Source organism: Anser brachyrhynchus (genome assembly GCF_964034855.1).
Source record: "Anser brachyrhynchus genome assembly, chromosome: 8".
Classification (NCBI taxonomy): domain Eukaryota; kingdom Metazoa; phylum Chordata; class Aves; order Anseriformes; family Anatidae; genus Anser; species Anser brachyrhynchus.
This window is the reverse complement of record NC_137702.1, coordinates 3,770,121-3,879,675: the sequence shown is the minus strand read 5'-3', so window position 1 is coordinate 3,879,675 and position 109,555 is coordinate 3,770,121. Positions and strand designations below refer to the sequence as shown.

Genomic DNA, 109,555 nt, shown 5'->3' with positions numbered 1-109,555 from the left:
ACCCCACTTTGCAGCTACAAGAGAGGAAGAATTATGCCACATGCCCAGGTTTGCATTGGAAGTGTTTGGCGGAGATTTGTGCCCAAGCTCCCCCTGCCATCAGTGACCACCACTCCTGGCCTTCCCTGGCTCTGCTGCTCCCTGCTCTCCACGTGGGGACTAGAAGCAGTGCTATCCTTTAGCTTTTGATCATAAATCTTCACATATATATATATATTTATTTTAACTCTCTCTCTTTGAAGTAGTTTGAGGGTGCGGGAAACTCCACTTTCATTAAAAAGAAAATTAAGCTATGGACAAAAGGCTGAAGAAGAAAGACGAGAAACCGCACTGCTCATAGAAACATTTCAATATTCTTAAAAACCTGCTGCTCCGAGGGTCAGCCCGTGATTTACATGGAGTGACTCATGATTTTCAAGCACAGTTGCTGGGCAGACCTTAAAGATCGCCGCCTATGTGTGAATGCTAATTTCCAAAAGCATTCAGCTCCCCATCAGATGCCGAGGAGCACGGCGCGTTTTCATTTTCTCCTGCACACAAGCCAAATTAAATCAAAATAAATATCAATGAAAATATTGCGCGGGACATAAAACCATCCATTTGTGGTCCGTCCATATGCTTGCTTTACGAGACGCCGGGTTTCACTTCTGCTCCGGCTCTCCGCTGCCAGCCTCGGAGCGCAGCGGGGCGCAGAGCCCCCGATGTGCTCTGGGCTCTCGTGCCTCCAGCACCGCATCCCAGGGGCCTGCCTGCATTTTGTTCTCCCCGTGCATCTTCCCGAGGGTTATTTCTGCCTGCGGGCAGCTTATTCCTGCCCAGATCCAGCCTTGGCACCGGCTCGGCCGCTGCAGGATCGGCAACTCTGTGAGCCATAGGATGCATTTATGGCAGCAAAAACTACAGATGTTTAAAGGTGCTTCGTTCCTTGGTTATCTCCGGGTGGTTTGGACAAAGAAAAGGTTTACGTGCCCGGGAAGTTGTTTCTCAGGGAGGCCAAACGCTGGCGTGTTCCCGGCAGGGTTGCTCGCTGTACATCTGCATCGGTGCTACCGCCGAGTGTGCAACCTCCCTGCAGAGCCAAGCACGGAGCACCAGATAAATAAATCATCAAACAGACCTGGGGATGAAAAAAAAAAAAAAAAAAAAAGCAACGAATCTGTGTCTGCTCAGAGTGAGAATAGCCAGCTCTGCTTTTAAAACTGGTCCGGTTTAGAGCAATGTGATTAGAGATTCAACATTTTCCCTCTCATTATTATTTAGCTCCCTCATTTGAATGCTCAGGTTTGAGGGAAGGGGGGATTGCTTGGAAATTACACACGCAGCCAAATTTCTTCCTTCCCCTTTGACAGGGCATTGCTGATGGTTATTGTTCTTTTCTATCTGCATTACGCTGTCCTTGATTTTTGTTTCAAGCAGTCTAATGGCATGATGTCAAATCCTGCTAATTGGTTTAGGATTAAAATGCAGGGCCACATCACTCTCTTGATTAACCAGCAGCAAAACTGCTTTTGTCTAATGATCGTTTCAGAGGAGAAAGAAAATAAAGCATATAAAGGAAGCTTCAGGCTTTTGTCAGTAAAATACATAGGAAACTGCTTTTTTTTGGTAAAAAAAAAAATTGCCACAGCTCGGCCAGTTAAGTTTTGACTTGTAGCAGTTAAAAAGCAGCACTGCAGGGAAAGATCGCTTCCTGAGGAGCAGGGATTGTGCTTTTCTCCAGCATCCAGCCATCCAGCACATCATCCCAGCGCACTGCATCTGCGACTAGAGCCTGCAATAGTTAATTAAAATGATAGGAAAAGAAATGGGAATGTCTCAGTCCAGGGTTCTGCCCTCCCTGACACCCAAAGTGCCCAGCCCAAGCTTTCCCCGGCACAAATCACTGCAGCACGGCAAGGGCAGACCTGTAGGATCCTTAGGACGGAGCCAGGGCAGGTGGATTTCTCGTCTTGGGCAATGAGGATGCAGGATTATTAGAAGGGGAAGAGGGCTTCAAATTAAAACAGTAAAGGCAACACTGAGCCACTACTTCATAACCCCCTGCCAAGAATAAAACGACACCAAGAAACCCCTCAAACTACCCCAAAGATTCCCCCCCCGCTGCGCTGTTTAATCTCTTTGGCTCCTGTTGTCCCTGGCTGGCTGAGGGGTTTAATTTCCAGGGAATTAGGTGTCCAATTCATGTTATTGTTGGTGGGAGCCACGCGCAGGATTTGCCACACACAGTCCTGAAAGTCCCCGATGGACTGAGGGCTCCCCGCACGCTCCCGCGCAGCCCAGCTCCGCCGGGAGGTGAAAAGGACTTTATGGGGAAGGTTGTGATGCATTTGGCATGTCTTTGAACCTGACTCCCCAAAAGGCAGGGGATGAACCCAGGCGGAGAAAGGGAAAAAAAAAAAAAAAAGGAAATAAAGGGGCCCTTCCCATCTGCCTGGTCGCATTCAATGGGGAGCTTTTTAGAAGGTGTAAGAGGTTTGTGTGTTCCTGCTGGGATTTGTTCTGGTCAGCTTCTCCGGGACGCTCAGATGGGGTGGCGTGGTGCCAGCCCTCCCTGCCTCAAAAAGAAATCATGTTTGCTTTATTTTTTTTTATTTTGTTCTGCTGCAGAAAGTGCATGCCCTGCACACACGTTGCTCTCGCAGAAAAGTGACTCCAGCCCGAACCGCCGAAAACAAAAGTTAGCTTTTCTCTGGGTTTCCGGAGCAGCGCAGCTAAGCCCTGTGCTCCCGAGCGTGGTGGTGAATCGACCAAAGCCCAAAAAAACCCCGCAGGATCCAGCCCAGGTTTTCCTGGAGAGCATCCCCAGCGTGGTGCTGCGGGGACGGGCAGCGCCGCGGGGCTCAGCCCAGTTCTGCAGCATCCACCCCACCGGGCAGGGAGATAAATCAATAAATCGCCAGCAGCAGTGGCTACGCTCCACAAGTTGCTCTGCTGCTTACCTCGCTCCGTGACTTGTTGGTGCTCTTACTAAAAGGCAGTTCAGATACAAAGCTGGTTATTTTTTTATGCGCTTCCCACCCCGGCACAGGAGGGATGACATTTAACAACACTGAATGCTGAAGAAGGGGCCCCGTGTCAGCACCAAACAGGTACAAAAAAGCCCGAGAAGTTCTTGGCTGTCGTGAAAGGCTTTCTGCTTTGCAAACTATGACAGAAAGAGTGGAAATATGTTTTGTCTGCTTTTTCCTGACTCCAGGACTCCAAAGCAGGAAGATGAGAACATCCTGCACACATGTTAATTTGTCATTCCTGAAAACCAAATGTCACAGCGCTCATATTTAATTCCAAGAACAGACTGATGAATATGTACGTATAGTTATATTTCATTTACATACTCTGGGATTTGTTAAGAGACGCCTAATAAAACCATCCAAAATGAATTAGGTCTTATCCTACCAACGTTTATTTTGAATACACATTTATCAGAGTAACATTCGTGATACTGCAATAGGAGTTTTTTGCAGGAACAAAACACATATATTACATATCGTAAATGCAGATAGTGAGTTAAAGCAGCCACCTTCTAAATGGGATTTATTCTTGACGCAGCAAACACACGAAAAAAGGGGCTTGAGTGGCGGGGGGAGGCAGCGAACCGCTTTATGCAAGTCCCAAGAGGCTGAAGCTCAGCACCCAAAAGGCTGCAAGAAACTTCACGTAAGGGTAAGGGAGATGTTCAAAAAGCGAATTATCTCCTCAAAACCCGGCAGAAAATCCCTTTAAGACTTATGCATCTTCAACTTCTGCATGTAATGCCATTTTTTTAAACATGATTTCCTTCTCTCCAAGCCTCTGCTCCTGGGGCAGGGTGGCATCCAGGTAGCTGCGTTCAAAGAGCCCTTTCAGCCCGAGAGGCCCCTCAGGGATTTTTTTTTTTTTTCCCATTTCAAAACAATTTACTTTATAGGTAAGGGAGAACACCGTGTTTTAGGTTCTCGTTCTTTACCCCTAACTGCCACGCACCCCGCGAGCTCCCTGGGGACATGAAAGTGTAGCTGCTTGTCCTGGCGGGCACATCATCAGTTACACAGGTCCTGCCGCTGGAATTCAGCTAACAGCTATGTTGATGTGTGAGTCTGGAACAAATCTGGCTCACTCGCCCCGCGTTGTCTGGCCTCTGTAGGGCTAAGAGGAGTGGAAAGCAGTAAAATCTCATTTCAGTCTATAAAAATCTGCAGAGATATTTGGAATGTGCAGAGGGAGCAGATCTCCCGAGTAAACCAGAGCAATGATTAAAATAGTCACTTCTCTGACCATAACCGCAATTTAAATACTGCGGCTTTTGTTTGCAGAGGGTTACAGAATAGCTATGGTTTATATTCTAGTGACAGTCACACAACTCCAGGGGTTGTTTTCAGAGTTAGTGGCAAAAACATGTGGTTTGAATTTAAAGTCTTAAAGTTAGAGGATCAACGTTACTCCAGCAAAGATATTGCCAGTGTCTCTGTGAGTCATAATTTTAAATCATCAGGAACCTGAACACTCCTCATTAAATGATTAAAGGGAACAGTAATGAAAAAGCTAAAAGAAAGGATAAATATACAGCCATATAAGCAGTAACATCTATTTTCAAAGCAGAAAAAAATATTGCCATCCTGACAAAGGGCAATAAACATATCAAACTAACTCACTTTTTGGGGAGGGCAGAGAATGTAATCTTAATAAAGCAACAAATTTTAGATGGCAGAGTAAGATTACAGCTCTTCTAGACTAGGGATGGAGCTTTCCCATAAACAGGTTATTGCCATGGATTCCGGTCACAATTAACTCTGTATTTATGTCCCACTTTCTGAGAATAAAATGATCCCTGAGACAGGATGCTTTGATGGTGAAGGTTTTAGCTGGGGTATCAACACCGTTTCCCTACTGTGAGCTCCTCAGTAACAACTGTCTCAGCTGAACCTCCCAACCCCAAGTCCACGAGGAGCATTAAACCCTGGCAAGGATGCCCTGCATCCTACCTTGTGGAAGGTAAGAAAGATCTCTGTAGGGGAATATGTACCATGGCTTTATCAATTGAAAATGGCCTACTGTTTGGTCTGGGCTAAAATCCCAGCCCTGTTAGATGAACCACTCTGCAACCACCCACATTTTTGACCAGTTTCACCAGTCCTGAAATGGGAAGGATCATGGTTCCCAAACACATCGCTGCTCAAACTCAGGGTACATTGTGTTTACAGGAATTGCATTGGGTGGGTTGAAGTTTCAATCTTTTACTGCCTGTTTGGGAGAAGAAATGTGAAAAACAACATAAACAAGATATAAAAAATGGGTAGAAATATAGACTGAGGCATTACGTAGTACATACAAATATAAACACATGAGCCTTGCTGCAGGAGAGAGAGCCTGACTCTATCGATACATTGGCAAGAATGCAAGGGTTATATTTTAAATGTAGAAAATAATCCTGTGAGTCATCTTCCACATGCTCTGGCTTATGATGCTCTTCCCTTTCTGCTCTGACCCAGGAGGGCACTGCACACAGCCTGAAAATAGGCAGCGAGATGACGTGGCCCCCGCAGCCGGCGCGCGTCTGCTCAGCGCTCCGGTCCCATCGGCGGGCGTTGGTGGGGTTCACGGGGATGCTCAGAAAAAGGCAGAAAATCCTGCTCTTCTAAGAACTGCCAGGCTTTGGTCTGACCTATATTCCACCACCTAGCAGATGTAGACAGGTTTTAAGAATGCATCCTGAGAGTAATGATAATGATAAAAATAATAAAAAGAGAAACAGCACATGGAAATGTGACACCCAAAGTCACTGCACTTTTAGTAGGTGGTGGGTAAAGCAGCTGTGTGTTGCTTTGGGTTGTACACCAAAGCAAGAACAAAATCAAGACAAAAAAACGGAGGCACATGCATTAAATACATGCAGATACACAAGACTGCAAGCAAAAATTATCTAAACTTCCATGATACTGAAAACCAAGTCATCTGTATTTCATAGCTAAGACCCCAAGATGTGACCTAACTAGAGGATGTTAAGGAACACAGCACCTGAACTACATAAGGGTAATCTTCTCTTCTTCCCACCAGTCTCCTGTCCTTACTCAATCTTAACTACTTAACATAAGCCAAACGGCTCTTTGTGAACTACCAGCATCCTGTGTTCATATTTAAGACATCAATTACATCCACTTCGTGTGAAGCTTATGCTCCCCTGTGTGTTACCAGTCCCAAAGCACCCATACACAGGGCCTTTGTAACAAAGCAGACTGGCCAGGGCATGTCTGCAGGAGGCAGCTTTCTCCCCTAGTCTACCATTTCTCATCTTGCCAGGAAAATAAATTTTGCTGCATGGGTTTTTCTGTCAAAAGAAACAAGCTTTTTTAAATTTATTTTTTATTTATTTAGTTTATATATATATAAATAAAGTCATGCAAGCGACACCACAACTTCAAGGCTTCAACTCAGCCTCACCTTTACATTGAAGGACATCCCCTTTTCATTCTGCACCCATATGCATGTGAATTATACAATATAGATAGATACCTGTCATCAGTAATTCGGTGATTTGTGGGTGAGGCTGTCCTGGGTGCTCTATAAGGTACCCAGCCCCTGTAAGACATAAATTTGTGGCAGCATAAGCGCCTTTGGTGTGCTCGCACGTGCCTTCCCTTGAACAATTCTGATTACAGAGAAGCTACAGGGAGGCAATACATTTGGACTGGTTGATTAGAGAAATATTGCTCATATACACAAAACATAACATTTTTAATCCCATCCTCATTTCATTTTTAAGAAAAATAAATGATCTCTGTATCTTGGCACGCGCATCCTTTTGAAATGGAGCCATTACTCTGGACAGCTTTTTCACAATGGCTCGCATAATACGGTATGAAAATCATGTACGACTCCTGCATTTGTATCTCAGAAGGAAAATAAAAGGCAGTTAAATTATAATGCAAGAACTACGCTATGAATGGATGTTGTGTTCAAGGAGTCTAATGCTTCAGAGGGGGAAATGACAAGATTTTTTTTTCACCATTCTAGATATTTTACCCTTGCAACAAGCTTAACTGTCAAATGTTTTTAGAGAGGTCAAAACTAGTCTATCTGTCTTTTTTATGTGAGTTTGTGAAAGGAATTTCTCCTCGTGGAGTTTTACAGGAATTGACACGATAAACCTAAATGGCTCCTTTACAACTGTTAGGGTTTTCTGTAAACACATGCTGTCCTGCCAGCCAACCAGCTTCAAACCCGGGTGCTGAGCACAGCAGATGGTCCTCCCTGCCGATACGCACGGTACTAATTCATATTTCAATACACAGCTCCGCTGCGTAAATGAAGCCACCGTGGCTTACAAAGTTTTAAACTCTCAATAACCAGTAATTTATTTATTTTTTATTTTTTTAAAGTTGATGGCACAGGAAGGTGTCAAGGAGAAGGTGACCGGCTGTAATACGAACGGACGTCTCGGAGCCGGTTGTTGCACCATGATGTGTTGTAAACATGAGTCTTGCAACGCGGTGTCTCATGCCAGATGGGAACCATAGCATGACAGTGCTGTATTAATAGCGGGATAAATAAAAACAGAGAAACCAGCCCTGTGCCACACACAAGCCACTGTCCCGCAAGGTGGGCAGTATGGAAAAGGTAAGAGGTGGTGGAAAAACAAAGCTGGTAACAGGACTCGCAGCAATCGTGATAATAACATCTTGCCATCAGCATGGCCACTTCATATCATAAGGGCTTTCATGGTGAAAGTGGGTTTAGGGGTGCATGCAGGATAATCTCAGACAGCTGCCTCGACCCTTCCCTGCACCAGCTCTACTATTGCAGCTATGTGTGGGAATAAATGTTGGCACCAGCACTTCATTATTAAAGCCTTCTCTTTTAGCTTAGCTGGATCACAACCTTCTCATCTCCCTTGGTGGCCAGTTAGTGCCTATTAGGTTCAGGTAAGATAATGCAGTACAAGATTATCACCTTTCTGCTGGGCTGCCAGAACAGGACACGAGGGGGAAATTTTTGTTACACCTTGAAAAAGAAAGGAGCAGGGGAAAATAAACCTTTTTTTTTTTTTTCCTTCTGACTTTATGAAACAGGGAACACCGGGTAGCAATTTTATGATGCTTAATGTACCATCACCGTGTGCAGACCCTCTGGCACATCAGCCCAGGGCTCATGGCTGTGCTTTGTCGAACCCACCTGGAGCTGGCCACGCTGTCACTGCTCCATCTCCCCGTCCCTGTGCCTGTGCCATTGGGTGTCACTGACATGCAGCCCCGAGGGTGAAGCCAGGGTCCCACTGCTGTTCTGCGGGAAGAGGACACAGGAAATTCATCCAAAACAGCCTCAAAGCTGGGATATATCATGCAGTTGGCCTGAAGTCCCCGCAACAGTGCATTAACTTCTGTCCTCCTCCATTGCTGACAGCTGCTTACACCAGAAAGAAAAATAAAGAGCTAAAAAATGGAAGGAGTAGAGATCCTCTGCACGAATAATTCCCTCCTTTCAAGGGGATTGCTTCTTGAATTTCTGTCTTATGTTTTTATCAAATGCTGAGCCTCCTCCACTAAACCATGATAAGCTGGGCAACTTCATCAAATTCAACACTCAGTAGGAGCAGAACCTCTTTCTTAAATTCATTAAATCTTTCTTCCAAAGAAGAAATGTGAATTAATATTCACTTTCTCATTTTATTTCAATTTACTTACTATCTATTCCAGAGACTAAGCAGAGACATTTCCAAATCTAGTTTATTTCTCTGTCCATAATGGAAAGCAAACAGTTCTGAAAATTTTGTTAGAGGGGAAAACAGAACCAAAATGGCCCTAACAAAGGAATGCAGCAATTGTTTTCATCAACTATTTTGGCTTTCCTTAGCTAAAGAGTCTCAGATGTGTAGTTGGGTTTGTTCTTAAAACAAACAAACAAAACAAAATAAAACAAAACAAACAAAAAAAAAGAAAACTGAAAATTTAAATGTCTCCTGTATTATTAAAGGACAGAAAACTAAAATCAGGAATTGCTACAGAATTCGGTTATGCTGTAGCTGAAGAAAACATAAATCAGCAGGGAGAGTTTTAGCAGTCTTACAACTTGATCACAAATTAAAAAATACTGGGATGCAATTATGAAGTGTCCCTTGGCAAACATGCTGTAGTACATGAATTAGCTCTGTGCAGACAGTGTTGCAATAATATAATCTTTTTATATTCTAGACATATATGCGTGGGGTGTGTGCATACATATCTTATATTGGTGCAAGGTAATGCACACAATGCTGTGCTTTGCTATTTCAAATAGGAAATCTACTTACTGTAAATCAGATAACTCCGTTCCACTTAGATTTAAAACTTCTGCCTAGCACACCTGCTGCCAAGCAGGGGGAGAAAGGCATGGGGAAGATTTCCAGAGGGAAAAGAGGAAGCTAATGAGAAACAGCCATGTATCCGTGCCGTTCCCCTGTCCCGGCTGCCGCAGGGTGGGACTCTGCTCAGTCCATTGGATAGGAAACATTGCAGCGGGCACAGTTACTGACGGATCTGGGTGTCTTGGCTTCCAGACTTTCTTTTGGTGACCTAATCCACTTTGAGAGTGTTTTGAGTGAGACTTATCTCACACATCCGATTGCAAACCAAGTTCTGCCACTGGCAGCTCGAAAAGCATTCCCCACATCCAACTGCTTCTGTCTGTGCCTACAACTGAACACATTCACTGGCAAACACAGCATCACACAAATTTTATGTTACTGTGGCCACGGCGCTTAACGTCGTGGATGCCAGGAACCACACTGCTGTAGAAGACCTACAGCAGAGCAGGTGAATGGCCCAAGAAGGAGGGACTGGACTAAATGTGAATAGTACAGCAACTAAAGATCACCACATCCATCCTCACATCTTGAGTCATTTCTCCTGCAGACAGGGTATTTAACACAGGAATACATTTTCTTAAATTCTCCTCCTCTCTTACTTTCTGGAAAATCCTCCCAGAACGTCTTGGCTGCCTGCAAGCCCCGGGGGGGCTGGGGGGTGCTGCTCGGGTGGACAAGTGGCTGCGCTCCCACGTGGAGGCAGAAACCACACCGGCAAAAAAAGATTTCATGGGAAGAGCAGGGGAGGGAGGAGGAACAAAAAAAACTGGAAATGTGTTAGTTAACTTGGTGTGTTTGTTCGAGCCACTTCCTGACACCCAAGCGAGTCATCTGAATTTAACACATTTCTCTTTTGCATTTTGCAGCTCACCTTTAAGAGATCACAAGGCGGAGGAGGTGGGAATATATGGACTTCAGCCCTTCCCATCAGTTTCCCCCTGTTACTTTCAAAGATTTTCTATTTAGAAAGGAAGGCTTTTTTTTTTTATTTTTTTTTCCTGCTGTTCATACTTTACACATACATCCCAGCCAAAATATCTTACTTGTGTATTTTTTTAATTTAGCCTACATTACTCAAAATTGCTCTGAGAATAATTAAAGAGAATCACTTTCCTTTTCCCTTTGATTTACCTGACTTTTTATTTCTAAAGAGCATTCAAATAAATAACCACAAAAAAAAAAAAGATATTAACAATTAAAGAAAAAAATAGCCCCACATCCTTCTCCTTCTTTTTTGAATCTAATGAAAATGTTTAAACTGCATGGATATTTATCCTTATGAAAAACATATGAACAAAACAAAAACCCCCAGTATTCTAGTGAGATTCTGTAAACAGGACAAAATGTTAACTGCGGAAATATATCATTTAAGACCTTTATTTCCTTCTAGCTCTTTCCAGGCACCAAACGAGCTTTGCATGCAGATTTCGTTTCAGCTTGGTGGAATCGTTCTCATAACTATTCTCCAAAGCCCGAGCTCTGAGGTCAGCCCTACTCATTCTGCAATGGGATAAATATTAACAAGTGTGACTAACCCATTCCTTGCGCCCTTCTTAAATTTTCCGAAGTGTGTAAGCAAGCATGAAAGCAAGAGATCAAAAACGTGCGGGTTTTATTGTTGGAACCGGATGTGAAGAAGGATGCAATATAGGCAAAATCCCAGCACCTCGGAGAAGCTGGTCTATAACACCAGCAATAAAAATGAGGGAAATACTGGACTGCGAGAAATTTACCTTGCCCTCCTGCTCAAAAATGACTAAATTTTCACTCGCCCCCTACAATAATGTTTTATGAGACCTGGAAGAGTGCCCCAAGTCCAAAGTTGGACTTTCATTGTTGGTCCCAAAGCAGCCAGGAGAGGACAGAGGTGGTGAGGAAGGTGTATACGACACCTTGGTGCCTTCTGGGCAGAGGTGATGGGGCTGTGGTGGCCTTGAGGGATCATACCTGCTCCTGTCTTTCTCTTCACAACTGCTGCTTATGAAATGTTATAGCTCTGTGCATAACCTTCCTCCTTCGTGTGTAGTGCCTCCTGCTCTGAACCAAGCCGCCCTCCACACTGCTGTTTGTAAGAAGACCAACACAGATCTGGTTATATATCCCAGATATTTCTAGGAGAACTCTCAGGTTAATGAATCTGGTATTAAATAAAGCACTTAGAGATGCTTATTCTTATTGCAATTTGGTATCTGTACAGCAGCAGCGATGTAGAACCCAGTTTGGAGAGGAATTGGGCACTAGAGGGCACACAAGCCAGTTCAAGCAAAGCAGCTTTGTCCCTACTGCACTGAGTGATGAGAAAGCTTTAGATTGCACTTTAGATTGCACTTCTGGTGAGACATCAGGAAGGGAATGGAAGAAATCAAGGAGATTTGTAAATATAGTAAGCATCTATCACATAACTTTCCAAAAACCGGATCGGTTCTGTGGACATGGGGAGACAAGGGGTCTCTGTTCGCCCTGCTTCTACCAAAAGTTTGTCAAAATCAGATTATAGCCTTGAGACTATTGCTATCCAAGGTCAGGTCTAGTCCTGATGAAGCCAGGGAAAATTCAAAGCCAACTGAAAAACAAAAACAAAAACAAAAACAAAACCAGCAACAACAACAAAAAATCCACAGAAATTACCAACAGAAGTATTTAAGCCTGAAAGAGATTTTATTCAGGTGATAACAAAACCCTGGCTCATACGATCCAAAGCTGTTCACTCACAATGCAGTCCTGTTACTTTCCAGAATGTGTTTAATTCTCATATGCATTCTCTCAAATGAAAGGTATGCCCCAGATTTCAGCACCTTCTCTGCGTCTACTCCACTGAGCCGACAAGAAATCATCTCATTCAGTTTGTTTCCACACCTGGCTTTCTTCTCCTGCAGGATGCCAAACTGCAGAGCAGACTATACCCAAGAATATATTCTTTTCTCCCTCCATCTTCTGAAGCACTTTAGCTCTAATCTGGTGAATGGGTGTGCATTTTTGGGGTCTTTGGATTTACAAATTATAAGAGCTGAAAAAGAAGATACATGAATCCTGGTCTTGATCTACACAGCTCCTGTTCCATGGTCTTATTCCACCCTGGATTATTGACAGCCATTGTTTCTTAAAGCTTTAAGGGAACATGCGATGAAAAGACGGGAGGAGGGAGAGGTAGCATTTATCGACCCTTTTGCAGCTTCTAGCCTGTGACATCTCCCATGACTTGCCAGGCTACATGAAATCCCCTTGTCACCTTATACAGACACTGCACGGCAGAGGTGGGCCTGTTCAGAGATGACATTTATGAAAGCCAGCCTTATGCTCAAAACCCAGATCTAAAGCCCTTAAATTTTTTCAACATGTAAAATTGTATCCGGGTTTGGATTTCTTCACTCTTCTTCACTCCGTAGTTCTTGGCTATTTTAACTCCTCATCTCCTAGAAATTCCCATGTGTAATTACCAGATACCCAGCTGAGTCCATGGAGATTAAAGAAGGAGACACCTGCTAAACAGTGTTAAATGCTCTGCAGAGCTTACCATTACGATTGCAGGGCAGTGAGATACTCAGCAGCAAAGCAAAAAGAGCTGTACAGAGGAGACCATAAGGAAAAGTCCCGGGAAACCTCTTGTAACTTGCACAATTTTTAAACTTCGCCCAGTTAAACTGTGGTTCCATTAAACTTTCCTTTGGCTGGCAAACGACTGAATTATTACGACAAACAGCCTTGAGCAATTAAAAGTGAGAACAGCATCTACAAATCTAAGATTTGGTAGACAAAAATCTCTTGCAAAAGACGCAGCCCTATGGAGTTTCAGTTATAGCCTACCCAAATGGGGAGAACCAAATTAAATGAAAAAACATATTGTATATTATCTTAATTTATATATGAGAATTTAGACAGTTCCAGATTTCTGGATTAAATACAATACCATGTGGCTCCATTAAGCCTCACTGGCCTTTTAGAACATTATGGAAAGAAATAATATATAACAGTTTGAAAGGTTTTTGGATGCTTGGTAGCATCATTATGCAATTTATTAATATGTGGGCAGAGTGACTAATGCCTCTGAGGATATATTTTTAGTTTCAAAAAAATAAATATAAAAAAGAAAAGCATGCTGGGGGGAGCAAGGAAGAAAATTGGTTTGTGCTAGCAGCATGTGGTGGCATGCATCATTCTGTCTGTCCCTCCATAAGCCCAGAGCTCACAATAAACTGCTTCTCCCTTCACTTACTGCATTTCCAAAGTAGTCTGGAGACCCTAGAAATTGCACTTGGGTACAATTTGGGTATCTAGCTCCTTTTCTGGCATATTTCCCCCATTTTTAAGGATGGAAGGTACAATTCAGATCATCTAGTTTAATGCTCCATATAAGCCCCCAAGAAAATAATTTCACACATTCGCTCACTAATTGAGCCTACTAATATATGTTTCACCAAAGTCATCTGGGCTGGCCTCCAGTTCTGATTTTGGGATGCATGAGGATGACCAATCCCCTGCCCCCTTCAACAGTTTGTCCCAGCACTCAGCCCCCTCTCTCTTTTCCATCGCTGTATTTTGCCTGCCTTAAATTTCCAGTCATTGCATCTCGTTATGTTTTCCTCCATTAGGCTATAAAGCCCCTTTGTATGTGGTATTTTTTTCCTGCAAAGGCATTTACAGCACAGAGTCAGGTCACTGCGTGATCTGCTTTTTGCTACGCTAACCAAATCGAGCTCCTTAAGTCTCTCTCCACAAGGTTTCCTTCTCCAGCCCCCAAATCATCCTTGTAAAACCCAACCATAGGCTGAGAGTTTACAGCCTCCATCATGACTTCAAGTCCCTGAATCTCAGGTTAATAAAGTCTCTATTTTTTAATAAGGCTTCTGTGAAATGACTAGAAATAGTCCCGCAGGATGTGTTATTTGGCCGTAACTGCTTCCACATGGGCTGGAGGTGCAGCCCGGTGCGAGGAGCACGCTGAGAGCGGTGGGAGGGCTCTCTCCTCCCTCCCCACCCTTCTCTACAGCCTTTTTCAGCGCTTCCCCAGCCTGCATTTCTAAAACCCGTATTTTTCTTGGAGGGTCCGTCCTGGTGGATGTTTCCTAGCCCTCTACGAAGAAGCAGCAAGCCTCCCCTCCGTACACAGCTCCCGAGGAAGCTGCCTCCCCCCGCACCAGGCCTGCACCAGGCCTGCCGCGGCTGGGCCCCATCTCCAGCAGGAGCAGAGGCACTGACAGGGCCTTGGCACATCCCGCTCCGCAAACCGCTCCTTCCAGGGGCCCAAAAAGACAGCTATAAAATCTTTCGAAGCTCACCAGAGCCCCTCCTTCCCTCCAAACTAATAGGATTAAAAACAAACACTGGGGGTGTTCTTCCCTGTCCTTTTCTAACATTTGTGTCCACACTTCGAAGCTGTTTTTTGCTATAATTAATCGGTTTATTTGCTGCTAAAAGACAGTGGAGGCTCACAGGAGGCTTGGCTCTAGATCTTTGAAGAAAACTCCCCAATATTGCCAAAAATTCAACAAAATGTCAAGGCATGGTGAGTTCTAGGCAGTCTCCTCAGGCACTGGAGTTATGTTTCACTGCTCCATAGCTTCTGGATGGGATAATATCCGGCCTTTTCATCAGTCGTATTTGATTTATATGTGAGAATACACAGCAGATTAGGAGTTTAAAAGAAATGACAACTCAGTTTCCATTCAGACTGGTCTTTATGTACCCCAAAGGGAGAAACTTACTCCTGCATCTGCAGCGAAACCTAAGTTTTCAAATGCACTCACAACTGATAAAATATTCTAATCAATTTGGTCATCACCAGACTTGTCACTTTAAAACATTTTTTGTCCTGGTTTGATCTATTTGGTTTTCTGCTGCTCACATTTGCTTCCAACATTCGTGATCCAAACACAGTGAGAGTCCTTTGAGATACATCACCCACTTCCCTTCAGATCACTTTCCATCACCCAAGAATATCTATGCATGGCCTGAATTCCTCCTGTAACTTCAGAGCTTTCCTAAGCTATCTTCACTATTTGGCTTTAAAAGAATTTCTTCACCTCTGATGAGGGACTGTCAGTTTAAAAGCAAGTGTAAGTAGGTGGTATGATCAGAGTAAACCACTAATGAATTGACTCACCTTGGCAGTTGTGAGTTGTCCACAAAAATCACATAAAACATATGGACTGGTAGAACTCACGATTGCTTAGTGATTCAGCATCCCAGTACTGGCATTGCACAGAAAAAGTAAGGTCGGTTTGTTCAAGTAGCCTGCAAAGTCTGTTTGACTAAAAGTAAATTTCGCAGTCAGGTGTAAAATTTAAAATTTCCATGTGACAAGCTCAATTGCTCAAGTATTCTTAAAAATACCAGTGCTAGGTAAAGCCTAAGAGATTGGTTGTTTAGTGGAAGTGGGCAGGAAAGGGTCAAAAATATAAATACATTTGCATGGAAAGCAAATAAAAATAATCTTTGAAGGGAAAGAATAATAGTGGATGTTTCCTAATGGTCACCATTCACCCTGATGATTCTTTGCACTCCACTTGCCAAAAGCATAAGGTTTTAATTTTGTTCATGGTCAATGTAATGTTCAGAGTTTCATCTACCTGAACGATTCTTTGGGGACTGATTGCAATAGCTACATTTTGGGGTTAAATACCTTTTTTTTTTTTTTTTTTGAATCTTACAAATGACTGAAACTGGAAAGGATAAAATTAGATTCCTGAACCTTCATCCCTTTTTAGAACTAGACATGAAAAAAACTGCATCCAGTTTCGTTAAATATTTTTTCCACATCTGGTGTTCAGTCAAAACCATAAGAAAAGTGCTGGAAATCTCACAAGAAGTCTCGTACTCTTGTGATTTCCAGTCCAATTTTTGCAGCCACAGGAGATCTGTATAGTTCAGATAAGAATCCGAAGCAGCAGCCAAACCCAAACTGCGAACCTCCTGAGGCTCACCCCACCCACAACAGCTTATGTCTTTACCCATCATTTGCAGCAGATGTTCTCCTAAATTCTCCAGTGAGATAAATTCCATTAAAAGTTTCAGGAGAAAGATTTTAAGATACATACAATACAAAATAAAATTGTCCTAAGCGGCTCATCGTGGCCCCTTAAGCTATTGTTAAAGACCCTCATACAGCAGTGTCTATTGATTAGAGTGGTTTGCTTCTTCTTACTACTCATTTTTCCATGCGGGGCTTTTGGGCTTTTTGATCTAAAGGCCACTGACGTCAATGAGAGTATTTCCATTGTCTTCAGTGGGCTTCAGATCAAGCCCCTGACAAACTGTTTCTCCCATAGGTCAGTCTGTAGAGTGTGGGTTTCTGCCAGCAGATTGTCCCTAGAACATTTCACTGTAGATTTACAGTCTTTATAAAATTTTTAAATGAAGTTCTATAGTTAGATTCATATGGTATATCATAAATTACAGCAGACTCTGCAAGCTTGAGTTTGAGATTTTTTTTTTTTTTTCATTTGGCTCTCGGGGAACATATAGTTTTTTCCACAGGAACTTTTCTCCAAATGCTAATTTTACCTGCTTTTTGCTATTTTGCAACAGAACTTGTGCTTTTCTCAAGGCCCAGCTCTCTGAGGAAGGTTGAAACTGTGGTAGCGATGGTGATGTGAGCAAGCAGAGTCCCACCATCACTGTCTTGATCTTAGTTGGTAGGGCAGGCTGTTCTTTGGATTCTCCGAGGTGAAACTAGTCACTAGAAATTAGAAACTAGTGAAAAAGAAAAAGACGCCAAAAGTTTCCTTCTGTCTTAAGGGGTAGTTAAAGCTGCTTTAGTAGAGGAGCATCTTCCATACAACTCAGCCACCAAACCATTTAGTGACAAACCACTGGGGAGAGAATGATCTTCTTGCGCACATGAGCACCAGTCTTAACTGGGACCTCTTTATCTCAACACTTTCCAAGGCAGCCAGGCAATGTGACAGCAGAAGACAAGGGGACAGCCCTCTGATATCCGAGTCCTAATTAGATTTTCCATCACCAGAACCTAAATTAAAGAATTCAAGTGACATTACCTTGCCCATCTGCAAAGTGGGAGCAATAATCCCACAATACCTTTTCAGAAATGCTTTGAGGCCATGAACTCTGTCTACACAGAGTAGTACTGTTCAGTAGTAAATGAAATCTGTTTTCACTTCCAAAGCTATGGCATAAATTACTATAGGCAGAAATCCAGCCTAGCAGGCAGTGAACTGGATGGGGCCCACTCAGTTTCTTCCATCTTTAGCTTTGATTTTCATTGTTCTGTTTCATTAACAGAATTTCCATGTCTTTTTTTTTCTCTTTCTCCCCTGTTGTAATTTTCCTAAGTTGTTAATTTGCCAGCAGAGAGAATGGCCTCATAATTGTATACCAGATTCTCCAAGCACCCACAAGAATCTGAACAGATTTTAGCAGACTCAGCATTTCCCTTTTTACTTCTCAGCCCCTGTATATATACAAAAGGAAGATGCAGAAAGTCTGTTGCTGTGTTCCCACTGAAGAGCCATAATCTGGCCACTTGTTCTGTGCTCAGAATGCATTTAATTCTGCATGCTATGTCCTTAAGGCCCTGCTGATAAAAATCAGCACAACTCCCCCCACGTTGATGGGGCTGTGGCAATTGGCAGTGCTGGTTTTGAAGGACATAAATATCACTCTTCTTTTCCCATGCATTTGGCTAACTGGAAGATCAAAGGCCTTCATGAAAAACAGATATGAGATTGGAAACTCCTTATTTACTCTATTCTCTGTTTCGTTCCTTTTTATTTGTAAGAAAGAATATTGACTCTGCCCATGTCACCTCCACAAGCAGGAGACTGGGGGAAATGGCCAGAAAAACCATCAGATATCAAAATGGTTCAGGTGACTTTTCCAACTTTCCCCTTTGCCCTCCCAAGCCATAAACCCTACCAGAGACTGGTTCCACTCTTGGCCTCTTCCCCAGTCACCATGTCAGAGGCTGCCTTTATGCTGCAGATGAACAGATGTTTCACCACTGATAGCTCTGATTCATGAAACAATTTGAAAGAAATTAACAGCAATAAATTTGATTCAAATCCTATTTTTTCCCCAGTAGCAGAGTTTGTGACTGTGTATAAGCGCTCCCACTGGAAAGAGAACTGGAAAGATAAAAATAGATGAGATGAATGAGAGATTACAGGATAAAGTGATGGCCACTTACCAGCCGAGCAAGATTCACTGCTCAAGGCTGACGAAGTCTCTGCTGACTTTGGGGTTTAGCAGCAGAGAAACTGCTCCATAATTTCTGTTCAGCCAAGCTCTCTTGGAAATTACATCTGACCACCAAGTATTTCCTTAGGGCCCTGGAAGAGTGGATGTTTGATGACAGGAACCTCTCCATGTGAGATCTATCAGGTTGCTGCCGTAGGTGGGGTTAGATGACCCAGGTTTTATGGAGCAAGGTGAGAAGGGTGAAGTGGAAACCAGTGCCTAATGCAGCTGTGGTGTCCCCTGCCTTACCAGCCTCATCCCAGACACCCTGAAATCCTTACCCAGGAGTTTCCTGTGGGGAATTAGGAAAAGGCACATAGCAGGACATTATTTGCACGTATCTGAATTTAGGATTTCCTCTGTGGTTTGGTTTTACTTTTCATGAAGGCCCTGTTTAATCTCCACTTTCAAGATATGAACAATCAGGCACAGAAAGGTTAAGAATTCAGCCCAAGTCTGCAAGCCAGAAATAAAGCTCATTAGTCCTTCATCCACAGGGAGCCCTTCGCTTCCGTCTCATCCGAACTGCCACACGACAACCGCCGTCAAAGGCATCTCAAAAGAGGAGATCAATTTTATAGCGGTTTTACTCTTTGAAAGCACAAACAGGCTCTCCATTAAGAACTATAATTTATCTAACTGTGACCACTGACTACAGGTCTATGAAATATATCTAAATGGATTGCACGGAGCCAGAAATCTCAGCCCAAGTATATATGGCACATACATAACAAAGCTCTGCAAATCTGAAAATGCATAGTATCAGCAAGTGCTCTGGTTTTCTGGACTGATTTGGGAGGTAGGTAGGCTTAGCTGAAGGCTGTGGTTTCTAAATTGGACATGGTTACCTAAAACTATTGGAAATTTGAATTGCATGTCAGATGTCTGGAATAAATGGACTCAAGAGACATAAGAAAAAACATGTGGCCCAGTATTTTTCTTTTTCTTTTTTTTTTTTTTTTAATGTCTTTTGGAAGCTGTTTAGATCTCATCTGGGGCTTGTATAGTTTCTTTGTTTAGCAATTCTGAATTGAAATTCTTTATAAAGCTTTGTTAATTAAAAGGTAAAAACTTGATTGTTACACAGAGCCCTTCATCCCCAATGCTGCCTGTACACTTTCCAAAAGCATATTACACTTTCCAAAAAAATAAACTATCCTTTGAAAACTAGGCAGCAGGGCCATGTTATTTACCTCAAATCCACCAAATTTAAATTCCAAACCGGACCGTGATGGCCTGACCCTGTTCTAACTCTGCCAATAGCTGTTGTATCCAAGCACAACGACTGCGGAGCCCCCCCCAAGGCCCTGGTAGCAAGGCTGATCCAGGCTGCACATCTTTAGCAAGAACATCCAGTGCAATTATGAAGATTACAAGCAATAGATTTCCTGCAAATTGCAGCCATCTCTGGGGTGAAATAGATCACCTGCTCCACAGCACACAGCACACCTTCCCACAGCGCAGTAAGACTGAAACAGACACCTGAAGGCACCTTTCTGCAGGCAGAGTGGCTAAATCTGCATTGAGTTGGGAACTGGGATGAAATGTTTCTCAAGGTGGGGAATTTTTCAGATTTGCCACATCTTGGAGGTGATACAAGCTTCTCGTGCTCACCTTGGCATCTCTCACCTCCCGTTCCCACAGCCCAGTAGTATTGTCACAATCTTCATATTTTTGTTTGCGTATTTGAGTTCAACCCAACCAGCCACTCTTGCCCCACACTCTTTTCCTTGCAGATCTTCCCACTCCTGCTGTTCATTAAGTGCCTGACACAATGCAGATTTGTTTGATTCTTTTCTACTTTTTTTTTTTTTTTTCTGGTGCCTTCTGAGTGCTCCGATGCCTGCCAGGGTGCTGCCTCCTAATCTCAAGGGACAGGATACAACACATGGAGGGTCACGAGCAGGGCTGGAAAAATAACAACCCTTCCCCAGACAAACTCCATCTCTTTTGACCTAATATTGTTCTACGCAATGCCAGAGATTGAGACCTGATTATAGCTCTTCTTCCGACAAGGATGCATGCTGAGGCCTAGATTGCTGAAAATTGCATAATAACAGCAAAAATGACTTTTTGCTCTACAAGGCCTATTCCTCATCAAGCTTTTGCATACTATGGAAAAGGCAGAGAGGGTATGTGAGCTGACCAGGCAAACCCCGCAGCTCCTGTCAGCAAAAACATGTGGTAGTTGGTGCAGCTGAAGTTACATTTTCTGAAAGCTTTAAACTGTACCAGCTAAAGCAGAGTTAATGACAGCATATAAATGTCATTGGAAAAAATTACTGCCCTTATATTTGCTTCTTTTGTGGGTTTTAAGGAATCTCCTTCCAGCCTTGGCTTTTGGATATATATATGGGTTTGTGCAGATTTGGCAGGGTTAAACTGCCAGGGGTAAGAAAGGACATAAACTTTTGGAAGGGCTCTGACACCCCCCTCTTTCTCACTCCCAGCACACAGGCATGCCAGAACATTATGGTTTCTTTTAGGCCCGCATAATTAAATGAGTGATGAGGAATTTCTCACCAATATAAAACTGAATTATTTGTTGCTTAAAGTAAAACTGTACCTTTTTATTTTTATTTTTTTTTTAATTTTATTTTGTGGAGACGGGGTGTCCAGGTTGTCAGCGGGTGTCGATCAGCCTGCTCTGGGACTTCAGATCTTGCTCACTGGGGATAATGCCAGGAGCATCAGGAGAGCATGGTCCAACCCCAGCAGGTCTGAGATTAGGAAGGGACCATTGTGGTGACCAGAGGAGAAGCAGTCTCTATAAAACCCTTTTTTTGATGAATTCTTGTGCTCAGGCAGGAATCCTCACCCAGGGCAGCTTGGGGAGGGCGGGGGGGGGGGGTGACTGCAGGGAAGCCCATGCAATTTCTCTCTCCCAGTTTAACAGACAGCCTGGGGTCATACTTGCCAAATTTTGCGAGCAGCAGCTAGATTTATGAGCCCCAGGAGCTCACCGTGCTCCAGCTGATGAGCTGCACGACAGAAGAGCTGGGGTGAGCTGAAAAGCAGAGGGAAAGCGGAGGCACTGATGAGGGTCAGGAGCGACGGCCGGGCCCTGAGAGATACCGAGGAAACCAAGTGCAAACCAGGGACAAACCAAAAAGGAACAGAAGGGGGATTTGGGGCTCTTTCTATAGCCCCGCACCTTTTAGGGGTGAGGAATGCTGCTCCAAACGCACTGCTTGGGGCTGGCTGAGCTTGCAGCAACAACCCCTGTGCAGACTGGGTGCTTGCAATGTTTCTGCAAGCAAAGCGGGGGGGCAAGGGGGAAGGAGGAATAAATAAATAAATAAAAAGGAAAAGAAAAGAAAGCAGCAGGAGAGAAAATCCTGGAGGACACGAGAAAAAGAGTAAGTTGTCCACAGGGTGTCACTCTTGACCCACATTTGGGCCAGCGCCCAGCCTTGTCTGTGGCAGCAGGAAATGGAAGATTTTAGTTCCCCAACAAGCCAGAAGCCTCCAAAAAAGCAGGGTGGCACCTCTGGGCGTGCAGCCTCTGCCCCCGCCTGCCCTTGTCTTGTCCTTTCCCAGGGAAAGGATTTGTACAGGGGTCCTCCTGCAAAAGGGAAAGGGGGTGGAAGAAAAGCCTCTCCTCCCATTGCCAAACTTCGCACCATTCTGCCCCAACCCTTTACCACACCACCTCAACCTTTCAGGACTATTTCATTTTGCTCTGAAATCCCCCTATGCTGTCGGCTGTCCCTTCTCTCCAGCAAACCTCCTGTTTCACAGCACTGCCTCATGGAAGATGTGATAGAACCACTTAACAGCGTGTCCTGAACCAGGTGAAATTAAGTGCTGATAATATCGAGGTTTTGGTTGCTATTGCTTATCAGAGGTGGGTTCTTTAACTTTTTTTTGGATGGGTTCTTTAGATCAGGAGAAGCCCTATGAATTACTGCCTTTTTGTGTATCGAGCTGTCTTCTGCTGCAATCAGGAGGGCGAAGCAGGGGTTGAGCCAGCTCTGGTTGTAGCCCGAAAGCAGAGACCCCCTGAGCTTCTGCTGGGCTGAGCCTGGGCAGGGCAGGACTGGGTGCGTGTGCTGCCCATGAGAGCTGCAGGGGGATGCTGTCAGCCACGAGGCTCCGAGGGGCCGGCAGGTGACATGGATGCTGGGGTCAGCAGCGCAGCTGCCAAGGTACAGGCTGCAACTTTTACGAAGCATCAGCAGAGCGTGAATTATGGTGTGACCTCCTGGCAAGTTTCCTGGAGCAGAGGACACACCGGCAAGAATGCTGTCTCCTCTTCCAGGGCTGGCTGGGACAGGATTTGTGTGTAGTGTGTACAGCACATAATTCATCAGGCTAGCATTTGCATAGCATGAGCTCAGCACTGCAGCACTCTCTGACATTTTGAAATATTCTGCTAAGGGCTCGCCGCTTACTTGGGTCACCGCATGGGATACATCCCAAAAGGGATGCTGTCCCCTTGCACAACTCCACCCTCTGCTTGGAGGAGGAGCTCCAAGAAGGTCTAAATCCATCAATCTTACCTGTCTCCAACTCCCTTGTTTCTGCAGTGACTTCACACTTTTGCCCCAAGGTAGTGCTTTTAGGTGTGCTCAGTATAATTTTCATGTTTGTTTTTTTTCAGGCCATCTTCCTTAATGTGGCTATCCCAAGCTTTTATGGAAACACCTGCAATATGCAAACACAAACGTATAAATCTCAGTAATGTGAAAAAACTACTTCATGAAGTCGTACAAGAATGCAGCCATGTGACCGCAAAACTTCATTTACAAGTGCCTAAATATAGATCATAGCATGCAGCAAACCCAGACTCCAATTTTAAAAGTGAGGGCACAGGGGAGAGTGCAGAGTCAGCACTTCTTAAATAAGAAGTTCTTCTTGTACTAATTCATTTACAGCAGCATCTTCCTTTGACACAGCAAATTTGCATTGCTGAATCCCGATCGCAGAGACATAAAGATTTTTATGGGAGTCGGAAATAGCCTCCATGCAGGCACTGCTGCACCACTGCCGACCTCCGTGCCCAGACAAGGGCATGCTGCAGTTTGCACCGAGTGAGCCGCACAGGCTTTACTCCCCCGTGTGCTTTTATTTCCCTCCAGGGAGAGGTTTGGTTGTGCAAGATGCCCAGTCTGCTCTGAGGGACCTGCTGGAAGAAACCGAGCGCTCTCTGCAGTGGGCAGTGCTGAATATTGAAAGGAACCAGAGAGATTTGGGGTGATTACCAATGAGCAAAAATGATTTTTAGCCTCTGTAATACTTCCCCAGCCAATCTGACCTACACAGGAGGGAAAATAAAACGATCACAAAAACAGCTCAGAGTGAAGACAGGTTGGGAAACCAAATCTGCTCCAACTGAGACCACCTCATCCCATTTCAATTCTCCTGTTCCAGTTTGCCCAAATTGCCTCCCAGCACCAGCGGCTGTGATGGCTGCCCATGGCCACAGGTTGTGCACAGCAGGCTGCTCAGCACCACGCAAGGGGAGCAGAGGGCATGCAGGCTGACCGGTGAATACTGTGTGTAACCTCCATTTCACCTGCATCTGCATGTAGGACGTGTACATATCCCACACACCATTAGAGGTTGTTCTTTTGCCATTTTCTTGGCTGCCGTTAAGTATTTTATTAAACTTTTTCAGATCATTCTTCTAGCCTCACAGTTACCATAGAAATACATTTTAAATTTAGGAAAAGTCAACTGACCCTTGAAAAATCACTGAAAACACATCAGAGAGGCAGTGCGGAGTGTCCTACCCCACCTACCCTGGTGGAGCAGCTCTGCAGGGACCAGCGAAATGGACCCAACAGGGAGACACTTTTCCACTCTGAATCCTCATCTGGGAAAGCACTGCTATTTAGGAATGGGATTTGGGTGTTACAGCATCAATGGAACCTAAGCAGATGCTTGAGTGAATCCCTAAATCTAAACCCACCTTAGAGACTGCTCTGCAAATACCTAAACATTTTCTGCTGGAATGATCAGAAGATCACGGGTTTTCTAGATGTTGCATAGGTTAGCTTGTTGTTTGATTTTCATATAATGGGGGAAAAGATCTATGTTATTATCTACAAAGTCCCAAATTATTAAAGAACATTTTTCACTCTTTCATTCATATTCACTGATTTCCTATTTAATAGATATAATGAACACTAACTGGCACTTGTTTCCAGCCAAATGCTGAAATGTTTTCTTTGCAGAAGAAAAATCAAGTCACAACTGTTGTATGTTTGATGGGACTTAGAGTGGGACACCATGAGGTTTTCAGACCATGGCTTTCACCTGAGACTTGCTGGACATGGGCAAGTGGATTTCAGTACATTGGTGTGACCCTAAAGCAACCCAGAACACAGTGCTGCGTTTTGATTGCCCCCGTCAGATTTTCCAGTAGCCAACTTGAAATTTTCTAAGGGAAAAATTAAGTTTGTACAGTAATTTCCTTTTCCTTCAATAAAAAACACACAATCTGCTCTCCTCAGCATGCACAATGTAGAAGAGTCTGCACGTGACCAAAAAAAGACCCACTGCATCCATTCTGCATTTAGTCTTTAAAAAAATACAGCTGTGCTAGGAGTGGTTTTTGGTGCTCACACCCATCCTCCCCATACTTCCCCAGTGCTGCCTGATGCACTACGAGCACTTTCTGCTGTGGTGTTTGGCTAACACCCCTGAGGGACAACCAGAAACGCTTCAGCCACACAGACATGGGGCAGGCAAGAAGCAAAGAGGCTGGCAGATGGGAGGAGATGAGAGATGCATGCCAAGAACTGGCCAGAGCACCACGGGTGAAAGGCAGGGGACAAAGCAGCGCTGCCTCCCACCAAGGAGGAGCAGAGGCTGTCACACCTCCTAAAACACCAGCGATGGGGGAAGCTGCAGCTATTTCGTGCTCCAGGCTTCCCCCAGCCTCCCAGCACACAGTGCTGACACATTAATTACACATATACATCCAACAATAACCTGGTAACTGTAAAAAAAAGTAACTACGTAATTATACTTTACTACTGCTTTCATTGGACTCGCTCTGTAATTACCAAGTAGTTCCTAAGGAAAACCGAGCCATTGGTTTTGCCATGAGCAATTAATGCAGGTTACCAACACGATCGGTACGCGGGGCCAATGCTAACATTGGCACCTGGCCGTGTTATTCATCTCTCGGTTGTGGCTCCCCAGTAATGAACGCTCTGCCTCCCATTACACGTCCACAAGCATGAGAAACAAATTGCATCAAAACCCAACCGTGCTACTGAAAGGCGAACCCAGGGAGCGGATGCCCATCGTATGTTATGATTTCTTTCTCCTGTTTCTGGCCAAGGGGCAAAGCTGCCTCTCTCTTGCCCCGCAGGGCAGGTTGGGGATTAGCACCCCTGTCACCTCCAGGTCTTCCTCATTGCTGCTCTTCGCCAGCCACAACCTGAACGCAGAGCTGCGATGATCCTGGATGCCACAAGAGCTCCATCCACTGATGCTAGTAGGGTGTTTGCTAATGCCTTTTAGGAGCAGAATTTCATCCTTGGCATGTTTCCCCTTACATCGTAGACCCAAGCCTTAGTAGCTCTCCATGGTGTTTTCTCAGCACCATATCATAAGCCACTGCCCAGCTGGCTGGTTTGGTGCCCCATCTAAATCCCCTTCATCGGACTCACTTTCGTGGTAGACAAACATAGGGACTTTTTTCATAGGGACAAACAAAAGGGGCTTTTCTTACTCACAGGACTGTCTGCTTTGGTGATTTCTTCCATCTGCCTAACAATTCTGACCCATCCGTCTCTGACCTACAGAAAACAAAAACCGTGTTTTTTTACAACATTAGAAATTGGTAGCTCATGGGTCATTTGTCCCTCATTTGGACCACGGAAAACACAGGTAACAGCTCCTTAGTGTTCAATAGCAGGAAAAACGTGCATGTAAAAATGCTGTCAGGCAATAAATAGTATGTAACTGTTATTTTCTCAAGCTAGGAGAAGGGCAAAAAATAGTTGCAATGGCTTTGTGAAATCTGAAACACATTGAAAACAGGGCTAGAAAGTACAGCAGCAGGGTCAGCCCTTTCCACTCTTTCCCAGAGTGTCGGAAATAAGGATTCACACCTCCTCCCACCTGGGCAATGAGAAGCACAGTCACAAGGCCTGGACAAAATGGCAGGTGAGCGTAGGAGCTGCAGGGCCAGTGCTGATCCCCTAGGAACTGGTTCGGCACTGGTGAGAAACAGAAATCAGTCCCTGGCCAGTCAGCCATGACCACAGGAAACGTTTATTTCTGTAGGAGGTTTCTCTTCCACCATTCACAAGGGCATAGGAATATGCATCTCCTACCCTGGGTTATCAAACCGCAGCTAAGGACATCAAAATTGCGGGCTGTTCTTAAAAGTACAGCCTCCGTAGTGCCAGGGTTGGGGTGGCTGGTCAGAGTCCTTGCCTGGGAAAGCAGTCGTGCTCCCCTGCCTCTGGCTTTCTCCTCAATGGGAGATGTTAATGCCTGTTGGGGTAGGGACGCTTACCCAAACCACTCACCAAGACTGGCTCCTAGCAGAAAAAAAATGGGGAAATGCTGGTGGTGGGTCCCCTGCACTGTCTTACGAAGGAAGGAACAGGCAACGGGGTCTCCTCCCAGCGTGGGAGCTGCACTGATGTATTTCTGCCCCCTCATGGCCATGGCCATGACTGCCTTTGGTGGTGAGAAGCACCACAGAGGGAGCTCCTCAGGGACCTGCAACCTCAGGAAAGCCCAAAGAGAAGAGCCTTCCTGTGGCCCATCTTGTGTGCAGCAGCACAGGACGTACACATCTCTCCTCAGAACTGCACTCGGTATTTGTCTTTTTAAAACGACAGCTAGAAGAGCCGTAAGGAAACACAGCACAGAATCCACCTGCACTAAACTGTAGCCCTGCCAGTGAACGTTAGCCAGCTCTGGCTGAAACTTCTTGGCCCTTAAAAACAAAGCAGGAGTCATTAGTCTAAATCAGATGCATCAGCCACATTTAGGCTTCTTATCATCAAGAGGTGTTAATGGTAGCCTGCAGGTGTCCTCCACCCAAGTGCGGTTCAGGCCCTACCTTGATGCTCCACACTCTCGCATGCCTTTGCCACTTGTCCCAACATTTTCATGGGCATGATAAAAAGTTTTGTGCAATTCAGTCCTGGACCATTTTATTTCAAGTTTGGAAAAAAAAAAATCAGAGAACAAGAGATCTTCAGATATTAAAATAACATTTTTTTGTCCTTTTGCTACAGCTGAGGCAGCTTCTGGCCATCGCTGCCTCCTCCCATCCTCTGAGCCACCAAACAGAGGCACCTACCCCAAAGATGCCCCACAGCCGCAAGAGTGCACCAAAGCCCTGTTCTTCTCCTTCACGCTAGAATTACGGATTTAACTGTACCCCATAATTTACCATACTTGATTCTTCAACACCCAATCTTTTCCTTATTTCCAGCAGCCCCACATTTTTCATTTTCTTACCCCATCACATATTCATTGGATGCTGTACAAACAAGTGCAGATTTAAAGTGTCCCTGTAACATTTTACTTATTCTGTGACTTAATAATAAAAAGAGCACTGAATAGAAAGGCTAGAGTTCAATTTCTGGGCTCCATTGCCATTTGCAAGCTGCACTCTCCCACAGCTCCTCGCTTGAAATACAGCCACCCATTCAGCTTTATGCTAGCTTCAGAGCAATAAAACTGTACTTTGCCAGAGGAATTTTAAATCGTTCGACACCGATGCAGAGATCTTTAAAAAACAAATTTAGAAACATAAAAAGTGAGGATTGAAGTGAAACTTCTGGATTTTACTAAGTGGGTCTGCAAATTCTCCATCTTTATACAGGAAATTTTCATTTACTTTCAGCAGTGAAAAGGGACGTAATTTTTGATGAAGGTTTTTATTTAATTTTCCTAAAGGCCCCCGAAGAATAAAACTTGGTGAATGAAATTTAAAAAAAAAAAAAAAAGAATTCACTTGAGGTGGAAATCTCCACCATGCTGATGCATTTGATGCTTCAGACTATCCGGGTTGGGGTAGGATGACCGGGTGGCTCTGCGCTGCCACCAGCAGCACTCACCGCAGCTGACGGGCATCAGGATGTGACCCTTTGCTCCACACCCAGGGGAACAGCACCAGGTCCAGGTGTCTCGCTGCACAGAGGAGGTTGATCATTCATCACGGTGCAACGCACGGGGCAGGGAGTGGGCGTCTCCTGTGTCCCGTTGCATGCAGCTTGTCACTTCTCCGCCAAGAGCCTATTTTTCTCCGTGCTTGCTTTGTCTGCCTTATCACCTTGGATTGAGGCTCCCTGGAGAAGAGCCCACTCCTGCGCTGCACAAAGCACCTCGGAGGCCCAGCTGCACCTGGGTTTCTAGGAGCAAAATTAAGCAATTACAAATCGTTACTCTCATTTTTGGCAATTTCATGCAGAAGTTCTGTTTTTCTTCAAAGCTAAAGGTCAACGATTAATTCAAAACTTACATTTCCCCCAAAATTATGGACGGGGGAAATAATGCAGAGGCAGTGAGCCCAATCCTGCTCTCAGTTATACCTTTGTAAACCTGAAGTAACTCACTTGGTGTGCACAGAGGCTCTGCTTTCTCATTTCTTCTGGCTTTTTCCAGGGCTGCTACAGGGGACATGGCTGTAGGACTGTTTTTTGATGGACCTCAGCAGGCAGCGTAGTTTAGGCAGCCCATGAGTCACTGTAGCCAACCTGTGCAGTAGAAACATAATCTTGGACAAGCAATTATCTCTGCAGTCCACCTGGGTTGCTGATATATACTTGCATGGCTGGTGGATAAAATCTTTGTCTGCTCCCTAGACCCATTTATACATTGCCCTCCTACTTGGACAGGCTGAATCAGACACCGGCACTGGAAGCATTTTACTTGGGATTCAAAGTTACCTGAAGTCCTTTCGATGCAGTGATTTGTGACCTATCAGATGATATATCATATATTTGTGACATATCAGATTTAAATCTCCCTAGATGAAGGCATGGTGGGCACAGCTACCTGCAAGAAACAGCACGTGTTTTAGCAGAGTGCAGATTTTATGATCCATTATGGCCATCACTGTGTTTTTATTATTAATGTGTCTTGAAAAATAAGATGTTTAGCTAAGCTTACTAATTCCTTGAAACTCAAATCATTTAAGCTGTCTAACCTTGTTCAGGATAATTATTTCTATCCATTATCCATCATGCTAAAAAATGACAGCTCTGGGACAAGGAGGCTTTTCAAGCAAATGTTTTAAGACAGTGTTTTAGGTTGCAGGCACTGGCAAATGTTAATTAAATTAGATAAACAATGACTCAGAGTAGCTGTGCTATACTGGAAAGAAAGATGGGAGGTAATGGGGGAAGGAATTTGGCAGCTCAAAGGTCGAAGCAGCTTTTTTGGAACCAAGAATCTGTCCCTTGAGCAAGTATCTTGCCTGAATTTAGCGGGATCAAAAGCACCGTTGCCCTTTTGCTTTTACACCTTCAGACGGCGTTTACGTGGCTTTGCCGAGAGAATTTCTGCCAGGGCACATGGTGTGCACTACCTGTCTGAGGTGTCCTCCGAGACAACCACCAGCCTCTGCCACAAAGTCACACCATCATGGGAGCAGGATCATCCTCTGGTGGCACTTGTTTGCTCGGCTAGGGCCAGTCCTGCGGTCGCTGTTCCAGGCTGAGCGTTGCATTGTCCCAGGGAAGTTGTCCACTGCACTGAATTGAGCATTACAGGAACAAGACTTCAGAAGTGGAAACATGTCTCCCAGTAACTCCTGTGACACAGCTAGGTGTAATCCTGAATACAGTGCATTGGTTCTTATCATCTTGTGAAACTGCTCCAGCAGTATGCAAAAACGTTCTGAAAATCAAAGCACTCAAACGGAGATTTTCTACTGAGATTCATTTCACCAAGGACCTCAAGTCAAATATCCATTTCTGAGTTTTCCATGTACCCAAGGAGGGGAAGCTGAGGACGATCCTCATCTTTGCTGTGAACTTGCTGCTGAGAAAGTGACCCCGGCATCCCAGGCTGAGCCACTCTCCTGGTGGGGGCTCACCCTTAGGAGGAGTTTTGGAGAGGATTTGTTTTGCTGCTGCACCCACAGGGTGAACCTACACTGGGTTGGTACAAAGGGAAGAAAGTGATGCAGCACTCATAAGACACAATTTAAACTACTAAATGAGCATGTGGGCCACCTATAGAAGTTTATAAGCTTTAATCTTTTACATCTTTTGGCTCACAACAGAGGCTCTTACGTTTATTCCAGAGGTCTGACAGGCCCTTACTCCTGGCTTTTGTCCTCAGGTGCAGCAGAAGCTGCTCTGCTGGCAAGACAGCCAGCTTCAGCCCTTCTAAACGAAACCCAGAAGCTGCTCAGCTCTTCCAGTCCCTGCGCATCTCAGGTCACGTTCCTTCAAGCATGCAGCTGACTCGTGCTTCTTTCCAAAAACAGCAGCATTGCAATCCCCCACAGCACCAAGTCCCTGGTGGAGGACCCACGCTGCCCTCACCCTCAGCATCGCTGCGATTCAGCCAAGTGTTGGGTTGTATACTACGGAGATACTGATCTCTCCAAACTTCCTTCACCTGCTCTGATCATTTCAGCTCCTCTGGGATGCACACCTTCATGCCACTGTCCAACTAATTAGTTGCTTCACTGGCTGCATTCTGCAATTCTTCAGTGACGGGTCCCCATCTGACATCTTATGACAACTGATTAGTAAAGTAGGCCATGAGTTTAAGAAATATGTAATTTGGGCACTGCTTACTATTAACCGTTTGCGTGCTTCAACGTAAATACCAAAGGATGAGAAAAAGTTTTCGACCTGGCAATTTTATAAAGCAACGTGCAGTAAATCTTAAGATCCCTTAATAAAAAGCCCTGAAGAGGCAATAAGGAACATATGTACTTACTGCAACGCTATGTATTACAGCAGTCCAGATACCAAGGCAACATCCAAAATTGCTTGTCTATCCTGTAGTCTTGGGCCAGAACCATAAGCAAACTAATTAATTAATTAAAAGTAAGTCAAAACAAGCTGTCTTCACCCCAGGCCCCTCCTGCCAACACAGCAGAAAAGAAACAATAAGTAAAACGTGAAGCTTTAAGCAGTCCCCTCTCCAGGTTAAGAGGATATCAGCACGCCGCAGCACCACAGCAGTTAAATGTCGTTGAAGATTTGACTGCATTCGGTCTGGGATTTGCTCTCGCTTGAGAGCTGGTCAAACCAATCTTTCCAAAACACTGACTTCTGAACTTTTGCCAGAGGTGCCTCTCTCCGGTGACCACGCGGGCTGATGTACCAGGCGACATGTTAAACCTGTCAGCTCAGAATAAGCAGAAAAGTGCGCACCCACTGCGGGGAGGGCGCTTAAAGGCGCAGCATTTCCTTCACAGAGCGAGCTGCCGGCCTTGTGCATACACCAGGAGGCCCAGAGAGCTTGGGAAGAGCTGAGGGACCCCACTGCCAGCAGGCTGGGACACATCCCCTGGGGTGGAGAGCTTAAAAATCTGTCCTTCCTAAGAGACTGAGTTCTGCTCTTGCAGTGCTATGCGCAATCTGGCTTTGGGGCAATCTGAATTAGTGGGAAGATAAAGGGGGAGAAGAGTAAAAACTAAGTTGCTACCAAAAGGAAATGAGAGAAAAACCTTACAGGTTCTGTGTTCATAGACAGGCCAACCCTGGCAAAGGATCTCAGGTCATTTCTCATCCAAGGCAGTAAGGATCACATTTAGCCTTCCTGCTAACGTTGAGGACACTGCAACCGTCAGTAATATTGGCTGTGAGCACTTTACAGCAGTGGTCACTCCAGAGTTTTATAGGGGACAAGCAGCCAACAGGAGCTGCCAGCAGACCTGATTTTACCACCACGGTTTGGAGGAAGAGTCACAAGCAACTGGTGCTCCCCTTGAACCAGGTAGTCAAGATGTAACACAGGGAAGGAGGATTTCTTTGTTCCTCTGAGCAGACAGCCAACTCTGAAGAAGCCTCCTCTATCTACATTAGATACCTGAGGTCTTCTCCTGTCAATGGAGAAGAGGGTCTGTTCTCATCCTTCCTTCTCTGTATTCATACACCACCACTTAGACTGGGCATTGCCAGTTCTACCTGCAAGAGGCAATGTGAGTTCAGAGCAAAGCCTGAGCCTGTATCTTCACCCTGGGGTATCAGCCAAGGCATACCTCCAGCTCTTTCAGTATTTATGTGCAACCGAGGGTAAGTGGTCTCTGTGCTGGCAAGGCGCAGAAAACATACATCTCTATTTTTCAACATACACAATCATGCCAACACCAGGATGAGGTCCCAATGCTAAGTCAAGATAAGCTGAGACACACAACAGGTAGGTGAAGTTCAATCCAAGTGAGACAGATGTCAGTATGAAGAGGAGAGAATTTGGACGACTTTGTGGTTAAAGCGCACTTTCATGATTAAGCCCATACTTAAAAATTAGGTGAAGAATCGACAAGTACATTCAGCTCTCACATAGCAGCAATTATCACTTCCAACCATCTCCAGTTGGCTGGGAGACTGCATCCCAACCTGGCAGATACTGACCTGGCCTTAGTTTTTCACACCTTGGTCACTTGGCTGTATTACAGCAAACCGATATACCTGGGCATGAAGCCTGCAACACTTAGGAAACTCCAAATAGTACAAAATGTTACTGAAAACCTCTTCAGTGACATGCACTGACATGAATACATCATATCTATCTTCAGCTGTCTACAATAGCTTCACATTTTTAATTTGGAGACTTGTTCAAGTTTTTTGACTCTTTTCTTTCTGATGCTCCTTGGTCTAAAGCTACAATATCAAGAATCTGCACAAAACTATTTTATAATTACTATGATCGAGAACTGCATTTCTCTGGTGCAGTAGAAGTCTTTACAATGGGAGAAAAGCTTGTCTAGGTGGGAGAAGGAAGTTCTGCATGGGCATGGCATAAACTTGCTTAATCATAGATGATTGTGTTTGCTGTAAACAGGAGTCATACCCCCTCTCAGTCAAGACGGCTTGTAATTGCTTGATGAGTGTGTAGTATAGAAATAAATAAATCAGAAAAGCTTTGGAAGAAACTACTGAGCACACCACCAGTTACAATCTGGTTGTAAACACCCCTCTCATTGGAATTCATGGCTCATGCAGACCCTACCCTTACTCAAAACAGATGCAAGTAAACAAATAAAATGTTGTGAGCCCCCACAAGACAGTCAGCCAGGTGCATCCAAAGGGTATTCCCAAACGATGTTTTCTGCGTCTCCCATTTATAGCCAGAGTTAACAGCAAGTCAATGCTTAATTTTACTTCAGATGAATAACAACTGGACCGCTACATTTGTTCAAACCCACTAGGAGTGGCTACCTCTCACCAAACTCAGATCCCTCTCCTCCTTGAGCTGAGGATTTTGAACACAGATCAAACAATCCCATGTGCAACGTCAGAAAACTATAGATACTAGTGACTTGTAGGTGAATCATAAAAAAATTTCTTTGTGTTTACGCTTGAATTGTTGATATGTCTGAATAATGCCAGTAAAAAGGAGAAGCTTTCATCTTAAATTTCCAATACCTGGCTGACAAAAAGAGCATGTGAATACTTCTTCTAATATGTTTGGCAGGCTCATAAAGAGGACTCCCTTAGAGATACCATAAAGTGCAATTTTTCAAAGAAATTTGTTTTTGTGAGCTATAAATGTGTGTTTGGTCAGAGTTTTGGCAAACAACTCAAGCTAGTTTTTGTCCTATGTAAGCCTTTTACGTCATGCCCTAGAAACAACAACAGCTGTTAATTATTTATCAGCTGATGAACATTTTCCTGTTAATTGCAAAACATTATAAAATAGATTAAGCAGCAAAGCTTGATATGTATGCAAGCTGTGGTTTTTTTTTTTGCTCTGTTTTGTATGTGACTTGATTAAATAAGCAATTTTAGGTCTCTGTTTAGTTTACAAAGACTACCTTCACCAGTGATTTGATCTCAGAAACTGCAATGGGCCTGTAACCTTTAAAAAAGTTTGCTAAAATAGGAAGATTTTTCAGACTTTGAGCTTTTCGAGCCCTTATCACCAACTCTCATCTGCCATGAAGATGAACTCGCTAAAGTCACCTGAATGTCATGTTTTGAGCCAAAACAACTAGAGCTCTGCTAGAAGGGGAAATGCTATTAAGCAAGGAGAAGACCACAAGATTCAAGAGGCAGTTCTCTCCATCTGTCTTCCTGCTAAGTCTCAGTGTTTATGTAAAACGTGATATTCTTATCATTCAATACTATTTGGTGTTGCATCAGAAGAGCACTGGAGACAGTAACTCACCTGCACTGTAGGTCGTGCTGGCTCCTCGCCTGGTCTGTGGACAAGAAAACCATGATTAACTGCATCAATGAAATAAAATTTTCCCATTTTCCTAGCATTTCCATTATGTCAGTAGAGTATTTTCACCCTATTAAGTTGGCCCCAGTGTACAATAGTCTACATGCGCAGATGGTTATACTGGTGTGAGGTGTTTTGATGGGCTGTGCTTGACTGCCTGGTAGAGGATCTCTGGGCAGATTATCCATGCTGTGCAAGCATTTTTCTGTGGATGAGTATGGATGGTCTGTGGTCAGTGTTGAAATAACATGGCCTGGTTGCCCATGTTTATCTGCCTTCTCATTTTACCCATTATTTTGGACCAGTCCTCTTGCTGGCCAACTAGCGTCATCAATTTGGGAGAGTCTTGCTCTTACACTGATCTGTGATGCACAATGTCCTTCACTTTTTAAGAAGGAAGGTGATTTTTCACACCAAACTCAGACATCCTAAGAGGTCTGTGCTCATCGATCAAAAAACAACCAGGTAGATCTTACACTGGTGCACACTAGAGTAGGTTGATTGAATTAAAGGGAGCTTCACTGATTCACACCAGCCAGGAAGAGCAGTAGCGGAAGGGATTTGAGTGGATCTGGGAGCTGTCCCAGCTGCAAAACCCTTTAAAGTTTGGTTCACAGGACTAAACAGTCCCAAAGGTGGTGAGATACTTCCTTCAGGACTTCATCTTACCCGCTGAGCTCGTTGTGCCTGTTACCCATTGTGCATATTCCAGTGCTGAGACAGCTGGGAAGGGCACGAGACCAAGGGCTCTGAGGAGCTTCCTGCCACTGCTGCCTGCAGCACTCGCTGGAGCAGCTCCTCTCACTTCCATTGCATTTTGGTACTGCAACATTTGGGCCAGCAACCTCCAAAGAAAAACTTCCAGGCTTTTCAGAGAGTCATGCCAAGTCATACTCATCCCCAAAGGAAATGAGAAAAACCCAAAACAGATGCACACAAGCTTGGTATTAGGGAAGAGGGAAGGGTGGGAACAGCATGCTTGTTGCTTGTTACTCTAAATAGTATCGGGAAGTCCTACAGTCCCTGAATTAAAAAGGAAATAAACTTTCAGTGCAGGTTGTGGGACCAATGCTTTATAGACTAACGCAATATGCACATTTAACAATCTGAAAATGAGACAGCTCTTCATCGCGCAGCCAGCCACACAGAAAATAAACAAAACCCTTGGAGCCGTCCTCCTGGAAGCCTTGGGCTCCGAGTCAGACCAACACGTGGGTGCACGATGAAGGTGTGAGAGCGGGGAGGCCGAAGGTCCTGCCGCCAGGACCTGGGAGCTGGATGAAAGGGGCCAAGCCCAGCGCTCTCGCCACGATGGCCAGCCACGCCGTCGCAGCAAGAGGAGGCTGCTGGAAGGGGACCATGACTCACAAAATCATTTAAACGGTTAAATGGGCTACACATGCGGCACAGTGCTCCTGAAGTGACGAATTTAGAGTGCTGTATTCTGTTTAAATAATAAATGTTTTTTTTTTTTTTTAAACAGGGCTTTTACAGCCTGTAAAGTGTCTTCAAGTATACAAAATCCCCAATTGCTCTAAATACACAATCACCCTGGCCACTGGGCTTTGGCCATCTAAACCAGGGCAGAACCGGGGCAAAAGTAAAGTATATTTATAAAAATATCTCCCATGTAAGATACTCCTAACCTGTTTCCTATCAGCTTCTGATCTCAGAAATGCTCAAACTCTGATTTTCATAGGTACTGCTTAGATCTCTGAATGCTCCTCATGTTCTTAATCACGTCTGCTCCAGAGATGAGGCTATGAATAATTAACTATGCCTCCAACATTACAGTCATAGATTATGGTGGTGGTGACTTGTGGACTGCCATGCGCAGCATAAACCATTTAGGAAACTCTGTTATCCACTTTCCCTTTATATTTGTCTTGCAATCACTTACCGCTTAAAAGGGTAAATCTTTCATAGCTTTAATTAAAGCATTTAAAATAATTTACACTGAAATTGTATGTGCTTGGGTCTGTCAAAATTGATGCTTTAATAACATGTCATCCCTTTTTTCGATTGCCCTGAAATCTGTTAAAATTACCACTAATCTAATTGGGAACAAAGTTGTCAAATGCATGCAGCTCTGACAGTTTGTCTTTCTGCAAACTGCCGACAGATTGCAAGTTACGCATGTGTTGAGCAGATGGGTAAGTTAAAAGGAACACAAAAAAAAGCAATTTATTAAATCACCTGGAACCAGCAGCTCCATTCCAAAAATAGTGAGAATGAAATATAGCAAGAGCTAGGAGAGTTGGCACTGGAATATGCCAGAAGGTACCAGTTACAAAACAAGATAAACATTTTGAGAAGCCTCAGCTGTGTTGCAGAATAATGAGGCGTTATTTAACCCGATATAGATTACCAGCAGAAATTAATTTAGGGTGCAGGGTTTTGTGAGAGTGTGTGAGTGTGTGAGTGTGTTTTTTTTAAGGATTTTTTTTTTTAATCTCTGTGCCTTAACTCCTTCGTGCCTGACAGACAAGTCATCGGTCTCTACCTCAGCCCCAGCCCTTCCCTGCAGACCTGAGGGACCTGCCTTAAATCGCCGTGGTGGAGGCAGGCAGCGGGTCCCTCTCCTTCTGCTTCCTCATACACTGTCCCTTGCACATACATCTCCCGCTTACAGAGAGAGGCCAAGGTTGCAGGTTCCTCAGAGACAACCTGGCCACCGATGTGCTTGCACTAGGCAGTCCCATACCTGCCCATAAATACGCTTTTTGGAAAGAAATGCAATGAGAAGGGAGCCAGATACGGCACCATGCTGGGACAAAGGTCACTGCCAGAGGCTCTGCTGCGTTTTGTCCCACCAGCCCCAGCTCTGCCCTTTGCAACCTTCCCTCAGACCTTCACCTCACTCCCAATCTGCCCCACTGCTGCCCCTCTGCTCCCTGCCCGTCCTCCTCCCTCCTCTATGCTCCCCACCAGCAGCAGGAAAGGGAGAGGAGCTCTGGGGCCATCGCATGGGACTGGTTCTCCCCACACAGGGCCATCTGTCCTAGGGAGATGTGCTCGTCCACATTTACAGAGCATTTAGGAAGAAACAGGCTTCATTTCTGGATGGTCTGTGAATACTACTCTGTTCAGTTTTTATTACCAAAGAGCTAGACCAGGACTTAAGAGCAGTGCAGAAGCACTAGATAAGCAGCGTGGTTCACCTGCTGAGGCCACCACAGAGGACACCGGGGTGAATAAGATGCTCATGCATGTCCTCTGCTTCAATGCTGGCTCGGAGGAAGAGGTGAAGGCTTTGGGCTTCGCTGGTTCGTGTTCGTTTTCAGAGCATACCCTGAAGTGCTTGATCTCACCAACACGTAGGTGGTGTGGGCAGGGAGTAACTGTGCCTTGCCTTGTGACCCTCTGATGCTGCGCATAGTTTTGAAAAATAAAAAATCCAACTCACCAAATCTTGCCCAAAGCAGCCAGATGGACAAAAGAGAGGGAAGACAAACAGCTTCCCCTCACCTCCAGTCCATGGGATACTCACAGGTCCCACAAAAGAGGAGATGAGCTCCCACGACCACAAAGACCATGAGGAAAGAGACCTTCTCAGCAACTTTATGAACTAACTTTATAAGCCACAGAGCCAGTTAAAATGGCTACAGCATCCTTTCAGCAAATGTAGATAGACTAATTTAAACCAGCTGCCAATCTTTGGCCCATAATGCAACGTAAGAGGTAACCTTCCCAGCAAGCAGCGAATTGGTTACATTTCATACATGTGTTCAGGGAGGAGAAAAGATCATAAAAAGAATTGCAAATAGGAAGTTACAAGCAGAACTGCTTTTCTCTTGCCTTTTTTTTTTTTTTAAACTAAGGAATAAGTATTTTGACCCTTCCTTTCCCACAGAAAACTTGAGGAGAAAGCCTGCCCAATGTTCTACAGTTTAGAGAGTTCTTCACCTGCGGGCGTAAAGATGGATGAGCAACTCTCCTGCAAAAGCAATGGCATTCCTTTTGTAAAAAATACATCTACGAGTTTCAGTGAATAAGAAAGATGAAAATCAAGGCCCGGGTGACATTGCCACACTCACCATGCCATCAGACCAAGTATGATCCTTAATGTGTGATTAGAAGGATATAACATAAACTAGCTAGGAAGCACAGTGGACCTGACTCTGCAGTCCTTTTCAAGTCTTTTAAATTGGGACTAACCCACTGAAACCCAGTGAAAAACAAAAAAAAAAAAATTAAAGCAAGATGAAAACATTTCAGATATTTTGAGTGAGGTCGGGTCAGCCCTGGCATTCCTCTGCTCCTGCGCAGAGCAGGGCTGGAGGCAGAAGGTGCTGTTAAACAACATTTATGCCTCCGTGTCCAAAAGCCAGAGCTCTTTTGATCCGTGCTTGGCTGCAGCAGCAGCCCTATGGCCCCTGAGCAGCTGGACCACAGCGACGGAGGCAGGGAAGCCACATCTCTTCTCTGCTTTTCCTGGGGTCCTTCCCTCTCCTGTGCCCCCCTCCTTGCATGGCATGGGGGGGGCGGGGGTTAGGGACACAGATGCTGGCCCACTCTTCTCATTTTTCCTTTCTCTGCAATTTAAATGGACATTTCCCTTCCCCCCCCCATATCCAAGTGGGTCATCATTTAGAGTCTGTGATTTATTTAATGGTGGTTTTAACCCCACTTAGAAATAGTCTGCTTTCATGATTTATTGATTCCTTCTTCCCCTTGTTAATTTGACTCATTTCTTAGGAAATTATTCATAGTTAATCATGGTAAGAATAAAATTAGTTATAGTGCCCACTTTGCTGCAAAGGGAGCGTAAATAACTTTTAAAGCAAATCAGAAAGAAAAACATGTTAAAGCAAAAAAAAAATAAAAAATAAAGGGGAAAAGTAAAAGAAGAAGCCGGAAGAATATGTATAAAATAATGATAATCCAAAGGGGACAGTAAATTAAGCCTCTCCACTGTTGCTGGATAGAGTAATGCACGAATTTACATTCCACCGGAGCATGGCTTTTACAGCAGGCTCTCGGCAATTGAATTTGCCATATCTTCTGGGAAACGCACCATTTGGAAGATAAAATCTCCCACCACTCCACCACCACTGCCACCATTCAGAAGATTAAAAAACCCCGCCAACTCTGTTGTGTGCCTTTTGTGCCCACTAGAGGAATGTAAAACCATTATATTTAAGTATCATAATGGCCAACATATGCTTTTTCTTAGAAATGACACCACCATCTGGATTAAGTTCTCCTGATCATTTCAGACAATGTTACGATTATTATTTTTTTTTCCCCTTCAGGAGGAAGAACTGCCCAGAAAGCAACCACAGTTGCAGATGGGTATTTTTTGCTTTTTCCTTTTCCACTGCTGGCAACCTTGAGAAGCACAGCGAACTCTTTATATGAACCTAAACTGTTTGATTTCACTTGCTAATCGATCACGAAAGCCTACCTGGTTACACCCCTGTACTAAGCCTGCAAGACTCCCATCGCCTTTGGCCGTACAACTTCACTATTACAGTTAATAAAGTATGTAATTACTGTAATGGTAAAATTACATCGTGTTCCTGTTTGCAGCAGTCTCTTTTGCACAACCATATTGGTCGTTAAATACCACGAGAGATGCAAGCTTAACCCTTAGCTTGCCGAGGGCTTTCAAGCACGCTGGCGTGCAAAGGGGAGGTCTTCTCACCTGAGCGCCTCCTTCCTGGCCTCGTGGCTATTGTCATGGATGGAGGGGACCTTCTGGGCCACCCCACCCAACTGGCTGTATCTGGAAATGGGCACGCCGGGATAATTGATGTGCTCAATCTGACCATGCACAGGTGGCACGGAGACGGCGTACAGCAGCTTCTCGGGTTTGCTAGTGCCATCTGTTGCCACAGGAACATCTGTCGTCAAGGTCACCCTGTCACCCTCTGTTAAAGTTACAGGTTTGGCGAGTAGAACAATGTCACCTAAAAAAAAAAAGAAAAAAAAAAGAAATTAAATGAGTAAAAGGGGAGAGAAATTAAAAAGGGGAATATTCCTTTTATGCTCCAGACATCAGCCCTTCAGTTCAGGGGAAGGAGAAGAGGAGGGAGCAAGAGCATGGCAGGGAGAAATAATGAAAGAAGGTTATCAGAATGGCTCAGGAAAATATTTTTGCTTTAGGTTTTAGAGAAAAACAGGCCATTTACAAAATAAAAAGCTACTGAGCTATGATATTTGTTTTCAAATAACCGCCATTGTGCTCTCACTTCAAGGCTGATGCTAGGTGGAATCACAACATTTTTATCTAATACATTTTTTATCTAATAACATTTTTATTTAATAGGTGAGTTTGTGAAGAGTACTTGTATTTATCTGGCTTCATGATTTCTCCAAAATATTGAAACCTGCTTTGATCTTCTGTTCGGCAGAGAGAATGACCCAGTTGTTTAGAAAGAACAATTATGTTAATAGATCCAAATGAGCCAATGGACAGAATGCGTTAATGAACTAAGCATTAAGAGCAAGCACTGTGTTTTAAGCCAATAGTGATGCTGTAACCTCAGCAACAGCGGTTCTGGCTCGATTAGATTTATTTATGAAGAGCTCCACCGCCTCGCCCAAGGACCAGTGCAGTTTTCCCATTTACAAAGCAGTAGCCACAGATAATTAAAACTGCTAGAAAACTGATTGAGTGGTCTTCCAAAGAGGAGTAGAGATGATTTACCTGGTCTACTTAGTTTTAAAAAGGGGTCTGAATAGGGGTGGCACCCCGAGGGCCACCAAATAAATGGTACAACAAAACTGGAGGGTTGCCCAAGCTACAGCACGGGCTCGGAGACCTCAGCTTCTACCACAGCACAACAGCCAAAGGCAGAAGCAGGGACAAACTTTTTATCTGAGGATTTTGCAAAGGTGAGAGGATAACATCAACCAGCTAGGGTTGCTGTCAGTCAACCTGCTGATGACAATGCACAATAACGGCATGTACAGCACAGACTCCGCAGGATCCTTTTTCTGCTTCTTGCCTTCTCATTATGTTGCCAACTGACTTTCAGAAACAACAGGTTCCCACTGAATGTAGAAGGCTGCCAGCAACATCTGAGAACAGTGGTTGTCAGGGTTTGGTTTTTGTTTTAAATTTATTTCTGCAGCAAAATCTGCATTAATTTTGGTGCTTTTCACCCCCTTTGATGGTTCACCTTTGCTATTAACCCTTTAACATCACTTCTCCTCTGCAACTAGCATGGCAAATGACACGCATGAATGAGATTTGATACATTCAAGAAGCGATTAATAACTGAGGAAATTAGTCTATGGACATGACAGTCATTCATAACATAAATACCAGCCAGCTTGTCTTCATACAGAAAAGTTGTTAATTGTGTTTGAGAAAAATCATCAAAAAGAAAAGCTATCAGCCCCTTCACCTGTGCAATACGAATTACTGAAACTCACCAGCGTGGAGCAGCTGACATTGGACAAATCATTTATGCCGTGTTGGAGAAGTTGAGGGCTCTTACTTTTGGGTTGCATCTCTGAAGGAGTCTAAATTTTTATGAGATCTCAGTGAACAGGGACTCCTTTTCAGACCATTTCCAAAAGTGATCAGAGATCAAGGAGGATAGCAGAAGAGAGGACCTGGAAATGGAAAGGATGGCACGACACTGTTGGAAGCAGCCAGGGATGCAGGACATCAGCCTGCTGCATATTTTGCTTAAAGGTAAAGCAAATCCACAGCCCAAGTTGTTTAAGCAGAAATGGCGCTTCATGTTGACTGATTTTTTTAATAGGAAATCCAAACAAATAGGATAAAGTAAGGAGGCGACCATGAAACACACAAATGCAGTTGACCCAAAGTCATGTGGAAAAAAGGCCAAGTTCCCCACAGCAGCTTGGAAATATTTTGATACTCACAGTGTCAGGGTCTCATGAGGGGAGAGCGATGTTCACCTAGGTTGTTCCTTTTCAAAAAGCTTTCTGTTCCTTTCTGCCACCCCTCTGCATTGCCCCATTAATGACAACCGTAAACAGGAGTCCGCCAAGCTTAAAAACACCAAGAGCTTTTCAAGACTAGGACCTGACTTTTGCTAACCCCAGAGAGATGCAGTGATGGGAGATTGTCCCAAAATCCATGACATGGAGAAGACCTCCCGATTGCTTCTTCAAGCAGCAGCACTTTCCTATTTGTTTTTTTCTCAGCCAGATACCCACCGTGTTGAGGGTACACACTGCTAAGCGGATGCGACGTACAACAATAAGACACGTACATCTGAAGTTGTTCATCTAGCAGCAACGTTTGGCCTTAATATGTTCTTTTTTTTTTTTTTTAGATACTAGAAAAAAAGCTGTCTCGGATTTAAAGGAAAAACAGACTCCTGCTGGATGAAAAGATGGGTGAAACCCTGCTCCTGGCTGCACCTTGCTCCCCGGGGCCGCGCCGCCACATGGGCTCCCTGCCTGGGGAGGCTGGCGAAGCCGTTCGGGTTTTGGATTCACTCGCTTGAACGTCGTGGGCTTGAGAGTTTGACTTGAAATATAACGTTAGTGGGTTTGTGGTAAAAGCAGCAGAGAGGATGGGATGACAGGCGGGGCAGAGGGGATCGATTGAAAGCAGGTGTGGAGGAGGAAGATAGGAGGAGGAGAAAGAGGAAAACATGACTGAGTAAGTAAACTCAACATTATTATACATATCAAAAAAGAGCACCCATATATAGAGCACCCACCTGTGCTCACTGCTTTTGAACGTTGCTTTTTTAATACATGGCAGGGGATAGGCTTTAAAATGGAGCTACTGAAACACAGTGGCTCACGCTGCTGGCCTGGAGGTGGCCATGGGGGCTGGATGCTGTCCCCTTGACCCAACTCATTGCTGGGAGGTTCTGGGGTCCTGTAGGGGTGGTGTGGGAGATGTCAGGGTGGGCTTAGCTCCTGGCTACGAGGGGGATTTTGTATATATATATCTATATGCACACATACACTCACACTAAAATATAGCAGACACCAATGTTCATGTAGTTCAGGTGACATTCAGGTGTAGCCTGTTCATTCAACTCCCATGCAGAGTACGGCCTTCTTCCCTGAACTGCTGAAATGGTTCTTTATGGGAAAAAATATTCCTCCTTAGGAGGTGAAGGAAATGCTCAGGAAGGTAAAGGAAATAAAAGGGGACGGTGCTGACTGTCTGACGCTGCTCGAGGAGGCTGGTGAACCGTTCCCGCCCTCCCCACATCCGCACACGTTCACACCATCCCGGTTCCATAAGGCTTCGCCTAGCTTTTACTACATTTTTCCTTGATTGTACATATTATTGTCTCATTAACTGCAAAGCTTTCCAGGGCACTGAAAAGGAGAGAGCATTAAAATACACTGAAAAGTCCTGGAGCTCAATTAACACACACCAGGGGGTTTGAGGGGAGGGGAAGTGGGGGGTTTCAGCTCCAATTATAAAAGGCAAACCTATCTTTTTTTTTTTTTTTGGTAATATCAGCTAATTAGACTTTGACAACCAATTAGCAGATTTTTAGCTTTGCTGAGAATCAAGTTAGCGCTGAGAAAGTAGGAGGCAAGTAAACCAAACATGCAAAATGCTCCTCTTGTACCGCAAACAGGCTGTCCTTAAAAAAAAACCAACACACAACACAACAAAACCTATCCGCAAGGGCCAGATCCTGCTCGGGATTTATAGCCCTTTCAACTGGCTGCCACGCCACTTACTCACAGGTGTAAATCGAGCGTAGGACTTGGCCGGCAGACTGGAGCTCGCCATAACTCACGCAGAGCTGCCGCGGAGGAGCCCTCGCCAGCCTCCTCGCAAGGTGACGTTTTAACTTTTAATAACCTTCTCGCTATTTTTTTCCTACCAACCATGAAGTACCCAGATGATTATTTAGGATTAATGGATTATCAAAAGTGCCAGTTGGCACACTCCTAGCTAAAAAATAAAAAAAAAAAGGAAAAAAAAAAAGGAAAAAAAAGTGTAACAAATGCAGCTGTTTACTAATAAATAAAGCCTCAGCTGTAACAGAAATAAATTAGATGCATTTAATTGGTCGACTGCAAACCTCCTCTCTTTATTACAATGCTGCTTCTTGTTATTTTATGATGTCAGGGTACATGGCAGACTGACAGAGTGTTTATGAATCACAGTTTGCAGATGGCACTCCTGGTTTTTCGGCAGTTATGAGCACAAGTAGCATGAGGACTCAATAGAGGGTTTTTGCCAGGGAGGACCCCCTGAGAATTAGCCGCCTTCATTTCTCTGGTGCCAATCTCGCCCTGACAGCAGCACTATTTCACAAAACCTACATTCAATAAATTACACCCGCCTGGCAAGAACTTGGAAATATTTAACACTCTGAGGACACCAGTGTCTCAATTTGATTTCTATTCATTTCCAGAGGACGCGAGGCGCTCCTTGGAACAGACGCCGTTTGTGTGCACCCGCGTGTGTTTTCCCCCCCAGCTAAAAGGAAAAAAAAAAAAAAAAAGAAAAAAAAAAGGGTCTCTGTAGCCAGGAATATCTCGCCCTGCCTTCAAAATGATTTCAGGTCTCCTGAGGACAGTTTACGGTCTCGTGCCCTGGTCCTCCCGCGTTGCCCTGACTAATGACAGCTTTGTAATCCAGTTGGGAAATAATCTCACATCACTGCACTCAGAGCTCGTGAGCTGTAAAACTTCTGGATTGAACTCCTTCTCCTGGTCACTCCAGTGAGCTGCAAGCAAATGCATGAGGGATGTGGTCATAATTGTCAACAGATTTGTAAATTTGTGTCATTAGTTATGCGCATAATGGATTTTATTCTAATGAGCTTGTTCATAAGAATGCCAGGAGGACTTGGCCCCTTTGGAGGAAATAAACTACAAACTTTGCCCATGCATTTTAAAACACATCAGTGCCACATAAAGGGAAAAAAAAAATGTTTCCTCTCTGACAGTGCACTGCAGTGTTCTCTTAGGTGAACCCAGTGCCGTAAGCCATGGCTCCTTTTACTGCTGTAAACTCCTTCCCTACCTTGCTGTTGTTTCCCCAGATACACAGACACTTTCAGATGGGGACATGTTTTTTTTTCCATCCGCCAAGTAAAACTGGGATCCATCGTGGCTTATTGGGCTCAGGATACCAGTCTGGACATACCATAGGTGGCCCTCGTCCCTCTCCTCCTGACTGAACAATATTCCTGGATGCAATGCCGTCGAAGCCGACGCGGCCCGAAATCCAGGCTGGCTCTGAGCACAACGCCCTCCTCCCTCCAAACCCAGCTGGGACAGCAAGACCTATCGCATGTGGAAGAACAATGGAACTAGTCATTATTAAATCAGTTTTTACTATATCTATTACCATTATATCTATTCTTATTAAATCCAGTTATAGCATTAGATTTGTTCTCTGGAGACAAAGGATAAGGCTTCTAAGCTTGTTCTTTGGGGAAATCTACTCCTGCTTTTCTTAGAAGCAACCTGGATATTTTTATTGAATGCATGAGCTGAGAGAAAAAGCAGACAAGCCCATGGAAACCTACTGGCACCTTTGCCAAAACGATGTTCTCTGCGTGCCCAGCGGAGCCCTCTTCCCCTGCTCTCCCTCCTCTCTCTCTCTGATCCTGCTTTTCAGCCAACCACATATAAAAATCTTCGGCATGTGCCAAGTACTACAGATGGGTCCATTGTAGCACACCCTAATGTTCATAGCTGACACCCAGGTGTTACAGTTTGTATTTGCTCGCTAGCCAGACGGTGGCTTCGTGCCAAGGGGAAGGCACAAAGCACTCGGATACCATGCTGAAAAGCTATATAAGAGAGGCTTTAGGAGAGGGAAGAGCAGGTAAGAGACTGTGTAAAAGCACGGGGAGACCTGTCCGTATCCTCCTGATTGAAACCTATTCCAGGATGCAGTGTTGTCAAAGCCTCCAGTCCCATCCCCATAAAGCTCTGATTTATTATCGGATTACACCCAAGCATCTGACCTTACCCCCAACCAGACCACCTCATTTCAAACCTACTGCGGATCTGCAAGTTACTGCAGGTCTGCCTAGCAATAGGGGCACAGGCAGAGGGAGAACAGGGCTGCTGGTACCCCATGTGCTCGGCACGCCTGGGCTGGGGGTTCACATATTCAGCAGAGCTCCCGAAATCACAGCACAGCACGCTCAGCATGTCGTCAGGCTAACCCGAGAGCATTTAAGAGCTGTTCCTATTTCAGTGGCTGGAAAGGGTTAACACCAGGATCCTATTTTCCCTTCCATTTTCCCCTCCCAGGAGCCTACTCCCCTTCCAGCCTAATTTCCTTCAGTTTAATTAATTTTCAGTAATCACCCGTCTAGACACCACGAGCAGAAGCCTCACACCCCAGGTGACACGGCAACGTTCGCAGCGGACGGGCAAAGGGACACGGCATGGACCAGCCCCCTTGGCTAACCCCGCGCTGCTGCGAACCGGCACGGGCATCTGCAAACAAAATCCTCCCCCTCAGCCTTATTATTATTATTATTACTTTTTTTTTTTTTTTTTTTGGAGAACAAATGCTTTTCAGGATTCAGGTGCAGGGAGCCTTTCCACCATCTGGCTGGCGGGGCTCCCCAGCTGTCTGCAGCACGTCCGAGCAGGCTCCGACGCCTCGAGATGCGCCAAACCTGCGGCACACGTGGGGAGCAAGTGTGCAGCACCAGAAAGCCTGGGAGAAGCCGAGCATAGGCCGTAAAGCCCTGCTCAATTCCTGTGCTGTGACCCACGCGGGGTTTCTAGCGGCTGGGCAGCCCTTGGTGACCTTATCAGAGGTGCTGGTGGCACACCATGCCTTGCTGCTTGGGGTAAATCCCCAAGTTCCCAGACCTCAGATAAGGTTTCAGGAAGGAGAAAGAGAAAAGAGCGAGAGCAGCTCTGATGGCCCTACGCAAGCTGACCGATTTATACGCAAGGTAAGAAAAATTACAGGGTGCCAGGAAGGCAAGTTAGAAAAGAGTTGTGATCTGATGGAAATATGTAGAGAGGGATCACTTGAGAAATAAGCAGGGCGAGTAGGACTGCAGTGCCCTGAGACAAACGGGATCTTGGTACTGTTCCTGGAGCATGGAGGAGCAGAGGTGGGTAGGACATAGCTTAGCGCATTAAAAACTGCATCTTTTCCAACCTAGAACCACCTAAAACCCACCAGGCTGAAGCACCTCCTAGGGCTGCCACCGTAGCTGCTGCATTTTGGATACACGCTTCCCTGCATTAATATTGGTAATTTTGCTTCCTGACGGTAGCTGTCGCTGATGGTTCTCCTGCTATTCCCCGCTCACCAGGCAGCCCGGTGAGCTCCGCCAAGGCAGCCCAGTGATGTTTGGGGGACTTGCACGTAGTTTGGATGAATATCCCACAGCACGCAAGGTGATCCAGAGAGCTAACAGCCACCAGCCCTGGTAGCTGCTGCTTACACAGAGGCTCCGCACCCATTTTTTGTCCTGTAAAAAGCACGTACTTTAAAAACACATAAAATCGGACCAACTGATAGGCAGCCAACTCTCGATGTAATCTCTCTCAACTCCAGTACAGAATGAAAAGGAATGCTAATGAAGCTGTTTGACAGAAAGGACAGTCAGTTCATGCATGCATTAGTGAGCAGTCATGGTGTGTGAAGAGAAGCCATCCTCTCATTTGGTTGCAGAGTATCGCTGCTAAAATATTTCCTCCTCGCCCCAGCCTGAGAGGTATTGGTATTTATCATGCTCAGTCCACAGTGCTCTCCTGCCATCCCATCCCAACGTGCATGTACCAGAACTGAGCAGGATGAGCAGGCGAGCTTCTTGTTTTGACCATCTCCCACTGCCCTCGGCTCCCCACGCCCAAAGCCCAGCCCGTATCTCACATTACTGCTCGCCCATGTGCTTGTGTATGTTCAGGGGAAGCATCCTGCTCATTCCCCAGCCTTCACAGCTTGTATTTAACTCCCATACAACCTGTGCATTCAGGTCCACGGCACAAAGCCACCCTCAGAGCATCGTTTCCTTCCTCTTCCAACATGAATGACTCCAAAGATTTGCCGGCCGGGCACTTAAATTCCTACTTGGAGCAAGTAAATATTTAGGGCCGGAAATGTGTCACCCTGTTTGGGAAGATTTAGAATAATACTGTTGGCTTCGTTGAGCTGGGATCAGCAGCATCCGAGACACTTGCAGCACTGTGTGGCAGCCCAGGATGAATAAAGCCATCCTTACCGGCCCCACCACATTTTCCAGTTTCTGATCATTACGCTGTATTTACCGAAACAACATTTGTCAGGCAAGACCACCTGACTCCTGAAAGGGTTTTGTGTGTGTTCCCAGCAAGCAAAGCAAAACAAAACAAATGAAATCCACACGACAGAGCACATTAAAGTCTATTTGGGTGTTACAAGCTAGATTTCCTAATGTACTCACGATGCCAAAAAAATGGAGGCTCGCTTTTACAACCACCTCCCTCCCTTCCCTCTCGTGCTCCCCCCTCCCGTTCACTTCAGTAGATTATGTGAGACTCATTACTTTTTATAGCTCTGAACAAAAAAACATAATCTTACTGTTCCTTACTAATATTATGCAATGACATAATGCCATTTGTGGAGGTGTCGCACAAAGAGGCTGACTTTTACTGGCTTCTGATGGCAGGGCTCTCCACTTTATATTCTGTTTTATGTAAGCCTCCTCAGAATTTATTGACCTCAAAGGATTTCTCCAGTTGCTTAATTATAAAAGGAAGAAGACAGCACAGTGGCTTAGCAAACCGATATAAAAGTCAGCTAAAATGTGTCATTAGAGAGAAGGGTGGTGGAAGGAGACACGTGGCAAGAAGTGATTGCAGGGGCCGAGCTTTCCCTTGGAGCGGTGCTCCGATGGGGCTGGGATGCTGCTGAGTGGTGCTGGGGCATCACTGCCAGCTCACCCCAGTGCCACACAGGGTGATGGGTGAGCTCCAGCCACAGCAGGTACAGAAGTTATGGGCACCTCTGAAGCCCAGGTAGGAACCGAGAAGGAAATCCTGCAAGGGACCTACCAGAGCCACTGAAACGCAGGAAGTTTCATATAAAAACACGCCTCCTGTCCTGCTGCTTACCCTACCAGTGAAGTCAAGCCGTGAGCTGCAGGATGCCTGGGGATGTCCCTCGTCCCCAGACGGGCAGATACACAATCCCGCAGCCTCTGCCCCTTCCAGCTGCAGACTGGGCACACGGGGACAGCACAGCCGAGCTCAGCCTTGTCCAGGCTGGCGTTGGAAAGGTAGCTGTACTACGAGAGGCTGGGCAAGAACTCACTAAGAGCAGAAAAAATGAAGCTGGGGGAGAAGGATAATTACAATACGTGCATGTGCTGCAGGAATTGTCATTTAAAGATGTTATTTTGGTTTCTGTTATGCTGCCTGGTGCACAGCCCATGAACGTGTCCAAAAGAGGCAGATCTGGCTGGAAGATCGGATGCTGTGCTGTATTTTCCCTGTTACATTTTCACGTCTCAGGGTAAACTGTGGTAGCGAGGGATCTGTACCTAAGCTTCTCTAATTCGTGTGGCCATCGCCTGCTCGGCATGACACCGCAGGTCTCACTTCTCTTGGCAGCCGTACAGGGCTCGTGCTTTCATATGGATGAAGTATTTTTGAGCAACTTCTCCAATTTATTAAGCATGAGCAGGCTCCTCTTAGCATCAAGCAGACAGAATTTTTAAAAAACATTGTTCAACAAATATGCTGCCCTGGGACTGGGACAGAAAGCTTTGCCACTTACAAGTGTGGGATTTTTCTCTGATGTTGTCCTTTGGTTTCATGGCTCTGTGCAGAAGGAGAGCGTGCTCCCAGCAACATGGCCAAGTGAAAAACTGGGAAAAAAAATAGTGATACTGGCACTTTTGTTGCCCTTGCATTGCCTCCCATTTCAACAAAAGGCCTCAACTTGGTCTATGGACTAAGAAGGATTAAATGGCATTTGAGAGATGAAGCTTGCCTCTGACAGACTAGAAAATAACATAGAAATTAAAAGATCAAACAAGAGGTGTCTCCATAGGGTTGCTCACACTAGGTAGGAGCAACCACACGAATCCAGTAAAGCCATTTCAGATAGATGATGATGGGGAAACTGCAAGAAATGGGAAAAGATGGGGAAATACGATGTGCAAGAAAAAAAAAACACACAATGAAGGGAACAGGATGAGAAGAGAAGGGTAAAGAAACTACAGATGTAGGCACAACTCTGGCAAGGAGGGCGGGAGGAGGCTGGGGCAAAGCTTCCCCTGAGCCAAGAGGGGCTGGGAGCTCTGCAGAGACACTGGTAGGAACACGGACACGTGTCCATTTTGAAACTACTCCTTGGTTACTACTTCTGTGAAGTTTTTTGAAATGCACACGTGATGCCCTGGGAACAGAGCCAAAGCCCTTTTGAATGGGTGAGCGTTGATGCCCCCCTGCTCTGCTCCAGCCAGGGCCGACCTGCACCATTTTCTTCCAGCTTCCCTCTGCAAAAAGGAGCCCAGCAAAGGGGCCCCAGCAACCCAGGCAGAGAAACGTGTTATTTCACATGTGCACTGATGTATGCCTCAAAATGAAAGCTCGTGCTTACCTTCGCAACTGGAGTTCACCAGGTATTTTGTGATCAAACACGTTTCTTGTGCTCTGAAAATGGGGATTCAAGCCCTGCTAGAGCCAGACCTGGACAAATCTCCTATTTCAAAAAAATTGGGCAGCATAATGCAAGGAGTCTGAGTTTATTGAAATATTTCTTCTGCCAATTTCTAAAAAGAAATTCACTTGAGGAATAAAGATGGCTTTCATTTTGTAAAAGAAATACACAATAAAAAGCATAGTAATAGCCATAGTAACAACCACAAAATATTAAAATTTAGATGCAACATTGCAGCTAATTTGATCTAAATTTAACATTGATATGAGTGGATTATTTTTATGCTTCACAGAAGTTTGAGCTTGTTTTTTTCTTCTCTCTCTCTTTGAGACAAAAGTTGTGTTTTTTTTTCAAGTCCCAAAAGTTCTTGTGGGATGAGAATAGAAAATATTTTTATCTCTGCGAACTATTTCTGTGAGTCAAGGAGACGCTGTTACCACCACCATGCAGAGAGGGCACCGAAGTATTGGTCTTACTGTTGCTCTTCCCCCTATGGCTTGTGGGAATCTTTTAAAGAGTCTACAAAAGGCAATCAGCAAAATCAATATTTTAATCCTCTCTTTTTTTTTTTTTTTAGGCCAGATCTGGCATTTCTGGAGGGATTCAGCATCTCCACAGGATTATTTTTTTTTTCAACTTGTGAGTTCTTAAGAGTAGAAATCCTAATTAGGCTGAAACGTGTGCTACAGCCATGAAGTGAGTGAAACCACATCTCCCATTGTCAGGCCAGGCATCTCCCAGTATAGAGAAACTCAACCTCTACACTCGTGACAGGGTGTGGACTAGCAATGCCATTCAGCAATCTCATGGCTGACTTCTTTATGGTGAAAGGCTCTCAGAAGGACTTTACCTTTGTGAGCAGAGACAATTAACGAGCTCCCATGTAGCATGGGCACTGGGGGCCAGACTGCTCCTCACCTTTGCTTGAAGCCTTATTCCCAGGGGCAGCACTCTGGCTCTCCTGGAAGGAATGTGAGTATGAACACTGCCTTCAACGGGCTTTGGACCATCAGTATTAAAAAAAAAACCACAAAACATGCCACATTCTTCCCAACAAGATTCACCATTAAAAATAGATTAAAGGGAATGGAGAAGAAGTACAGAAGGGATTAAAGGAAACAGGAGAGAGTCCTAGAGTGTGAAAAAAGAGCAGTTCTAGCCCCATCGAAGACAACCAGACTTTTGCCACTAACTTAAAAACAAGCAAGCCTCTACCCAGAGACTACAAAACAGCTATTTCTGCACAAAGGGCTTTTGCTGGATGGTATCGTGGGGCTCTACTTGCTACCATCCAGTCTTCAGGGACACAGGAGAAGAAAGCATGATCTCCTCTGCACCAGGGTGAGCCTGGAGATGCTTGTGGAGAGAGGGGTCACTTTCTTTTATTTCATTTTTTTTTCCTAAGTCTTTATGCACTGAATGTCACTTAGATAGCTAACCTGGAAAGATGAGGGATTTCATCGTTGACTGGCGTGATGTAGATGTAAAGTGTCCCTTGGACTGTGCGCTTGCCATCTGTCAGCTGCACGGTAAAACTATCCTCTAGGCTTTCTGTGTCATCATGCATGTACGGTGGCATCCGTCCTGTAGGAAAGAGGGGGGAATTAGAATGGAAACCGTGGCTCCTCTAAAATCTTAGAACACAGTGATCATGTTATTTATGAAAAGGCACCCCATCTCTCTCTGGAAATTAAGACCAGAGTGTTGTGATCTTTAAATACTACACATTTGGTGCCCTAGAAAGACCAAACTGCTTCCACTGAAAGACAACCTCGTTGCCTCTGTGATGCTGATGCCAGGTCATGCAGCAGAGCCTGCACAAACCCATACAGCCCACGGCCCAATGCTGGCACCTAAACCAGGTGCTGGTGCCCCATCTCCATCGCTCCCTCCCACAGCCGCTCATTCCTCAGGAGAGGATTTTGGTATTTTTGTTCCATGGCCTCCCAGCTTGCAGGGACTTGCAGCTCGGACACCTCCCCAGGGGTTAAGCCTGTGCTAGCAGCCCTCGGTGGATCCTTTTGCCCTCGCTGCTGTTCCTGCAAACACAGGGGAGGCAGCAGCACTGCAGGGCTCTGCAAGTCCCTCCCAAACCAACCTGCGGAGCAGAGAGCTGGCCAAGCCATCCCCATAGGAGGCCTCGCTCACTAGTTGAGGTACTGGCAATTTCTTCAGTACATTTTGGGGCTAGAGCCCTCCCTCGGTGCCACGCTCCATGGGCACGTGCACAGTCCTTGCCACCATGGCATCCAAGTGCTTCTCACTCAGCTGGTGGCCCCAGCTTGCCAACCCCCCGATGTGATCGGAAAGCACAGGCAGGCACAAGCCAAATTTAACAAGTAACCTAGAAAGTCAGTGACTCAGTGACTGCAGGAAGACTCGAAACAATGCTCTTGGAGATGTGATGTAGCTTCCAACCCCTATGCAGCTCTTCAGCCCATTTTGGGGCAAGGCAATATGGGATCAGGCTGTTTATGGAAAGGGCTCAGCTGGTACTAAGGTAGTTGTCACCTTGAATGCATGCAGGTAAATACATCCAGGTTTTGATGAACTTTTAGTGCTTGAAAGCACTGGGAGATAGGGTTTCAAACTTTTTTGAACTGCAAAGGAATTAAAGAAATTACTAGAAATAATAAGTTTCATTCAATAAAGGTCATCCTTGCCAACTAGCAAGAGATACAAAAAAGAAAAATAAATCTTTGCCATTTTCTCTTCTCCAAGGATTTTTCAGGTATCTCATAAAAGCAGCACATCCCTTAGGTTCCCCTCCCCAAAAGCACATTGCCAGTTGCAGGCATCATCACCTGCTGAACGCACCAGACATCTACCAGCTGGAGAGCAAAGCTCAAGCTTGGTCCTCCCAGTCTCATCCACTGTATCGCGATTACTGGTATATGACACGTGCAGACATATTCCTCTCAGGTTTTGGGGTGAGGAGGGGTGTTCTAATAAATCAGTAGCAGTGAGGCACTACTTATTCAAGTCTGATTTTGCAAAATTGGAAACCACGTCCTGTCCCCATCCTAAAAGCGAAGAGAGTGTGCCTGGGGGGTCGGGATTTTGGGATGTCAGGGTGCTGGGATGTCAGGGTGTCAGACACCAACAGCCCTGCTCAGAGCTGACAAGTGTGGCCACCAGCCTGGACACCTCCGTGACCCCAGCAATGCAAGTGGGCTGCCATCATCAGCAACAAGACACACACAACCCCCACAGACATTTTTTTGTTTTCTGCTGCAAAATATTTATGGAAAAGTGCATTTACATAACTGAAAAGATCCATTCAGCTTGTAAGTCTTTGTTGGGGAGAGGAAATCACAGTAATTGACAGCAAACTTTCCAGAGACTTCTAACACCTGCTTTATATCTTGCTTCAAGCAGCTCGTACAGGCTTGAACATTAAACAACCAAGTAGGATGTTAGCTGTAGGATCTGCCTGTCGGTGCTGAACGGTCCCAGGACACCATCAGTGCATCCTGCAGTGTCACAACTGAAACAGATATAGGATGGGGGCCCCTCCTCGCGCCTGCATCCCACACAGCCCCTTCGACCCCCCCAAAGCCTTCCTTTCTTCGGAGCATTTTGACTTTGCTGAACTCAGCCTGCAGAACCGCCAGGCTGGAGTTTTTTTAATTTCAGCACGGGCTTTTCAAATTTACCAAACACACCCTTTGCATTAGCGCCAGCCGTTAGCTTCTCAGCTCAAACCCAAACCGTTTGTGGGCTGCCGGGGTGCCAAATCGCCCCCAGCCCGCAGCCGCTTCCTCTCCCCCTGCTCCCGCACCGCTTGGCACGTGTGCCGCCCAGATGCCAAGCCGCGGAAGGGATTGTTTTTATTTATTTTTTCTTTTTTATTCCTCTTTTGTTTTTTCTTCCCCTCGCTGCATCTGGCTCCTGCGCAGGGCCTGCAGCGCCGCGGGTGCCTTTGGGTGGCTCCCAGGTGCCCGCCTCGCCATGCCCCTGCCTTCAGCAAGGCCTGAACATGAGGCCAGAGTGCAGCCCAGCTCCCTGTGAAAGCTTGGAGGGTGAAAGAAAGCAATAAATAAATAATTTTTAAAATAAATTTAAAGAAAAGGGGGGAGGGGGAGAGGTGAAAGGGGGCCGTTTGCCCTTTGACCCAGGCACAAACCACATTGCGAGTGGCCGCCACTGCCAAGGCCTCAGCGACCCCCGGGAGGCCATGAGCCCGCTCGCTGGGCGGCATGGGGCCGGGGGAGGCAGCCGGGGGCCGGGGCTCGCTGCAGTGAGCGGCGGCTCCCAGCAGAGGCCATCCGCAGCTCGCACAAAGCCGCGCTCCCCAACAGCGGCCCGCAGCCCTGCGGAGGCCCCGGCCTCTCTCCGGCCTCCCTCCGGCCTCCCCGGGGCAGCAGGGCTGGGGTTAAGCCGGGCCTCCTTGCGGGGTGCCGCTGCCCCCCTGGATAAGCGCTGATACAGCAAAAAACAGATAAAGAATAAAAGGGAGCGAAGGAAAAGCCCAGGACCTTAGTCAGGACCCTTATCCAGGTGTTGCTGGAGTTCGGGAGGGCAAAGCCATGATCCCATGCTCCCACCGAAGCATTGCTGTGCTTAGCAGCCCGGGTCCCCCGGCACCTCTGGGTGCTTTTTGTAGCGGGGAGGATGAGGATGGAGGAGCTCAGTGGGACACGAGGTTTGCAACACTGTCCCATCGCCCGCAGGTCAACAAAGACCTGTCAAGATTTCCATAAAGGTTATGCTAGGACCTTTAAAACCAGAACCATGGGATGTGGGAGACATTTGGCCAAAATATTTCCCAACAGAAATGTTTCCCTTCTGCCTGAGAGAAATCTTAGAGCCTCCCAAGGAAGCGAGCACTTTACTATTGGCTGCAAAACCACTTTCTGGAGGCTGACTGCACAGAAAGGGACTCATCCTGCATCCAGGCTGCCTGGGCCTGGCAAACATGCTGCGCTTGCAGGGAGGCAAAGGGGAAGAGCAGATGCTGCTGTTGCCCTCACTATGTCTCTGCACCTGCCTCTTCTGCACAGGTAGCAGCCCACGAAGCCTACCGGTGTTCCCAGGTTTGCTTTCTCTTCTTTTACCCAGGGGCTGCTACGTGTCATCGTTAACGAAACCTTCGTTCACATTATACGGTTCTTTCCCACTCGCAGCATATGCTCACTGGAAAAAAAAATACTGCGTGTAGCCCCATTGCAGGATCTTTTTTTTGCACTTCAAACTAGTCTATAATATACGATAGAGCGCCAACGCTTTCATTGACATATAGCTTGTTCACTTGAATGTCATGAGAAAGCAAACAAGCGAATCTCAACAACGCAGATAGCTAGTTATATGGCTAATCTGGCGTGCTGCTTGGGTTTCATAAATAAATTAGTTCAGTCTCCCGAACGGGGAGAGAAGCACGAAGCAGCGATCTCTACACGACTGCTGTCCTTCATTACCACGAGGGCCTGGCTCAATTAGAAATGCCATTTGTTTTGATTACGGGCTTTATCCACGTAGAACTGAATTTCACCCCAACACCCCGATGGAGCAAGGACTCAGTTTCTGGCTGAAACGCTGGACGTGGGCGACGCGCTAGGGGCTGAGGGCTGGGAGCAGAGCGTGGGCGCAGACGGGCTCCTGGCAGAGACGTCCCACGTGCGGGCTGCGGCAGCACCAATTCCTGTCTGCTCGGGGCTGCCAAGCTTCAGCATGCGTGCTGCCTTTTATTTATTTATTTATTTATTTCTTTTTCCTCCCTTCTGGCTAGAAATAGCTCATTAAATATTTAAATTTTCAATTAAAGAGTCACTCTGAAGAAAACAAAAGTTAATATTCATTCCTTTCAATGCGGGGCGGGTTTAGAGCAGCCATGCTCCTCACACACATCAGAGCCAGAGCTCAAACTGCTAGGAATGCATCTAAACTGCATGATGCACAAAAATAAATAAATAGATAAATCTATAAATAAGGCTTCAATAAAAAAAAATGCAACCCTGCCCCCACCCCCAAAAAAAAAGAAAAAGAAAAAAGTAGATTTTAAAATAAAGCATTTCAAGTGTTATTTGAAATCATATTTAAATGGAATGCCTGATAAAATAGCTAGGCAAGATGGCAAATGAAATATTTAGAACTCACAGAGATGTTTTTGCCTTTGCCTCTTCAGTTAGCCAGAGCGTGCCAAAAGATTTTCAGTCTGACTTTACAAAAGTTCCTTCAAATTTTCACTGTCACCACGCAGCCCATTTGCTCTGTTGCAGAGGGATAAGGTGGTGATCAGCCCGGCGCTGTGAAATTTCCATTCCAATATACCATCCCTGAGCCTGCTCACGTGAGCCTTGTCCCTCTTTGCAGCCCGATTCCTCTTCTGCAGGCGCAGAGGGGACACTTCTCTTCCTACACACCCTGCTGGGAGGATGAAATGAAGGCTGCAGTGCAGAGGTAGCGGGATCACATCAGCCATTTAGAGAGACCGAGGCAGCCCCACAAGCAGGTTGTGTGGTCCAACTCTACATGAACTGGAGTTACAAAATTAAACAACTCTGCAGATGAGCAGGTTGAAGGTGTGGGGGAGTTTGGGTGTGCTGGGTGGGTAGATGGCCTGGGGGCAGACCTTTACACCTGGGAAAGTCATTCCCTGGGTCATAAAGTTCCCATTTATGGAACTTATTTTAGCACTTAAAGGATTGCCTAGTCTTAAAGCTGCTAAAATTGTATGTTCAGCAGCAGGGAAAGCCTTGCCTCGACATAGCTTGGGAGAAACAGAGCCAGTTCTGAAAGAAAAATTGTCTCACCTTGAACTTCCAGCAAAACGAAGACAGTTCTTTCAGCAATGGGAAAATTCATTGGAAAAAGCTAATTCAAGTGGCAGAGAGATGGGTGGGCTTGTTAGCAGGGACAAGTGTACTTGGGGGCACTGTAAACTCTTAGCTAGGAAGTCAGGCCCCTGCATAGATGTGAAGTGCTGAATTTCTCCCCATCACTGCTCAAAGTCTATTAACCTGTATTTGACTAAGACATTTCTTCAAGTAAAACATCCAATCCCAAAATGAAAGCTTAAAAAAAGCCGACAGTGCACACTGCTTCTGTTATGTTCCACACTTAGCAATATTGGCAGATAAAAATGTGCCTTATTTGTCCCAATTCATATATGGTGTATTTCAAGGAATATGGTGCTCATGCTCACATTTTTCATGATCTTTCAAGCACAATTTAAGTTCAATTTAGTCTAAAATAGCCAGATTCTGCGCTCAGCATTCAGGATATTGAGAGCATGATCCCACAGCACTGAGCTCAACTTGTTTTATGCCACTAAAATCAGTGTGAGCAGAAGCAGGTGTTAATCTGTACCACTCGTACTGATCAGGGAAGAGCTGATCCAGCCTTTTAAAAGAGGAATTTCATGGGCATTTTGAGTACAACAGAAAGAAAAAGGAGGTACCTAGGTTATATGGGCTCTCTGTAAATGAAATGTGAAAGAAGAGGCAGACATAGCAAGTTGGGCCAATATCACCCAATAAGACTTACGGATTACTTGGTGGAATTTCAAAAAAGCAACTCAGCAGAGTTCTCTTCTATGAACAGTTGCAAGGAGGGACCAATGTCACCAATGTCACCCTTATGGAAGTCAGGGTGCCCTGCCAACATGTTCACTCCAGCTACAGCACGAATCCTGCTTGACATGCCAGAGGGAATGTGCTCACAAAATACTGGCAAAGATGCTTCAAAGAGTTGGACAAAGGACAGATCGTGCTCTTCATAACCAAAGACCACTTTCTGTCCTCAATTTTTTTTAAAAAACAAAACTGGTATGGGTACATAAGAGAAAAAATACTCAAATTTCTATTAGTTCTTATGTATACAGGAGCAGTGGCTGAGTGCTAAGCTCTCTCCACACACACAGAGCTGGTACTCTGGCCTAACGCCTGCAAGATTTATTTGTCTGCTGCTTCATCCTAAGCTGTTGCATTGCAAGTCCCAGTGGCTCTCTCCAGCCCTGCTGTGTAGTCTGAAGCAGAAGATACCCATCTAGGGAAGCAAAACACAGCCGCCTATTTTGTGCAACAAACCAGCTATGAAAACAGTTTAAAAGTTGACCATAAGGCAATAAACATTTGCAATTGTCCATGACTAAACTATAGATTTTATATATTAGAAAAACCTGCCAAACCATTGCAGACAAAGGAAGGAAGAAGTTGAGAGTTCCTGGCTTCTGGCCCTGTTCTTGGTTCTCTACCCGAGACCCAACTGTCCTTGTGATAAATACAAGTAAACTGTTGTAGAAATAACACCAAGCTTAAAAATTCTCATTGAGGTTCCCCATGCACTTCAGGATGCCGTGGCACTGTCAGATACATGGGGGGAACATATTTTCATCATCTCTTTTGCTGGTGCCCTCTCTTACCCAAAAGCACTCCAGCATTCTCCCAAACGTCAAGTGCTGGCATTTCAAAGGCCACAGCTTGCTCAGGATCAAATACGCAGCAGTTGTTGCCCTTTCTGTTTAGGCCTTAAGCCTTGAATCAACAGTAAGAATCCAGGACATGGGAAAATACAGTGCTGACAAATACGTAATTTAATTAAATAGGCTGACATTGTTTAAGCAATAGCCCTTTCCTCTGATCCATCTCTCTCAGAACTCTTTGTCTTAATATTATGGTCTACTTGAAACACTTGAGCTCATGAATGGATTAAAGAGGGATTCATTTGTTTTATTTATTATTTTTACTGCTTTGCTTGGCTTTTTACAAACAGGGGAGGCACAGCCCTCATTTAGAATTCACTGGAACATGCACATTCTTTCCTCCTCCCCTGCCTACAGAGGGTTGAAAAAACTATAACAAAAAGATTGCAACTGCTTCAAAAGTACAAAAACTCTTGGGTAATTTGTCATCAACATTTACAGATTAACAAAAGCAGCTTTAGAAAACAATCATTTCAAAACCTAGATAGGATACACATTTACTGCAACAGTAAATTGTGGGATTCTTTAAAAAGAGCAAGCCAATTTTTTTACCCAATTACTTGTTGTTCAAAATCACAGTAAAGAGCCAATATTACCAACTTACCTTTTTGCATTCTGATTAAATTCAGTCTTTGATTTTAATGCGCGAGTCCTTGTGCTCTCCCAAATATGATCTCAGTATTGTAATATCTCACTGTGATGGTTGTGTATCCCTTGAAATGCATCACTGATGCATTATATCAGCAAGGACTCAAGCTTCCATTTATCTTCAAATATTTCACAATCCACTGCAGCATATTCTCAGCTGCAATTTTTGCTTTCAAGTTTGGCCACCATGTGTGTAGCATTAATTTCTCTGTTCACATGTAATTCATTCAGGGACTTACACCAGCTGAGAACCACATATGGAGGCCCAGATTTACAGAGCTTTTATTTTGTGCCATGGAAGCCTACAAGAAACAATTTTCTGTTTGAATATTGAGTGTTTACAGAGGTCTTGTTGTTCACTAGAGACAGCGGATTATGAAATCATATTCTGCAAGAATCCCATCCAAAAAACCTGACTGTAGCATTTATTAACTCCTCTTTGTTCCAATGCTCACAGGGTTCTTACGGGGCAATTGAACATCACTTTTCCTCTCTCAGGGTTTGTTGATTGTTATTACTATTTACCACTTAAAAAAAATAAAATGGTCCAGTCTCAGCCAGTTTCTGTTGCGTCTGCCATTACAACAACGTTGAGTAACCAAGACATGGCAGCAGAGACAGGGATGAGGGCTGGGACTTGGGTCTCAAGCAGACCAACACATCTGCTCTAAAGCTTACCACAGCTTTCCTGCTGCTTGTACTGGATCTGAAGATGTGCATGGGGATCTTTTTTGATGAGAAACAGTGAAGAAATTATTTGTATTAAGGGTATTCACATCATACAGCTCACTAGGGTCCCCAGAGTAGGCACCTGTACCAGGCAACTGATGTTTGGGGTTGAGAAGATGCTTCTATTTTATCATATTTGAGTCAGCTCCAAAAGCAGATCTCTGTAAGACCCTTCTGTGGCATTCATTTAGTCTTGTTTTGAGAAAATAATGACACATATTGAGTGACTAATGTCCCACATAATTAATCCTGTAGCTCCTTATTTATCAAGATTTCAAGGGGAATGGAGCATTCTGATGGAAGGCAAGAATTTCTGAAGTTAAACCCAATGCTGACAATAATCCTTGTTAGGGATGCTTCAAGTGGAAGCCCGCCTGTGTCAGAGACCTGGAGGAGACACCGCACGCTCATGGCTGTTTGGGAGAGGAGATGGGGTGGAGGTTAACTGATGGGGGATGCTCTGTCCCAATTGCTGTTGGAGGTAATGGAGCTGGGTGGACTTGAGGTCTGGTCCCCAGGAGACCTGACAGTGTCCCTGGCGAAGGATGGAAAGTGTGAATTGACTTTAATTAGGGATCGCCTGTGTGGCCTCCGATGTATCAGTTTAAGTCAAACATTAGCAACTGTCAATTTCTTCTTTCACCCAAGACCCGAATCCTGTAAACACAAGGACCGTAACAAATCCCTGAAGCAGGCTTTAGCACACATATATGGAAAACATACTAAACTATAAATACTGTATACCATATGGCATTGAGATTATCTAATTTCACTTCATAACTGGTGATAAAATGACCAATCAACTGACGTGCAGAATGAAATGTCAAGCCAACGATTCAGCTAGCCTTAATACGGCTCTGAGGTTTCATCATATCCTATTGCACCCTAAAAATAAGCACACACCTATTTTGCCGGTACCGAGAGCATGAACATCATAGGAATCTGTGCAACAGGTCTGCCAGCAAAGCCAAAATTTGTCCTAGTTTCTCTGCAGGTATGTTACGAGTGAGGAAGCTAGATTAGGAGGACACCCACTGTAGCAGAAAAGAAATTTTGAACTGTGCATTTATTTACTTATATGAAAAAAGTATTTGGGGAAGGTTTTACTCATCCATTTTTTACCTCAGCGCTAAAATCAATTGATTTAATCATTGCACAGACCACAGTTCTAGTGTTCTGCTTCCCTTAATTATTGAGGGCTTGTACTCCAGCAGCGAGGTGACAGCCCTCAGGAATGGATCAGCACTTTGAAGACCAAGATCGAAGTTACTGTTATATTCCTGAGCTGAAGAAAAAGGATTTCATCATTTGCTGAATTCATGGTGAAAAAGAGAGGAGCCATCAAGGAACTGCTGAATGTTGTCTCTAATACAAATCACAAAGTGGTCTGCACTGGTGCCTGAACATTCATGCTTAGAGAGAACATGGTTGGTATGGCCTGCTTGGAGACACTGGAAGTCAAACGGACCTTGGAGTAATGCAAAAGACTAAAACCATGCAGAGCTTTAAAAATGTCTCTAAAACAAGCATCAGTTTATTTCATAGTTAAACGCCAATGTCATCAGCTCTGATTTTGTGGGGCCTTAGCCCCAGAAGCAGCGAGATCGATCAGTCTACAGATCCATTTCCCAGGAGAGTGCTGAAAAACGGCTTTGTTGGCTCGTTTAAAATTAGCTTGGGTACAGCAGTTATGAATATACTGTGCAGAAAATTGTGCCCTGAATGATAAACAAATAGGTTGCTATGATTTGATGCTATTTTAATAGCTGGTGATTAACCAAATGAATGCCATTTGGTCTGGTCTGATTCGCCAAATGGTTCCTCTCTCCTACCAGTCAGTCAGCTGTAAAGTAGTGCCCCATATAGCTATGTACTTTCACCATATAAACTCTGATAAAATAATTTTTAGAGGAATAGTAGTATATTGTAAGATATATACTCACATCAATCTCAGAATTGATTTCCTTGTATCCAGCTGAAGGAAGAGCATTTTCTAGAAAGGCACACTGAGGGTTTGTCTTTGACATGAGGTTAAGGTCCTTGGGGTCTTCTTCATCAGAAACATTCAGATATTTCAAGTGCATACATGCTTAAGATCCCCCATCCACCACAAAAACATCTACGGAGAAAAAAAGCAGATTAACATGACTCTAGCTAGTCTGAACAAAGTGCTTCCTTGCTTCAGTTATCAAGAACTGGTCAGCTGATGAAAGCAAGACCCCGCCATACTCCAACAACAGCTTGATTTTCAATGCAGTGATAATCAGCTTGAGGACTGCTGACTGGTCATAGAAGAACTTGAAACTGAGAGCCTGCAATCAACAATGCACTGCTGGTGTTAAACCAGAAGCAGGAGAGGAACCAAAGCTTCTCCTGACTTCTTGTTCACTCTGAAGTGGATCTATTTGGTGTCTATTTGGTGTCGGATGAGATCCTTTCCCAGACATCCCCGTGCCAGCCGCAGAGGTTGTGGCCCTGAGATGTTCATCCCTGCTCTCTAACGGAGGATGCCCCGAGATGATGGGTGTGAGCACCTTCAGCCCCCAGCCCGGGCCAGGTGGGGGAGGTTAGCACCGATGCTGCTGCCCAGCCCAGGGACAGCAGAGCTTGTCCTGCCTTGTATTGATGTATCACAGAGCCACATTACTAAGTCCACTTTGTTATTTTATGTCTAGGTCTTGCTTTATCTACTTCAGTTGGAATTTTGCCTTTTTAATTTTTTTTAGCATGGGTTATTTTTACGAGGGAACACTCTAATTGGCACCTCGGTACCAACAGCAGTATGTCTCAGGTGGACCCGGCCAGTGCCTCGCTGTGTCCCCTCAGGGTACATTAATTAGCACGACTGCACTGGCTCGTGTCGCTGCCCAGTTCTAGCTGATGCCAGAGGTTAAACTGTCCCCTGACTGTCACCAATCTGAGCTCTGAATAGCTCTTCATATGCACAGTGCAAGTTAGCATTGCTCTTTGGTGGTGGGGGGGGGAGCTGATACTGAACAAGCCCCTTGCTCCTTTGCTGCCCGTCTCTTATGGATTTGACCTTGGAAGGTAGCAAAGAGGTGTGATGGAGCAGAAAATGAGGTGAGGGCTGGAGAAAGCAGAGTAAAACAAGACAGAAAAGAAATAGGTGCAAACAAAAAACTGTGGCAAGAGTATGCACAGCTTAAAAATGCCTGATCCAGCGAGATGCTGAGAATATGCTGAAAGCAGGACAAAACCTCTCATTTCCCAGTAATGCCATTGAGAACTGATCCTCAGGCATTCATACCCAGTAAGAAATTTGGCATTGTGCAACACAGTAAAACAAAACAAAAATAAGAGACCCAAGTCTGAGAAAAATCCTAATTTCTTATGATTGGCAGTGCTAGAAATTAATACTCTGAATGGATTTCTGAGTGGTAATTCAAAGGTTTGCCTTGCCCTAGCATTTGTTTGATTTTTCTTCAGTATTTTTTAAGTAGTCACTTTGCACCACGCTTGAACAAAAAGGATAAAGAAAAATATTAACATTTAACTTAAAAATTCTCACTTCCTTGAAAAAAACGGATAAAAAGGAAAAAAATGGTTAAAAGAGTTTCTTAATTCAGTAGTTTAATGGCTCTCACTTAGACTTCTCCAATTCCTTTACAAATTACTCGGACCCAATGTCACAGAACACTTCTGTGTGAACGTTGCTCTGTGCAGGTATTTGGAGAACTTCTTGTGTACTTAAAAAGATAAAGTGCAATTTTAAATGCTTTGCTGAATTGCACAAAACAGCAGAGTAATTTTTGTCCCTATTCTGTGAGAGATGAAATGGGGACATGGGAGGTTTTAATGTCAGTGTTATCAGAAGACTCCACAAATTGTGGTTTCTTCCACTTTTGGGACTGACTGTCAGAGGCACTGGGCAACACCACCTTCTCCTGCTCTTGTCACTAGACAATGCTGCCTTCTTCCCCAGACAAGCACAATTCCTGCGTTATTTGCATTTCATTTCTCCGTTACACGAGATAGCCGCGTTGTGTTGCTGCACAAAGAGGGGCTTTGTTTCCCAACCAAAGGCAGGCAAATAACTAGCTATTGAAATTTAAAAGGAACGGAATAATGTGACAAAACGCCACGTTGCTGGAATGCTTCTGCTCAAGAGCGTGCCTGCACAGATGGAGCAGAGCCTTGTCACCAGTGACCTTGTTCGCTCTTCCGCACCAGTTGCATTTTCCAAGTTCCTTACTCCTGCTGCAGCTCCGGACCTCCCGTTCTCAGTGGTATTGCAACTTGCCAGCACGCATCTCTGAACGGGAACTCTTGAGCAAATCCTTTAAAAAAAAAAATCAAAAGAAAATTATATCTTGTGATATAAAGCAAGCGATCGCTGTGTTGGTGTAGCAAGATCATATCACCTGCCCTTCACTGCCTGGCAATTTCAGGTTGCTTCACCATCACAGGCAGATGCTCCAGTGCCACCAAACTAAAATACCTAATCAGCTGCTCCTATCCAGCAGTTCAAAAGGAGCCATTTGGAGATTTTCCTTTCATGCAATCTTTGTACGAAATTGGGATTAGACACCTATTTCATCATTTTTGAATCATTACTGGTTCTACAGTAAATGTGGATCCCAGTGACAAAACAGATCATAAAACACCCAGAATGCTGAGAGCTTCCTGGCATCTCCGAGAACTTCAGGCACTGCAGGCAGCAGTGAATACAAGCATGAATACCAGGACTCAAGCAGCCTTACAGCAGGGGAGCATCTGCCTGGGGAGCCCAGCACCCACCATAGAGACCTTGGGCAGTGTGGCACAGATAGCACGCCGCGCTGTTCCCTGGTTGGGACGTTCCCTGGTTCTGCTCTGACAGCTCAAGTGCTTTCTCAAGAGTCATATTAAAATGCATCAAGCCAGGAGAATTATTCCCAAACACCGAGCCCAGCCTTAACCAGGTAAACTCCCATCCAGCCTGCAGCATAAGTGAAGAGGGTGGGATCTGCAAATTTTAATTAACTTGCTAAAGTAGGTCAGGACTGTGTATCGCAGCACAGGGGTACTCTGGCTTTAATGATTTCAAATATTTTGAGAAGCAAACTGAAAACACTTAGTCAAATTAAGTGTTTTCTCTGAGCTGTCAGCATTGCCAGCATTGCCAAGATGAACAGGATAAATTGGATTAGATGCAGTCTATATGCTTCAAATCCTAATGGAAAAGGATCCAAAATGTAACGCAATGCACAGAGGCAAAGCAAATATTATATATTGTCTGGAAAGCCGCAGATCTCAGCTTAGTGATTAGCCAGGTAGTTTGAAATGGCATGAGTCATCTCCAAGAGAAGCTGCTGCTGGCTCCACGCAGCCCAGCATGTGACCCTCTCTGCCTGCTCACGAAGGATTTTACAGCTGGGAAACAGCGTGGTAAAGGAATGTTAATCTGGGTTAAATATGAAAGTGAAATTGTGTTAGACAACATACCCACATGAGTCTTGGGCCACTGGTTATCAATGGGCAGGGAAGCACGATTCAGATCATAAACTGGGAGAGCAGCACAAGGTTGTAGAAGTGGATGAAGAGCTTCACCAAGAGAGAAACTATTCGCTGCTCTTGTCCCTCCATCAGAGATGGACTGAAGGTGTCCAGGCAAGGACGGTGCTCTAGGAAGGATCAGAGATTGCTGGTCCAGAAGCCATACTCACAGGGAACGTGTAAACCACTCCAAGAGTATCGCTTCCCTTGGAAAACAGCTCAAGTATTTATAAACATTTAACACTTAAGCACAGACTTAGCTTTTCTGATTTCAATGCCAGTTAATGTGGCTTTCAAAAAAGAGTCTGGTTTTGAACACAGCCTCTGCAGCTCCAGGCTTGTTTAGTGACCAGTGTTTAGTGCCATCAGCTAACGCAGATCCCTGATACTGGAGTGCAAAGATTTGGATAACAGGCAAAGCAGTGAAAGGAATGAGCACTTCAGCAGTGTCTCAATGCTTTCTGTGAGCAAGAGTGCTGCAGTGCTTAATAAGATAGCGAAGATCTGTGTTATTGCCAACAGATGGAAACAGTCTGAAACCTGCAGGTTGCGGGGGTTCGCTGGGTGGGAGGCAGGGTTAATCACAGCTGAAGTTTGGAGGGAGCACATGGAGATGTGGCTGTCACCTTCTGCCCCATGCACTCATAAACAGTCGGCACATAAAGCCCCTTTCACAGATGTTTTATGCTCCAATTGTGAAGTTTCTTGCCTCCATCTGAGAGCTGTTCAGAATCTTTCTCCTCTGCTGGATAGAAACCACCCTTTTCCATGGCAGTTTGCATGCTTGGTTTTGTGCTGATACTGTCTATTAGTGTAAATAGTCTATTTTTTTTTTGTGGATTTTTATTTATTTATTTATTTTAAGCTTTCTCTGTTTGCATCAAGGTACTTAGAGGTACCTCCAGCTCCCTCTCAGGCTTTGTTTTGCTGAGTTCAACAAGCCAAACTCTGTTATGGTAAGCCAAACTCTCCATTCTTTGGATTATGCCATTAGTTTTTCCCTATGCTAATTCTGGTTTGACTTTGTCTTTCTGGAGCTTGTATGCCCAGATGATGCCTGCCCAGTGCTCTGCAACAGCATTAATATTTAATTCATACTAGACACCCACCACTGACTGGAGACATGAGCACCGAGCACCTCAAAGTGAAGGCTAAGGGGTCTCCAGGTTGGTTTGCTCTCCCCACCCCTTTGCCCTCATCCTCCAGTTCCTGAAATAAAGCATGCAAAACTGGCCAATGTCTTCGAAAAATTACGTGCAGTGTTGCAAAGGAAGCCAATGGAAAAATTAGGAATAAACCCCAACTAAGTCATTTACTTAAGCCACATGAATACAAATATCAAACAAGAGTATCTAAAACATCAACAAATTATGATAAGTAGCTAAAACACAGAAGTTGTCATCACCATGTCTGGACAGAATTTTGACAAGTCCTCAGATAAATCTTCTCCATCTCCTTTTTCCACAGACAGTTGATATTTTGAACAGAAATTCTCAAGTCAAAAGATGTACATCAATTTTTAGTTCTAGCAAAAAAAAAAAAAAACTAGACACACAAAGCAGATGCTTTTCACTAAAGTTTTTTTACATTAAAAAAATCTTTTATCATAAAGTTGGTTTAAAAAATTGTCCAACTGGTTCCAAACAGTAGTGGTGAACACAGCTCCCAGTGGAGACAGACTACAGGTGCATGTTAGCATCTGTTCATCTGACAGTGTACAAATCCTTTAAAACTAACAAAAGGCTTCTACTTAGCTAGGCAGTGCCACCAAGCATTACAGAGGGATCAGCTTCAAAGTTCAGCTTAAAAAAAGTATGTACTGTAATAAAATAAGAAATATCAGTTATGTAAGTAAAGAAGTATGCATGTAGCATTTACTCCTATAAATTGAGCAGGTCTCAGTGCTGTTGTGAATTGATTTTTTGTCATGCCCAAACTCAACTGCATCTTTAAGAAAATTAAAAAAAAAACAGCTCAAAGAGAACCAAAGGAATCTCATGGAATATGTTTCGGAGGATCCGAGAGGCACAGAAGACTCAGCTTCCACAAATGCTTGATGCAGCTGATCTCAAGGCAGACATATATTATTTAGCAGCAACGAGGAGGCATCCACTTACAAAGACAATACCCGCCAGGAGCAGCGTTCAGGCGGGTAGTACAAAACTGGCAGCGAGGACAAAGTCTGCTCTGCCCATGGGATGAGAAACTGCTGCTGGGAGAGAGAGCAGAGCAGCAAGGAAAGCTCTTCCCCAACTCAGGAGCTGCTGCCATCACAGATGGAAAGAAAAATAACTACAAGAAGGCAGCAAAAAAGAGAAGCAGGTTTTGACCTCAAAAGAAAGATTAACGTGTAGAAGTAGAGCTCTTCTCCAGGCCAGTGGCTTGAACAGTGGGCTGCCATCTATGATATCTGTACAGTGGTAGACTAATTGCTGTCGCAGAGAACTGAATGATAACTGGTCTGGATAACACATACCCAAAATGCCAACAAATAAATTGCTGATTTTTTCTCCCCTGTACAACTCATGCATTTCACAAGATGACTGTCTTTTAACGTTCCTGCACTACTCCAAACACACTTGAGAAGAGGAACAAGGAGAAACTGTGGTATTCCATTGTGTATTTAAGCACAGTTTCAAAGTAAAGACAGGAAAGTTACATGGCAAAGAAATTGCCCAGAAAAGCATAACATTTAAATGATGGCTCTTCTAAAGACAACAAGGATAATAGGGCAGCCTGAGTTCAAGGAATTTATTCCAGGTAATTCAGTGCAGCAGCCTGAGAGGTCTAGGGCACAGTCCGGGAAATGTAAGTGGTCAGAAATCACTCCCAGAGCAGACTATTTAGCATTTGTTTGGGATGCCTATGAAATAAGTTACAGCACTGTGTCATTGCACAGTTGTGCATGCAAGCCCAGCAAAACCAAGGTGAGTAAATGCAACAGTCTGACCCCCAGCTAGGACATTTCTGCCATACAAACTACTGGCTTACAAGTCCCAATACAACAAATACTCTTTTTATTTTCAAATTATTCTGTCAGACTATTAAATGCTGTTGTTGTGATAGTGAACAAAACAGTAGCAGTGTTTAAAAAGAGTAGGTTGAATTTTGATTTTCCTTTCTAAATGTGTGCCAAAAATCACATTTGATATTAACACACACACTAAACTTATTTTAATAAATTATGAAAGGCATATTAAAGGAGTACCTTTAAGCCACACTTTTATATAAAGTCTAAACATTGAATGAGATGATGTGATCAGTGCCCCAAACTACTGGTCTCTGAAGGGATAAAAATCAACTTTTGACTATAGCTGCTTCTGCAGCTGCAGGGTGAACATTTTCTTCACGTCAATTTATATTTCCTTTCCTTCAGTTCAATAGCTGATTCATTCGAGTGCAGACACAGACAAGGAGCTGAGGCACAGGAATGTTTGTTTTCTCTCTTCCGAACGATGAGAGCAGACCAACATTAGAGTGTGATCCACTACTTCTGAATCCTCGAGGGACAAATGGTGACAAAACCATCAGACTGATTAACTCAGGGCATTTTCCCGGTGTCAATAATTTATCAAGTTTTAAAATACTAGACACACTTTACCTTCATTTTTTTGATACATCTAGCAAGTTTCACACAGCTTGAGTTAGCAAATAAAATGCCTTCATAAAGACAGCGGCTCGCGATTTTGCTTGAGTTGCAATTTTCATCTGAAAACAGTTTGTCACAAGTGGAAAAAAAAATCTTTGCAGTAATTAGAACCATCAAACCCCATACCCTAAGACGACGCAGGGCAAACAGGGACAGGCAGAAGTCCCAAAGTTAATGGGGTGACATCAGAGCTCTGCAGTTCTTGTAAATCCCGGTGATGTAAGCTGCACCCAGTCACTCAGTCCCCTTTGGTCTGAGCAGCAGCCCTCCAGGCTCAGTCCCCTGGAGTTTAAAGCCTTTTAGAGTAAAGTATGAGATGATTTATTAAGGCGGATCTATTGCCTCTTAGTACCTTCTGTACAGAAATAGACAGTTTTTTGATGTGTATTAAGTTACGTTATTTACATGTATATGCAATGCATTATCTGCCTGCTTCTCACAAACAAGTACCAAATGTCCTTGTCCCGCTGGTGCACAGCGAGGCTGAACCTCTCCACAGGAACCAAACTCCGTGCTACTAATGCAGAACAAGTTTTGAAACACATGATTTAAATCAAGGCTAAGAAGCCTGACAATTTAAACCACTTTTGATACAATTAATTTTCATAAAAAAAGGACAAAAAGAAAAAAAGAGGGAGAGAGAGAAGGAAAGTACAAACAGTGCCATGAAGATCAAAAGTCTGTCCTACCGGTATGTACACAGATCTTCAGATCGCATCCAGTCGGGACAATCGATCCACCACGACTCTTGTCCTTTGTATCACCCCCATGCTGGAGCTGTGCTGTCACGTACATCAGTCAGCTCCATGCCACCACCTTCGGCACATGGTGCAGGGGGAGCTCGGAGGTGGTCCTGGCTCGGACACCCAGCCCTGCCTGTGATCCCTGCCACGGCTCTGGGGCTCGCACTCACCCCCATAGTCTGGATGGAATAAGAAGGGAGGACAGGGAGGGATGATTTCCAAGTGCGAATGAAAATAAAAGAAAATTATTATTTGTTTTCACATGCTAGCAGCAAGCAGTGTGGGAACCTGTGTTACAGACAAGTCATCTTGTCTGGTACCCGTAAAGAGACACCACATTTTGAGTCACTTACGCTCTCAGACCTTCATTTGATTATCACGGTCGATTGATCAGTACCTCTTTGCATCTCTCAGGGGTACACATACCTGTCAGAAAGTAGAGAGCGCACTAATCCTGCACTGTAGCGTGGTCACCTGTGGTTTCCAGTCATGACAATTTTTATTTCCAGACATGTTGAATTTTGTTACCTGATCTTTTTTCTCATCAGCCAAGACAAAAAAGTAGGATTTTATTGTACCATCAAGTGAGAGTCAACTTTCCAGAGAGAATTCCAGATTTTTATTACATTCTCAGGATCCAAAAACCACTAGAAAACTAAATATTTCAGCTAAAGACCAAAGCATTCAGCCAGAGTATTTCATGGGACTTACAAAGGAAGGCAGTGGAGATGTGTTGGAGTGCGAGGGAGCCCTGGCACAGGCTGTCCAGAGGGGCTGTGATCTCCCTTTTTGGGGGCTCCCAAAGCCGCCTGGACGTGGGGTGGGCCCTGCTCGGGGTGGCCCTGCTGGGGCAGGGGGGGACCCAGGGGACCCTTCTGACCTCAGCCACTCCGTGATGCCGCTTCACCAGGTGCCAAAACCCACAGCAAAGAATGTGAACACAAACCATCTGAGGTACAGCACCCACAGAAGCGTAGTCAAAAGAAAATATATCAGCTTTCACCAAAAAGAGCATGTTTTATGTTCCTGCCATAAAATGGATGGAGATTTATGCTGTGCAAGCTGGAGATCTGCCCTACAGCACTCCCTGCATCCCCAGGTGACAAACCAGAGCACGGGCTGCTTTCTGATCCTATGCATGAAATCTTAATTATAAATAATGTTAATTAAGGAATCAGAGTCATGGTATGCAACCAGGTGTCATCACTGATTCCCCTAGTCCTGCATGGCCCACTCAGAGCCAAAACTCCCCTGAGTAATCCAGGCTTCAAATGCAACCCCTAGGAAGAGGCATTTTAAAAACCAGTCAAAATTATGGGTTTACAGAAAGAGTATCCAACATTTCGCCGTATGCAGATAACTTCAAAAGGCCTGTACTTGGAGAAAATAGCAAGGAATAGGAAGAAAACAGTCTTTCCCAGTTTTGTTGACATGTTAAGAACCAGTTCTGCGAAGATTTAAAGCCCTGGTTTACCTCCATAAACTGGGCTTTTCAAATTGCCTGCATTCTGCCCCAAATCTGCAGCCAGCAGTTCCTGTTGGCGGGTCTCCCACAGCCCCTGAGTTCGGAGGGGTCTCAGTTTTACTACTGACTATTCACCACCTGAAACTGTAGGCCATATGAAAGGGGCCTCATCTGACAGCCTTATTAACACAAATGATTTTTATTCTGCATGCCTGCGTAAGCCATGGGCACACGCCTGCGAGATCAAGGCCTTGGTCATTAATAACTTGGGCAATCGTTTCACCTAGAAGCCACACTCTGTCTACACAGAAACCTTTCCGGGAATCTGGTAAAAAGATTGATGAAAATTAAACATCTACTTAGTGAAGCTGAAGTAACCAATATATGATTAATACTTTCCAATTATATTTCAGTACAGTACATTGCTGAGTTTGTTATTACCTGCACTCTTAACACTCCATCTGCAGTGTTAAATCCATCTGTTGCTGAAAATATGACTATATCTTCAAGGGTTTCTGAATCATCATGCTGGTACCTTTTAACATAATTATAATGAAGAGTGATATTCATTATCCAGCGGAAATTAGAAACCTATAAATATGAGGGAGGGGGAGCAAGGGAAGAACGGAGGTCCAGCACTGCCCACTCTCACAATAGATCATGTTGGCTGCTGCCACTTAAAATATTGCTCCTGACTCTGGTCTTGGCACAATCAGCTCCACTGGTTTCACTGGTGTTTCCTGATGGCTACCACGGGGACCTGGTCCCACAACTTTATTCAGAGGTGGGCAAGAGAATAGGTGTCAACATGAGGGCATGGAGACACCAGTAACCTAAAGAGTGTACACCCCAGCCAGAGCTTCTGATGGGGCAGGACATCAAACCTTGAGAAGTCCTCACCATACGAGGAGGAATGGCTGTGCTTACCCAGGTCTGCCTGCCAGGGGGGCTCTTACCAGGTGAGATGGCAAGAGGAAAGCTCCAGGCATTGCAGCCTTCGAAGAGTATTAAAAGTAGAGGGTGCTGTTTCTAAATGCTCGGTCAAACTAACAGAATAAATGTGTTGTATATCTGTGCATATCTTAGATGTTTAAAATCCTCTCTAATAGAGCAACAGCTGGTTTAAATGTGTCTGCAGGTAACAGAAGGGAAAGCTTATGCCACAGTCTTCCCTGATCTCTGCTCCTCTTGACCTCCTTCCCTCCCCCCATTAGTATTCCACCTAGCAAAATTAGAAGGCTTCTTTTTATAGTAGTTTTAAAAAATGTGAACTATCAAACACCATTAGGCAGTTACAGATAAGTTATAGGCTTCATTTTCCCACAAATCCCACAGCAGAACATCTATTCTTTAAACTCCAAGGAGTAATCTGCAACAGGGATTTTTTAAAGGAAGAACCCAAATTCAGGAACTGATTTTCAAAGCCTGCAAGTCCTAAAGACTAAATAAAGCTCCTTCCTCCATGGCAAGTCCATGCAGTTCAATGAACCTAAGCAGAGGAGGTTTCTTAATTAGAAAAAGCTTTCAGATCCTCATGGGGTCATTAAGCAGGGTTTTGCTTCGCTGCAGCCAGAGGGACCCTACCGGGACCCCACCAGCGCAGCAGCAAATCTGCGGTGCCCTGGTGTACCTGGGCTCTTGAAATAGGAGAATTCTCCCTCCTCCCAAATTCTGTCCTACATGTTCAGAACCTTGAAATGCATGCCAGCAGATCCAAAGGCTCTGCAAGTCCCTGTTTTGGAGTTTAAAAGGACAGTCTGGAGTTTAACTGGCACAAGTAACTATTTCCAATCCTCTGGTGAAAAGCTTGTACTTAAGAGGATGGGAGTCCTAAAAAATCAGGACTAAATCAGGGCTAAAATCAGATGAAAGGTCATTCCAATGGCCACATGAGCCACAACAGTTTTGACCTGCCACCATGAATCAAGCAGCAAGTAGAAAATCAGTTTAACAATATATTTCTTCCTGCTGTACTGCTCACAAAATGGGGTCCACTCCATAAGCAAAACTGGGTAATGTGCTGTTTAGTTCATGTCTCTTGGCCTCCAACTCATCTCTAAAAGAAATCCACAGGGCTAATAGCCAGAGGTGCACAGCCAAAGTGTGTCTTTGAGCTTTGAGAAAGATCAGAACAAGACCAAGTACAAAAACATGTAGATGAATTGCAATACTTATACAGAAGTGAAAATAGGTTCAGAGTTTTAAAATACATCCCCCCTCCCCCCAAAAAAAAGCATAGTAATTTAACTACTGATCTTACTAATGAAGCATCAGCATTGTTTTCTTCTTACTAAGATTTTATTGTTATTTTTTGGAATTTGTGATCATTTCAATGGTGATCATTTCAATTGGTGATCATTTTTGACTTGGAACCTGATAGACATCTCAAAAGTTAGTAGAGCTACTTGAAAAATTAAATAGGTTTAGGTTTTTTGTTTGTTTGTTTGTTTGCTTTTCTCTCCATTAACAGTTTTCTATTGGAAGCAATGAAGTTTCCTGAAGTTTTCCAAAGCCTCAACTGCCTATCATCATTTGCCAAATAATCCTCTCACATGGTTGCATGTTGTTCACTGCCATTTCTTTTCTCCTCTCCTACCATCCTGGACAAATTGATCTAAGCGCAGAGTTTAACCATTTAGTTAAAGAACATAGCCATAAGAATTATAGGTTTTATGTAGCACAGTTAAACTCATTTGCCACAATTATTCATTTAATACTGGCATGAATTTTGCTGATCACCTTAACATACCCGAGATTTTAGTATTTACTAAAACACTTAGCAAAGAATACACGCACACATAACAAACCCCGAGTGGAACAAATTCAATGAGTAATTCTCATTTGTGTAGAAAATGCCCACTTTGAAGGAAACCCTGCATAAGCTTTCTGCTCTGGCTTTGGCAGGAAATTACCTACCAAACAGCACAACGCAAGAACATTTCAAACATATGGGAAGAAGTCAGGGAGCAAATGTGTGGAACAAGCTGCATAGCTTCTAACAGAGCAAAGGGAATGGCAAACCTGAACTTTTCAAGCAACATGGCGAAAAGATCTCACTAATGTAGAAAACACTTCATGCAGTGAATTTTCCTATCATAGCCAAGTCCTTCAAATAACCCTATTTACTACCTGTCTCCACTGCTGAAAGTCATTAAGAAGACATCACTTGTCAAGTAGGATTGCTGATAAATACCTTGAGAACTTGGTCATCCTCAGCTACTGCTGGGATGTTGAATTTGGCCCTTTTTGCAACAGTTGGATTTGTTTGCACAGAAGGCATCATGCATATATGTACCAAGGTTATATTCTCCTAAGCAGTGGGGCTGCACTACATTAAAGCAGTCTGAAATGGGATTGAAAAGGTGATGCCAGACTTCAGTCCAGGCCTATATTTCTCCTTTTGAGCTCATTTGGTTCATTTTAATGTCAAAAATTAGATTTCAATAAACAGCCATTTGTTCTTATGCTTTTCCTAACATATGCTCATGAAGGTAGAGATTAAAAAAAAAAAAAAAAGAAGTGATAGTAATTGCCAGTGATGTCAGATGTTCTTGTTTACCTGGAAGATGTCAGTTCAGGAGCAGCAGAACTTCTTTTGTTTGGTTGGTTTTAGGCTGTAAAAATTAGCGTCCCCCACACTATAAAATCTGCAAGAGGGAAAAATAGATGTTAGATCTTTTCCCTATCACCTTATAAAGTGTAATTCAGCTCGACAGTTTCATACATATCCAGGAGAAGTGTGAGAGAAACAACGTAGTAACAGCAGACGTGAGTTAATTGTCTGGAGACTCGGTGTCTGGAAAGCGGAGGTGATGCCTTGTGATGGTGCAAGCTTCTTTGACAACAAGTGGTGTAGTTCCAGGGACTTCCTCTGGCAATTGGATTTCTGATCATGTAATGCAAGGCATCAGTCTCAAAGATGGCTAAAAAATGTGGAGATCCAGCATACAGTATCTGACCACCGACTGATGCTGCTCTGCTGCTACCATTTCAGCTGTCAGCTCATCAGTTCAAAAGAATTCTCTTTTGATGTTGGTTTCATCCAGTGTCTTGACATTTCTATTCATTTTCTTTATTTGTTTCAGCATTCCCAAGAAACAAACAAATTGAGTCAGCATACCTAAAGAAAAGAAAAAGCTTTTTTTTTTTTTTTCTTTTACCTGATTTAATACTGGTGAAAATCCACAGCAAGTCTGTTGATTTTAATCAAATTATTAACGTAAAGCAGGACCTACACATATGAAGCATCATGTTATTTTTGTTACTGATGAGTGGCTTCAGCCATCCCTGCACACTTTCCTGCTCTGCAATATTCTTCTGCATGGCCTTCAAATCTTTTGAATGCTGTGTCACTTGAACCAAAATCAGAAGACACCACACAAGTGTTTCAGTAAGAACCATCTCCCCTCCTGCAAGCTTGGCGATGACACGGCTCACCAAGAGTGGTGAGCTGTCATCTTTAGGCAGGATGGTAATGGGAAACCTGTGCCTAATGTTTTACCTTCCATCAAGTATTCTTAAAACAGCCTAATCCTCGGTTGTGTCACAGTCATCGTGCTGGCCATAAGCAACTGCATCCTTGATGTATTTTTACTGTGCACTCAAAGCTTTTTCCTCCTGTTATATAAACGCAGGAAGAAAGTTACCATGTGCTCTTTCTATCAACATAAATTACCAATAACATTTTCACATTTAAGCAGATAAGACACATGTCTTCTGTTCACTGTGTAAAGGCTGGATCCACTTAAAACCAACAGGAGCCTTTTCATTCACTTCAGTGAACTTCAGATCAGGTTCCAAAGAAGTGACATGGCTATTTTTTCACCCTCCGCTATACATTGGACTGTTCTCAGTAACTAGCCTCAAGTCTGCATACTCTCACTGCAGAAATTCCAGAGCATATGAAAGTCTTTTGTTTTTCCAAAGCACTCCTGTTATTTTTTCTAGAATACACACAAAAGAATCAAAGCTTGCTCAGGAAAATTATGAGGATAAGTTCTGCAAGAGGAATTGTGCTTATATTTTGTAGGCACTGGATTGCATCCCACACCTTAACACACATCTGATATTACATTCCTCACGCTGTGGTCTGTCCATATTGGGGACCTTCCACTACCAAGAGCTGGACAGCATCCCCGTTATCATTAGCAGCAGTCTGTACAGCACCCTACGTGGTAGGACAATACTGTCCTACGCAGCCCAACCCTATCACACATAGTACTATTGAAGACTGAGCATAAGGATTGGCATCACTCTTCACAAAGAGGTACACAGAAAAATACAAGACGTGAAACCCTCCCTTAAATCCAATTTAAGCAGCTGATTTGGGGAAGGGGAGTTTTATAACGTTAATTTGAGCCTGAAGGAACTCTCCTGTTACTACACCAATAAATGCTGAGTCTGATACCACAACACTTTCCTGCACCAGGGGAATTCTCACAGCACTTGTGTCTGCGGCAGGCGAGGATGAGCGACAGCTTTCCCCATTTAGCCAGCCTGCTTGCTGCATGCCAGGTCTGCAGCAGCTTTGGGGCCTTCCAGACCAACATGTTAACGGATGATTTGACTTCAGAGCAGAAATGTAATTTAAAACCACAAAGAAACAGAAAAATGTGTGCAACAGGCCCCCAAACTGGTAGATTTGAAAGAATATATTTTTTCTCATTTCTGCCTTTGAAATCATCTTTATTGCGACTGGGAAAAGGTGAAAGATTAGGTTAATAACAATGGAGAGTAAGCTTAAAAAAGTCCTGAAAAATGTTTCTTGTTTTTAAGGTCCTACACATCTGGGAGGCTCTGGAATCATATCTGAACTTTCCACATCCTAAAAGGTATTTAAATTCCTTTTTGCTTGGAGAAACTAAATGCATAAATATATAGAAGGATGTGATTTTAAGTGCCTATGAGAACTATAACAACAGTAATGCAGCTGGACAGAGCAGTGACACTGCAAGTAGCGACAAGCCATATACGTTGTCATTTTCCTCCTGAAATTCCAGGCATTTCTATACTCATAAACCTTTAAGCAATAAAGTGGTTATCTAATTTAATTCTCGGAAGGCTTCAGAGTTTATCCTTCAGCAGTTTGAAAATTTGACTATTACTGAGCAAGCAAACGCACATCTCACTTGCAGTGAGGTAGCTGCACGAGCGGAATTGGCACCCATAGAGAAGAACCACGACCAAGGCATATTTTTAAAAACACTCATCAGACTTCACACAGAGCCGTAACTCCACTATCCCAGATGTACCTGCACAGACATATTACCATGCACTTGAAAGCACTGTACGCTCACACATCGAAGCAGGATCATATATAACCCTTCACACCCATGTTCCACCAAACCTTGGGAGCATCGGTCTTCGCACTTCCTTTGAAAAATGGGCTGCAACAGGAGAACTGCTCACAAACACATTATCAGTTGCTTGAAACTCAGCCTAGCAAAACAAGCAAAACAAACACTCCCCAAAAGATTAATGCAGCGTTTGCTGACTGGCGAGCTTGCTTTGGATGTAGTACAGCAGCCCTGACTGCAGACAGCCAGGCTCCAGTACTTCAGAGTCCTGTCTCCCAGCATGAGACACATTGGGTGGCAGGTAGCAATTCTCATGTCATACAAACCCTGCCGAGTGAAGGATGTAATGGTCTGCGTATGCTTCTCCCAATGGGTGAAGTATTCCTGTAGTGGGGGGTTGGTAACATGCAGCCCTAGCTTGTCCTGTGATGCTTTCTGCATCTTCTGCATCTTGAACCGTGGCTGCAAGATCACAAGGATGAACTGATCAGCTTGCAAGATGAACATAGCCATAAATTGGTGGTGTGTTTGGAATAGCTCCCTTTATCAGGACGTAAATCCAATCACTTTTTGTTTACAAATAAGAAAACACAGTGAATCTTTTGCATACATATCAGCAGAAGCATGTGAATTCCCACAGGCAAGTGTGTGCACATGTGTGGGTGTGTATAGATAGACATCAAGCAACTCTTAGATGCATCAACAAGTTACTGGGATAATACTATAGAATTAGCATTTAAACACAACAATTATCTTCTAAGCTTTGCCTCAGACAGTCAATAATCTTGTCCCAGTTGTTGTTGCTGGCAACATTCCTATTCACAAGGGCAGGATTATCCATTAACCTCTCGAACAACTGCACAAAGAAGGGCGATACACAGGTTAGCACAGATGAATGGAGCAATCCAATAACTAATTTGCCAGATTTGGGCCCCTGTTTTTTATTAGTAATGCCAGTTACACATAGGAAGACACGGCATGAATGATAAGCCCTTGAAAACTTCAAAAGCCGTACTCGTGCTCGTACATCCAGGCAACCTGAATTCTGAATGGGAAAGGTGCGCACATCCTCCACAGGGATCACAGCCCACAGGGTTTTCAAAATTGACAGCAGTGATCTTGTCTGTGTGCAGGAGTGGCTGTAGCTGCTTCTGATGAAGATACAATTAGCAGGCAAGGAAATGTTAGCTAAGCCCCCTACTTTTTATAAATGACATACATTTATAAGTTCAGGCAGGCAATCTCAGGTACTCTCTATATCTATCAATGAACAGCGTTAGACCACTAATTCCTATTGATATCACCTAGTCACAGAAGGCATTTCAGACTGCTGATCACAGAGAGGTGTGACAAGCCCAGACACCAGAAAACCACAACATCCAGCTCCTGCCCAGCAGCACAGCATTGGCCAGTACACCGGTACAGCTTAGGTGCTGCTGGCAAGGCCTTACCACTTGTCTAGAGAATCATGACTTAGATCTCAAACAGCCATTATCTGCTGCCACTCTTGATTGAAATGGGCTGTTTCTTACTGGTAATTTCTAACAGAATGGGGTTTTCACCCATCTTGGGTGATGGGGTTGGTACTGGTATCATATAGACCAATAGCCAGGAAATCTTCACAGTTAAGTCTTCATGCCACATATTTCTTTTGCCTCTGGATGGCAGGCTCTGTTACTAGGTAATGTAGTTTGGTTTGGTTAACTAAAGGAAACAATTTACAAAGAGCTTTGTTTCACATTTAAAGAAGTTACGTCTCATTTCCTGCGAAAGCATTTCTAATGGACCACCCTGATATGAACGCTTTGTTTACGACAATTAGCAGTTCTAGATAACCATCCCTACTAAAAGGAGGAGGTGGTAATACATGTGTAAATATGAACTGAAGTATGAAGATACCTGTATACATCAGTGCCCTACAGAGAGTCACTGGAAGTGTGTGTACCTTCAAGCACGTGCACAGGGCTTCTGGCAAACCTGACCAGTGTTAGCACTAGGTGAGCAATCCTGTAGAGAAAGAACTTGAAAGAAGTTAAGATATTTGAAGTTGAAATATTTCATCCTGAAATAAAAGTATTTCTCCTAGGAAATATTGCCTCTCAAGACTATATTTCCCACCTGTCACTGCTTCTCTGCCCTTTGCAAGGAAGATATGCACCACGGGAGTCCTTACTGAAGACGGTTTTGATTTGAAAAATTTCAGCCCGTATAGCATGGGGGAAATCCATAGTGATATACATGGGGTTAAGCAAATCCCAACTGTACAGTATTTTTGAGTGTTCATTTTGACTGAGTTCAGATTTAAGCATTGCCAATCCCATGAAACAGTGCTGCACGTTATTGCAGAGAGAATTACCATTCCTGTAAGAAACCTAGAAAGGGTGAAGAAGTTCTGATCTTTATTTTCACTTAGTCTTCATTGTACATGTTTCTCTAACATCATCTGGATATAAACACCCTTAGAAAATACTGTCTTTAAACAATTCTTACGTGAATGTAACTACTTGGATGGCTAGAAAAATCTATTCTGTCTAAGAAGTCTGTACTTGTTTCATGACCCCAAAACCTGCTTCACATCCATTTTGCTCTAAGGCTTTACCACTGTTCTCAAAAGAAATCTCCAAGATGCTGAACAAACCTAGATGCAAACGCAAAAAAATAATAAGTCTTTGTTAATAATCTATGCAATGTATTTACAACAAAAGGTTTGAAATTCAAAAATAAGCTTATATGAACATATACTGCTTGATTTAAAATTAGTCACCTTTCCTTCTGCTTGCATTTTGCAGATACTCAGGTAAACACCCCTTCTCCTCTGCCACTAAAGAGGCCTAAAGCAGTAAACAAATGTCTCCAAAGACATGATCCATGCAGGCAGACTGTACCCAGCCCAACGCTGCTGTTTGTGGAGGCTGAGCTGCTTCTGTCCAATCTGTTAGATGTGCAAAGCAATTTGGGGACTTCCAGAGGCATTTGTCCAAAGTGAGCGATACTTGACTCCAGCTTCCTCATCTGTATGTGAGGAACAAGTATTTCTACGATAGTCTCCAGTCCAGTAAACCTGAAAGCAGAGGATTTATTGCATTCAAGATCAAGAAGCCTTGCCTTTGATCATTTATACAGTGGTTTATGAATGAATGCATTCAGAGCCCAGCTTCAGCACACTCTGAAATATTCATAGAGGCAGCCAAGAACAATACATTGAAAGTTCGTTAGAGACCAGGTCCTCTGCTGGGGGTTCATCAAAAGACAACTCTGTTGACTTCAGTGGGCAAACAACAGTTTACACAAGCTAAAAATTCGACCTTTTTGCACATTGAGCTCTTCTCTGTAAACAGCACTTTAATAGACATCTGTAAGCCAGATAACAAACACTTCAGATAAATCACTGGGAGGTTTAGAGAGCTCTACACACTCACACAGATTTCCAGTTGTAAAGCAGAGGCCAGAAGTCAGCACTGATTACATCTCAGTAGCTACTAGCCATTGGAGATATCAAAGTCACACAAATTTGGGCAATTTCTTTAAGCACTGTGTTGTTTTTCTGAAGAGTTCTCTTAAGACCTCTGCATATTTTATTCTATGGTTCTGGGATGGATGCTTATGCCCCCTGCTTGAGTAGGGCTGGATATACCCACTGAGACTGGAAATGTCAAACATAAACTGACAAAATATTTCTTTCTCCAGCAAATCAGCTGAAGAGTTACACAATGCCTCTTCCCCACAGCAAGCTTTCCTCGTTCAGCCATGGCTTATCCCAGAACTAGGGCAGCACCTGCAAATTACTGGCACTTTAAACGGAATCCTTCATAAAGCCCAAGCATTTGTGGTTTTAAGTTGTATGAAAGTCCTGGTCAAGTGGAACTATCCAGGCACACTGTTTACCGGGGACTTTTCTATGACTGTTGGCTAAGGTGTAATTCTGGAGTGCTGTTTTCATAATAGCTACCAAAATTAAGAACTGTGATTTTTCAGAAAGACATAAAAAATGAGGTAGTGGACAATTTCCAGCAGAGAAGAGCCTGCAAGAAGCCTAGATAATAACAAAGGCAAGAACGATAATCACCTCCAACTTGGTAATAAAACACAAAAGGAGGCATTCCCTTAAAAAGGATTTTTCATTGATCCAGCACAACTTACTGGGCTTAAAATGTAAGTCACATTATCACAACTGAGATCCCACCTGTAAGCTCTCAGCCTCACATTGTCTTCTTCCAAAAACAGTCAGCCATCATCAATATACTTGACTTTGCCAGACAAGAAATGGCAATCAAACTTCTGTTAAGATAAATGATATTAGCAAGCTGGTAAGAGAAAAAAAAATCATTATTTCACAGCCAAATCCTACAGTGTTGACTCAGGAGGCACCTGAAATTTTGCTCGCTTAAGTACTAAAGGCTTGAGCCCATGCTAAAAACAATCTCAACAACATTTTAAGATTAAATATAACTTTAATGTTCTAATTCCATTCAATCATCCGTAGAATAATAATTTAAGATAGGAAATAAAGAGGGAAAAATGCCTTTGTACAAGTTATTCTATTAAGGACCAGAATATTAATGTTATTGGGTACACGAAACCCTGTGCAACCATGGAAACCATTGCATTTGATCCATTCAGCCTCCACCTCTGAAATGTGGCCTATGGTTGCTATGAGAAGATGTAGCACACACCCCTCAGCAGTTCCTATTAAACAGATATTTAAGTTCTATTGTGTATTTGTCTTTGCTTCATCCCAGCATAAGGCTATTTGTGGAACAGGGGTTAAGGAGAGGCTTTTGAGATCTGAAAGCATACCTTTCAGATGAATCTAGGAAATCAGATGCTACTTCACAACAATTCAGGGTTTTCTTGTGACACTTTAATTGATATCCCTTCTTGTTCTTAGAAGATAAAACATAGTATCACCATTTTAACTTGGAGAAGTTAGCAATTAATTTATATTCCAGGAGCATAGAAGTATTCTTTCCAAGCTCATGCTCAGCCCAGACTAGCTGCAGACAGCCTACGGGGATCGGGGATAAAGAAATACTTCAGCTATATTCTGATTTATTTTTTTTTTAGATCTTTTAAAATGCAGAATTTGAAAGAAAAATATAGATGCACACCTTCTGCAACCTGGAAAACTCAAAACCGAAACTATCATTTAATCTGTATTATTTTCTAATTGCAAAAATGATCACACTAGGAACAATAATGTTGCAGATAAAAAAACATCTCAACTTACCATAATAAAGCCTGAAAATCGAACAGAAGATTTCTGAAAGGTTTAGAAGTTCTCATGAATCAGAGAATGTCATACTCTACCGATGTGGGTTAGGAAAACATCTTCCCCATGCAAAACACGTAACTTATCTAAACCAACTTTTGCACTTTTGCATCAAAAGACTGGTGCTGGCCAGAGGCTGAGGTGAGTTACTAAGCCTTTTGGCAGAAATTTGTGTGAAAAAAAGCTACTTTCAAACAAGTAAAATAAAAAACAGGTGGGAAAAATACCATTTTTGGAAACAATAAGCTAGTTTGACACTAGGCTGTGTCCCGGAGAGCCGACCTTCAGGCACTTGCCCCACCTCGGTGCCCCCAGGCAGGTGAGGTGGCTTCTGGAGACAAAAAAAGGCCTCGGGATCACAGTCAGCCAGTGAACACACAACCGGTTCAGGCTCTTCTTTTCAAAGACAACTTTGAAGTGAAATAAAATAAATAAAAGTGAAGAAAGTATTAGGAAATACCCATGGAACAGCTGGTGCAAGGGTTGGAGGCAGCCTCCTGGGAGCCCCAGCTCTTTCCATCCCCCTGGAGCCCAGCCTTCCTGGGGAGATTTCCCAACTTCCAAAGAGCTGACCTCAGCAGCTTCATGTGGAGAGGGGTACCGGGTCCGAAACCCCGCAGAAGATCACTCACCCGAGGCGTTCCTTCCTTCCCCAACCTTCTGTGCCACCGGCTTATTTAAAAGCACTTCCACCTGTGGGAGCGGCTCTCCTTAGGAGCATCAATCCGTCGCTGGGTCTCAGGAACACGTACCATCTGTCCCCTTCCCGTGGCGATGCCTTTATTCCCCGAGACAAGTTCTGCTGCTTCTACATGTTCAAGACACACCAGAAACAGCAGAATATCCAACTTGAGAAATGCGAGCAGAGCTTCGATCTTTTGAGTCCAGGTGCCTTCTTCTATGCGGTTAAAGCACTCGGTGGATGACAGGCTAATGTTTCAGTGTTAATTTCTGTGAACTAAGGCAAGAGCAGACTTTCTGTTTAAAAAAAAAGGCTCGAAATTGCTTCCAGCTTCACAGCTACCAGGAGGAATTTTGCTTCATATATTGTCTTTAAGGTACATAAAAAAAGTGACCCAGTTTCTTCCAAGCTGTCGCGGGTGCTTCTTGCTCCATGTCTCTCGGTGGCCAGGGCGGCCACGGTTGAGCAGCTCGCAGGTGTTGTAGGGTGTTACATCGGTGTAGGTCACTGGTTCATGTGACAAGTGTTCAACAGATGGAGATCGCTCCCCTGGCACACAGACAGGCTGAGGTCACTCCTCATGGAGAGGAACATGCTGAAGAGAAACAATACAACCAAATCGGAGCAGTCCTGAGCTGCTTACCTGAAGCTGCTCAGAAGCATGCATGCAGCTCTGGAAATGCTGATTTTGTTGTGAACGGAACCCATTAAATGAGATCTCCTTAGGAAAATGTTCTCCAAAATGCAGCAGAGCATCCTTTTCTACCTGTGATTTCTCCAGGTATGATTATGATGCCAGTGTATGTTCTGCTCTTATTAAGTGAAGCTAACAGTGATTAGATGTTCTCATTAAAGTGTATTTGGAAATGTCTACATGAGAAATACCAGGTAAATGTCCAGCTCCTGATTTACAAATGGTAGCAAGTCCCTCAGTCTGGGCATTTGACTTGGACTATTTAAAAAAAAAAAAAAAACACAAAACCAAACACAAACATTCTTAGGAAAAGTAGTTGTGAATGAGCAGAATAAGTCAGGGAGGTAGTCAAACTGGCAAGACAGACCTCACACCCTGGCTCAAGCCTCAGTACAGTCCTGAACACCCTGGGAGCACCTTTGCTGTCATCTCAAGACATTCAGGTTAAAGGGCTGCTGAGAACGATGAGTCCAGCTGACCATCAGAGCTGGTTTATCAGATCTTTCAGTTTGGGATCATACACGTCACAAACATCGCTGCCAGCCACACTTGGGTAGCTCGTGGACAGCTCTGCTCACCGAGGATCGCTGTGCTCATTGAGCACCAGCGCTACTTCAGAGACAGCTCAGCTGAAGCTGCTATTTGCAGCACAAAGTGAACGTTACCAGATATAGCCTTAAGGTTTCAGAGCGTGAATTACTGTGGTGACACGCTGAAGCAGAGAGAAGTGGCAGTGACCTGCGAGCTACTGCTTGCAAGTATATTAACCCATTCATACACACAAGGGTGCACGTTCCTCATGGCTAAGATCATCCTGCACAGGTCACGAGGTGCCCTACTTTGAGTAAGTCTTTGAAACTTTGGCCCATTAAGACATACAATGAAAAATACTTTCAAGCCATAAAAATGAGGAGAGTAGAATTTGAAACAAGGGCTATATTCAATATTCATATATTTTTACTAATAGAGCCATTCTCCTACTTTCTACCCAAATCACATACTGCACAAAACTAAGTAGCTTTCAAAAGCTGCATTTGTCTACATTGCAGCTACGCATACTGGCACAAAGATGACAACAGAAGAAAAAAGAAAACAAAAATGACAGAGAAACTCTCATTTTTAGAGGCAGAACAATCCTTAGCACTTCCATAATAGTGCTTAAGCAACTTGGGGACCCTTTGTTGGCTTTCTGACTTGCCCACTAAAAATCAGCAGAGTTCCTCACAGCAGTAAGTAAATTTTCCATTCTGGATGGCAAGACCTCAGCACTACTTCAGTCGAAGTAACTTTTCCCTTTAAGACACAAATTTAACCAGGATTTCATCTGCTTCCAGCATTAGGCTTTTGGGTCCTGGTGGGATTCAGTCATGCATTGCTATTTTAATGTCTAACTTACAATGCTCTTGGAAATCACATGTTCCAAACTTCAAATCATTATGGATGTATTGTAATTGCTACATGTGGCCCAGGTTCAAGTAGCCCACACTCATACATCTACCATGTCCTACATATACCCTTAAGCCCTCAGAACTATGTAGGTTATATGGAATATTAGTCACGGTAACTTAGAACGTAGGCCTACACAATCTTGGCCTACAGATAATCTTATAAATGTGATATATTTGCATGTGATAGATTGATGTGATATATAAAATGCATTAGCTCTTACTGTATTTAATAAACGCTGAAAGCTAGCAATATCAAGATAGACTTATGATCTCTCCCGTCCTTTGTCTTACTGGGGATGATCAAAAAAGACTGCTTGATTTAGATCATTTACTGACTTTTTTGTTCATTTGGCAGTTAATGTATATTTTAGTATATTTTTTCTTACTTTTAGCAAATTATATAGAAGCAGACACACACATACATAGAAATCGCAAAGTTGCCTGACTGCTTATTGCATCTTTTTAGCAACTTGTTGGTATATCTCTATTCTGGAGAATATTTCACAGTTCAGTGATGGAAAATAGTTTGCACTTCATTTGTGCATGTACTAATTTTGGATTAAACAGGACCACATAAATCCTGCTGAAAAATGATGCAATTAAGCCAGACCTATTTGTAAAAAGGACAACATGTGGCTGTAATTATAATGACTAAACATTTGGTAACACATTGACTTATTAGTACGCTAAGAGGAGTTTGTGCAACATGCTGAGTAGGTCTTTATGTGAATAAATCTTAATATTCCCCCAAAAGCCATTAAAAACATTCCTCTATTGTATCTGCATTTCTGATCAACTTCCAGACTGATCTGCTTTTTCAAAATGGTCACTTATGTTGTAAGCATGGCACTAAGTGTACTCTGTACTTGCTGGTAAGGTATGAAGTATCTGTAGTTAGTCAACTGGATTTATTTCAGAGCAAAACTATTGCCCAAGAATGACCGAATGACTGGCATACGCACCAAATGTCTCAAGTATATCTATTTCAAGTGACCGATAATTTGTAAAGATTTACAGTGCTTATACTTCACGATGCTGTTGCAGTTTATATGAGGATTTAGATTTCTCAGCACAGTTCCAAACCCTTGGCAACACCACAGAACTATCGCAGTTTTCACCAAAACAACTTACGATAAAAATTGGCTGCTGGCACACATGCGTTCCTGTGCACCTATAGAAGACCACAGACTACGTCCACAGTAACCTTATGATGCCAAGTAAGGGAACAGGATAAATTTCAATTCATTTTTTTGTTGTTTATAGCCAAATTCAATATGTCTTCTATACCTTAGCTGTAGAAATGCACACTGTTGTGTAAGCATCCCTGCTTCATGCTGCCCATCTCTCCTACTTTCTCTTGTGATGAGTGCTATATGGGAAGGATTTTGCAGTCTTGAGACACCCCTGTAAGGGCAAGCAGGACAGACAGAAGTGTCCAAGCAAGGTGAAGGGGGCCAGCCCTTCCAAGACACGCCTTGGTGTATGGACCAGCAGTGATGCACACTTGAATTTCACATTCATCAAAACCCACTGCAAACTCAACTCCACAAAGCATGAGCTGAAGGCAAGACTGGGCTCAAATACAGGCTCGGGTCCATATTCAAAGTACCAAATATCCTCTTCAGACATTGGTCTAGGCCTTCAGCCATCTCCCCCACATTCAGACGTGCATGTGCAGGGATGTGAGGTCCTCAGGGCCCTACACCATCAGGCAGACCCGTGATGGTCTCTCCAAACTCTTTGCTGCCCAGCCACGGCAGCCAGGCTGCCACACACAACAAAGATTTCATTTATTGTTAATCTTTCACTCTCAAGTTTTTCTTAAGGATACCATGGGTGATGCACAGTCACCAGTGGAACATTTAAAGGTTAAAACAAGATTAAATGCAAGTCTCTTTGCCTTCCAATCCCCGGTCCTTCTGATTCTCTGCTTTATTCTCCAACCCTACAGGAAAAACTTATTTTCATAGTTGCATGCCTTTCACTGAACTAGATCAGAAGAATCCCTCTCATCTACAAAGGACTCATTTCCTTCAGAATTAAGACACTGAGTCAGTTGTTTCCTCAGTTGCAGGGACCTTTCTTTCCCTGCTAGCTGGGAGGCTTGATTTTTTTCACAGGAGACCATGTAATATAAACATAATCAGTCCTTTCACATCGCGTAGCTCTTAGCTTCAACAGGAGCTTCCTTACTCTGAGATTTTTTTTCCCTGATAACTCCCACTAAAGGAAGATCCTTCCATAGGAAGAAGAAAGAAAAAAAAATTAAAAAATAGGCCCTTAAATGCTAACATGCATTCAATGCCACTAAATGTGCACCTGTGTCTTGTCATTTCAAAATTAATATAAGCCAAGGTATGTGATCCCTTCTGCTAATTAACGCAGTCCTCTCAGATTCCCCTTTCCCCTCACACTAATTAGCACAGAAAAAGCCTCACGCAGACAAACAGACAAAATAGCCACAGGACTCCGCTGTTGAACAAAGCATTTTCAGGAGGAGAAGGGGCAGAGCTCTGTGTCGGTAATTTTAAACACCTGATTGCCTGAAGCATGCAGGTGTGAGAGAAATGTTGACTAAGTGATGCAAGCCTTTAAAAATGCCTGAAAATTCACAATCCTCATTAGCTGTATGAATAATTTATCAGCAGCCCTGCAAGCTGGGGAAAGGATACTTTTGTTGTCTACTTGGCTAGCAATAAGGTCAGTCACCACCAAAAAGGGGGGAGGAGGAGCAAAAAGTTTCTGAACAATTGAAAATTGCTCTCAAAGTACAGTCACTTCTTGCCAGTGCTTTTACGGAGATATCGTAAAGAGACCAGTCCCAGAAGTGCAGGGTATTCCTCCCAACAGAGGGAAAGGACTGCTCAAAGCATGTAACACACTTTAAAGCACTGTGCTTGCTTTAATCCACCTCTTACTCGGTTTAAATAACAGGTACAGTATATAGAGAATTTTAGAAAAAAATCCAGTATTACTAGTTAAACATTCTCTAAAATGGATTTTAAATTAACTTGAGGAAGTTTGAAGGTACTGTAAGGAATAAATGTTGCTTTTAATCTTTCAAAGCCCAAACTGTAGCATTACTGTTATCTTCTCTTGCCAAGTGTAAGAAGCATGCTGGTCTTTAGGCACCCAGCAGTGTTTCTTGGAAGGGCAATGAAAGAGTGGATGGCGAAAGCCTGCCAAAAGGAAAATCAAAGCCATACCTGCAAGCTGCAATACAGTTCTAGGAATCCCTTCAGACTTTTCTTTTCATGTGTTTGAAACCGAAACTTTTCAAAATGCTGGCGTGCGTCCTTAAAATCATTTTTACTTCTTAAACCCAAACAACTTGGGTGGGGCTGGGGAGAGGAAAGAAAAAGGGAGAAAAGATGGGGTTAAAACAACAACAACAAAAAAGGAAAGAAGCAGCATTAAATGCAATTGGATTGTCCCAAAGAAGTCTCTTCAGAGGAAAAGAGCCTTGAAATGCAGGAAATCTGCCTAACCCCCTAACCATTCCCACTCGGGCTGCCCTGCAGTCACAGATGTTACTGATTCAGTGAGATAGCAATTCCAAGTTCCCAAAACAGATTCCAAGTGAGAAAATAGGAAAAGTCCTTGGTTGCTATTAGATACGCATTCTGAAGTAGAAAGGACTATGGGCAGGGAGGAATTTGTGGCCTGGATTAGAGGTTCCACGGTAATTACCGGGCAATGGCAAAGTGCCTCTCGGCTGACCTATTGAACGCGACGCGGCTGGGAGCTCAGGCTGCAGCAAAAACTTCTGGGGAGATGTGTCAGGGTTTTTTTTTTTTTCCTGCTGTGATCTGCTGATACGTTTACCAGGAATGAAATCAGTACAGGTATCTGAAACTGTGACAGTGGCCTAAATAGATTACATGAAAAAGTGGAGAATTTAGTAGGGCATGCTAAAAGCCTTGCAAATGATGTATTTAACTGTGTGATTAAATTCTCTTGCAGGGTAATAATTTATTGCATCACTGCTGAAAAGATGGAGGGAAGTTACCACGTCCTAAGAGACGGACCAGGACATCCCCCCATGCTGGGCCCTAGGGCTCAGCAGCTTTCAGACATCTACCAACTGCACCAGCAACGTGGGAAGAAAAAAGGCACCACCACATGCAAGAATAACAACAGTTACTTAAACAGAAGCAGCTGTATAAGCCACAACACAAGGTGTGTCAAATGAGCAGGTGAGCAGTTCCCCAGGGTTGCAATTTATAGGGCAATGACCCCAGGTGATGCACAGACTTCTTCTGTCGGGCATCAGAAATGGGACTCCCTACAAGAGCAGGAGGAGATACTGAACAACACCATGCAGACTGTCTGTTGGAAGAGCTGGTGACAGAATTTGGGACCCTGGCATCCTGGTCCCTGTTCACTGGGTTGTACAGGGCTTGTACTGCAGCCCAGTGCCTGGCAGCCAGGGTCCCTGCTGGCCCATAGACAGGGGGGTCTGGAGCCCTGATCCCATCATCTGTGTGTATTTTCTTGCTAGCAAGGCTTTAAATAAAAAGAAGGCAGAGGAGCCTTAGAGGCTGCAGCAGGAGGGACACACAAAGCCTGCTTTACCAAAGGGCAGGAAGCAGGTTCTCAGCTTGCAAAAAAAAAAAAAGTGTTTTGTTTTTCACATGTATTTTTCACAGCAACACTTTGTGTAAAGTCCCTAAAAAGAAAAACACGAGGAGTTTCCCTTCTTCCTTCAGCCCGTACAAAACTGATTTCATGCGCTCATGTGGAGACCAGAAGGTTAAGGTGAGCATCCCCTCTGGATGCTGCTCTGAACCAAGTCCTGCCTGGGTACCAGGGGTCAGAGCTCTGCTTCCACGTATGCTGCTGGCTCCACAACCCCAGCCCTGAGAAGTTTTCGTTCTGTACTGGGGCTCCCAATCCGTAGCGAAAGAGGGCTGTTCTGCAGGGTGCCTCGAGTGGTTTTGTACTTTTAGATTAAGTTTTGTTTTGTTTTCATACAAGGTTGTTCACAAGCTCTAGGTGCCCTGGCAATTAGCTAGATTCACAGTCCAAATGGAATAAACACCTGGCATCGTAATGATCTTCCTGCACAAAAAAAGCAAATTAATCTGACCAGACAATAAATCAAGTGGCAGAATACACCCTGTTCCACACAGCTCCAAATCCCATGTCATCAGGCCTCCTCAGTAACAGCACACCAAGAGCCCATAGCTTAAGCACTGTAAAAAAAAAAAAAAAAAAAGTCCATACATGTACAGAAACAGCTTGGCATAATGATGGCATTAAACAACATTAAGCAAAAAAAAAGGCTCCAAGCATTTTCAGGTAACTGTGGTCAAAAAGTTGAGCTGAACTCCTTCTGAGAGAAACTGCGGCTGAATTCACCGCATGTCTTTCAGACAGCACCACCAAGGCAGCACAGTTGTGTGTATTTCAGTGTGACCGACACCGTCACAAATAACAGGTAATTCCCTTAACAAAGGGTTAACTTTGCTTAGGAAGTATAGGTTGGATTGCAGACAGGTAGCGGATGGATTTCAGGCTACAGCATCAGGAGAACAGCACCAGAGTTAAATGAGCTGCCGTACGCTCTCCGAGGGCAAAACAGCATGTCTGTAATATATTGTTTCCTTGAAGGCAGCAAAGCTGAGGTGACAAAAAGAAGAAAAATGGATGGAAAATGAAGTAAATATCCTTCACTAATGAAAGACATGAGGGCTGGCAAACTTCAAGTGATTCAAAGTTGGGGATGTGAGAGCCCACCCAATATTCATGCATTTGTAAAAAACTATTCTCTGTGCTTGAATTGAAGTCTTATGCTACCCAGTCTCTTTCATTAAATTCCCTGATAATAGTTGGGCTCGGGGGGCTGCAGCAAGGGTCTGCCACCCCTGCAGTCCCGCGCCTTGATGACCCTGGGAAGCAGCTTCATCCTGGTGGCAAGCGAGTTCCTTCCCTCACCCTTAGACGCAGCAGAGAGGATCCCGGAAGACTCCTGAAGGATCAATAACACCTTTTTAAAAATGGATGTGCAATAAGAGTTGGATTTCTGGAGGGGAAAGTGCTGCCAGAGTTATTGGTTTGAGCCCTGTTAATTGAAAGCTCAGCGCAAAACTCAAAGTGAGGCAAGCGAAGTGCACAGCACGTGGCCACCCATTAACGTAACGAAGAGGAAACACAAAGAGGATACAGACAGAAAGTGCTATTTTGACACTTTCAAAGCAGTGATGGATCTTGGATGCTTTAAGAACATATTTCCACAGAGCCAGCCTCCACTGGTGAAGGGGAAGCACCTTTGAATCACTGCGTGCACCTTTAGCAAGCACCCATGGCATCAGTGCACTTCCCAAATATTTTGCAAAAAACAAGGCTGATTAAGCCATGAGTTGGCTAATGAGCCATTGTTAATTCAAGAAATATTACTGAATTAATTTTATATTAATTCAATAACTTATTAATAACTATTGGGTGACCTATCATAAATTAGTTAGCACTGCCCTAGAAGATGGTTTGGGATATACAGAGCGATTTACATAGAGGATCTTGTCATGTGTCCATCTTCTCTGCTTCTCTTCATTTATTCATGTGGAGAGCCAGGCAGGTAATGGAAAAAGTAATTAAGAGATTTGGCTTGAAAAATGTTTTGATATTAGTGTATATTCTATTAATAAAAAACTATCTGTCCAGCCCCAGGAGCTGGATGAAAAATGGGGAGAAAATATTTCACTTACTGAAGATACAGCGTGAAATTCATTGCATCAATCTTCTGAAAGAGACCTCTTTGCCAGCTTTAGCAGGGTGGATAAACTACATGAAATACTGGAGAAAACAGTGAGAAAGAAGGCAATCGTGCCTGGCTACTTGCTCTCAGAAAATGACCAAACCGCTACTGGAAAGCCAAGTCCTCAGCTGGAGAATGATGTCTGGCTGGGGACCGGGTGAACCAGGCAGATACTCCTGAGACAAGAGACAAGGTGAGGCAGGAGTGAGGTTCCCTTGGTGGCAGCAGTGATTTACCTGCAGGCACTGGGGACAGCCCGAGGCACCAACTCTGCTTGTGCAAGCTTCAGCGGGGAGATCTGGCTGTGGCTTGTTTGCTTTCCTATCAGGTAATTTTTCCTGTGGTACAAATAGACTTGGAATATTACATGAGAGAATAAATAGCAGCAAGCTGACACTGCTAGTGGTTATTTATTACCTATTTATTAGCAGGTAATGGCTGACCTGCAGGCTATACTGAAGAAACATACTGCTCTAGCTCCTAAATTACCAACTGTTTCAAATCCTGCTATTGAGCTTCAGAAACTTCAGCCTTGTGTTGGTCAGTCTGGCAACCAGATTAGCTTCTTAGCTGCTGCTGAGGAAATTGCCGTGTTGGAGGAACATGAGTTATTAAATCAAAAAGTGCATCAATACTGTACAACCTTCAAGGCTGCCCAAGCATCTCTGCTCCCTACACCATGTATCTGGGGTCCAGGTACCAGTGAAAAAAGCAGGAATTGCCACGTATCTGTTGTTCTAGAATAATACTTGAAAAGAAACAAACAAAACAACCAGAGATCATTTGACCACTTCAAATTTATAGGAATACCAAAAGTTCATTACTCTTTGAATAGCCCCAGGTGGCTAGCAGCTGATGGCAACAATTCCTGCTCCAAAACTTTTGCATTTTTCCTTGTGAAGCAGTGAAAGGCCCGGTGAGGAGCACCACATTACATCCCCTTTACTCTAGGCTCCGAGACTGCCAAGCTTCTTGTTCCCCTGCCTTTCCAAACTGACTTTCTCCATGCAAACCCATGTGTTTCAGGGCTCCAGGCTTCTTCCCTGGGCTGTCCCTATATCATAAGCTATATGAGCAGGAGGCATAGATGAGCTCATTTGATGTAAACCAGAGCACAAGGAGTGTGACAAACAACAAGCAGGATAAGAGGGAGACTGTGAAACCAAAGCAAATAAAATTAGATCACAAAGCTGCATAATTGAGCTGGTCCCCGTTTCCAAATCTTATCAAGGGTCTACTTTCAAATGTAATTATAGCAATTATAGCTAGTGATGCCAACCTACACACCACTCCTTATAGGCACAGCAGAAACTGGTCACAGAGAGACCCAGAAGAGATGAGGGAACTGGCCAGAGGATTTCTGGGAACACAGAGGACCCAAGCTGTAAAGCATCCTGTGAATCCTGTATCTGATCTAATAAGGGAAACAGAGTTGGGATTAGCTCTGCAGGGTCATGTCCACAGGATATCAATGCCTAGAAAGAAAGACCCCTCTTTTGGTAAGGTCTAGTGCTCAGCTATCCTACGAGCTCTTCAGACTTCAGCTTTTCAGCAGTTTTCACTATTGCTTCCCAGGTTGTGCACACATTCATGGAGATGCTGTTCAGGGAAAAAATGGGAAAAGGTAGGCTGCAGGTATTTTCTCCACCCAAAAGCAGGCTGGATGAACCTGGGGAAGAATATCTGCACAGACAGCATGAGACAGGCTGAATTCTGCTGATAAATGGATACAACAAATAATAGGATTGTATTTCATTATAACACGGGCTGTTCTGCAAGGGAAAAGGTCTTCCGAGATCTGTTGCAGAGCTTCACAGATCACCTTATCTGCTCCTACTGGAGTGATGCAATTTGTTGCAGTGCGTCGCTGATTCAGGGCCAGAACTTTGCTAACCCTAAGTGTTGCATGATTAATAACCTCTTGTTCCAAAAAATTGCTGGTTTGCACTCTTCAACAGCCCCCCTCCTCTTTGCAAAACTTGGTCTAATGTTTATTGCAGAGCTTCATATTTTGCATAGGGTTTTGCTTCAGGGAAATTGGGTTTCCAGTATCTAACTCCTTTCAACGCAACCAGAGGAGAAAATCTGATTTTCTTTTAATTCAAGGTAGATCACATTTCAAGTATCACCATGAAAGTAATGTCCTGAAACTCACTTTGTGATTTATGACTACTCCTTTCAGAACAATTACTATTTATACATTCATTTATCGTGCCTCTTGGTGTCATATTTTTGGCAAAGTCACTGGACAATGTAGTGTGTCCCAATTCTCCCTCCATCAGAAAACATTTAGCCGAATTGCCTTTTAATAATGATACTGCCTTTTAATTTTCCAAAATAAGAATGTGGATTGTACCACTTTACTCAGCTCTTCCTTTGATTAATGGCAATGCACTTCTGCATACGGAAAATGAGGCTACATGCATTATGGGCTAAAACAATTCCAATATAAAGTTTCAAGTACACAACCCCCAGGGAACTTAGGATGTATTGTTTTAAGGTAGTTTCGGGGTGAATTGAAAGATAAGACAGTGGAAAGATGGAGGAAGAGATTCTGTTGGAAACAAGGCTGTTTACGGGAACCAAGTCAGTGCCTGGACATATGTATTGCTTGGATAAGAACTGGAGAAGAAAAGAAAGGCTGCTGATAATGGTAATAGATGATTCTGTTCACTGCTGTCTTCCATCATAAACAAATAGCACAGGCCAACAGTTAAACATCATCTATTTTAATTAGTATTTAAAGCATTTAGTTATCTATGTACTAAGTAACTGCAACAAAACTTTGTCAGGCTGGAATGCAAAGGGGGAGTTGAGCAAGGAAAAGCAATCTGATCCGTGCTCAGTCGTGGCCTCCCTTTAGATACCTAAAGGCTTACGTCCTAAATTCCACCTGATATTTTAAAAGGAAAAAAAAAAAAAGAAAAAAAAAAAGGAGGACAAAAACAACTGATGTGAAGAAACTAATTGTCTGGTCCTTGACTTTTCAGAGATATGTATATGGGCTGACTCCCGGACTTAACCAGACGTACATGCTGCCACAAATGCCATCAGTGCACGACTACTGTGGTCAAGCAATGTGAGAACTGATTGCTAAATGTTTGTGAACTTCTCCAGCATATTCACTTTTGAAAGTGTGAGATATTAACCAGTTCAACTATTTTAAAATCATTGTCTATTTGTTAACATCATCGGTACCCAATAGTCCAATTATGATTTTTTTTTCCTTTTGGTGCTATATGATCATATTGACCTCTTCTAGCACGGATTGCACATTGTCATAGATGTCTGCAATACCAAATCTGATGCTAACGAATAGCACTTATGTCAAACAAGCCCTGCCTGGCTGTAATACAATGGTCAATGCACTTTACACTTAATAGGGAAGAGGCTTTTGGCCCAAAATATGTACAGTCATTGTCTGGAAGGTTAGCCCAGTTAGCTGCATGGTGGTGGGGGCTTGCTGACATATAGATCACTGGAAACTGTACACATAACTTTGAGGAACAGAAGCTTTTGATTAACAATGAACTACTGTGTGACTTAAGGAAGCCAATGTAAAGTTTTGGTACAACAAAACACTACAGGGAGCTTACCAGTGTGGCCTCTGCTGCAGGGTTCATCTCCATGGTCCACCTAAGGGAGATCTGTGATGTCCCCATCCCTAATGTCCCTGGGATCGAGGCACAGACCAGTGTGCACGGCTCAGAGTAGTAGATAGGAACAGGGTCCTGCAGCTCTCACCAAATCCCTTGGCTGCACACAGCCAGGAGATGGGATGGTGTGGATATGGAAAACAAAATCGAAAAGATCAGAGGGACTCTTGCTCTCCAAAAACAAAACCACAATGATGACATATTATTATTATATATTAAAATTAATATGATTTCCTCAGTTTTAGATTAGGACATGAAAACACACTTCAGGGTTAAGGACACCCATTTCACTGTCTGTTCTGGGGAGAGAGCACCTGGCCCTCTTTCTGGAGGCAGTGTACACGCTAAGCAGAAGGTGGTTTAGGGCCACTCGGCTGTGTCACTGCCCTTTTTAATTCATGCACTGCTTCCCCTGTACCTTCTGAGGGATAGATGGGAAGTACAGACAAGTGCAGGCTCCATCTCTCCCCTCCTCCAGACCAGGCATGCTCCCCTCCTGGAAGAGAAAGCCTCCCAAATGCTCACGGCCCCAACAACACACATGGAAGCGTTCAACACGCTTCCAGGAATCAACGTGCTCTTCCTCACGCCAGCTGCTCAGGGTCTGGAGGCACACCCCACGTACCTGGTGCTCAGGACACAAGCAGGACATAGTGGTGCTGCCAGCACTGCCCCGTGGCTCTGGCAGCCCCAGCGGGGCCGCGGCAGAGAATTGCCTTTATGGACTGATGATTCCCTCCTGAGCAGACTGCCTAACTTCGCTTTTCGTGGTGAGCTTCCCTAACTAATGGCCACGTTTTCAGTGAGCCTGGAAAAAGCTGGAACTACACTTCTGAGTGCAAACCTGCTCCGAACAGCTTGCCCAGTTGTAGAGTTATTGAAAATGTTTACACGTGTAATTTTATTGCAAGTGTATACACAACTCTGTCTTTATTGATTGCTTTCCTGATTACGGAAGTGTCTCACTATTTAAAACCCCCAGCTCACCCTCAACCTTTCCAGTTCTATCATGCACCATTTAATGCCGTTCTAATATTAGCAAACCTTTATTTCCACAACCTGGATTTTCCATATTTTCATCCTTGCGACCAGCAGAAAGCTCATTGCCAAATAACAATGAGCTCATCTCAAATGCTAATGTAGCCAGTGCCAGGTGAACAAATTGTCTATTATTAGACTTTTTCATGCACTAAGAGCTTTTGTTCCCTACTTGCCTGTCTTAACACCTGCTGTTGCAATGTGTATCAACTTTCTGAACATCATTCACACTAACAACAGAATATAAAATGTATTAGGGAATTGCTCATACAGAAAGTGATTAAGTTTTGTAAAGGGAGCTTTGTTGAGCAAAAAGGAAAAAAATAAGGCATGCGGTGATGGGACTGGAGTAATTATAAATATAAATCAAACCTCTGTGCTAAATCAGTGCAACAAAAAGTTAGACATTCAATTGCAGTAATTTCATTCAGTGGCATTCAGGAAAATACTAATAGTTGTGAAAAAAGAATTTGTATTAGTAGTAGTAGTAATAGGAATTTTTTTCCTTCAGTGAGTTTCACACAAATATAGAGTGTTTGACTGGTGTGTGAAAGCGTTGATGGGATTGTGTGGGTTGGGCATATGGAAAAGGTGTAACCTAAACCCAGCAGCTTAAAAAACACATATATAGATATTTAAAAATATTTAGTAGTGTGATCCAAGTGTTAGAGAAAGAAATTATAATTAACAGGTTATAAGGTATGTTATGAAGAGGTCTGGCTTCTACTGGAACAAGAACAGTCATTGCTCATGGTACAGAAATGGACGACTGTTCTTACGTGAAACGGCATTGTCTGCTTTTTACTTATTTGGTTCAGAAAATCATAATTAAGAGGTTGCATTTACAATCATGAAACAGAGAGCTGGAAGGATCAGCGTGACCTGTGGCCAAGGTGCAAGTAGAGGCTCAGCGACCACCCAGAGCGGGCAAAATTCCTGTCTGTGGCTGAATCACTTCCCCTCTCAGCAACTCAGATGTGCACTCATGATAAAAGGAAATTCCCCTTTATGCACCTCTCAGCTGCCACATCTATTTAGATTGTGAACATTTCAGTCCAGGAACTGTCTCTTCCTGTGTATTTATCCAATGTGTAGCACACGGGGACCTCAGGCTCGACTGGGCTGTCCCAGGAGTGTACTCTACACAGTGTACGATGAAGAAATCCACAAGAAGTGAAATCCAAAAGTTCTTGTTACCTCTCATTACTATGGAACAAATTCTGACCTTGGTTTAGTACCTCTATCAGAAAGAGCTAACAAAAGCCAATTCCTAGTTCAGGTTTCAGATGACTTATTAAGTACTCAAATAACAAATGAGATTTCCTTACAAATAACCCAACAAATAATCCCTATACATAACTCAATTTCTCTCTCAATTTCTTTTTTTTTTCTTTACTCTTCCTCTGCTCCTTCCCTTCTCCTGCCTCCCCCAGGTCATGCACTACAAGGATACACGTGTGCTACATCTCCTTCTGCACAGGACACAGTAGTCACAAACAGTCATGCTTCCACAGAAAGTCTTGCTTGCTTACTTAAAATATATGACCAGTCAAAGAAATTTTGAAAAAATCTTACTTACATGAAATAGAAAGATAAGGAGCGGTCTCAGCAGAAGGGTTTACTGTACTGAAATAGTTAGTCCAAATGCATCTGCTAAAACAGAAAAACAAAAACAAACCAACACAGAGTTACTTAGACATGTACACCACTTTAAAATTCAAGATAATTCATTTCTGGCCAGACCATGGCAGGAGAGGCAGGTTCACAGCAGTGGCCAGCCATCATCAAGGGACATTCGTGTAGCATTCTCTGCTTTAAGCTGTTGAAGGTGCCTTTGCATCAGTTTTTTCCTGTCAAGAGATATAAAGCAGTCATAGGGACAAGGGGGTGATAAACCCAAACCACTCTCTTTAAAATTAAGCAAAGATTAGTTCGCAAAGAAATCACCACACAGGACCTCCAGCAGGTCAGTGCTCTGCTCCGCTTTCACAAAAACCTACACAAAATGCTGTATGTTAACTTTGATAGATACGCATATTCATAACACTCCCTTCCCTCAGGAGCAGCCACAGGTCTTAACATAGGGAAACATTAAAACACCATAAATTGATTAACAGGAAAGCAAACTAAGAGCCAAATAAAAAAAGTAGATATATAATAGAGGACAAGCAAGAGGAAGAGGTTTCACTTAGAAGTTTCACTGGACCAGAGTCTTGTTCAGCTGTGATGTTTACATGAGGGCTTATGCAATATACAAAAAAAAAAAAAAGAAAAGAAAAAAGTTTGGAAAAAAAAACAGTCATCCATACAAAAATCTGTTAAGCACACATCACGAAGTCTTGCTGTTAGACATAATAATCCCTATTTCGTATACGAGGTTTATTCCGAGCAGTTGTTATTACACCTCTGAACATAAACATAAAACACATATGAAAGCTAACAGGCAGGACAATTCACTCATATAGATCATCCAAAACAGATCTGACATGGGCCCTTGTATCAGATGGCCAAGCACATCTCTCTTGCAGGATCTTTTAACGCGCTGTATATCCATCAGCATAAAAGAGACGTTTCTGCCTCTGGTGTTGCACGCTGCTATCACATGACCGCTGTAAAATGGGTTCAAGGGGCTCATGAATCTGCCTCAGCCACCAAAGATAAACAAATCTGGAACTCATTAGTCTTCACACGGCAGTGTTTTGGCACACAGAGGAAAAGGAGTTATCAAGACTAAATTCAGAAAGGTTGATATATGTATCTACATCTCAAAATGTCTGTTAAACTGCCAACATGCTTCACATAGTCCCTGTGAGGTTTGTATTTTTTCCTGCATTGTTTAAGCTGTCAAATGTTAATGTGTTTCTGGCTTAATTTATTACACTGATATGACAAGTTATGAGCAAATGTATTCTTGTTTACTACTGTTAATATTTTGGTTATACTCATTAAGAGCAGTTTTAAGATTAGTCTTTTTTGTTATTTTGCATAGCAGAAAAGCAGCAAAAGTCTTTACCGAGGACTGCATCTCACTTCAGCTTACAGCACAGGCTTTGGAAATAAACTTGTCCAATTACCTGTTACAGCATCAGCACGGACTGGGACGAATGCTAACGAAGGGGTCTCCCTGAGCCCGCCTGATGTATGAGCTGTCCTGCTGCTCGTGGGATCTCACATGGATATGAGAGATGGATGCTTGCACGAAGCAAAAATCCAGAATGTGCCCCTAAACAGGTAGAGGGCTTGCTCTCATCAGTAGCAGGAAGCTGAGATTCATATGATTCATCTTAATGCAGGCAGGATCATCCTCTCCAATACCAGGGATGGCACAAAGTATCTCCCAGCAACCCCTGTGCAGGGCTCAGTAGTTTTTCATCTTATTTTAGACATTGTTAGTCTCTTGAGCCTCCTAAGAGAGTGCCCATTTCATCGGAGAGGTGATGGTGGGGTCATGGCACAAATGCCATGCCGTGGTCAAAGCGCACAAGTTTCACAGCAGGATGTGGCACTGCCTGGGGCACGCGGTGCACGGCAAGGACCCTCCCTGGGGAGCCCCCCCTCTGAGCAGTGAAACAGGGAGATCCCCATCAGACTGCAGGTCTTACCAGCACAACAGCCGTACCAGGCTGATGGAGTTTGAATTCACTGCCTGCACCCTAATACAGCTCCTGAGGTTTAGTGACTACAGATAGCTCCCAAACGGCCATGCCTGGTTGCTGGCAGAACTTAGAACATCCTTTATACGTATACAGCGCTGTGATGAGCACTTATAATGTCAGGCTGTCATTCACAGAGCGTGATACAACATGACATAGCTCAGTCACAAACCCTATTGTGGCACGAATTTAGAAGTAGTGTTGGATGGAGATCTGTAATTCTGGCACAGGGATGGTTTTAATATTCCAGTTTGTTTTCATTCCCATTTGGAAGGAAAAAAAGGAATTCTAGAAGGTTTGAAAAATTATCAAACAATTTAGATAAGTTTCTAATTAAAATTCCACTTGGCTGCATAATACGGAGCAAGGAACATGGGAAGTCCCAGATGAATGGGAGTCTCGGGGCTCGGGAGCCAATGCTCCCAGGCTCCTGGCTCCCCATACGTACAGAAAGCCCAGAGCTGCAGCAACCTGCCCAACAGGCTGTCAAGCTGCCAGTCAGCTCAGACTCCCATCTCTTTTCCGTTCTACGACCAGCTACCAACTTGCTCAGGTTCTCACAAAACCAGGCATCCAAGTAATTGCCTGGGAAATCAACATCTGACTGGGCAGAAGCAAGGCTCTTGACACACACGACCTCCCTAACCTGAGGGCATCCAAGTGTATACCCAGGAACAGAGCTACACGATTTCCTGATAACCACGGGTGTGATCCAAAGTGCATCTGAAACAATGGGAAAATTTCTGTTCCCTTCATTTGCCTTTGGGCCAGCAGGTTACATCCACAACACCTTGAACTATTTACTGTGTGGCAGCGTTGGTTGCACTAGTGACAAATTGCCTCCAAAGCCTTAGCTCAGAAGTGCTTACGCACCTGGCAGGGCTTCTTAGTAGTTAAGCTGAGGTTTTTCTCCTCAAATGGGAGGAGATGATTCAGTGTGGCTACAGAAAGAGCCAAGGCAATTCTGGGGCCATGTGTACAAAGCCTTCACACCAGGGCTCAAGAACCAAGTCGCTTTGCCCCCTCTGTAACATTCAACAGCTGCCTCTGCTTTCAGAGCACTGACAAAATGATGGAGAATGTAGATCTCCATCCAAAGATCAAACACCAAGCAAGTTTTGGAATGACTCCTGCAGAGGCAGGCCAGCTGAACTCAATGGCCTGGTGGGCTCTTTCCATCTGTACGTTACACAGTTCACGGGGGCAAAGGGGAGGGTTGTTGTTAACTTAGCCATTTATCTGTTCATGAGCATCATCAGGAGTGTATTTTATGTGTGTGTATTTTAATAAACAAGAAATGTGATAGAGTCATGTCCCCCAAAGTATGTCTGAACTTATTTATCCCAAGGACACCATGAAAGGCAGGTACTGGTTAAGGCATAGCAGGTTTTTAAATAGTACATCCTCAGGTGAGAAACAGCAGATGACCTCCAGGTCTTGCTTCTGTCCATAGGTGACACAGGAATAATGTGGATGTAGTTTTAATTGAAGGGACTCATTTTCCCACAGCCTCTGGTCCTATTTTGGAAACATGCAAACAAGAACTCCTTTCTTACCTGTCACCATGCTACTACATCTTCCATTAAGTTTTATAGCACCACTTATGTATTTCTTTATATTTCACATCGATCAGCAATCCTACACATACTCTTCCTACCACCACTAGACATACATATATATTTAAACTCTCTATCATGCGGTCCCAAAAGAGGACCAAATTCCTAGTTGCTACAAGCCAGTCCAGATGCCCCAAGAAAACATGCCAATTTACACAGGTCAGTTATATACAGTGTGTGATAGGCACACAAATTTGATTTGTTTTATTTATTTTTGCCTGTAGGCAGAGGCATCCTTAGATCCAGGTAACCCAGAATTCCAGATCAGGGTGGTGATGCAACCAGGCTATAAAACTTCTTTACTTGCTTAACCATGAAAGGCACCGCTCTCTTTTCAATGGCTTACAGTTGATATCCGGTACGGCTTTCATTCATGTTCAGTTCACCACCATTGTGTGAATTGGCCTACAATGCTGACATTCCTTCTGCCTAAACATTTTTCCCCTTAATTTTCTTTGTTATGTTTCTTGATATTTTTATTTTCTGGGTCACATCCCATTTCACTGCAAATTTTGAGCAAATCTGTAAAAGTACTTAGGTAAAAACTCTGCAAGAAGTAGACGTGGTGCTTTCATCAGCGAGCTCTACTCACGTTTGATCTTTCAGTTCTGAATAGTTGGAATATGTTTTAAGGGATAAAAGTGTATTGTTTCATATGTATAGGAAAGTCAGTGATGATGGGTAGATCTCAGCCTGCGTTGGAAATAGAGCACCTCCCTAACAAGTTGTCAATCTCAATTAAGACATCAACATGTCAAATTAAGAAGGTACTGCTGCACAGCCTATTGTTGAACTGCATGTCAGGTGAAATAAGCACTAATTATACACTTAGCCAAATATGTCTATTCAATATTACTTCAAAACTAAGGTCACCGAGTTATTATGAAGTGGTAGTTTACACTATTTTGGATCCCACCAAATGGCAGGTGGCCATACAAATATGCAACTCAGCATGTTCTGCTTGGTCCCCACAGCTGTGCTGCCAATCAGTTAAGGATGGCTGCAAGTAAATGCTAATTAGCTTCTGTTGATCTGCATATTCCAGCAGCCTCCCAGGATTCCCATTTTGATATGCAAGATTGCCAGTTGGGTATGTGATTGAATTAAGAACCAGAAAAGATTTTATCTTCCATGCAGGAAAATGTGGGTCTGAATCCCCAGCAGAGGCTGTTATCACTCTGATTTATGTTTGGCAGTGCCTGTCATTGGAGTGGTAGCAAAGGCTCAGTGCTAGAGGGTGCTGCCTCCCTTCGTTTGAAGGAGAAAGCCTCCTTATTGAGAGCAAACACCATCCGGGCTCCGACCCTCCTGGCTTTCACGGTTGCAAGGCTTCTGTATGTCTGTTCCCCGCTCAGGGTCCAGCAGATGCTCTTCTGTAGGTTGACTGCCTCTTGAAAAATAGAATATGAGAAAATAAATAATTAAATAAAAAAAGTGTAGAAAGATTTTGAGTTTGTTGTTGTGTGGGTTTTTTAGTTTGTTTGTTTGTTTTTCATTGGTAGGGTTGCAAGAGGCAAAAAAAGAGAAGATTTACCAGGGTTGTAAATAGCCCATTAATAGACGGCTGGTTAAGTTTGCAAGAACTGCTTAAGAAAGAAATGGCTGGAAAGCTGTACTTCTGGGACCAGAGTGTTTAGATTTTGCACCTGTACTTCATAAGGGGAAAAAAATATGATCTCATTATGTAAACATTACAATAACAATTTTCAGAAATTTTGCTTGGCTCTGCTATTAGTAGGCACTGGTTCCCTGTAGTGAGGAAACAATATTTCTCAGAAACTGCTCACCGCATACGATAGCAAAATAAAATTTGTCTCATCTTTGTGATTTTTCTCTTTATGGCTTGATCAGACACTGGAAGAAAAGTGATTATTCAATTATTGTGCCAAGTTTCTGTAGGTTGTTATCATATTGTTTCTTGACTTTAAAGTAAGTCAAAAAAAAATGTTGGCTTCAGACTGATGGAACATCATATGCTGCCCTAAAATGCTGGGAACCAGTTCTTCCTTCGGGATTTTAAGTTACGTTCTTTTTTTAAATATTGCCATTCTCCCATTCATATTGCTTGCTGGCACTCTGCTGTAAGCAAGGCACCTAGGTACAGGACCAAAAGACCAGTTCAGCAGGGTTTATAGGATAAATTAATGGGCAAAATTTTGTTCCAAATTTCAGTAGCATACTGAACATAAAAAACCTTGGAACAGGATTACAGTCAGCAGTGTTTTAAAAGGTGGTACTTGTGTATTCGAGCACAGTTAAAGAGGAAAACATCATTCCCTTCTAAAGGGTATCAAAAATAAGTAGATAAATTAAGAAACAATATAAATACGTCCCTAGTATTTTCAGAATTGTTCTATGTACATGGTTGTAATGAATAAAATTATTAGGGAAGTGTATCTTAAAGTAAAAAATTACTTTCAAGAATTCCAAGTCAAACAAGATTTGCTATCCCCTCTCTTCCATGTACAATTATAAAAGGAGTCTTGGGCCTAATTATGATAATAACCTAGAAATATGTGTGTATTTATCTGTCTGTGGGATGAAAACCAAGCTGCAGTATGGGGAGAAACAGAATCTTATGTATGATTCCAACAGATGAGAATTTATCTTAAAGAACAAAAAACACTGCGTGTGTGCATGTGTGTCTGTGTGTGTTAAAGGGATACTTTATTTTAAAAAAAGAGGAATTATTTATAATTGAAGCTGAGCACTGTCTGGTAAGCCCATGCTTTTACCTAGGGCAGGTTTTCATTGGGTATACATTATCACTGTATCTATAGCCCCAACTCAACAAGGCAATGAAGCACATGGTTAACCTTAAGCATCCTCCAAGTCAATGAGACCTATATATGCTTTGTTGAATTAGGGCCTTAGGCTTCTATAGTTATTAAAAGAATACATCACATTTCTCTTTATTATGCAGAGTTCAGGGACCAGACAGTTTGGGAGGTGTTTTGCTTTTATTTTTTTCCAGTGACATTGCAATTTCAGAGTCAAGAGGAAGATTAAATGTCAGAGCTGCTCTGCAGTATCCTGAGAGTAAGTTTCAGACTTTCTGCACGATGAGTTACTTTAGCAAGTCTATTTTCATGTGGTGGATCCTCCAAATATGCTAGAGCAGCATGTTTGAAACAGAAAACAGTAAAACACATGCTCAGCTCATAGAGTAACTCAAAATATGCATCCTTGTTCTCCAATACATACAGGCAAGAGCATCTTCATGCCTTAACATATTGCATAAGCCACAAAAAACTCAGAAACTAACAGCAAGAAAGCATAAATCAGAAAACGTCACTAAAAGTGAAGTTTAACCCTTTTAAAATTATTACTGATATTTTACCACAGACACATTTCATAAGCAGATTTTAAAGTTCTCTGTGCTCCTGTTTGTCAGATCATATAGAGGTACATAACTTATCCAAGCTTGGCCAAAGCAGGCAAGGACTTCCCAGTCTAGGAAGGGGGTTGGAGGAAAGGAATAAGCATTGCCCAGAACAAAATCTAAAACAATAAAATAAATAAATAAATAGAGAGAGAGAGGAAAAAAAACAAACAGCTAAGCACTATTTTCTATTTCTCACAAGACTGTGGTTAAAGGCACCTGAAGAATTTATCAGGCAGATAATTTAAAATAAAGAAAATAAGATGTATTTTCTTATACATACATGCTAAATGAGGTAGCGGTAATAAAATGTACTTGTGGGGGGCATTCAATGAAACTTATAAAAATTCTTTGTTGTTAGACAGCATTACATCTACGCACAAAGGGAGCTGACAAGCTTATGCTATTATGTTTTGGAATAAATGATCTATTCATTCATTCTTTTATACCAGGGAACTGCTGAACTAGTGGTGAATACTGCTTTGAAGAAGGGCTAAAAAGATAAAAGCAGTATTTGAACAATATATCAACATGTGATTCTTTAAATCAAAACAATACAAGTTGTCAGTCCACATATCCCCCACATTCAGACTTCAGTATTGTCTGTAAATGAGTGGATTCTGCTGACAAGGTAGGGTCTCATTTTCACCCGGTTAACTAACTCCACGAATGTGACCTATGGTTAAAAGTGTAAGGGAATAACCAAAACTAAACCCCAGAAAGTGTCAGGGTGAATATCATCAATAAAAATCCCTATAATAAGAATTAACTCTTGGACCTCTGTTACATAGGAAATAAAAGTTTCTTTTTGGAGTTCTTACAACACTATTAGTTTTACTGTAGGACAAATCTTGCCCCAGCAGCAAGGACTGAATCGAGTACTCAAACTCCTGTGTATGAGCACTCTTCAAGGCAGAAACACTGTCAGATGAAAACAGAAGAACAATTAGAAGGGAAAAGCCTTAAAATGGCAACATAAATCTGAATGATCTCAGCCAAAAAATATCCAAGCTACAGACCAGAAATTAATTTCTCAAGAGGCTGGACTAGTCAATGCTCAAGAGGAAGATGACCTGCTACTTTTAGGGATATGAAGTAACATAATGCCTTTTCCCAGTTCCAGGATGACTGAACTAAGAGGTGACACTGCAGAGCCAACGGCATACTCCTTCTGAAGTGGCTTCAGTATCTCAAGAGCTGGGCACACACAATACAAGACATGCATTCTTGTCAGCTTGACCAGAAATGGGACATGTGATAGATAGATAGATAGATAGATAGAACTTCAAATAAATACATATTCTGACGTGCATCAAATATATATTGCATTTTTTAAAAAATTATTGTACGTTTTCCATGGACATTAGTCCTTAAAACTGATCTGTTAAGATCTGAACTCTTCTGAATTTTGAAAGCTCTTAGGAAGTTTAGTTCACAGCCACACATCTCTCAATGAGAACAATGAAGGAGGACACTCAGATTGACAGCTAGGGTGTAAAACTCCCATTCTTTCCTTAAACACAAAAATGATGAAAACATTTATTATGAAACATATTTTCCATTACTGTATTGTAGAATGTAAACAAGTTCTCATGACATATGGGGCCATGTGTTTCCTTAAAGAGGTGTTATGTATGTCAGAAGCAGCATATGTACCGTGTGATACAGCTACCACCATGGTAAGCATTTGTTATTGCCTAGTGAACAGGTGCATAAAATCCCCATGTAAACAGATGTCATAGCTGCACTGACATCTCTTACTCGTGTCTACTCCTGCAGGAAAATGAGGGGGTTTGTTTCCCCCTCTTGGGTGTTTAATGTGAATGGCCTAAACTTACACATTTGCATCTTCCCGCTTTCACATATGTATCTCCTTCTTGATTGTACAGTGACTTTTAGAAGGAAAATTAACCCAAGGAAGAACTGCTTTCTGAGAGAAATTCCATGATAATGCTCTTTTCCGAAGCCTCCATACACACACTGTTGGCATCCAAGTCCGGTTTCATAAAGAAACTAACTCGATACAGAGAGCCCTGAAAGGCTGCATCGGATTTTCTCTTTTTTTTACTCTTAGCCCCTGGAAGACAAATTTTCCCCAGGGAAAATAAATAAATCAATTGTGGGTAATTCAAGTATAGCCCAGCAGACGAACTCTAACTGGGAGGGTGTCTGACCAGCACTCCTTAGGGTCTCGGTTTGCACGTTGATGCTTGCAGGTGGATTAGCGTGACCAGGAGGGACACAACGGATCTCACTGGAGTCTTGCCATAGCACACGGACTCCAACACACTCTGCTCACGCAAGAACCTTGTCTTTCCCTGCTAGAGATCCCCAAGTTACTCCCAGTCGCATGAGCTTCCAGTGCAGTCACACGCCTTATAGAGAGGGACCCTTATCATCAGGTTGTTTCTGTGAGAATGACGCAGAAGCTTTCAGAACAGTTTGTATTAAACCCCTGAACTCTTTAACAACCCCCTGAATAACGTAAGGAGTAAATATAGATATGTCATTTCATATTATCAA

General features: G+C 43.6%; 1 protein-coding gene and 1 long non-coding RNA gene across 4 annotated transcripts; one reads left to right on the top strand and one right to left on the bottom strand.

The window, feature by feature from the left end:
* Nucleotides 1-3,329: 3,329 nt before the first annotated feature.
* On the bottom strand, nucleotides 3,330-84,873 carry LOC308199255 (uncharacterized protein). Of its 3 annotated transcripts, XM_080603200.1 has the most exons (15): nucleotides 84,739-84,873; nucleotides 83,021-83,115; nucleotides 71,023-81,898; nucleotides 66,634-66,812; nucleotides 65,323-65,486; nucleotides 63,132-63,307; nucleotides 57,486-61,845; nucleotides 52,829-52,973; nucleotides 42,227-42,409; nucleotides 29,047-40,755; nucleotides 28,549-28,842; nucleotides 26,200-26,262; nucleotides 8,149-8,256; nucleotides 6,490-6,555; nucleotides 3,330-5,220 (listed from the first exon to the last, which is right to left on the bottom strand). In XM_080603200.1, the coding sequence occupies exons 11-15, from the start codon at nucleotides 28,641-28,643 to the stop codon at nucleotides 5,214-5,216; spliced, it is 339 nt and encodes a 112-aa protein (XP_080459326.1). In that variant the 5' UTR covers nucleotides 28,644-28,842; nucleotides 29,047-40,755; nucleotides 42,227-42,409; nucleotides 52,829-52,973; nucleotides 57,486-61,845; nucleotides 63,132-63,307; nucleotides 65,323-65,486; nucleotides 66,634-66,812; nucleotides 71,023-81,898; nucleotides 83,021-83,115; nucleotides 84,739-84,873; the 3' UTR covers nucleotides 3,330-5,213. The 3 variants fall into 3 exon arrangements, with proteins under 3 accessions (XP_080459326.1, XP_080459325.1, XP_080459327.1); XM_080603199.1 differs by lacking the exon at nucleotides 6,490-6,555 and having other exon boundaries at nucleotides 3,330-5,655; XM_080603201.1 differs by lacking the exon at nucleotides 6,490-6,555.
* Nucleotides 84,874-85,735: 862 nt separating this feature from the next.
* LOC308199257 lies at nucleotides 85,736-92,919 on the top strand. Its single transcript, XR_013954555.1, has 2 exons — nucleotides 85,736-89,630; nucleotides 90,894-92,919. It is a non-coding gene; the product is annotated as an uncharacterized lncRNA (long non-coding RNA).
* Nucleotides 92,920-109,555: the final 16,636 nt, after the last annotated feature.

Coding starts and splice junctions, on each gene's coding strand:
- LOC308199255 (XM_080603199.1), bottom strand. CDS start 28,643: ATGATCAACCTCCTCTGTGCAGCGAGACACCTGGACCTGGTGCTGTTC. Junction 26,263..28,548: donor CCTGATGCCCGTCAGCTGCG/GTGAGTGCTGCT, acceptor TGTTTTCTGTAG/GTCAGAGACGGATGGGTCAG. Junction 5,656..8,148: donor GACAGCGTGGCCAGCTCCAG/GTGGGTTCGACA, acceptor TACATCTGCTAG/GTGGTGGAATATAGGTCAGA.